This window comes from Mesoplodon mirus (genome assembly GCF_964341445.2).
Source record: "Mesoplodon mirus genome assembly, chromosome: 13".
Lineage (NCBI taxonomy): Eukaryota > Metazoa > Chordata > Mammalia > Artiodactyla > Ziphiidae > Mesoplodon > Mesoplodon mirus.
This window is the reverse complement of record NC_138989.1, coordinates 73921448-74056977: the sequence shown is the minus strand read 5'-3', so window position 1 is coordinate 74056977 and position 135530 is coordinate 73921448. Positions and strand designations below refer to the sequence as shown.

At 43.3% G+C, this 135530-nt stretch overlaps 1 protein-coding gene and 1 pseudogene across 3 annotated transcripts; one reads left to right on the top strand and one right to left on the bottom strand.

Moving 5' to 3' along the window:
* Positions 1-62955: 62955 nt before the first annotated feature.
* Positions 62956-125807, bottom strand: MALT1 (MALT1 paracaspase). 2 transcript variants are annotated; one of them, XM_082641450.1, is made up of 17 exons: positions 125264-125806; positions 115599-115765; positions 104537-104658; positions 100136-100295; positions 98513-98691; positions 98000-98096; positions 97143-97175; positions 94275-94301; positions 92511-92543; positions 86836-87039; positions 78323-78500; positions 76857-76931; positions 76401-76528; positions 72460-72609; positions 70197-70354; positions 68962-69087; positions 62956-67911 (listed from the first exon to the last, which is right to left on the bottom strand). In XM_082641450.1, exons 1-17 carry the CDS (start codon positions 125536-125538, stop codon positions 67471-67473), a joined length of 2553 nt encoding a protein of 850 aa, XP_082497576.1. In that variant the 5' UTR covers positions 125539-125806; the 3' UTR covers positions 62956-67470. The 2 variants fall into 2 exon arrangements, with proteins under 2 accessions (XP_082497576.1, XP_082497577.1); XM_082641451.1 differs by lacking the exon at positions 97143-97175 and having other exon boundaries at positions 125264-125807.
* Positions 116452-117592, top strand: LOC309815036 (histone H3-like centromeric protein A; annotated as a pseudogene). Its single transcript has one exon. The product of its transcript is annotated as a histone H3-like centromeric protein A (transcript).
* Positions 125808-135530: the final 9723 nt, after the last annotated feature.

Below are 135530 nucleotides of genomic sequence, written 5' to 3'. Positions count from 1 at the left end.
CCCCAGACCCTAGTGCTGCTCTGGCCTTTTGAGATGGTCCACACTCTGTCTGTGGAGTGTTTCTCTCTAAATAAATCCACTTTTTACCTATCACTTTGTCTCTCACTGAATTCTTTCTGCGATAAGATATCAAGAACCTGAGCTTCCTTAAGTCCTGAAAGCACTCGGCCACGTGGGTTCAAGTCCCAGTCTGGGTTTTGGCCAAGACTCGAACCTGGCCAAAACCCACAGTATTCCAACTGAGATCACACACCTGGTTTTAGGACCTGGTTAAGAGCAGGGGTGGCATATTCACCCTATATGCACTTGGGAGTGACCCAGGGGGTGCATCTGAAGCCTTGGCTTGGCCATTCTATGGCTTTGTGACCTTGGAAAAGTCACTTAACCATCCAAAAACTCAGTTTCACAATCTGCATAACACTTAGAGCCTCACTCCGCCCCATTCATTCGCAAAGTAGGTTTACAAAAAAACAGCAAACCGGGCTTCCCTGGTGGCGCAGTGGTTAAGAATCCGCCTGCCAATGCAGGGGACACGGGTTCGAGCCCTGGTCCGGGAAGATCCCACATGCCGCGGAGCCACTAAGCCCGAGTGCCACAACTACTGAGCCTGCGTGCCTAGAGCCCATGCTCTGCAACAAGAGAAGCCACCGCCATGAGAAGCCCGCGCACCGCAACGAAGAGTAGCCCCCGCTCCCTGCAACTAGAGAAAGGCCACGTGCAGCAATGAAGACCCAACACAGCCAAAAATAAAATAAAACAAAAAATAAATTAATTAAACAAAAAAACAGCAAACCATTTTGGCCTCTGCACCGAAGGCACCCAGTGCATGACTTTAGAGTTTTTCCCTTAGATCTATATAGACAGGATTGCAGGGAGACGAGAGCAGTACAGCGAGAAAAATACATGCGGAAACCTTGTGACCTGTATTGTTCATCCCCTTCTCTGTGTTCCCATTCCCCTCTCCCAGGCTCTGCAAACACGCGCCAATGCCTCATTAAAGGCTGAACACCGTCCCATTAGGTCCAAATGCATGGAAACATATTCATGATTATTCAAATGATTCCCTCGTAAGATCATCAGCGCCACCTTCATAAATATTCATTTCTCTGTGCTAATCACGATGTCATCTCACAAGAGGGTGTGCCTCTGTAATCCTCTTCCCTTTTGCCCTCTTCTCCACCCTCTTTTTGTCTGACAGTCTTTTCTCTACTCCTACACCTCCTAAGGTCTTCCTAGGTCTTCACTATCTCATTCAAGGTAAAGATATTTCTAGTTCTGATTTAAAGCTATCTTTATTTATCTCTGTCTGAAGATTATTCTACCAGGTTATCCTTTTTCTATAAAGGATGTCTGACCAAGTCCCAACAGCTCTAGATTCTCAGGCATAGATACATGGGCAAAGTTAGGAAATCAGCATGAATTAAGCAAGGTGGAGCATGTGAAAGATCCCTTTAAGACTGAGGAGTCTGTGGAAGTTAATCCTTTAAATGAAGCCCCCAAGGAGCTTGTTTCCGGTCACTAGGACTTGGCACAGTGGCAGGGAAGAGAATTCACACAAAGAAAGGCATATCCGTACATAAGCCCACAGGGTGGGTCCCATCACAGCCCTTTTTGGGTAGTACCCAGAATAGGGCCCGGTATAGTCTATTTGTGCATTTGATGGTAAGGAAATGTCTACGTTATTTATATCCTTTGATGGAAAAAGACACAAGAGAAGAGGACTCTTTGTAGTTAAGGATTTTGGAAATTCTAGAATGGAAATAGAAATAACAAAATTAAAGGGAAGAAAAAAAAAGGATAAGAGCCGGTAACACAACCTCTAGGCCCAGAGGTTGTTAAATGTGTAAGTAAGTATTCTATATTGTATGCTACTCTGTTATAGGGAAATCTCTCTGTTGTCTCTAGCTTTACATGAGAACCATTTTACATTTCAAGCCTCTTAGGCTATAGGGAACACCCACTGTTGCTTATGCTTTAAATAAGAAACATTTTTCTTTTCAAATGAGAAGCAAGTTGCTCCTAAATACAAAAAATGTACAGGATGAAAATGAATTGAAAAGAGTTTCCAAAGCAATACTTTCAGTAATTTCATTTGTCTTCTTAAAGACATGAAAATAAGATAGCTTGTTAAAGAAAGCCTTCTGTTTCTGGAAAGGGAAACACAAAGAACACTACCACAGTAGAAAAAGGATGCTTGGTGACAAAAACCATTATCAATTTTTCATGGTTGATTTATTAGTGGTTTCAGGGAGATAAATAATATTACTTTCTAATCCAAAGAGGTCTCACACCTGAGATTTGCAACATCATTTCTAAATTCAACATAGCTTTCTCTTCCTAGGATTTATCATAAAGACTGGGAGTCCCCAGTTTGATTTAATGAGATTTACACAAAGGGAGTTGTCAGTAACCACAGAAACAGGGCAGGGTTTTCCTAGTGATTGTGCTTGAATTGTATTCCAGAATGAAAAGAGCCTTTTTAATTATAGGGTTTTGGGGGTGAGGGGAGCAGGGTGTGGGAGAATGGGAGGGGCTCGGGGGAGAAATGGATGTAGTTTTTCACGGTGGCAGACTGAAAAGTCTTTTATCTATTTAAAAGGATAGCAGGTGGCCTCCACTAACAAGTCTTAACCCCAGGACCTGACTTAACCCTGGAGAAAATATTTTTCATTTTCAACCCCATGTGTTTGTTTCACTTCTTTACACTATTGTTTTTATTATTGAAGTATAGTTGATTTACAATATTGTGTTCGTTTCAGGTGTACAGCAAAGTTCCATATATTTTTTCTCTTTTTTTTCATTATTTTCCATTATAGGTTATTACAAGATATTGAATATAGTTCCCTGTGCTATACAGTAAATCCTTGTTGATTATCTATTTTGTATGTGGTAGTGTGTATCTGTTAATCCCATACTCCTAATTTATTCCTCCCAGCCTCTTCACTTCTTTAAATTGCAAGCTCTTCAGATAGAGCTTAGCAGGCCTTGTGGAGTGGAGGAAAGTTCAGCTTAAGACAGTTCAGAAGGTTTCAGATACTTCTGCATAGCAGACTTCCCGGAGGTCTCAACTTAATTCTGGGGGCAGCCAGGTCCAGAATCAGCAGCTCCCGGGCAATGTGACCTGAGGGGCTCTGAAGCCTGAGACTGGGCCTTCCAGTTTAACAGAGGGGAGCTTGGAATTTTGACAGTGTTAGGTCATTCCAGCCCATCTGCATTTGTCTAGTTCAATTTCTCATCTCAAGCCTGAATTCATTCTAGCAAGTGGAACTATTCTAGCAAGGATCACCATTTAGTTAATAAATGTGCGGCACAGGATTAAATCCCAACACAAAAGGTTAGGGCCCAGAAGCCCTCTCCACATGTGAGTCATGCTTGGAGGTCCAGGTCAGCTCAGCATCCCCTTGGGTTCCTGTCTTCCCCTCCTCTGCCATTCTTTTTATTTTTTTAATTAGGTTTATGGAGGTATAATTTATATACAGTTTAACTCTGGAAACATATGGAGTAGAATTTCAGTGGATTAGCAAAATAGAAGTTTATTTCTCACTCTCATTGCAGCCTGTGCTGGTCAGATGGCTCTCCCAGCACTGACTGTGGGATTCTGGCTGTTCCCAGCTTGTGGTTCTGCCATCTTGACAAAAAAAGATACCCAAATGGTGAATAAGCACATGAAAAAGTCCTCACCACCATGAGTCATCAGGGAAATGCAAATTAAAATCACAATAAGAGGGCTTCCCTGGTGGCGCAGTGGTTGAGAGTCCGCCTGCCAATGCAGGGGACACGGGTTTGTGCCCCAGTCCAGGAGGATCCCACATGCCACGGAGCAGCTGGGCCCGTGAGCCATGGCCGCTGAGCCTGCGCGTCCGGAGCCTGTACTCCGCAACGGGAGAGGCCACGGCAGTGAGAGGCTCGCGTGCTGCAAAAAAAAAAAAAGAAGGAAATGTGGATGATGGGGGCCTAACCAAAGGAGAAGAGAGATGGAGGTTTGGTCTAGGATGGGAGCAGCGAAAAGAAATGGGCTGATTCCAGTAACAACTTCAAACAGGTCTTGGGAAGGGAAAAAATTTAGCTGTCCCACGTTTCCATCCATCTTCCTAGAGGAGGTGCTGTTGATGTCTCACCCATAACCCTCAGCACCTCAGAGGTCACCTACAGGTTTGAGAGAGAGTTCCCTCTACACACAGAGGGCTTCTTACCTCAAGCACCTGTGTCTTCCTTCCTGAGGGCCTTCCTGGGCAGTAGACGTGTGCTCGGCCAGCATGCACACAGTTGGAAATGCTGGGGAATTAGAGCCCCCAGGAGCAACCTTGAGTCAACACCTGCTGGAGCTGGTGGATAAATACCCCAGCTTCCTTTCCTTTCAGTGGGACAATTCTGAGTGTCCGCTACCGTCTCTCAGAGGGTACCCAACAGAATCAAACTCCAGTTGCCTAGAGGGATGACCCATTCATTCACACGCGCTGTGTGCTTCATTGCTTTCCTTGTCTCGCTTCCCTGTTGGCTCACAGGACTTCTTGGAATCACCTTCCAAAGAGACCACTAGCACCTGGGAGAACCCGTAACTAAGACACTTTCCAGTAAGTCACCCAAATAAATATAAACCTAAACAACTTTAATACTTGCCACACAAAGAGAGCTCAAAATGAGCTTTCCCTTACCCTCTCATCCTATACAGAGATTCTGGAGTTGCCAGTGTTAGGATCTGGTAAAAGCTTGCACAGTGAGGGGATGGGAGGTTGAGAGAGAAGGAGGCGGCAAAGGTGATATCTAGGTTTTGGATTTGCAAGTTGGAAGGAAAGCAGTGTCTTCCACTGAGCATGGAAGGTTCAGTCCAGGGTCAAGATCATGAGTGGGCTATAGTGCTTGGAGAGCCTAACACCGTGCCCTTCCTCCATCACTGAATGTTTGCTGCTTGGTTAAGCTATAGCCAGGACTGGCTATATAATTTGTGGGACCCAGAGCAAGATGAAAATGCAGGACCTTGTTCAGAAGGGATTAAGAATTTCAAGATGGCAACTGTAGAGCATTAAACCAAGCATGGGACCCTCTGAGTGCTGGGACCCTATGCAATTAACTGCCCAGGTCACACACTAGTGGAGCTAGGGCTCTGGGCAGACAACAAGGGAGAGGATAAAGTCTGGTTCTCACAAAGCTTATAAGCTGTGGTGGTCAGAGAGACGGAAACGGGTGGTTATAAAAATTATCCTTATCTTTAAGAGCTCCATGCTCAAATATTTGCAGAGGGAATGATGTGATATCTGGGCTTTGCTTTAAAATAATCCTGGGGGAAGGGGGAAGTGGGTGGAGGGTATTTTCAAAGCACAATTGCTATGAGTTAATAATTGTTGAGGCTGATGATGGCTACTTGGGGTTCAATATAATATTCTTTGTAGTTTGGTACATGTCTAATATTTTCTATAATTCAAAAAAATTTTTAAGAAAAAACAAGTAGTAACCATACCATAGGAAAAATGCCGTTATAGCAGCTGGAATTTGGAGATTATTTACGTACCATATCCGGTTCAGCCTGGTTCCAGATCAAAAGTATTTTTGGAATTTATATATTCCAATTTGGAATTCGTATGTTTATATGTACAGTGTCCAAAAAAAGCAGAACGAGCTTTTTCTCCAGCTCTTTTGGGGTATCATTAACATATACTATTGCGTAAGCTGAAGGTTGTACAATGTGATGATTGGATACCTGTATACTTCGCAGTGATTACCACAAAAAGTTTAGATAATAGCTCCATCACCTCACATAGTTACTACCGTTTTGCTGTGGTGGAGTGGTGGTGAGAACATTTAAGATTTAACTTTCTGGGACTTCCCTGGTGGTCCACTGTGTAAGACTCCACGCTCCCAATGCAGGGTGCCCGGGTTCGATCCCTGGTCGGGGAACTAGATCCCACATGCCGCAGAGCAACTAAGAGCCCGCATGCCACAACTAAAAGATCCTGCTTGCCACAACTGAGACCCGGTGCAGCCAAAATAAATAAATAAAATATTTTTTTAAAAAGGTGGAACTTTCTGAGCAGCTTTCGAGTATACAGCACGATATTGTTAACCATAGTCACAATGCTGTACATTAGGTCCTCAGAACTCACTCATCTAATCATTGGAGGTTGGTCCCCTTTGACCAACCTCTCCCCACCTAACTGCCCTCATACCATCCCCCCTAAAACCACAGTCCACTCTTGTTTTTATGACTTCAACTTTTTTAGTTTCCACAGATGAGTGAGATCTAGGATGGATTTCTAAAAGAGACATTTCATTTCTGTTCTCTCTGGTATGAAACAACCCCCAAACTCAGTGGCTTAAAATAACAATTTATTACTCCTTCTGATTCTGTGGGTCACCTGGACAGTTCTGCTGGTTGTGCCTGGCTCCCTCACACAGCTGTTGGATCAGCAGGGGCTGGACCATCTATGATGGCCCCTGGGCTGGCCTGGCTGGAATGGCTGAGGGGGGACCAGGCCCCTCTCTCCATGTGATCTTTCATCTCAGGTTTCTTCACAGCACTGGGGGCGGTGGGGGGGAGACTCAGGGTTCTAAGAGGGCAAGAGCCAGAGCTGCCAGGCTCAGAAGTCACACAATGTTACTTCCAGTGCATTCTATTGGTTAAAGCAAGTTATAAGGCTCCATCTCTTGATAGGGTGGCCTGCAGAGGTCTTGTAGCTGTGTTTAGTCTACATGTTTGGATAATGACATTGACATTATAAAACACTAGTTGCCTGCCCAGGCCTAAAATTACTGGTGAGACTGTGGGGAAGTCACCCCAGCTCAGATGGGGCTGTCCTGAGGTTGCTGACCTGCCATTGCAGCCCAGAAGGTCATTCCAGAAAGACCCATGATGGATGCATGGTAGCAAATTTTCACAATGTCTGGTTTGCTTTTTTCCTCAATGATTACTACAGACTGAATGTTTGTGTCCCTCCAAAATTCATATGTTGAAGCCTAACTCCCAGTGTGATAGTGTTTTGGGGTGGGGCCTTTGGGAGGTGATTAGGTCACGTGAGTGGAACCCTCCCGAATGAGATTAGTGCCCTTAGAAGAGACCCCAGAGAGATTATCACCCTCTCTCTGCCACGTGAGGACACAAGGAGAAGGCAGCTGTCTTCAAGCCAGGTAGAGGGCTCTCACCAGGCACCGAGTCTGCTGGCACCTTGATCCTGGGCTTCTAGGCTCCAGATCTGTGGCTGTTTAAGCCACCAGTTCTACGGTGTTTGTTACAGCAACCCAGGTTAAGACAATGATCATTTTAATTGACTTTGAAGAACAAGTCTATTGTTTGGATGCTTCTGTGTTTAGACTCTTGGAAAAAACAAGGCTTACTATGGTTAGTGAGGCTGAGGTGTAGGGTCTCTATAAGGATCAGGGGGGTGGGGAATAAGCCTGGAGGAAGATTGTAGTGCCTCATTTTGTTGGGGACTCTCTCCCCTTCCCCTTGTGGTTCTAATGGGGACTGCTTCTCAAGGTACCTTGGATGCCTGGTCTGCCTGGATTTCTCCAATAACTGCTAAGGGGAGAGAGTCCCTTTCAGTCTGTGGTGGAGGCGGGGGTGGTTAGTCGGGGTGGGGCGGTGATTAGCTGGGAAATGGGACCCAGAGCTCTGGTGCCCACAGCTGAGGCCTCTGCTTCTCCCAATATGTAGACATTCAGCTCTGAACCAGTTTACATGAATAGCCCATAGACACCCCACCCCCATTTAAGTGCTCAGAACAAGGGTCCTCTAAACTGAAGAAACTGGAGTCCAGCCTGCAGGCTTCATTAGCACACAGTTTAAGTGCAAAGTTAATATCTTTATTTAATGTACTGTCCCTGAACTCCTTTCTCTCTCTGTCTCTTGCTAGCAGGAATTGCTATTGGGGACGTCTTTTTCCTGGGGAGCCATCCACCACTGTTGACTGGTTCATGCCAGGAAGGGCTCTCTTTACAGGGTCCTCACCCATGCTGGGCCAGAGAGAGGGGTGCTACAGAGACATCAAAGCCAGCCCCTGAGCGCAGTGCCAGTGGAGATTTATTGAGGGTTTTTTAAGGGGCCAGATGCTCTGCTAAGCACTGGTCCTTCAAAACTAATTGAAAATCCTGGAGGGATTCAAATCCACCAGAGGGAATGAACAGTGGCTACAATCCCCTCTACTCTAAAGGCGTTCAGAATTCTCTCACCTTAATAAAGATGAACATCACATGGTTTGGTGATGGTTTACCTGGGATGTTCCCTGATTTAGCACTGAAAATTCCACATCCTGGGTAACCCCTCAGTCCCAGGCAAATGGGGACAGTTGGGCACCCTACCCTAGAGAGCTGCCTACGCCAATGACAGCTTGATTCAGAGATCCAGGAATAAAATGGAACTAGGAGGCTTCCTGCCGAGCTCAACTGATGCTTCCCATGGAAAAACGTTTCTTCAGTACTTGAGTTTATTTTTAGAGCCTTATGGCCACAAGGGTAAGTAAGTCTTTGCTCAGAATTGAGTTCCCCTCCTCCCTGAGGCTCCAAAGAGATCTGAGGGGGCAGTGGGTGAAACTGACTTGTCTCCTCCAGCTGTTTCCAGGGCTCACATCCATGAGGTCCTCCCCTGGGGCAGAGCCAGGTCTTGTGGGGCCTGGAGCTTAAACCATTTGCAGACCTCCTCTAAGAAAAGAATAGATAGAGCTATGGGAACACGTCACTAGGGTCCCTCTCAGGTTCCGGAAGGGTCCAGACAATCAAAGGCACTGAAGCTTAAGCTTCAACACCTTCATAGTAAATCCTCTCTTCTTCCCCAGGCTTTTTTTTTTTTTTTTTTTTTTTTGGATTTAAAAAAATTGAGGTCAAATGTACATGACATAAAATTAATCTTTTTTTTTTTTTTTTTTGGCAGTACGCGGGCCTCTCACTGTTGTGGCCTCTCCCGTTGCGGAGCACAGGCTCCGGACGCGCAGGCTCAGCGCCCATGGCTCACGGGCCTAGCCGCTCCGCGGCATGTGGGATCCTCCTGGACCGGGGCACGAACCCGTGTCCCCTACATCGGCAGGCGGACTCTCAACCACTGCGCCACCAGGGAAGCCCAAAGTTAACCGTTTTAAAGCATACAATTCAGTGGCATTTAGTGCATTTGCGATGTTGTGCAACCACCAGGTTTATCAAGTTCCAAGATATTTTTATCACGCCAGAGGAAAACCCTGTACCCATTAAGCAGTTGCTCCCCGTCTCCCACTCCCTCTGGTCCCTGGCAACCACCATTCTGCTTTCTGTCTCTGTGGACTAACATATTCTGGACACTAAACATAAATGGAATCACGTAATACATACCCTTTCACGCCTGGCTTCTTTCACTTAGTATACCTTTTCAAGTTTCATCCATACTGTAACATGTATCAGTACTTCATTCCTTTTTATGGGCAAATTATATTCCGTTGTATGGATATACCACGATTTGTTTATCCAGTCAACAGTGGATGGACATTTGGGGCATTTGGACCTTCCTTTTGGCTACTGTGAATAATGCCTCTGTGAACATTCATGCGCCAGTATTTGTTTGAGTCCCTGTTTTCAATTCTTTTGGGTATTTATGAGGAGTGGAATTGCTGAGTCATATGATAATTCTATGTTTAACTTTTTAAGGAGCTGCCACAGTGTTTTCCACAATGGCTACACTATTTTATATTCCCACCAGAAAAGTGTGAGGGCTACAATTTCTTCATATCCTCACCAACACTTATTTATTTTCCATTAAAAGAAATTATAGTTATCCTAGTGGGTATAAAGTGATGTCTCACTGTGGTTTCCCTCATGCTTTTTTTTGCTTTCCATTCAGTTTGACATTTTTCTGACTTTCAGTAACATCCTGAATACAACCATTTATGTAAAAACCTTTTTTTCCCTGATGAATAATAGTCAATAACAAAGAATTTGGGCTTCCCTGATGGTGCAGTGGTTAAGAATCCTCCTGCCAATGCAGGGGACACGGGTTCGAGCCCTGGTCCGGGAAGATCCCACATGCCACGGAGCAACTAAGCCCACGCGCCACAACTACAGAGCCTGTGCTCTAGAGCCTGTGCTCTGTAACAAGAGAAGCCACTGCAATGAGAAGCCCGCGCACCGCAACGAAGAGTAGCCCCTGCTCTCCACAACTAGAGGAAGCCTGCACGCAGCAACAAAGACCCAATGCAGCCAAAATTAAATTTTAAAAAAATTTAATTAAAAAAATAATAACAAAGCATTAACTTGGGTCCATGTCTACTCAGAGCAGTGCTATCAGCCTCCAAACATCTAAATGATAGGATATGAACTTGGGCTGATGGAAGGTCTGTCTTCTCAGGGGTAAACTAGGAGCTGGGAATTGTGGACACTTTGAGGATGTGGACTGGACTGCTGGAAAGATCCTGAACTGGAAGTTGACATGCTTGGGCCTCCATCTTCTCTCTGACACTGAGAGAATTATTTAGTCCCTGTTTGCTAAGGTTGCCAAAATACCACTGACTGGGTGGCTTAAACAACAGAAATGAATTTTCTCTCAGTTCTGGAGGCTGGAAGTCTAAGATCAAGGTGTTGGCAGGTTTTGTTTCTCCTGAGGCCTCTCTCCTTAGCTTGCAGGTGGTCACCTTCTCTCTGTGCCTTCACATGGCCTGTCGTCTGTGTGCATGCATTCCTGGTATCTCCTACTCTTCTTGTAAGGACACCAGTCATAATGGTTGTGTCCCACCCATATGACCTTATTTAGCCTTAATTATCTCTTTGAAGTTCCTGTCTCTAAATACAGTCACATTGAGAGTTAGGGCTTCAACATATGAATTTATGGGGGACACAATTCAGACCCTCTGAACTTTGATCTTATCATTATTGCAAAGAGAATTGAAATCAACTTGAGAAATCTATAGGAAACTAAAAAGTAATGTCTCAGCCCTCTACCATGCCATTAATTGGATCAGGTGAGTAAGACCAGATGGTGAGATATGACAAAAAAGCTGTGACCTCAGGGCCAGGAGAGGATGGCTTTCTGCTTAGAGTTCACCACCAAAGTCCTTTTATTTCACTGGCCCAGGAGTTTATTATGAGGATCAAAAAAGAAAATACAGCGGACTTCCCTGGTGGTCCAGTGGGTAAGACTCAGTGCTTCCAATGCAGGGGGACAAGGTTTGATTCCTGGTTGGGGAACTAGATCCCATATGCATGCCGCAAATAAGAGTCTGCATGCTGAAACTAAAAAAAGAAACAAAATTTATTTTGGCACAGCCAAAATAAATAAATAAACAAATAAGAAAATACATTTGAAAATGGTTTCAATTATAAAGCACTAAAAGAAGCAAGCCATTATTTTTACTCTATTTCTTGTTCATAGGATGCAATCTCAGCTCAGCTATATAGTTATCAATTTTGTCACTAAACTCCACCTCCTTGAGCGCTTCACTTAGAGCCTTTGCCACTGAATTAGTAATGATTTGGCCTAGCAGTGAGTGACAGAAAACCCCAATAACAGTTGCTTAACAAGATACACCAACTGAAGAAGTAAGCAATCTGCTCCAAGAAGTCTTCAGGGACCAACCGTTATGTCCAACACGGTGGCACTAGCATTCCAAACACCAGGATGCAAGAAGGGATGATAAAGAAGAAAGAAGAAAAGGATTGTGAGTCACACAACCTCTGCATCCGTCCATCCCATTGGCCAGAACTTCGTCACATGGCCACACTGGGCAGCAAGGGAGGTCAGCAAATGTAATCTTTTTTTTTTTTTTTTTTTTTTTTGCGGTACACAGGCCTCTCACTGTTGTGGCCTCTCCTGTTGCGGAGCACAGGCTCCAGACGCGCAGGCTCAGCAGCCATGGCTCACGGGCCCAGCCGCTCCGTGGCATGTGGGATCTTCCCGGACCGGGGCACAAACCCACGTTCCCTGCATCGGCAGGCGGACTCTCAACCACTGCGCCACCAGGGAAGCCCAGCAAATGTAATCTTTACTTTTTTTTTTTTTGTGGGTGGTCATGTCCTTTGATAAAATTTTTATTACTAGGAAAGATGAGAAAAGCAGATATCACAGAAAACTAGGAGTCTCTGTCTTATAATGTGCTCCTCCAATTCTCTGGACTTCAGCAGTTACATAAATCAATCAAAAAGAAGCTGTTAAATAAGCCAAGACATGTAGTAGGTAACACTTTGGTGGGTGTGGTTTTGTATTAAAACACTGATTTTAATACCTTGCTTCAGAATCCACAGGCTCTGAGGTGAGCTGAAACAGATAAACTATGAAAATAGTACTATGACACCATAAAAAAAAAAAGAGTTTTGGAAGGCATTGATTCAGTTCTGCAGGAAGCCTCCTAAATCAATTCCTCCCTGAATCAAGTCAGGGTGCTAGTGTTTTAAAATTTGTGCCTGTTTCTCCAAAAAAGATATGCAGATTGCCAACAAACACATGAAAAGATGCTCAACATCACTAATCACTAGAGAAATGCAAATCAAAACCACAACGAGGTATCACCTCACACCAGTCAGAATGGGCATCATCAGAAAATCTACAAACAACAAATGCTGGAGAAGGTGTGGAGAAAAGGGAACCCTCTTGCACTGTTGGTGGGAATGTAAATTGATACAGCCCCTACGGAGAACAGTATGGAGGTTCCTTAAAAAACGAAAAATAGAACCACCATATGACCCAGCAATCCCACTACTGGGCATATACCCTGAGAAAACCATAATTCAAAAAGACACATCACCCCAATGTTCACTGCAGCACTATTTACAATAGCCAGGTCATGGAAGCAACCTAAGTGTCCATCCACAGATGAATGGATAAAGAAGATGTGGCACATACATACAATGGAATATTACTCGCCATAAAAAAGAAACGAAACTGAGTTATTTGTAATGAGGTGGATGGACCTAGAGTCTGTCATACAGAGTGAAGTAAGTCAGAAAGAGAAAGACAAATACCGTATGCTAACACATATATTTGGAATCTAAAAAAAAAAAAAGGTTCTGAAGAACCTAGGGGCAGGACAGGAATAAAGACGCAGACACAGGGAGGGGGAAGGGTAAGCTGCGACAAAGTAAGAGAGTGCCATGGACATATATACACTACCAAATGTAAAATAGATAGCTAGTGGGAAGCAGCTGCATAGTACAGGGAGATCAGCTCAGTGGTTTGTGACCACCTAGAGGGGTGGGATAGGGAGGGTGGGAAGGAGATGCAAGAGGGAGGGAATATGGGGATATATGTATACATATAGCTGATTCACTTTGTTATAAAGCAGAAACTAACACACCATTGTAAAGCAATTATACTCCAATAAAGATGTTAAATTTTTTTAAAATAAATAAAATAAAAACTAAAATTTGTGCCTGCAGAATTTTAATTTATGGAGGTAACTGATTGATCACAGGGAGAGGCCAATGCCATTGAAAGAAGATTTTTATTACTTACATTTCCTAAGAGAAGAGGGCATGCCATGCCATGTAAGGCCACAGGGGAAGCACCAGATTTTGGTCAGAAGAAGCAGAAAGCTGAGGCCAGTGTCTTCATGGTGTTTTCTGTGGAAAAGGCATGGCAGGGCAGAGTATACAGCTTAGGAATGGCTACTCTGAATAATTCCAGGGGGCTTTGGGCTATAAAGGAGGTTTTTAGTTGCCTGGTACCTGGCCCTGGGATGACTTAGGGGATATATTGACTTGATGTGTGAGAGTTAGATAAAGAGGTCACTGGGGTTATGGACTTGAGATTGTTCGGTTTGCACATGAAAAGTGCTCTCCTAAGTAGGTTGTTACTATCTTTAGGACTTAGCTTGCCCTGGTAAGGGCAGTCTCTCCCTGAATCTCTAAGGCCCCTCCAAGATGTCAAAACATCATAAGATACAAAAAAAATTAAAAACATGATTAACACAGAGCTAGAACAGATAGAATTTCCATCACCAGCAATAGTGCTTCGCCATCAAGCAACAAAGATTAGGGGCTGCTCTGTCTGCAACAGTGATTTGCAAGATTTCTCCCAGTCAGGAGACAACATCATATGACTTTAAGGGAGCAGCTGCTGGAGTCAGGCCCACGTTTAGTTCTGCTTGTAGCCATGTGACTCGGAGAATTTGAAACACGGTCTCTAAAGCTCAATCACTTTATGTACAGAATGAGTAGACTAATATCTACACAGAGCTGTAGTCAGAATCAAGTGAGATCATGTGTATGAAGTCTTAGCTCAGTATCTGGTTGATAATAAGTGGCCAATGTTCCTTAGCTGTGTTCAAAGAGAAACTGAGGCATATTAAAAATGTTAAGAGTTTATTTGAGCAAAAATTGCTTCAAATAGGGCAATGCCAAGTTGGAAGTGGTTAGGAGGACTCTACGGACAGGAGCTTGGGGAGACTTTTATAGAGAAAAGGTGGAAGCAAAGCAAGGAAATGATTGATTGGCTACAGCTTAAAGCCAAGTTGGCTGTTTGTAACTTGTCGTCCTTAGATTTCAGTTTCGTAACCTTGAGGCATTTACAGGCTTAGCTTTTGGTTTGCTGACATAGGCTGCCGTGGCCTTAGAGCCACCTCTGCCTAATGGGCTTTTTGTTAAAGTACACAGTTGTTATTGTTGACATTATTATTAGCAACAGTTTGTTTACACTATAATCTAGAAGTACATGAAAAAATAAGTTGTTTCAGCACGGACTCTGTGGTAGCCACTATTTTAGGCCCCCGAAATATCTAAGTGACCAAGCAGGTTCCTGCTGGCCTGGAGTTCACATTCTAGTGGGGGACAGACAATAAACACGTGGATGAGTAAAATGCAGGCAGGACATAGGAGAAGGGTCATGGGAAAAGCTCTTATTTTCTCGCTGTGTGACAGGCACTGTGCTAAAGTCTTTCCATTCGTTATCCTGTTTAACCCCCAGAACAACCCTATGAGGCATGTTATTATATCCCCATTTTATAGATGAGGAAACCGAGAAATTATGGTGCCAGTAAAGGCAGAAACAAGACTCTAACTTCTTCGTGGGTATGTTGTGCTGCCTGCCTTTTTAAAAAAAAGATATTTATTTATTTTATTTATTTATTTGGTTGAGCTGGGTCTTAGTAGTGGCATGCGGGCTCCTTAGTTGTGGCATGCGAACTCTACTCTTAGCTGAGGCATGCATGTGGGATCTAGTTCCCTGACCAGGGGCTGAATCCAGGCCCCCTGCATTGGGCGTGCAGAGACTTTAACCACTGTGCCACCAGGGAAGTCCCTGCCTGCCTTTTTTCTGTTGTGTTTTTTGTGTTTTGTTTGTTTGTTTGTTTTTGTGGGGGTTTTTGTTTGTTTGTTTGTTTTTGCTGTTATTTTAAAATACAGCCTCCGGCTGATAGGAGTAAAATCATATAAATCAAGGAATCTTTAAAACACAGCTCTTTGTAGTAATTTAGTGTGCTCACTCTCTTAAACAAAGAATATTCCTGAAAGTACACTGTATCTAAATTAAGCCTATTCTGGGAAAACTACTTCATCAGCTTCTGTGTCCATGAAGTGAAAAGCGCTGAGTCAGCCTACGCTAATGACGGGTTTAATCAGAGGTCTGTTTAGTTTATATTTCTCCTGAGCTGAGGTTCTTTGGCAGAGGACTTGGGAAATCTCATACCTCACGGGATGGGAACTTCTAAGCTAGGAGCTGGCAAATATAAAGAATCATAACTAACCACTGAGAATTTACGAGAATACATCCAGAGACTTGCATAAAGCTACAAATGTGCATACCTCCACTCCAGCAAAACATTTCCCCATAAAATGTAATTATGCATTGGATGGTGTGCCATTTAACAACATGGTGGACGAGGCCATGCCACGTGTAATCTGATCCTTCACTGAATTTTACTTTATTGCTTAACCCAAATTCCCCCCTACCTTTTATTTTTCACTAAGAATCATTACTTTCTTAAACATCCCCAGTTTCTCTTCACTTCCAGGACAAGCACTTGGCTTTTTTTTTTTTTTCTTTTTCAGGGCTATGAGCGTTTAATCTCTGTACATGAGAGATGGCACATCCAATTACAAGTGGGAGCTACCAATACTGACTGAGCCCTAGAGGCTGGGAGGCTCCTTTACCAGCCACAGACGCACACACCCACCCTCACTCAGCAAGGTTCAATCAAATCTGTGACTCAGCAAAGTCAGGGAGAACTACATGACGTTTACATTTGAGCCACCAATGAAAAGTTGACACTATTAATGCCACAGTGCTGAGGACACATAAGTTAATCATCTTTTGCTGCGTAAGAAATGACTCAAAATGTAGTAGCTTAAAACAAAACCAAAGTCATTTATTATCTCTCTTGGTTTCTGTGGGTTAGGAACTCACACAGGGCACAGCAGGGATAATCTCTGTTCCACAATGTCTGGGTCTCAGCTGGAAGACTTGAAAGTCTGCGGGCTTAAATCATCTTTTGGCTTGTTTGCTCCCATGTCTGGGAGTTCACCATGATGCTTGGCTGGGGGGCGAGGGTTGTTGGTCAGAACATCCACACATGGTCTCTCCATGTAGCCTGGGCTTCCTCACAAAATGGTGGTTGGGTTCTAAGGGCAAGCATTGTGTGTGTGGGTGTATGTGTGTGTGTGTGTGTGAGAGAGAGAGAGAGAGAGCGAGAGCGCCATGGTGGATGCTGTAACTTTCTACTACCTGGGCTCCAGTCACATAGCAACACTTCTGCTGTGCTCCATTGATAGGGCAGTTACCACCAGATACAACAGGTGGGGGAACCTGTTTCCTCTCAGTGGAAGGGTTGTCTGTCCATTGTAGAAAGAGCATGTGACATAGGATAAATATGTAGGTCTTTGGAAAATATAATCTGCCACAGATGGAACTCGACAAATGCTAATTGGGAATTCCCTGGCAGTCCAGTGGTTAGGACTCGGCACTTTCACTGCCATGGCCTGGGTTCAATTCCTGGTGGGGGAACTAAGATCCTGCAAGCCTCATGGCACAGCCAAAACAAACAAAACAAACAAAAATACTTATTGAGTAAATACCTTCTCTCAAAGAAGTTGCAATCTGATGAAATAAAACAGAATCATAGAACACCTTTGCTAAATTGCACCTAAGATCAGGGGTTATATGATTCTTAGTTGTTCTTTGTATATCACCAGTGGTATCCAGAGGTAGTCTAGATAGGTCATGGGACTTTTTTGACACATAATAAGCATTTGTATCCCCTGGATACTGTGCTTGGGCAAGTAGGCTTAGTTTCAAGCCCCAGCTCGATTTCTCACTACTTGTGTGATCTTGGACAAGTTAGCTAATCTCGCCAGACTCATGTTTCTTCAAAAAATGAGGTGATTGACCCAGTCAAGAAAAATTATCCAAAAACTTTGAAGTAAGGTAAAAGGATGACTGCATGTCCTTTCAAAATCATATGGGAGCATTGACTAGCCCAAGGCCCACCCAAAGTTTGTTTAATTCCCTAGGAGATGTACTTTTGTTTTTCTTTCTATTTACTCATGACTAAGACCCAGATTCCCTGAATTTACATGTTACCTTGTAGATTTCCAAGACTAGTGAAGATAACTCCAAAGGTTATAGTTTTATGGACTTATAGGACAGTAACCAGTTTTGTCTGCAATTTATAAAACTTATTAAACTTATTTTAGGATACCTTTCCTATCACTACACAGACCTCCGTTCATTTAATTCTTTTGAATCAGCTTTACCATCCTCCTGGCACCCTCATTTGTTACATAAATAATTGACAAGTATCCATTCTATATTTGTCTGAGAGTCAGGTTTTTAACTCTTTGAAAATTATTCTTTGATAGCCCGAAGTTCTAGGCACCATAGAAAAAAAAGTAACAGTGTCATCACAGTTCACTAGAGAAAGAGATCTGAAGAGGTTCAGGAAGACTTTCTAGAAAATGCTTTTTATAGGAAGACTTTCAAGAAAAGACCTTGATAGATGTGGATAGTTATAGAACAGAGGGAGGGCCTCTGCACAGAAGAAGGGCCAAATAAGTGGGGAGTCAACTGAACAAACCAGAAAGCCACAGTCTGGAGAGGGTAAGAAAATAAAATTTTGAAGCTAACCACATGAAAGGCTATTGATAACTCAGTACTTCACCCACTGTAAATTATGAAGATGGAAACCAGCCGTTGTTACAGGTTTAAATTGTATTCATTTTTGTTTGGCTTTTCTTTTTGTTTTGCTTTTTCAGTGTGAAGGAGGCAGAAATATGGTTGCTTCAGTGTACAGTTGTCTTGTTTTGTCTGCACAAGCCTGCCTGGGTGGCCTTTCATGGGGTTAGTTTAGAAAGGAAATGATATAGTGCTCTTGGTCATAAAGTTTTAATTTTTTTCCCTGGGCTCTGCAGAGCAATCCAGTAACTAAAGCCCTTGACAGTGCAGGGGGTTCGGCTTACCAGCTAGATTTGCAACATATGTAAAAAAGAAGTTACTTGCTGGCTTTGAAATTTGTCTTTAGAACTCATGAATTTCTTTATTCTGTAAATTAAAGAATGATTAAGTGCAACAGTTGGAACCAGCCAAACTAATCCATCGCAGAAAGCCATGGAAAAGGGAGCATGTTTAGAAATAGTCTATAGGGCTTCCCTGGTGGCGCAGTGGTTGAGAGTCCGCCTGCCGATGCAGAGGACACGGGTTCGCGCCCCGGTCTGGGAAGATCCCACATGCCGCGGAGCGGCTGGGCCCGTGAGCCATGGCCGCTGAGCCTGCGCGTCCGGAGCCTGTGCTCCGCAACGGGAGAGGCCACAACAGTGAGAGGCCCACGTACCGCAAAAAAAAAAAAAAAAAAAAGAAATAGTCTATAATATCACCTCCTTTTTTACCCTTGTTACTTGTGCTGTTGGCATCTCTACTCTCAGACACTGCTTTTTTCTTTCTTCAAATTGTAGTAAGCTATACATAACATAACATTGACTATTTTAACCATTTTGAAGCTGTACACAGTCAGTGACAGTAAGTACATTCACACCGTTGTATAACTATCACCGCCCTCTATCTCCAAAACTCTTCGCACCTTGCAAAACTGAAACTCTGTACCCATTAAACAACTCCCCATTCCCCCTCCTCCTAGAGCCTGGCAACCATCATTCTACTTCTGTCTCTATGAATGACTACTTTAGGTACTTCATGTAAGTGGAATTGTACAACATTTGTCCTTTTGTGACTGACTTATTTCATTTAGTATAATTTCCTCAAGGTTCATCCAGGTTCTGGCATGTGTCAGAATTTCCTTCCTTTTAAAGGCTTTTTTATTGTATGCATATAGCACACTGTGTTTATCCATTCATCCATCCACGGATGCTTTGAGTTGCTTCCAGCTTTTTAGCAATTGTGAATACTGTTGCTGTGAATATTGGCGCGCCGATAGGGCACACAGCTTTTTAAACACCCACTTTTTAAAAAATGATAGGCATTGTCCAGGAGACTGAAACATGTCCAATACCCCCTCAGTCTCATGAGGGGCTTTTTTGAAAACCTTTTGTCCAGTCCTAAGTCTAATCAGCCTTCTACCTATTTTCATGAAGAGCGAAGTCATAAACTGTGATAGCATCTCAATGTAGCCTTTCTGTTTACCCCAGATCAAATATTCATGGGCATCAATTACTGGGTCTTTGGTGGGAGATACTGAAGTCCTTCTGGCATATTTCCTAACTACCTACACCCTTTTCTGGGATCAGACCCAGCTGTGCCTGACCACAGGAGGGGGACAGGTGATGAAGCCAAACCAATCAGGTTATTTTGCCTGGGAATTTGAAAAAACTATCTGACGATAAGATCTTCAACAGAAGCTCATTATGAGCCTCTGCCACTATGCTTCCAGATCTGTCCTGGTTCCTGCTTTCACTGCTGTGAGCTGCCCAGCATCATTCAAATAACCCCCTCCTTTTTGCCTTATGAGTTCCTGGGCCAATTTCTATTGCTTTCCATCAGAGAACCTCAACTGATAAACTATTCAAAGGCTGATGCTTGAATTTCTTCAAGAAATACAGGAATAGCATAAAACTCATTTGACAGGGAAATGACCTCTTTTATTGTGGTCCATTTCTCTCAGCAGGTCCTGAGAGCTACTTTTAAAACATGTCATAACAGAAAGAAAATCTGTCTCCAGGACTTCCCTGGTGGCACAGTGGTTAAGAATCCGCCTGCCAATGCAGGGGACATGGGTTCGAGCCCTGGTCCGGGAAGATCCCACATGCCGCGGAACAACAAAGCCCATGCACCACAACTACTGAGCCTGTGCACTAGAGCCCGTGAGCCACAACTACTGGCCCACGTGTCACAACTACTGAAACCCGTGCGCCTAGAGCCCCTGCTCTGCAAAAAGAGAAGACACCGCAGTGAGAAGCCCACGCACCACAAGGAAGAGTAGCCCCTGCCCGCGCAACTAGAGAAAGCCCACACGCAGCAATGAAGACCCAGCACAGCCAAAAATAAATAAATTAGATAAATAAATTTATTAAAAAAAAAAGAAAATCTGTCTCTGTTTCCCTCTGTATCTCCATGTCTCTGTCTTTGTCTCTGACTCTCTCTGTGTTTGTGTGTCTGTCTTTCTCTCTCAGAGGGGGAGGAGGAGAAAGGAGGAGTAAAGAAGGAAGCAGAAGAGATGAACATTACAGAGCAGGAACTTCAATCGTATAAAAATGTGGAAACTTCCAGAATGGTGTCTGTTTCTTGCTCTTGGAATGCACACCTTTGTCCGAGAAGAGACTGTTTCTAATTCAGTGCTTGATTTAGTGCCTCCAGCTTCTGGCATAGCCTCAAAGTAAAGATTCCCTTCGGTTGGAAAGTTAGTCCCATCAGGGTGAGAACAATTGTGTCTGCATTTTCCATTATTCGCTTTTGTGTTTTCTTATATGACAGAATTCCTCCTGAGTCAGAAATTCTCCAAGTGCTCGAAAGACTCCTCTCATTTGAGCTGTAGCTCTGTCTGCGGGCTCCTTCTTCTAAAGAACCGCTTCTGGATGCTCTTCTACAAAGCGTTTTAAAATGTGGCGTTGGTCTCTTTTTTTCTGAACCACATCAAAGAACACATATTGTTTCCTTTCTGAGAACAGAACTCTTTAATGCCACGAAAGAACGAGAGACGGAGCGGCCAACCATCCCTATCAGAAAAGATCCTGGTTACCCTAACTGTGACAAAGGAGCTCTTCTCCAGTTCCTAGTCACTTTTGGAAATGTAAGCCCAAGCACGGTAATTATGTCCTGCCATATATGTCTTTAAAATGCAATCACACTTTACCACTTTAAACACTCTTTGTGAACCGGAATTAAAAATTAATCCTCACAGGGCAGTGTAGTAACACCTATCAAGTATTCAGCATGAAATATTTAGCAAAATCACAAAGATTCTTGTTCTTTGATTCAGAAATGTCACTTGTAGGACTTTATACTACATGTGTCTATATATAATATATAGTTTATGTGTGTGCATATGTGCAAAATGACAGGTATAAAAGGTCATTTGTTGCAGCACTATTTTTTTTTTTTTTGTATTTAACATGGCAGCATTTCTTGGGTAGCACTGTTTTAAGAACAAAATATTGGAACCTACCTGAGGCTCAAATATGGCCTTCATGTTCCATCTATCCGGTGGAAAATTATGCAGCTGTTTTTTTGTTTTTTTTTTTTGCGGTACGCTGGCCTCTCCCATTGCGGAGCACAGGCTCCGGACGTGCAGGCTCAGCGGCCATGGCTCACGGGCCCAGCCGCTCCACGGCATGTGGGATCTTCCCGGACCAGGGCACGAACCCGTGTCCCCTGTATGGGCAGGCGGACTCCCAACCACTGCGCCACCAGGGAAGCTCCTATGCAGCTGTTTTTTAAAAAGGGCATTTTCATACATTGGTATGGAAGGACCTTTGAAGACATATTGTTAGGTAAAAAAAAAAAGCAGGCTTCAGAGCAAAGCATATGCGATGCACAATGGAATCACCTGAGCAATGTTTTAAATGCTGATGGCTGGGTCTCCCCCTCCACCCCAGAGTCTGATTTTCGTGTTCTGGAAGGTTCACCCAAATAATTCCACTGTATAGCCAAGGTGAAGAGAAGCTGATCTATAATATGCTTCCATTTGTTTGAAGAAAAAGAAAAAAAAATATGGATTTGCTTTTATAAGCTAAAAATATCTCTAGAAGGATACCCAAGAAAGTAGTGTTCATGGCTACACCAAGGGGGGGAACTGGGTATAACTTTTCATCTGTATACTTTTCAACCATTTGGATTTCTTTTTTTTAAAATAACTATTTATTTATTTATTTATGGCTGCGTTGGGTCTTTGTTGCTGTGCACGGGCTTTCTCTTGTTGCAGCAAGCAGGGGCTACTCTTCGTTGCGGTGTGCGGGCTTCTCATTGCGGTGGCTTCTCTTGTTGCAGAGCAGGGGCTCTAGGTGCGCGGGCTTCAGTAGTTGTGGCACGTGGGCTCAGTAGCTGTGGTTCACGGGTTCTAGCGCGCAGGCTCAGTAGTTTTGGCGCACAGGCTTAGTTGCTCCATGGCATGTGGGATCTTCCCAGACCAGGGCTTGAACCCTTGTCCCCTGCATTGGCAGGTGGATTCTTAACCACTGCACCACCAGGGAAGCCCACAATGCTCCTCCTCTTAAGGAGCTGAGTCAGGCTGGGGAGAAAGAAATTTTAACCAATCATAACCATAATTCAAAGTGATGAGGGCTCCAACAGAGATATGCACAACATATCTTGCTTTGTTAAATATTTGCAATTCTCCTGCACCTGATGAAGACATAAAAGTAGGAAAATTCATGGATAGGGATTTTTCAAGTTTACTGACACCACGTGTTTTCCTACTCAGGACAAGTACCAAGGGGGTTGGTATGTATGGGAGGGGGCATGCCCATCATAGGCAAGGAGCATGGGTGTTATTTCTGCCTCAGAATATCTCCCCAATTCATCAATTGGCCTCTCAGTGCTGACAGGATCTCCATGTTCATAAGTATGAATTAGATTCAGTTTATCACTGACTCCAACACAATTTCCTCTTCTCTCCTTTTTTCTGGTAAGTCCAAATTTCAGATGATTACTCTGTAATGCATTCTCAACAATTCATTTCTATTTAGCTACCAGTTACTGAGTGTCTTTTTATTTGAGGCCCTGTGCTGGACACTGGGGAAGGAAACTAAATAGGACATTGTCTTGTAGCAGGAGAGACGGGCAGTTAAGCACAATTCAACGCGCTGAATACGACACTCTAATTGTTCATTCTGACCACACCCTCCTTCTGAGCAAACAGGCAGCTCTTAATGCAGGGGTCATCCAAGGTACCAACAAACATGTCAGATGTCCTGAGGAGGGAGTGATTACTTTAGGGTAGAGAAGGAGTTTGGGGTAGAGGTTAGCGTGGGATCAACCAAGGTGGTATTTGAATTTGGATTGAGGAGTGTGCAATTTCATAAAGACATGCTACAAAGAGTGAAACATATTCGTGAGAACTCGAAAGTATGCCTGTACAGGGAGTCTTGGAGTCATGGTAAATGACTACTGAATATCATGTAAGGGTTTGGGGGACAGAGAGTTGGAGATGAGGTAAGCTGGAAAAATAGTTTGGGGCCAGATTGTGAGGTACATTTGGATGGATTCTATTGCAGTGAGGAGTCATCAATGCTTCGTAGGCTTCAGACGACATTATGGATACACTCTTCCCTCGGTATGGGGGTGGGGAGGGTACCAGGACCGGCGGCAGATACTCAGGTCCGCGGAGGCTCAAGTCCTGCCGTCGGCCTTCCTTCCGTATCCTCAGTTCGTATTCACGGTTCCAATCCACAGATTCAACCAACCGCGGATCTACTAGGTTTACAGTCCCAGGTTGGTTGAATCTGCGGACATCGAACCCGTGCCTACCGAGTGCCGACTGTATGTTATTGGGTTTTTTTTTTTTTGCGGTACGCTGGCCTCTCCCATTGCGGAGCACAGGCTCCGGACGCGCAGGCTCAGCGGCCATGGCTCACGGGCCCAGCTGCTCCATGGCATGTGGGATCTTCCCGGACCGGGGCACGAACCCGTGTCCCCTGCATCGGTAGGCGGACTCTCAACCACTGCGCCCCCAGGGAAGCCCGCGACTGTATGTTTTTGAAAGAAAAGTCTAGTCCCAGTAAGAAGGAAGGAATGTAGTTTGTAGCTATGAGGTACAGGAGGCAAGATTAAAGGCTGGACAACCCGATGAGCTATTGTAGCAGTTTTGAGGGCCTGGCCTGGAGTTTCGTAAATGGGAAGAGATCAAGATAATCAACTGGACCTCGGACAACTGTGAGGGACCAGTGTTCACTTTTGTGGCCTTGTGATGACCGACCACAAAGACGACGGAGCTGGGGAGCACTGCAGAAGTAAGCTTGAAGGGGGAAAGTCATTATTTTGGTTTTGATCGTGTTGAGTCTGAAATGTTTGTGAAACACCCAGGAGAGGGCTGTTAAGTATATGAGTGTACAGAGCGGCATGGAAGACCCCCTCTGTATAAGGAGACTGGTAACTCTTACATTGCACCTAATTGGAACACACTTGCTTCTCTGCTTTCTCCGCTCACAGTAGATTTCAAAAATAAAACAACAAATTTGAAAGGAAATGCTGATCTGATGGAAGCAGGAAACTAGGGAGGAGACAGAGGAAAACTGGAAAAACAGACAAAAGCAATAGACAGCCAAGTAGGTGACTACATTTAGTAACTTATTGAACCAATTTGGGGCTGGTAACTTTAGAGGTCTGGCTGCACTTCATTCGAGCAGATGATGTCGACCTGAGCTCAGGAGATGTTTAGGTTATGACTGGTATGCTCTGTTTAAGAAAACAGGGCTGTGTGTCAATATGTTGGAGAAAGTTTCCATTAAAAACAAATATGGGGCTTCCCTGGTGGCGCAGTGGTTGAGAATCTGCCTGCTAATGCAGGGGACATGGGTTCAAGCCCTGGTCTGGGAGGATCCCACATGCCACAGAGCAACTAGGCCCGTGAGCCACAACTACTGAGCCTGCGCGTCTGGAGCCTGTGCTCTGCAACAAGAGAGGCCGCGATAGTGAGAGGCCCACGCACCGCGATGAAGAGTGGCCCCCGCTTGCCACAACTAGAGAAAGCCCTCGCACAGAAACGAAGACCCAACACAGCAAAAATAAATAAATTAATTAATAAACTCCTACCCCCAACATCTTCAAAAAAACAAAACAAAACAAAACAAATATGTTCGAGGTTTGGCACTTAAAGGGATAGAGCAAAAATTTTTTAAATTAATTATTTTATTGCAGTAAGTAAAATATAACATTTACCATTTTTACCGTTTTAAGTGTACAATTCAGTGGCATTAGGTACATTCACAGTGCTGAATTACCATCACCACTGTTTCCAGAACTTTTTCATCATCCCAAAGAAAAACTTTGTACCTATTAAACAATTACTTTCCATTTCCTCTCTCCCAATCCCCATTTTGTTTTCTGTCTCTATGAACTAGACTCCTCTAGATAGCTCATATAAATGGAATCATACAATATTTGTCTTTTTTGTGATTGGCTTATTCACTTAGCATAATGTCCTCAAGCTTCATCCATGTCATAGAATGTGTCAGAATTTCCTTCCTGAATTATAACTCTTTCTCTTTCTCTCTCTCTCTCTCTATATATAGGATATATAATATACATAATAATCCTATATAAATATATATATCACATCGATGGACACTTGGGTTGCTTCCACTTTTTTGGCTATTGTGAATAATGCTGGTATGAACATTGGTGTACAAATATCTGAGTCTCTGCTTTCAGTTCTTTTGGATATGTAACCAGAAGTGAGATCGCTGGATAAATGATAATTCTATTTTTAATTTTTTGCAGGATTGCCATACTGGCTAAAATAATTCCTTCGATCTTTTTCTGTACTGATCCCCATCCTTCAAGGTCCTCACTGAGTTCTGTCTATTCCAGGAGGTCCTCAATGGTCTCCTCCACTCCTTCTACTTGTATATTTTGTGCCACACAATTTGGTATCTGACTAAATACTCCCCTGTGTTATCTGGTCTTGCTCCCCCCGTGTTTTTTTTTTTTTTTTTTTTTGGTACGTGGGCTTCTCACTGTTGTGGCCTCTCCTGTTGCGGAGCACGGGCTCCAGACGTGCAGGCTCAGCGGCCATGGCTCACGGGTCCAACCACTCTGCGGCATGTGGGAACTTCCCAGACTGGGGCACAAACCCGTGTCCCCTGCATCGGCAGGCGGATTCTCAACCACTGCGCCACCAGGGAAGCCCTCCCCCCGTGTTAATTGTATATTCCAGTTTAGATAGTAAAGTCCCCATTTTCAATCATGTCGTGTTCAGGACTGTCCTCCTTCCCCATTGCATGTAGCCCAGAGAAGAAGATATGGTAAATACTCAGGAAAAACCACTGACTGATTGCTTGAAGTACCTTTAGAAGGAAGCACAATACCATAAATCTTCATCTCTCATATTTTAGGGGATTTGCTGGACAGCAAAGCTGTTTTGGAAGAGAACCCAGGAGAAGCTCCCACACGAACTGGGAGGTGTAAATGGCAGGGGCTGAGACAAACAGATTGGGGTTGGGTTGACATTGGCATTGAGTATTAATGAAACAAAGCTTGTTGCCTAGTAGTGTGGCTTTGTGGCCTTGGACAAATTATTAACTTCTCTGAGTCTTAGTTGCCCATCAGCAAAATGAGGTTGACATAGTATTACTTTATAAACCTTGATGAAGCTGGTCTGGACAATGTCCAAAGTAGGAAAATGTTGGTCGCCTGACCTTCTGCACAGATTCCCCTTTCTCTCTCTGTTTTCTGGGTTGAAGTGGTAGTCATGGGTTTTAGTGTTTCTTCTCTTGCCTGCTTGCTTCCTGGGAGTGTGTCTGAGAGCAGTGTTGGTGTTTTAAAAAGTGTAGACTTTGTTATTATTCAGGGATGATGAGACCAAAAGATGGGGAGACGACTGCCATTGAAGTGATAGTTCATTACTCCAATTCCCTCAAAACAGAAGGCACATGACGCCAGGCAGGGCCACACAGGGAAGCACCAGGGTTGGCCAGGAGGGAGAAAGAGTGAGGCGAAAGCATGGAGGAGAGCCTTTACTGTGGTTTTCCTGGGAAGGAATGGTGGATGCAGGGTAAGCAGGACAGACAGCTTTTGGCCTAGCTAATCTGAACAATTTCCATGGGTTCTGTAATATAGGGGTTGTCTCTGGTCTTTTGGTACGCGACCCTGGGATGATTAGGGCAGAGAAATATCGCCTCCTGGAGGGTAAGAGCTACTTGGAGGAGGTGCTTTGATGTATAGGCTTTGGGTTGGTTAGTTTGCATACGAAAGGACCCCTCCCAGTTGAGTAGTTTGCTATCTCTAAGTAGTGGCTAGCCCTGGGAGGGGCCGTCTTTGCCCAGTCAGCAAAGCCTCAGATGCTAGAGCATCAAGAATACAGAAATTAGGGCTTCCCTGGTGGCGCAGTGGTTAAGAATCCTCCTGCCGGGGCTTCCCTGGTGATGCAGTGGTTGAGAGTCCGCCTGCTGATGCAGGGGACACAGGTTCGTGCCCCAGTCCGGGAGGATCCCACATGCCGCGGAGCGGCTGGGCCCGTAAGCCATGGCCTCTGGGCCTGCGCATCCGGAGCCTGTGCTCCGCAACGGGAGAGGCCACAACAGTGAGAGGCCTGCGTACCGCAAAAAAAAAAAAAAAAAAGAATCCTCCTGCCAATGCAGGGGACACGAGTTTGAGCCCTGGTCCGGGAAGATCCCACATGCCGCAGAGCAACTAAGCCCGTGCGCCACAACTGCTGAGCCCCCGTGCTGCAACTACTGAAGCCCATGCGCCTAGAGTCCGAGCTCTGCAACAAGAGAAGCCACTGCAATGAGAAGCCTGCACACCACAATGAAGAGTAGCCCCTGCTCTCCACAACTAGAGAAAGCCCGCGCACGGCAACGAAGACCCAATGCAGCCAAAAATTAAAAAAAAAAAAAAGAATACAGAAAATTAGAAAATATACTACATTTGGTGTGTGAGGAATGCAGACTGGCTCTCAAATACAGAGGTCATGATTCCTATGCTCCCAGGACCCTTGGCCCAAACCTGCCCCTATGGCTAAGGAACCACTCAATCTACTGGCCTGAGAATAATAGTCATTAGAAAAATAGCCTTTCTCTCCCCCAAATCCCCAAGGATTCTGACTTTCCTAGCCCCTATCAGCTGTCTTCTCTAAGCTCCCTTTACACAGAAAGGTTTTAAAGTCTTAAAGATAAATATCTCTGAGCGGTTAAGAAAATGACCTCAATGGGAAGAAGTGAAATCCTCCCTGGAAAATTTCACGGCAGGAGCAGGATGGCTCTTTTCCAAAGAGGAAACCCGAAAAAAAATTAACAAGAATACTCATAAACATCATACTATTTTCAAATGAGGGTTGCGACTCAGCTGTAAGACTTCACTGAAGTCTAATCTTGAAAAAAGACTTTGAAATAATAAACCTCGCTCCAAATTAGGAACGCCTGCAAATGTAGTAATTTCTACCTAAGAGGCTTTGTGTCCAAACATGTCATTTGAGAGCCCAGGCAGACAAAGGAGAATGGCCTTGGAAACAAGGCCGCCATTCAGCCCGGCAGCCCCAGGGCATTGGATTTCCTCCCTGGGCTCCATAACATTTTCAGCCACATTAGGCACCAGCTTCAAACCTGGTGGGAAGCAAATTTAAGTGTCTCTTTTAGTGAAAAACAATGAGAATGCTGTATTTCACAAAAGAAAGGAATCCTATCACTCTTGGATTGGCAGATCTGGACTCCTAACAATTAAATTTGACAGTAGCTTGGACTCCTAGATGTTGAATTTTAAAGCCGCCTTTGGGCTGGCAAAACTTACCCCAAGGGGGAAATACCCTAGATCCTCTACTGAGCACAGGTTCTTCAACAACCTAGGGGAAAACGTTTATCCTGTTCATATTTATCTTTGTATTTCTAAGGATACGTGAACAAATGAAGGATCCTATAACCAGAAGGCAGCCTTGTGGTACTGATACTAAGGAATAATAGATTAGAAAAGCATAGGTGACTCAAATTCACCAGTGTACTCTTTTGCTCACTCCTGCATTCAAGTAACAGGTATATGCTGAATGCTACCGGGTGCCAGGAGCCTGAGGTACAGAATTAGACCTATGGTGAGCAATAGAAATAGTGGCATCTGGGGTGGAGAGTGGGAGACTCTCAAGCCTGCAGGTGGAGGAGAAAAAGGACTTTCAGCAGCTGCAGAAGAGACGAGAAGGGAGGGAGGGAGCCATGGGCACAGATTAAAGAACACAACGGGTAAAAGGATATCAGATCAGGGGGCAGTGAGATTTCTGGTCACAAAAAGAAAAGATTGAGAAACTAAGGGTTGAGGGGAATTCCCTGGTGGTCCAGTGGTTAGGACTCTGCGCTTTCACTGCCGAGGGCATGGGTTCGATTCCTAGTCGGGGAACTAAAATCCTGCAAGCCGTGCAGCATGGCCAAAATAAAACAAACAAATAAAGGGTTGAGAAGTGAATGGAAAAGTTTTACTGTCAAGCAAGGACCCCAATCCAGCCCAGGTCTAAGCTCTAGGGGATGAGGTTTGGGGAGGAGAAATGAGCATCTTTTAAAGCTGAAAGATCATGAACCGTCTTGGTCTCAGTTTAGGAGAGCAAAGTCTCTGAGTGTGGCTGATGAGCTTGTCAGTTATATAAGCCCTGGACTTGCTAGAAGTGATCAGCTGTGGGTGTTGGGGACATTCAGTTCCCTCTGCCGTGTATGTGAGGTGCCCAAATTGGGATCATGCTGCCCAGTTAGGTCTACATAGTTGTCAGCAGGTCAGGAGGCCAGGTCAGCATTTGTCATGCTTAGCATGGGGGCAGAAACTGCATGGGTGGAGATCCTACCTCCAACAGTTCTTTCTCTTTTCTGTATTCTGAGACCCTTGTGGTAGGAGGAATCATAAAATGCCCCCTTCCCCCTGCCCCCCACCAAGATTTCCTGTCCTAATCCCAGGGTCTGGGAATATGATGCAACACCATGCCCTAATTGTGTTACATTACATGGCAAAAAGGGAGTTTGCAAATGTCATTAAGGTTACTAATCAGTTGACTTAGAGTTAACACGGAGATTATCTGGGTGGGCCTGAGTCACATTAGCCCACTGAAAGCAGAGAGTTTTATCTGGCTGAGAGCAAGAGGGGAAGTCAGAGAGACTGACAGTGTAAGAAGGAGTTGATGCACTTTGCTAGCTTGAAGATGGAGGGGGTCCCATGCAAGGACCAAAGAGCAGCCTCTAGGAGCAATTAGTGACCCCTAACTGACAGCCAACAAGGTAACAGGCACTTTAGTCTTACAGCTGCAAGGAGCTGAGTTTTGCCAACAATCTGAATGAACTTGGAAGTGACTTCTTCCCCAGAGCCCAGGAGAGCTGACATCTTGTTATCAGCCTTGTGATAACCCAGAGCAGAGAACTCAGTTGAGCCTATCCTACAGAACTGTGAGTTAATATATAGGTGCTGTTCTAAGTGGCTACGTGTGTGGCATTTGTTACACAGCAATGGAAACTAGTACAGCCTTGTCAGTGCTGGACGTAGGGCTGCATAATATAGAGACACTGTCGCTGCCTTCAAAACCTTTCATCTTGTGGGGACAACAAATGCAGGCTGGTGCGGAGAAATGCAGGATTAAATTGGGGCATGGAAAAATCACTGAAAAATCACTACTGAGATGTTCCGAGAAGAGAGGGGGCTATGGGCTGTGATGATGAGGCATGGGATCAGGGATGAGGTGGGTGGCTCCAGCTATAACATAAACCCCAACATTTAGGTGGTCCTGGGGCCCCAAAGGTGCTCTGGGAAGGGATGGCTACGCATATGGGAGCTATTTCCCTCTCTCTTTTTGCTGTCAAAATCAATGGGAAAAGAATCAAGAAGTGAGAATTTAGTTAAGGAAAGGATATAAGGACAAAAATGCCACTTGTTGCTAAAAATAAATGGGTTATCCCCTACGGTGTTTATCACAGATACTATTAATAGACTGTCTCTATTTGCTGTAAAGGATGATGCTACTATCCAATTATCCAAAATTCTGTTTCTTTTCAGCAGTACTTTATAAAAAGGCAGTACATTAAAATAAAAGGAATGTTCCGGAACCCAGGGGAGATTAAGCTGTCAGCCAGCGGAGGCAGGTCCTCTCTTGGGGAGAGATTAATTCCTCCTCTTTTAATCTCTGCAGGCTCTTCCCCAGGACCCCATTGGATGAGGATGTCAGTGAAGAAAATGCACCTCCTGCAGATTTCTCCCTCTCTGAAGGGTGGGAGGTAGGGGGTGGTGTGGGCAGTGGCAGATGGGAGGGGGAAGGGAAACAATGCTTATTAATGCATGGCCTGAGAGGCCCCCAGAAACAACACTCTCCGAGGGGGTCATTTGCATCCTTCCAATTAGAGTCTCCAAAGACCTTGATACATGAATGGAAAAACATCCATTGGCTTTTGCCTTGCAATGTTTCCACATTTTTTTTTTTTTTTTTTTTGTTTTTGTTTTTGGCCATGCCATGTGGCTTATGGGATTTTAGTTCCCTGACCACAGATTGAACCCTGCCCCTCAGTGGTGAGTGCACGGAGTCCTAACCACCTAACAGTTTCCTTTGCCATGACTATGTATCTCCTTCAGATTCATTGAACGTTTCCCCTTTTCCTTCCCGGCCTAAGAGGTGAAGGATAGGAGACTCAGACCACGGAGAAATAATCCAGTGACAGAAAATATTTACAACTGCACAAATCCATTTCTTGGCTTTCATTCACTTGAGTATTGCTATGGGCTGAATGTTTGTGTCCCCCACCCCCAGATTCATACATTGAAATCCTAACCCCCAAGATGATGGTGTCAGGATGTGGGGCTTTGGGATGATGAGGTCATGAAGGTGCAGCCCTCGCAAGTAGGCTTCCCTGGTGGCGCAGTGGTTGAGAGTCCGCCTGCCGATGCAGGGGATGCGGGTTCGTGCCCCGGTCCGGGAAGATCCCCGCTGAGCCTGCGTGTCCGGAGCCTGTGCTCCGGCCCACATACCGCAAAAAAATACTAGAGGAGACCTGAAATAGCTTCCTTGTCCCTTCTGCCATGTGAGGACACAGCGAAAAGATGACTATCTGTGACACTTGAATCTTCTGGGGCCTTGTTCCAGCCTCCAGAACTGTGAAAAATAAATGTCTGTTGTTTATAAGCCACCTAGTCTGTGGTATTTTGCTATAGCAGCCTGAACACACTAAGACAAGTACCATGGAACCTATCTTGGGGTTTGGACATGGGTGGGAAATTGAGGATGGACCTGGTGCTGATTCAATCACTGCGGTATGATTATCTCCTTGAAGGTGCCCTTGCCTTCCCCTGAAGGCATCCTGTGAGTACTTTTGTGCAGGATGTGTGCTCAGCCTTGCTGCAATGGCTTGCTCATTTGCTACCTGCAGGGAAGTTTCTACATCGTGGCCTGCCATGACTTGCTCCCGGCCACCTGTCTGGTTTCATATTTGGAATTCTTCTCTCCATACTGATAGCTGCAGCCACTCTGGGCTGTTTTCTGCTTCCTAGATACCCTGGGCTCTCTCTTCTCCTTTGTTAGAGCATTCTCTCCATCTAGAAGCTTCTGGACACCTCCTCCTCTCTCTTCTAGGCAACCTCCTTATTCTTCAAGTCTCAGTGCAAACCCCAGCTCTATTACACTTTCCGTGATGCTCTCAAACACGCAGGAACTGGTTTCTCCATGCTCCCACCAAGCCTTGACTGGCATGTGGTACTGTAATTGTCTGTTTGCCTGAAAGGCTCTCCACTGGACTCAACTACTTGAGGTAGAGATTGTTTTGTTTTGCATATTTTCATACTTGTATCACTAACATTATCTTAATTGCATAATAAATATTCGCTGACTGAATGACTATAGAGCTTACGGAGTGTTGTGTAGGTGTAAAGCGCCCTGTGGAATAGTGAGCTCATCCACCACAGATGTTCATTCAGCGTCGGGCATCTTGTGGGAAAGGAGTGGTCAGACTGGGAAAAATGCAGAATGCTTTAGAGTAAAACCTCCTGAAATGCCAGCATACCTGGGGGGGGAGGGTTTATTTGAGGTGGAAGGAAAACAATAAGACTTTGGAAAGTACTTGTGAGATATTCAACTTTTGAGAATTTTCAGTTGATGATCCATTAGGGAAGAAAAAAATCAGATACCAGTTTCCTGTTGGCGCTGGGACTCAGCTGCAGTCTTATTGATTTCAAATGCTGTCTATCTTTGGCAGGGCAAGCAGTTACTTCTGTAGCTCGTTTTCCAGCATCTGCACATGAGCCTTCATGCACCCAGGAATGTTAGGTCCGTTTGCTTACTAAATCACAGCTCCTACGCTCATCAATGATGAGCAAATAATTAGTGTGATAGAGTGTCTCTTTTTTTTTTTTTTTTTTTTAACTTAACAGAAAGAGTGGGAGATTTGGAGCCAGAAGACTCCCAAAGTCCCAGCCTTGACTCTGTCACTCTTTGCTTGTGTGAGCTTGTGTGATCTTAAGCTCTTTTTATTTAATTTTTTGGCTGTGCCCAGACCAGGCCTCTGCAGTGAAAGTGGCAAATCCTAACCACTAGGCCACCAGGGAACTCCCGATCTTAAGCTCTTAGCTCCTTAGTGATGTCATCCTCAAAGTGGGGTATAACAATGACAGTAGTGATGGGCCTACAGGGTTACAGTGACTGTCAAATGAGGTGCCTTAGACTTCGCTAAAAGATCCTTTTTTTAAGTGGTAAAATTACGACTTTCATACAACTATGAAATAGACAAGGGTCAAAGATTTTATTTAACTCATTGGTTAATGTGTACACTAGTAAGATGTTCAAACTGGCTCAAATGAGAATTTGACTTACAGAGATTTTTATTCTCCTCAGGACATAATTCCTTTGCATTGCCATGAACAGAAAAAAAAAAATTGTGTTGTCAGTTTTCTGCAACTTAATTTCTATCCCTATAGAGTTGTTAAGTAGCTTAGTCCATCAAAGACCAAGGTGCACACTAAACGGAGTCAGATAATCCCTGGAGAGTCTGCTAGAAACCCCCCAGCACTCTACTGCAAGGACACCAGGATTCTCTTTTGCCCATTCCTAAGTCTAGCAATTTTTCCTGACACCCAGTAGCTGGGTTTTCCTGCCCCTGGACAATCCTATCTAGTTCGTTTTTTTTTTTTTTTGCGTACGCGGGCCTCTCACTGTTATGGCCTCTCCCGTTGCGGAGCACAGGCTCTGGACGCGCAGGCTCAGCGGCCATGGCTCACGGGCCCAGCCGCTCCGCGGCATGTGGGATCTTCCCGGACCGGGGCACGAACCCGTGTCCCCTGCATCGGCAGGTGGACTCTCAACCACTGCGCCACCAGGGAAGCCCTAGTCCTTTCTTTCTCCTTGACAACATCACACCTGATCCCACCCCTCTCACCCCACCCTCTTCTCCACTGGACCAGATCTTTAGAGAAAAGCCTGGCCCCTCTCCTCCAAGACCACTCTCCCTTAATTAACTTCCCTCTCTTGTTTTTTCATTGGTTTCCCTACTCCTCCGTCTTGGTTCCTACTCCGTGGCTTAGAAACAGCTTTAAATCCCTCTTAACTGAAAAACGAACACAAAACAAAACAACTGCCCCTCTGTTTGTGCAGTTATGCTATGTAAAAACAACAATAACAAAAAACCCTTGACATTTTGATGGCTTACAGCAGAGAGCAATAAACGTTTTCCTTAAAGGGTCAGGTAGTAAATATTTGAAGCTTTGTGGACCACATATAGTTTTCTGTTCCTATTCACTTTGTTTTTCTTTACAACTCCTAAAAAAAGTAAAAGCCATTCTTAGCTTGCAGACAGTACAAAAAGAGGCTGGATTTGCTTTTGAGAAACAAGTGTTTCTTCTTCACTCATGTCTCTGAGGCAGAATATCTGTCCCTCCTCCCCACGGGGAGGGGGTATGGGTGTGGCCAAGTGCTGGCATGGCCAATGGAATGTTAGCAAAATGTGGCCTGAGGAGAACATACCTTGAGTACCTGCTGGTCTAAGAAAGATGAAAGACATGTGGAGCAGACCTGGACCCAGATGCCAGCTTGGAACCATGCCAGCTTGGATTAGCCAAACCTCAGCCAACCTGTGATGGTCAGTGTGGATGACTGACTATTTAAGTGTGAACAAGTTGGGGAATTTGGTAGTTGTAGTTATTTCTGTTTTGCTGGTGAAAATCTTAGACTAGTGTTCCTGAAAGTGTGATCAGGGACCACCTGCAAAGTGTGATCAGAACACCTGGGATACTTGTAAGTATCAGTTTCCTAGGGCCTCTCCTTGGAGGGACTAATTTGGAATATCTGGGGGGAAGACTTAATAACATGCATTATTACTAACCTCCCTGGGGAGTTTGAGAACGGCTGTCTCAGACCTCATGAGTTCTTTGGTTCATATTGGTAATAACTGCTTTCACCGGGTACCGACCATGCACCAGATGCTTTGCATATATGCGTGATCTTAGTTTTAAATCTTGCAACAACTTTAAGAGGTAGGTATGACTATCCCCACTTTACAGCTGAGGAAACTGAGGCTTGGAGAGGTTAAATAACCAACCTAAGATCACATGTCTATCAGGAGCAGGGTCAGACTTACCCTGTGATTCTTCTACTATGCCTGCTGCCCACTGGCATAACTTAATTTGGTTTCCAGCTTTAGTCTTACTTGACATATGTAATTATGCAAATCACCCTGTGCTGACAGTTCTTCTAGCCAAAGACGAGTGTAGTGAAACAGAAGAGAAGACTAGAGCAAGGGGAAGAGGGGGATAATGGTGCTGGGAAGCTCTGCCTGTGGACCGTCTGTCAAGGGAAGGGGCACGGCCAGGGCTACTCGGTCAGGGTTGATGGGCTGTTTCTGGTTCCTGAGGACCTAGAGAAAGGACGGAGGGAGGGCAGAAGGGCCCGCCGGGGCCAAGGGGTTGAGTGGTCCCACCTGAGATGGCTCACAGTGGAGCCAGAACCTTTAAAGAGAGCCGACATCCACACAGGTGGATTCCATTCCCTTAGAATTGCCTGGAGAGGGTGTTTAAAATGCTGGTTTTCAGGCTACACCCCTCCCCCGGCCCCATTCTGACCTGATAGGTCTGAATTACACCCAGGGATCTTCCTTTTCAGCAGGCTTTCTGAGTCTGATGTTGGTGTTTTTAGATCACATTTTGAAAAACACTGAACTAAAGAAATGATTCACAAACATTAGATTTCCCGCTTTGAAAAAAATGAAGGAACATGAATAGTGTAAGTAAATTATAAAATGCAGAAAAATAAAAGGACAAAAATCATTTGAAATTCTACCAGTAAAAGATACTACTACCAACATTTTGATGTGTATTCGCCCACATTTTCCCTGTGTGCGTAGATAGATGGGGCCATACACTATATATTACTCTGTAGCTTGTTTTCTTGCCTTTAACCATATATGTTAACACACCCTTGAAGTCAATAAATATACATGTACATCATATTTATGGTAGATTTTCAGGTATCAGTGGAGATGCTTGTCTTGGGGGACTGGTCTGGGACCTTTCACCTCCTCTTCAACTTGCACTATCGAGCAAACACTACCCTTGGGTAAGGCCAGAGCTTGGGGTTCATCTCTGAACCCCAGTGCCCTTCATTCAGCTGCACTTTATAGAGTCCTGCCTGGGCTGGGCGGGGAGGAGCTCTTGGTTGGTTCTGGGCAAGGGGCATCCTTTACCGGCATTGTGGGCAAACGCTCCTGGGTTCCTGCAAGCAATCTGGGGATTTTTCAGCCTCTGAGGGTTTTCCGGCTCTGAAGCCACGGCGGGTCCACAAGGCTGGCAGCTTTGGGTTAAAGGAGTGTCCGTCCCGACCCCACCCCTTACCTCCCACCCACGGGAGCCCCTCAGGGATGGAGTTCAAGACTGACTCAAGGATTGAAACCATAAACCAAGCGAAGCGTTGCCTGAGCGGCTGCCTTTGAACTGCAGAGATGGCCTCCCCCAGGCTCTCCCCTCCCCGTGCAGCCCCCTACCGGGGGCCCCAGCAACAATGCAAAGTTCAAATCTATGGCTACATGGAAGCGCATTTGGGAACAATCAGGGGGCCCCTGACCTCTGACTTGTGACCCCAGGGCCGCCCTCCCTGCCTCAGAGACCGGGCTTGAGTCCTTGGAGCCAAAGAAAAAAATGTGCTGTACAGTCCCATTTTTGAGAAGAAATGAACTTAGAATACAATCACTAGTAAGCTTTTTTTTTAAAAAGTAATTGGTATAATTGGCTTCAGTCTGCGAGATAAACAAACAACACAGCAAATCCTTTAACCTCCTGTTCAGGGCTGTAAAGGGGCCTGTATTTGTATTTTCCTGGTGCTTTTATGACCTAGGGCCTGGCCTCTCTCCCTTCTGGACTGGGGCCGGCACAAAGCCGGGCTAATCCCAGAGCAGTTTCGGAAATGAGGGTCTAGAATGGAATTTCCTCCACACGCCCTCCAGGCCACAGCCTCTTCACTGCGCTTCCCCCCCGATGGCTCTGAGCCCCACTCTGGGAAACAAAGGGACTGTTTCCGAGTTTTCCTTGGAGCCCAGCGAGCCTCGCGTGGTACAAAAATTCAGTGAAAGCAGCTCTTATGTTCCCTTCCCAGTGGTAGGGCTGTCAGAGGAAAGGAAATCAAGTGCTGCACATTTATGAGGTTTACTATGTATAAATCTCGGGGGGGGAATACAAAAATGTATCTTGTAGCTAGGAGCCTTGCCCTCAAAGAGCTTACCGTTTAGTTGGAATATCATAACTAATCAGAGTACAGGGGGAACGTCAACTCACAATTCAAGAGGGCAATCCAAGCGATCCTTTGACAGATGAATGTTCCAGGCCTTAAGAGTTCAGGAAATGTGAAATATTTGTTGAGCATCTCCTCTACTGGATAAGATAAGGGGTCGCAAAGACCCTTCAGTGGTAACTTGTCTCAAAAGGTGGTTCCCATCCATTTTTTCCTTCTGTGCACAGGCCACTCCCTCTTGGAGAGGTGGAGTCTATTTCTTCACTTCCTTGAATCCAGGCTGGCCTATTACTGCTTTGACAAGAAGAAAATCGTGGAAGTTATGCTGCGCTAGTTAGTTCCAGGCCTGGCCTTTAAGAAGACTGGCAATTTCTGCTTTTCTCTTAGAACCCAGCAGACATGCTGTGAGGAAGTCCAAGAAGCCACATAGAAAGTCCAAATGGAGGCCAATTCAGGCTCCAGGACCATCGTCCCAGCTGAGTTTCTGACAATGGCACCCACTTGCTAGGTATGTGGTGAGCCATCTTGGCAGTAGACCCTTCAGCCTGATTGGTCCACCTCAGCTGACAGTACTTGAAGCCGATAGGCGCTGCTTTGCAGAGTTGTGTCCAGGTGCAATGCTGTGAGCAGATCAATGACAGTCGTGGCATTCATGCGTCAGCTTTGCTCTCAAAACAATCCTATAAAGCAGATATTATTAGTATTACTCCCACTTTGTGGATGAGGGGCAGAGATGAAAGAGGTAGGCAAATTATCCAAGATTACACAGCTAGTAAGTGGAGAAGGCATGAGAACACGGACTGTGTCCTGGGGTTGGTGCATATACCAATTGGAGTCAGGTATATATATATATTTTTTTTTTTTTTTTTGTTTGTGGTATGTGGGCCTCTCACTGTTGTGGCCTCTCCCATTGCGAAGCACAGGCTCCGGACGCGCAGGCTCAGCAGCCATGGTTCACGGGCCCAGCCGCTCCGCGGCATGTGGGATCTTCCCAGACCGGGGCACGAACCCGTGTCCCCTGCATCGGCAGGCGGACTCTCAACCACTGCGCCACCAGGGAAGCCCTGGAGTCAGGTATATTAATCAGGAAGTTGTGTGATATAAAACAGGAAGATGGATGGGTTGGGACTGAGTAAAGGAGGAACCCACATGTCAAGATAAAAAGTTAGCACTTCATTTAATAATGGCCCTTTAAAAGTGGTCATTGAAGGCTTCTGAGTAGAAGTGACAGGACAAAAAGAACTTATATAAGTGATTGACATTGGGTGGTTTGAAGGGACAAGGGGCCATAAGCAGGTCAGCAGAGGGATAGAATTGTTCAGGAGGGAAGTGATGGGGATGCTGCCTATGGTGGTAGCAGTGGGAATGACACATGCCAAGACTTGAAAAGAAAACCAGTGTTAGGATCCAGTGACCAGTGGTTCCAAAAATTTGCATCTGAGTGTCCCAAAGGAGAATGGTTTAGGTGATACCACTAAAGGTGAGTGGAGGCTGCTCTTTGTTGCAGTGCGTGGGCTTCTCACTGCGGTGGCTTCTGTTGCGGAGCACGGGCTCTAGGTGCGTGGGCTCAGGAGTTGTGGCTCGCGGGCTCTAGAGCACAAGCTCAGTAGTTGTGGCACAGGCTTAGCTGCTCCGTGGCATGTGGGATCTTCCCGGACCAGGGCTCGAACCTGTGTCCCCTGCATTGGCAGACAGATTCTTAACCACTGCGCCACCAGGGAAGTCCCCAGTTTTGGTGATTTTAAGTAACACTAACATGAAAGTCTCTGTAAAAAATTTTTGCATGCATCTGATCATTCTTTGAAGAGCGATTCCTAGAAATGGAATAGTGGGCTGAAAGGTGAACATTTAAAAATATTCTTGATACTCATTGCCAAGCAGCCTGCTAAAAAAAATTGCCCACTCACACTTTGTCCAGCCGTGTCTAAGAAGCCCATGCCACCTTTCAGGTTACGAAGGAATAAAAAAGAAGGCATAAAACTGTATACTCTGTCTGACCTTTTTGTAAATTAAATATGTGAAAACAGATGAAAAGATAACCCCAAATGTTAACAGTGTGTAACTCTGGATACTGAGGGTTTATGGGTGACCTAATGTTCTTTATCCCTGTCTCTATAAATTTCCTAAATAGTATGTGTATTACTTTCAAAAAACATTTTTTTTAAGCAGAAGAAGGAATATGACAGAAAGAACACTGTGCTCAAGTCAAAGGAACTGTGTTGTCCAAGGTCTCCTGCTGGCAGTGTCCGCTTGGACATGCCAGGCAGCCCTGCTGAGTTTCCGCTGGCTCATGTCAAACACCCGCCAGTGGTTCTCAGCCCAGAGAAGCATTAAAATCACCTGAACACTTAAAAAATACCTTCCCTGGGACTTCCCTGGCGGTCCAGTGGTTAAGACTCCACGCTCCCAACTGCAGGGTCACGGGTTCCATCCCTGGTCCTGGTCGGGGAACTAAGATCCCGCATGCCTCACAGGGCAGCCAAAAAACCCCCCCCAAAAACCTTCCCTGAGTCCCACCCCAGACTCACTGAATCTGAATTTGCAGGGGTGGGGGGAGAGCGGGGGCGGACATGGACATTTTGAAAAAGTGACTCACGTCCCCCCATGAGCAGCTGCGGGGCAAGCAGCCCCCAGCAAAGGCTCTAAGGAGGGCCTCGCAGGCCCGTCCGCCATTCCTCCCCGCAGAGCTGCGCTCGCACCTGGGGAGCAGGGGCGCTTGCCCTGACGGAGGCCCGCCGTTTGGGTGCATTTGCCGCGCCTCAGCTGCAGGTGGAAGGTGCCCTGACTCACATGCAAGCACGTTTCCAGTGAGTCACGACCAAACAAAAGCGCGTCTCTCACTGAGGCAGCCAGTTCCTCCCTCATTCCAGGCGCCCGAGAGGTCAGAGGGGTGAAGCCGGGCAGCCCCCGACCCATCCCGCGCGAGGGGCAGAAGCGGCGGTCTCGCCTCCGGGGGGTTGTGGTCCAGGAGGGGCCGCGGAGGTGGGGCGGAAGGGAGCGCGGGACGAGGCTGCGTGCGGCCTCCTGCTGCCTCCGCGCCAATGGGGAGCCGCCACGTCACGCGGGCCGGGCCCGCGGCCTCCTCTGAAGCCGGCCGATTAGGGCGCTTTAATCCTTTGCTCTCCTCCTCGGGCTCCGTCGGCGGGGAAGGGGGCTGGGCCGGCTGCCGGTTCCCCCAGCAACGGGGCCTGGCCCGGGTCCATTGTGCGGAGGGCCCCCGCTGGGAAGGGCCGTGGGCCAGGAAGGGGGGAGCGGCCTGGCCCGGGCCTTCCCTTCGCAGCCGCGGTGGAGCTGTGGACCCCCGGGCGCGTGCCGCCAGAAGGCGGTGGGACGCCCTCGGGGTCCTCGGACCCGCCCTGGGCGGGGACGGCCGCGGAGGGGCCTGCGGGCCTAGCGGGGCTCGCTGTTGACGCGCCTACACAAGGCTGCAGGCCGACTTGGCAGTGCGCAGCGGGAGGAGGCGTTCGGGAGCGTTCGCGGGCGGGCGAGCTTTCCCTCGGATGCAGAGGAGGCGGCCGCTCCCCGACGGCCCTGCTTGGCGGCCGGCCCTGGCCTTCAGCCCCGAGAGCCCACACTTGGCATTTTCTGACCAGCCGGTCAAAACGACCTCTTAGCATTTCTATTTTCGGAGCTTCTTAATGGCTTCTCCCACGACGGCCCCTTCTACCGCGGGGATTCGCAATCCTCCGCCCCCCGACTGCGCCATCTTCTATCCGCGTTTTACTGTGGTCCTTTCTCCCCCCACCACCCTGCGCTTCATTCATCTCTCCCCACATTCCTTCTTCCCATTTATCTTTTATTTCCTTCACGCACGCACACACACACACATCCATTGCTAAAACAAAGGAAAACCTCCCATCCTCTTTCTAGTCTCAGTTTTCTGTTGGATAGTAAAAGTTCAGATGGCCTTGAGGGGGATCAGTAAGACCATCCAGGGCTAAAGACATTAGCACACTTTGTGAACCAGATACGCCCTCCGCTTTAGAGAGCTCCTGTCGCTAGTAATGTTCGGATTCTTGGTACTTAAGGGTGGGAGCTTCCAGATCTAGAAACATAGCTGCTACAAAAGTGACCATTTTTCCCGACCACACCCAAGGAGGAAGAAGCTCGTGTATTTCACAAACGCGATTTACGTCCCTTAGAAATAAAATAAATGTCTTCTGGAGACACGACCTGGTGTTTTTAATAATTCCCACAATGCCGTTTCCTTACGGACTGTTGTTTCAGCCTGGAAGACGTCATGGTATTAAGTGTCACGTTGAGGAGACTCACCCATTCATGAGGTGCCTTTTTACTGTTGGAGCATCACTGACAGTACCCAGGGCCCAGGAGCACAGAGCATGCGAGCCCACATTGAACCTACCCCCCCAACCTGCCCACGAATGAAAAGATCCGGGTTCATTTTTCACAGGGAGGAATCGGAACCTTAGACCAGCATCCTTCTTACGCCTGCCAGCACCACGGTCCTCAGACAGTTCAGTAGCCCACAAAACCCTTCACTTCCAACTCCTGCAGGTAGGGTTGTTACGAGGATTAAGATAATTCATGTGTGTTGAACATGGCGCATAGGGCCCAGTGCTCAGTAAGAATTAGTAATACTGCCTTTGACCTTCTGGCCTTGGGAATGCGCCTCTGTTATCTCCATGGCTCACCATAAGCTAGTGCACCAGGATTACTAACCTCGATTCACAGACAGATGGAACCTCAGGCGGTTCAGTAATGTGCCCAGGGTCACCCAGCAGTTAGACGGTGCCGTCTGGATTCGAACTCAAAACACTCATCAACATACAGTCTCTCTCCAGAGCATCCGCGGTCTCTCCTGCATCATGACAGTATTATAAATGGTCTGCCTAGCCTGAGTCCCCAGAGCTTTGTTCTATGGAGACAAGTCCATTATGTCAATGCATTTGAAATCAGCTGGAGGCAGTCCTTCAGTGCACGGCTTTTAATGCCTATTAAGCAGGTGGAGAAAGATCAATCAACAGGGATGTTTTTGCAGCTCCACTAACGCTCGCCGTCCTGACTATACTGCCCAGGTTCTCTGGCAAGGCTGGAGTTTTAAAGCCTCCGAGGAGAACTACTTGAAACAAAGACGGAGGAGATGGCTGTTCCCATGCTCGTGTAATTCTAGGGGAAAAGGAAGATTCCCTGCAGCGTATGCTCTAGATCCAGATGGTCTGACATGAAATGTATCCGAAGAGCCATCATTAAGAATGATTCTCTTGAGGTCTTTATACTCTGTTCAGAGTTCTCTTTTCAAAGGAAGATGCCTACAAGCAGGAAGTCACCAGGATGATGGGACCATCTTCTTGCAGAGCAATGAAGCATCGCCATCAGGAGCTGGGGAGGCATGGGGGCGGGGGCACGGAAAGGGGATGGGGTAACAAAGGCGAGAGGCACGGACGGCACCTCGGTGTTCTTCCCGAGGCGTCCTGGGGAATATCTTTTGATTCGATATTGATTTCATGATCTTGCTGGGTTTTCTTGCTCCTCTCTGCTCTTTTCTGACCAAGAATGGGAAACAGGGGTGATGGAGGGGTGTGGGTAGATGGTGGAAGTCAAGGGAGGGGTTGGCTACCTGGCTGAGTGGAGGTGAGTGGATGAGAGGGAAGTTGTCTCTCACCCCAACACACGTGTGTGCATATATGCCACACACACACACACTAACCCCTCCCAACAGCAGCATTTTTTAGAGAATAACAGTGCCCCCTGGTGGCCATTTACATGCAAGACTCCTCTAAACTTTCACTGAAGAATAACACAAGTTGTGTTATTCCGTAATTATTTACTCTGGTTTCCCACAGTCGAAAGTCCCCCTTGTCCCTCTTGTCCTTTTCTTGGAAAATGAGCCAAGACATAAAGGTACTTCTGAGAAGTGCTTTGCAGCATTCCCGGTGGTACTCGGTGTGAGAGAGACAATACCCAGAAAACAGCTCCCAAACAGAAGGCCATGTCCTTAGCGTCTTAAGGCCCTGGCCTTGTGCTTATTTGGGAAAGAAGCAGCAGGCTTGAGGAGCAGGGATCAGTGAAGAAAGTCTTGATTTCAGGAATTGATTCCAGCCACTGTGCATTTTTTCAATCTGTAAATTACCAGAAGAGCAGAGAACCCTGTATTATCAATATCATCAATTTCTGCTTCTCTGACCTAAGCTTGGTCTCTCCGGTAATGGCTCATTTCACTTTGCTATAATTAAAAGAAACGCCATCCATTTGCCTCACCGAGTTCCTACCCTGTACCAGGCACTGTGCACAGGAGCTGGTGACATCAGCGTGGATGTAAACATACCTGTGGGACTTTATTTTCCTCCCAGGAACTCAGACAGCCCAGGTCACAGGAGGTCTTGATCTCCCTAAATCAACGAGATTGTGTGTACAGTGAGCTTAACTCACTGCCTGGTACCTCCTAAGTGTCTGTAACAGCGGCTCTGAATATACCTGATATGTATGGAACTACATGTATGTATAGAACTAAAAGCTATTTCTAGGGAGCAACGTGAATTTTTAAGTGCTTTGGGATTTTATGAGGACTCATTAAAAGGCACCAGGATTTCCAGCTGTGAGATTTCGTTTTTGTAGGAGTTCAGAGAGTTCTTTCCAAGAGCTAACTCATGAATCTTCGCAAAATCCCCTGGAAATGGCTGGCCAGAAAAGGGAACACGGACGAACCATTAATCTGAGTAATATGGCATTAGAGTCAGCACAGGGAACAAGCAGTTCTTCGATGTGCGCCCCCCTCCCGCAAGTCTGGAGCAGTAAAACTCCCCTGTAAAAAACCTGGTTTTGCACTGTAAGTTCTAGGTAAGGGAGACTCCTTCTTTACCCCAAGGCGGGGAAGGAATAAAGCTCTGAAAAATAGTTCCGGATGAGCCGGCAGCAGGATAACGGGGAGGAGAGTGTAGGGTCACGTTGTTCCTTCTCCTCCCCAACATTTGAATACGGGTGAATCAGGTGAAAGTGAGTATCAAGAAAGCCTCCGGGGCTTCCCTGGTGGCGCAGTGGTTGAGAGTCTGCCTGCCGATGCAGGGGACACAGGTTCGTGCCCTGGTCCGGGAAGATCCCATATGCTGCGGAGCGGCTGGGCCTGTGAGCCATGGCCGCTGAGCCTGCGCGTCCGGAGCCTGTGCTCCGCAACGGGAGAGGCCACAACAGTGAGAGGCCCGCATACCGCAAAGAAGAAAAAAAAAAAAAAAGAATTCTCAGTGGAGAAAGCTGGTTTCAGAACACCTTCAAAAAATCCCCCAGTCAGCGCCATTCAAAAGGAGTGGCGCTACACCTTGCCCAGAAAGTAAGACAATGAGTTGGCATCCATGTGGCCCAGAACCTCCCAGATGGGCACAAGTCTTCTGTCCTGTTGTCAGATCTTGTGGTAGCTTCTAGGACTTGATCTGGCCCCGGAGCACGCAGGCACCTCTGACCCTCCCTGCACCACGCTGAACACACAGCCCTGAGCACAGCAGACTGACTGCCGCCTTTCTCTCTCAGTATTGAGGCTTTGGAGTCCCCACTGGGAGGCTCTCCACAAACCATAGTCTCCTGTGTCGCTGCTGAGGTTACGATGACCATCACTCCCCCAGCCCTGCTGGCCAATCCTCCATTCCTGCTATCCTTTCCCTTTCAAGGGGTTAGACCCAACTACAAAGTTTTGGACAGCCCCAAGTTTAGGATAAGCACACTTTCCCTCTTCCAAGCTCTTACTGTTTACAGAGCTCTTTCAATCCTTTGATTGTATCAGGGAGAACAATCTTAATGAGCGATGTATCAGATAGGAATTGGTTAAGTTGCAAAACATGGCAGACTCGACTAACGCTGGATCAGACAATCAGGGCAGTTTGAGGGTTTCTCAGCCTCAGTGCTATTGACATCTGGAGCCAGATAATTCTTTGTTGGAGGGCTGTCCTGTGTGTTGTAGGATGTTTTACGGTGTCTTTAGCTTCTAACCACTAGATCAGCGATTCTCAGCTGGGGAGGGGGCAATTTCGCCCCCAGAGGACGTTTGGCAATGTCTGGTTGTCACCACTGTGGAGGTAACTGGAGGGTGGTCTACTGGCATCCAGGGGGCTGCGGTCAGGGATGCTGCTAAATATTCCACAGTTCACAGCTCCCGACCACAAAGAATTATCTAGCCCCAAGTTTCAATAGTGCCATGACTGAGAAACCCTGGTTTAAAGAAACAGAAATGGATGTTTAAGTTGGTCCAACAGGATGGGGAGAGAAAATCCCAAGAGAAATCTCCCCTCCCCCAGTAGGATTCTTATCCTATTCTCTCTGCTGATAAAGCCAGAAATAGTTCGTGTTAGCTGATAATTCCTGGGATGAAATACCTCATGGGAGGCACTTTCTGGCAAGAGACTTGGAGGGGACCTGGAGCAGGAGAGAGGGTGCTCGTTTCATTTTAAGGATGGCTGAGGAAGCGTGGGAGAGAGTTAATAGACGCATGCACCACTGATTGGGAAAAGGGCCTGCAAAAATTCTAAAAGCCACCGAATGCCGCTGCATTTTGCAATAGGAGCACTGACAATACGTGGAAGAACAAAACGACAAATATTGAAAGGATCAGTTGCAGACACAGCCCACAGAAGACAGCAGGCAAGGCTCTTATCGTTTAGGATTATTTTTTTTTAGTACCCAGTATCTGTTGAAATACTTACATCTCAAAGTGCATTCAAACATCGCCTACTTGTACCTACACATGAAAGCAGGCCTCCATTACAAAAGATAATGAACAGATAACAAAGGGAAAATGGAAAAAGTGTGTTCATAAATGCCTTGGCTACAAATCAATCAACCCCTGGGCACTGAAGGCTGTATTTTTTTTGTTCTGTGAGTGTAGCTAGGTGATAATAAATAGACGTAGGTTGTCACCAATTAGAGTAGCTGCTGGGTCCCTCCCCACACCCTCTCCCCATGACAATGAAGTGGGTACAGGTTGAGAGGGAAGGTCAGATGCGCAGCCAAAGGAAGGAGAGGTTAATTAAACTCACGGTGTGCTCAGCTGCCTGGTGCATGTGAATATTATTCTCAAACCTTTTTTTCCCCACCTACCACTAGCTTGAGATATGAGTGAAAATACATTCCAAAAAACCAAGTACAGGCAAATAGAAAACCATTCGATATTTCTTTTTTAAAAAAAATTAGTTTCTGCTTTACAACAAAGTGAATCAGTCATACATATACATCTGTTCCTATATCCCTTCCCTCTTGCGTCTCCCTCCCTCCCACCCTCCCTATCCCACCCCTCTAGGTGGTCACAAAGCACCGAGCTGATCTCCCTGTGCTATGCGGCTGCTTCCCACTAGCTATCTGCCTTATGTTTGGTAGTGTATATATGTCCATGCCTCTCTCTCGCTTTGTCCCAGCTTACCCTTCCCCCTCCCCATATCCTCAAGTCCATTCTCAAGTAGGTCTCTGTCTTTATTCTATATTTCTTGTTCTACTTTTTCTTTCGGCTCTTTCAGATCAAGGGATAACACAACTTCCTGGCCAGGTGCTCTCAGGTTCAAATCTCTTAAAGAGCCGGCAGCAAAGCCAAGGATGAAGGGGAACAAGGGACAGGCCGGGGAAGGTTTTCCTGCTGAAGTGTTAAAACATTCTGGACGGTCTCAGGTCCTTTGGCGACATTTGTTTTTTCTTTTTGCACTAAGACCAAAACTGAGGGCATGTGGTGGAAGGAGGGGGTGTGGCTGACGAGCATGTGTGTGAACGCCCCCGTTAAAGTTTTTATGTGAAAATTTACCAATTAAAATGGAAAGATTTAGGGCAATTCTAGCTCATCAGGACTGGTGACTCTGACATTGTTCAAAGATGGGGAACTCACCCTTCCACCCACTCCTGGGTTCCCTGGGGCTGGGAACTCCCACAGTCTGTCACTGCACCCCGGCCCCAGCATGTCAGGCAAAGGCATGGTCATTAGGCCACGACCTGGAGCTAGTCTGCAGGGTCCAAATCCAGGCTCCACCATTTCCTTCCTCTGTGACCTTGAGCAAGTCAGCTAGCCCTGGGGGCTTCAGTTTCCTCCTCTGTAAAATGGGCACAACACACAGCACCTCCATCGCAAAAGCCTGAATGAGAAAAGTAGTTGTCATCGTGCCAGGCTCATAGGATCTGTACTAGCCGTTATTATTATTAGGGGTTCAAGTTCTGTTTTGCTCAGCTTTGTAGCTTATCAAAGGCCAAATATCTGAATGCATTTTATTGCTTAAAATGTTCTGGGTCACAATTACTCATCCCTTCCCATTGACATTCCATTTACATGCTGTACAGATTATTTTCAAAGCGATGTTTGAGAGGATTTTGAATAACCTTTGGTCCTGTTTCTGAATGTGGGCAGGGATCCCTTTGGGGGTGCTCTCTACAACTTCTAGATGGGCTGCAGATTCTGTCCGGCCAATGTCTGGGGAAGGCCTGGGGCAGATATGATTGAGATGGACAGGATACCTGCACCCAGCCCCTCGGGGCAGAGGGGTCTGGAAACTTTGTGGGTGCATAATAGCCTGAGAAAACTCTCAGGCCCACCTTGGAATTCCTTCTGTATTTTTCTCAGCAAAATCATTCTCCAGGTCCCTGCCTTTTCTTTGAGGTTCACTGTATTTGTGCCTCGGTTCTATATATGAAAAATCACAGTTGAACTCTAGAGTGGGAACAGTATGCATGCCCTTAACCGTACTGAAGTGTACACTTAAAATGGTTAAGATGGTAAATTTTAGGTTTAGGTATATTTGACCACAGTTACAAATAATTAAAAAAAAAAAGAACAGACTGGACTGGGAGGGATCTGAGGGCCTTCATTCATGATCTGACACCCAGTTCCGTGAGGCTCAAGTCCAGGGTGGCGGCTTCTGGGGCGTCTTCGGCAATCCTGTCGTTTTCCCTCGCTGTGTGGGTAGGACTCAGAGGGCAGCTGGGACTTTTAAGTCCTGTGGCTCCTGTGCCCTGACCCGTCCCCAGAGGGGCCCTTGTTGACTGTTCCTCAAAGCAGGTGCCTCCCTCAGAGGAGGCCCAGTGTCCGAGGCCCTACCCAGGAGCAGTGCTTCTTACCGTTTCTCTGGGCTTTTGGGCACCAGGGTCATGGGGTGAGAGGTCAGGAGAGGAGGGGGCAGTGGTTACTTACAAGGCCTCATCATGGCTTCAGGCAGCCTTTCCCGAGGCTCCCGGCCTTCTCTGTGCCCTGGGCTGGAGGGGGAGGCCCAGAGGGTGTGCAAGCTCTCAGGCTGTAAAAAAAAAGCCCAGACCCAGAGCCAAGGACAAATGAGCCTCCACTGCCCTCTGCTGGGAATCCCAGCTCATGACCACCAGGACTGGAGAAAAGGAAACACAAGGCAAGGCCTGGCCCAGAGACCCAGGCAGGCCCAGGAGGCCTCTGCGGACCTGCAGTCCTGAAATGGGGGCCTCGAATTTCCCCAGGGCCCCAGTTTCTCCCCGAGCCTGCTGTGAGGGTGCATCACCACCAGCAAGCCAGCTCCAGGTGAGCAGGACTGGGCGCTCTCCCCTCCGGGCCAGGTGAGCTTCAGCTTTCCCCTCCAGCCAGCCCCGCCCCCCGGGGGCGGGGCTCTGGCTCCTAACCCCCTGAGGGGTGGGCCTCGCCCTGCTGCTCCTCTAGGGTGTGCCCTGTCCTCGGCTAGCCTTTGTCATTGCTGTTCCCCCATTTCCTTTCCAAGACAGAGTTCTAGATGCGCTGCCCAGTCCCCCCTTGTTGCAAGAGTCTCCGAAAAGCTTGCCTGCCCTCGGCCACTCCCGCCTGACCCTGCAGCCAGACTGAATTTCCAGAATGTTGTTAAGGTGATGCTGTTATGCCCTTGTCTGACCTCCTTCAAAGCCTGCCAGTTGCCAAGAGGGTGATTACAAAACAGCATGAAATACAACGCCCATCGTGATCGGGTTCCTGGCCTTCCTTTCCGGGTTTCACACCAACATCACCTCCTCTGGAAGCTGGCATCTTCTTTTCATTCAAACAAGGGGCAGCATAGTCTCTGCTGCCAAACAGCCCGGATTCCGAGACCAGCTGCTCTATGTGCTAGCTGACCTTGGGCCGGTACCACTCTGCCTCAACTTCCTCCTCTATAAAATGGGGATGATAATAGTAATAGTACGCTTCGTAGGGTTGTTGTTCACGTGAATGATAGAATCCATGTAAAGCACATAGTAGGTACCTTGTAAGTGTTGCTTATTATTATTTTTTTAAAGATTTTTTTTTTATGTGGACCATTTTTAAAGTTTTTATTGAATTTGTTACAATATTGCTTCTGTTTTATGTTTTGGTTTTTTTTTATTATGAATTTATTTATTTTATTTATTTATTTTTGGCTGCATTGGGTCTTCGTTGCTGCTCGGGGGCTCTCTCTAGTCTCGGTGAGCAGGGGCTACTCTTCATTGCGGTGCACGGGCTTCTCATTGCGGTGGCTTCTCTTGTTGCAGAGCACAGGGCTCTAGGCGCATGGGCTTCAGTAGTTGTGGCTCGCAGGCTCAGTAGCTGTTACTTACAGGCTCTAGAGCACAGGCTCAGTAGCTGTGACACACGGGCTTAGTTGCTCTGTGGCATGTGGGATCTTCCCGGACCAGGGCTCGAACCGGTGCCCACTGCATTGGCAGGCAGATTCTTAACCACTGCACCACCAGGGAAGCCCACGGTTTGTTTGTTTGGTTTTTTTTTGGCTGTGAGGCATGTGGGATCTTAGCTCCCTGACCAGGGATTGAACCTGCACCTCCTGTATTGGAAGGCAAAGTCTTAACCACTGGACTGCCAGGGAAGTCCCAGTGTTGGTTATTATTATTTGTTGAAAATCTTGACAAAGCTGTCCCTTTGACTCCAACTCCTATTATCTCTCTGATTGCCTGAATATTCATCTGAGCAAATTATCCAGCAACCTCAGACCAGTTCCTTGATTCCCCAACTCCAGTGACCGTCACTTCCAACTTACCTAAAGCCACCCACGCTCATGACTACCCCCTGAAGTTGTCAGCACGTAGAACTATCCGGAGCTGCCTCTGAAATCTTCAACGTTAGCATTTCACTTCCTGACAGCATCCAGCTGTCCTTCCAGCTCTCTCACTCTGCTCTGCCCTTATATTTGCTTATCTCCAGGTCAATCCAGTTCTTTGGTCCCTCTTTTTTTCTCAGCCCATCAGCTCTTTCTAGCTTTTTTTTTTTTTTTTTAACATTTCTCTAATGAATTTATACATTACTGATCACTTGAACTCTTATCAAGATCTTGAATTCTCCTGTCATGAAATCATAGCATTTCAGCTCTGATATGGAAAAACCCTGCCTAAGAATTCTGTCTCTATGACCATGGCAACTCTTACACCCTTGACATTGGCACAGATTGTGAAAGGTGGTTGGATCCATATGATCATTTCCAGACCATTTTAACATTGTCTGGAGCTGAAACAAAGTACTGAGACTAGAATTGTATCCATCCTTTGCTCTTGTTTAGAAGTTTGGAACACTTCCCCATCCTCCTATCCTGCCCCCAATAGAATGCTAAAACGTGGCAACAGATTTCTTTCTTAAAAAAAAAAATATATATATATATATATATAAAAATATTTATTTATTTGGCTGCGTTGGGTCTTGGTTGTGGCATGTGGGATCTTCGTTGTGGCATGCGGGATCTTTAGTTGCGGCATGCAAAGTCTTAGTTGCAGCATGTGGGATCTAGTTCCCTGACCAGGGATTGAACCCGGGCCCCATGCATTGGGAGTGTGGAGTCTTAGCCACTGGACCACTAGGGAAGTCCTGGCAACAGATTTCTTAACAGAGATAGTGGACATCAGAGATTCCACCTACAACTTGGTATTTTGAAATTGTGCCATTTGGAAGAAGTATTTGAAGTAGAGTGTTTCTCTGGTTCAGGAACTCTGTTTTCATCAGCTTTATTTAAAAAGAAAGATTTTGAATTCTCTTGCATACTCATTCACGTATTCACTCAGTACACATCCACTAAGCGCCCTCTATGTGCCAGGCACTGTGTTAGGCATCGGGCACACACAGTCCCTGACCTCAAAGCTTAGGGTCTAGAAGAAAAAGATAAAAAGTAGGTTGACAATTCTACATTTACAAACTGAAGAAAGTGCGAGGAACATAATCAAGGGGGCGGTAGGATGGAGAATGAAGAGGACCTACTTAGGGGGCGTCTCCAGGGCTGACAACACGAAAGTATTCACTGAATTTGACCAAATAGAAACCATTGGTAACTTTGACAACGACAGTTTCAGGTATAAAGAGTTGGGATTTGAGCACTTAAGAGTTAAGGAGGGGGCTTCCCTGGTGGCGCAGTGGTTGAGAGTCCGCCTGCCGATGCAGGGGACACGGATTCGTGCCCCGGTCCGGGAAGATCCCACATGCCGCGGAGCGGCTGGGCCTGTGAGCCATGGCCACTGACTGTGCGTCCGGAGCCTGTGCTCCACAACGGGAGAGGCCACAACAGTGAGAGGCCCGCGTACCGCCAATAAATAAATAAATAAAAAAAATAAAAATTCTTTTTTAGGAACATATTTCTTTTCTCTCTCTCTTTTTTTTTTTTTTTTGGCTGCACCACACAGCTTGTGGGCTCGCAGTTCCCGATCAGGGATTGAACCCGGGCCATGGCAGTGAAAACGGTGAATCCTAACCACTAGACCACCAGGGAGCCCCCTAGAAACATGTTTCTGTTTTACATTTTGAGATTCCCTCTGCCCTCCCCTTTCATCTGAGATAGCAAATAGCTGGGAGTGGAGGGGGCACACTTCTGTCTTTGGGCCAGGAGGGGGCGCAAGAGGCTGCAATAGAAGTGTGGAGTCTAAGGGCAAACAGGGAAGTGACTGCGCTCAGGACAGGCTCTGCCCCCTCTCCCATCAGTGTCCTTCCCAAGGCGGCTGGGGCCTGACTCTGCCTGAGGCTCGGTTCAGCTATGAGCTGCCATCCTGTAGTAGTTTCCTAGGGCCGTCATAACCAATTTTCACTGGCTTGGCAACTTAAAATAACAGAAATGTATTGTCTCACAGTTCCGGAGGCCAGCAATACAAAATTAGTATTACTGGGCAGAAATTAAGGTCTTGGCAGGGCCAGTCTCCCTTGGAAGATTCTAGGGGAGACTCCTTCTTTGTCTCTTCAGCTCGTGGAGGCTCCAGGTATTCACCCTTGGCTTGTGGCTGTGTCAGTGCTGTCCCCACCTCCATCCTCACATGGTCTTCTCTGTGCCCCTGTCTTCTCTTCTGTCTCTTATAGACATTTGCCATTGGAGTAGGGACCACCCTCATCCAGGGGGCTCTCGTGTCTAGATCCTTAATTACATCCGCTAAAACCCTATTTCCAAATAAGGTCACAGTCACAGGTTCTGGGGGTTTAGGAGGTAGAGATATCTTTTTTGGGGGGGCCACTCTTCAACCCATTACACCTTTCTTTTCTCTACAGTTTAATAACACAATGGGTGACCCACATTTTATTTTGGTGAAACTGTTAGTAAGAGTTACTGAGTTTTTTACTATATGCCTGCCCACACTAAAGGGTAGGTGACGTTATTTAATGGTAACAAGTAGATAGTACTGGCAGATAGTACTGTTTACATATGAGAAAATTGAGGCTTAAGAGGGGACTTCCCTGGTGGCATAGTGGTTAAGAATCTGCCTGCCAATTCAGGGGGACGTGGGTTCGATCCTTGGTCTGGGAAGATCCCACATGCCGCAGAGCAACTAAGCCTGCGAGCCACAACTACTGAGCCCACATGCCACAACTACTGAAGCCCGTGCACCTAGAGCCTGTGCTCCACAACAAGAGAAGCCACTGCAATGAGAAGCCTGAGCACCGCAACGAAGAGTAGCCCCTGCTCACCGCAACTAGAGAAAGCCCGTGCGCAGCAATGAAGACCCAAAACATCCAAAAAAAAAAAAATTAATTAAAAAAAAAGTGTGCCCTGTTTTCAATTATTAAAAAAAAAAAAAAAAAGAGGTGAGTAGGCTGGGACTTCCCTGGTGGTCCAGTGGTTAAGACTTCTCCTTCCAGTGCAGGGGGTGTGGGTTCGATCCCTGGTCAGCGAACTAGACCCCACATGCCTTGTGGCCTAAAAACCAAAACATAAAACAGAAGCAATATTGTAACAAATTCAATAAAGACTTAAAAAATGGTCCACATCAAAAAAATCTTAAAAAAAAAAAAAAAGAGGTGCGTAAGCTGCAGAGCTGGGCTTCAGACCCGGGGGAGCTGCCCGTTTAATCCCCCGCCTCTTCACTTTATGCTTCCCCTTCTTGGTAGGATCACGTTTCTACCAGGAAGATTCCTGCAGTCAGAAGAATCTGAGTGGCTAAGGAAACCTGCAGTTTTGTACTACAGTGTAGAGAAAAGTGGGACGGTAGCTTCCCAGCTTAAACACTGTAACCCTGGAGTGTGACATGGCACCAGCACCCGGTACAGAGAGTGACAGAGAATGCAAAACGCGGGAACCAGTACTCATTTGTCCTGCGGAACTGCCTTCCCCCTACGAGGTGCCTGGTATCCTGGGTGTCAAGATGCGTCTGTGCCAGCGTGGAGATGATACTTCAGGGCAGAAGGCAGCCAACCAGATCCACGGTTGCCAGCAGAGCACACCTGCGCTCATCGGCTTGCAACAGGGTGGTGTGCAGGTGTACCCGGCGGGCCATGGGCAGCTCGTGTTCATGAACAAGTACCACAGGCAGAGGCTGTGGGTGCAGAGCTTCGGGGAGGTGCCTTTCTGGTTCTGCCACAGCAGGCGGCACCTGCGCTGTGCGCCCGGGGGCCCTTTGCTTAGGAAGCTGGCTGAGTCAGGCAGTGTTGGAGCGGCAGGGGTCCTCCCGCTTCTACTCCGGCTCCCGGCTGGTCATCCATGAGGGCAAGGCGTAGCCTGAGGTGGCCCTGGACGCAATGCTGAGGACGTGGAGGACCCATCAGGGGAGTAAGCTGAGCCTGCTGGCGGCTGTGCTTCAAGCATAGGGTCTCTCTGATGTCCTCCCTTTGGGGGCTGCGTAACCAATTCCTAAAGGGGATTCTGGAGACCCCCAGTCTTCCCACTTAAGTGCCCCGGGCATCATAGCTTCCGCAGACTCAGGCAGCAGCACTGACCTCGGGCACGTTTGCATACTCTTTGGACCAGATGTGAAGCTTGGAGGAGTAGGTCCTGCAGTGTCCTTTCTGTGCCCTCACAGCCCTGCTGTCCTCACTCAGATTGCATTGCTGGGGATAGATCTAGGGAGCGGGGCTCTGGTGACCCCAGGCCTAAGGCATCTGGTCAGAGAGCTCCCATGCAGTGTGGGCCGACCCTAATCGTGTCCCTTTAAAGAGGCATTTTGGAAGCCAGCTGCCCCTGCGGCCCTGCCGGAAACAGACCTCCCTTCCCCCGTGGCTCACCAGTGGGGACTGGTCAGCCTCCTTCCCCTTCCTCACTGCATTATTTGGTGACATTCTGTTCAGTCAATGGACAAATCAGTGCTATCTTACTACAGTTTCTGCAGCCACCGGCCCTCTCTGCTGGCCAGCCCCGACATGGGCCTTGGTCACCCACATTGGTCACATCTGCCAACAAGGGTCCAGGGCATGAAAATGAGGGAAAAGGTAGTCCTGAGAGTCGCACCAAGACATCGACACTTCATGGGTCAGACCTGAGATGTGTGAAGTCAGTGGGTGTGGCTAGAATGGCTCCCAGACCAGCAAGGCGAGTTTCAAGCTGACTGGGTGTACCTACTGCTAAAGAAGATCCTCTGTCAGAAGGGGGCGTTGGTAGCAGACGCAGGTACTGCTGGGACAGGGACTCTCACTGTTGTGGCCTCTCCTATTGCGGAGCACAGGCTCCGGACGCGCAGGCTCAGCGGCCATGGCTCACGGGCCCAGCCGCTCCGCGGCATGTGGGATCCTCCCGGACCGGGGCACAAACCCGTGTCCCCTGCATCGGCAGGCCGACTCTCAACCACTGTGCCACCAGGGAAGCCCTGGGACAGGGACTCTTGAAGCATCCAGGCTCATTGGAAAGGTTGGCTAATGAGCTGGGTGTTTGGGTCAGCTCAGCCTGGCGTCCTTAACCTCTGGATTCCTTACAGTGCCTCCCCTGGTTCCTATCATGCTTACAAAATGCTTTGCCCTTTCTACACAGGTGTGCTTCCAGGGAGGGCGCGTATGGGCGTGCTGACACTGGCGTGTCGCCCACCTGGCCTCCCCAACAAGCACACTTTGCCCTGCTGGTGGGAATGCCACTGCATGCTCCGAAACCATATAGTTCCTGGGATCACAACAAGGTCAGGTGACTCCAAAGTATAAAATCTGGTATTAAGAAACTTAATACCTAGTTAGCAATAACTGATTCCAGTGGGAAGGTTATCAGATGGTGTCTTGCCTTGTTAATAACACCTACCAGGAAACCACATCTTGAATGACAAAGTTGATTTCAGGGCCAAGTTTTGTGCTGTTTGCCAAAACTGCCAGTCAATACCTGCTCCTCTGGCCTTTACCTGTCATCAGCAGCTCAAACTGACTGCCCGCTGAACTCCTCCCCTTAACGGGGAGGCTGGAAGCCCTTGCAGCTCAGTGGGATTTTTTTCTTCCTTCTTTCTTAGCTCTGTAGTCTGCCTCAGGTCACCTAGCTAATGCGGGGGGGGGGGCTCACCTAGCTGTGTGTGAGGGGAGGATCCCCCAGCAGTGAGGGATCTAGTGAGCAGAGACTAGATCCATTGTTTTTGGCTGAGAAACTTTTTATGCAAACCAAAGCTTACCTGGAAAGGCAGCATGTAAAACAGATAAAAGCAGAGCTGCTCCAGATGAAACAGAGGTGGGGAGCCCCAATGCCACCCTTCCAGAGAGAAGCTACTCTGAATAGTTTGAAAGGCAATGGACTCAGATGTGACATCCACTATTAAGGCAGGTCGTTGGGAAGAGAGACAAAGCCACTTACCCAAGCTGAGCACAGGACAGAGGATCCCGAGGTCAGAGAGTGATGCTGGAACCCAAGTGTGGCAGCAAAGGGGATAGGTGTTCGTAGAAGATGTATATTATAAAAATGATTGGTCTTTGGGGAAGACACTAAATCTTCATAATAGAAAAATGACCACTCTACACAAAGTTGAATGTGGTCAAACTAAAACTAATGCGGCTTCCCTGGTGGCACAGTGGTTGAGAGTCCGCCTGCTGATGCAGGGGACACGGGTTTGTGCCCCGGTCCGGGAGGATCCCACATGCCGCGGAGCGGCTGGGCCCGTGAGCCATGGCCGCTGAGCCTGCGCATCCGGAGCCTGCGTGTCCGGAGCCTGTGCTCTGCAATGGGAGAGACCACAGCAGTGAGAGGCCCGCGTACTGCAAAAACAAACAAACAAACAAACAAAAAAACTAAAGATAATGAAAATACTTTAAACACATATTCTTTTTAACACCTTTCCCTGTCAGACTTTGTTGAGCATAATACAGCAACATTTCTGAATTTAGGTCAACTCCTTAGGAAAGTTTTGGAATGTGACCTGTGACTTTCACACAGAGATGGTAAATTACCTTCTCTTTTAAGAATAATGTGTCAATATTTAGAAATTACTTTTCATGTTCTTAGAAGAGTGAAATATTAAGCCACTCTGTTAACACACGTGTCATCAAAAATCATACTTGACTCTTTCTCTGCTGTGTTAGAAAAACACCAAGATCAAGTTATAAGATTCAAGATGCCATTCCTTCTGTTTTCCAAGTAGGATGGTTTCTTGCAAGCTTCATTCAAACAAGGATTTGTATCTTTTAGACATACTATTTAATACTCCATCAAATATGACCATTTAATGTCCTTTAACGTTAGCCCACTTTTGCATTGATTCCGCATTTATTATTCAACAAGGATTGTGTATTTCTTCATTATTGGGTAATAAGCAGCGGCCTAGTGGAGAAAACAATGGGCTCTGTTCTGGGTCTGAGTCATCCTGCCCTTGCCACTTGCCACTTGGGCTCTCCAGGCGAATTGAGAGATCTTGGGTCAACCTGACAATTTGTTTCCTCATCTATAAACTGCAAAGATGTTGAGAGTTAAATGAGACGCTGTGTGTAAAACATTTGTACCCAGCACACAGAAAGTGGCACGTCCCACCCCAGACTTATTTGCTTTCCTTTGCATAAATATTTATGCTCCCATGTCTTCATTCAATAATACTGGTGAACCACTTATTCTACTAAAATAGTAGATGCAAATTGCCTTTTAAAAAGTCAGTTTTGGGGTGGGATAGTGAATAGGAAGGGAAATAGTTTGCTCAGAAAGGTGTGAATTTTGAAACTGAGGGTTAGATCCATTACACTTGTAACCGGCCTTCACTAATCAAGCTTGCTTTAGTGCTTGCTACGAAAACTTGTATGTCCTCCAAACAGCACGTAGCATAAACAATAAGATGTTTTCCAGGAACTTGGAGTCAGCTGGGTCTAGTTGGAGCTGAGCTGGTTGAGACTGGTTAGGACCACCCACCCTCCAACTGGGCATGCGCGAGTGTCCACTCACTGACCTTTTGACGTCAGAGGGCCGAAAACTCCGCCCTCAGATCGTGCGAAGAGCCTCCATTCCTGAACGTGGGGAGAACGGCTGCCTCACCTTTTTCTTTTTTCCAGCCACCTTTCCCCACCCTCCCCGTGCCTGAGACCGCCCTGCTTCGATCTCATAAATACCCTGAGCCCCTGGCCTCCGGCGTGGAAGCTCTGAGGTTTGTTCCGCGGTCTCCTCGCTAGGCTGCCTCACGGAGAAACCGTCTTTTCCACAGACTTTGGGGTCTGGGCATTTTGGCTGCTTGGGCTTTGGGCAAGGGAATTGGGTTCAGTAGCAAAAGCGGAGCAGTGACAAGGGACAGACTCCCCGTTGTACTGAGTTTTATCCTCCCGACAGACTTTACTTTCACCCCACAAACAAGCGTAGCCTCCGGAAGAAAGCCAGCCTCTGTGCCTGTCCTGTGGCTAGAACCGCACTGTACGCCTCTCTGTTCCTCACTCTAAGCCTCGCTCTCAGCCACACCCCGCAGTCAGGTGACAGAGCTTAGCTGTTGGGAGTTGATAGCGGGCTGCGGGGGAGGAGGGCCCGTGGGGAAGCCTGGGGAAAAGTGGGCTGCTGTAGTGGATTGAAAGGCGTCCCGCAAGTTCATATGCGCCTGGAACCTCAGAACGTGAGAGAAGTTAGGTTCCTTGCAGATGTCATTAGTTGAGGTCCAAAGACAAAGATTCTTTTCTGGGGACACCCTGATTCCAGACTCTGGCCTCCAGAACTAAGGGAATGTGTGTTCTGTTAAGTTAACCGGTTTGTAGTAATTTCCGAAGTCCTAGGAAAAAGCCCTAGTTGCCAACGGTGTGTACAGGGAATTACCAGAAAAAATTCTTGTCCACTTCTGCCTCAATCTTCTTCCAAAGCATCTCGGGACTGGGGGGAGGGGGGTGCCTTGGGCATGAGATGCGGATGGTGATTAGAGTTGTACGGAGGAAAGCAAATAGATAAACAGGTGTTTGGCTTTATTTTCATTTAAGCAGGGCAGTAATCTTTAAAGTCAGGCTTTGAGTTTTCTAAGGTCCTTTCTTCTTAGGGTCTTACCTGCACAATCAGAAGTCGGCAGTGTGTGAGGGTGTGGACGAGGGCACCTGGCCCTCAGATGCCGGGACAAAAGGGCCGACGGAGTCGGGGCTCATGGGGGCACGTAATCCCAGCTCGAGTTCTCCTAACCTCGGGGTTGGGTTAGAACAAACCGAGGGAAAGAAACCATGAGGCCGGGAGCTGTTTCCCTGCTTCCCTTCTGGGACACGGGGCCTAGCCAGTCCCCACCCACCTACCAGAGGCTGCTTAGTGAGAGAGAACTGTGCTCCACTCATCCCCCAAACCGCTACATGACTGGGAGCTTCTGAGGCAGACGTGATCAGTGCCAGAGAACAAGCATGAAGGGAATGCGTTTGCTCACGCGTACAAGAAGTCCTATGTGTGAATCTTCACCACAAGTACAAGTACCAGCTCAGCATGTTGTTACCTTCTTAGTTCCAAATCGGTGAGTCCTAGACATTTTCTTTCTTGTTTTTAAAGTCTTCCCCCAATACCTTCAGCTTTCCAGAAGCTTCTTTGTGAACCATTCTTTTTCTGTCTACAAGGGGAAAGTTGATTTCTGACGGCTCCATCAAAAGAGGCTCCTGAATTTCTAATCTGCACCTGCCCCTCCCCATGCCCCCCTTGCCTCTGACTGCCTTCATCTTTTTTTTTTTTTTTTTTTTTTTCCGTACGCGGGCCTCTCACTGTTGTGGCCTCTCCCGTTGCGGAGCACAGGCTCCGGATGCGCAGGCTCAGCGGCCATGGCTCACGGGCCCAGCCGCTCCGCGGCATATGGGATCCTCCCAGACCGGGGCACGAACCCGTATCCCCTGCATCGGCAGGCGGACTCTCAACCACTGCGCCACCAGGGAGGCCCCATGCCTTCATCTTTAAAGTACAGGTGTTTAAACTTAACCCTTTGGTTGCATGTTGTAAATTCACAACCCTGTCCCCCCACCTTCAGTGCCTGGTGTCCATGGTACAACCACGCTGATGTCTTCTTTGGGGTTTGTATTGGGAACCTCATTTGCTCATAGATAAAACGAGACACTTCTTCTCAAAAGAGGACAGGTGGCTTCCATTTCAATCTAAAGATTGAGGCCGACAGCACCAAGTCATTAGCGGTGAAGAGTTAGTTTAGTGGCAAGGACACATTAAGCAAAGCACAGGACCTCGGGCAGGGTAGCGGGTAGATCAGTGTCTCGATAGAGTTAGACGAGAACCAGACTCTGAGGGGCTGGACAAACCCTCCCTGCCTCTGTCGGCAAAGGGACACGGGACCAAGAACAGACTGGTTGGATGTCCACTCCTTTGACCTATTTTTGAGCACCTACTGTGTGCCTTGCACCACGATGAGTAAGACTAACCCTGTCCTCCCCTCATGGATCTCACTGTCCAGGGAACTTTGCGTCTCCTGTTGAAGAAGCTGTCTGTGAATCTAATCGGGTAACTGTTACAGCCGCCTGGGTAACTGTGCCCTCCTGGAACTGTACTCTCTCGAGCCGCTTAAGACTGGTTAGGGCCACTGACCCTCCAGTTGCGCGTGTGTGAATGTCCTCTTGGTGACCTTTTGACATCAGAGAGCCGAGAACTCTACGCTCTGATCGTGCTGGTGCTACCATTTTCTCAACACTCTTCCTGTGAAGAAGCCTAGTTGCACCTGCACAGAATGACGACTACCTCACCTTTTTCTTGACTCAGATCACCTTTCCCCACTCTCCCTCAGTTTTATCCCAAAAAGCCCCTTGCCTTCCAGGAGGCAGATTAGAGATTAGTTCTCCCGTCTCCTTGCTTGGCTGCCTTGTGAAGAAACCCTTTCTCTGCTGCAGACCTTGGTGTTTCAGGGTTGACTTGCTGTGCTTTGAGCAACGAACCCTGGTTTGGTAATAGTTTCTTGCAATATATGCAAACTCATCCAAAAGTATTTTTGAATATGTGATTAGTTTTAAAAATTACTTGCAAATGTTCACTTAGCCATGATGGAATGATAAGGCCTGGAGGTACTGTCCCATCTTAAACAACCAGAATACCAGACAAAATACAAGTAACAGTAGTTTTTAGATACTGGACAAGGAGCACAGGATGGTGATCCCTGAGGGAAGGGAGACAAACAAGATAAGCCCTCGGTTCCTGGCGGTCAGGCCACAGCAGAGGGAGGTTCTGGAATCCTAAGTGTCATCTTGACAGTGTGTTACCAAGAATTTTCTTTTTAGGCAATACACACCTAAGTATTTACGTAGGGGCTAAAGGGTTACTTTCGAACAGCTCAGGAAAAAATGTCATACATATATGTATATAGATATACATACAAACATATACATTTGAGAAAAAAATGATACAATATGGGAAAATGTTAGTATTTAGAGAATCAGGGTGATGGAAATATGGGAATTCTTTATTAGTTTTGCAACTTTTCTCTTGAGTTTGGAAACATCTCAATTTTAAAATTTAAAACACCTATGTATGAATTACTCATGACATCAAAAACCACATGAGAGGGCTTCCCTGGTGGCGCAGTGGTTGAGAGTCCGCCTGCCGATGCAGGGGACGCGGGTTCATGCCCCGGTCCAGGAAGATCCCACATGCCGCGGAGCGGCTGGGCCCGTGAGCCATGGCCACTGAGCCTGTGCGTCCGGAGCCTGTGCTCCGCAACGGGAGAGGCCACAACAGTGAGAGGCCCGCATACCGCAAAAAAAAAAAAAAAAAAAAAAAAACCACATGAGAGAACTTCCCTGGTGGCACAGTGGTTAAGAATCTGCCTGCCAATGCAGGGGACACAGGTTCGAGCCCTGGTCCGGGAAGATTCCACATGCTGCACAGCAACTAAGCCCGTGTGCCACAACTACTGAAGCCCGAGCACTTAGAGCCTGTGCTCTGCAACAAGAGAAGCCACCGCAATGAGAAGCCTGTGCGCGCACCCCAACAAAGAGTAGCCCCTGCTCGCTGCAACTAGAGAAAGCCCGTGTGCAGTAACGAAGACCCAATGCAGTGAAAACTAAATAAACTTACCAAAAAAACCCCTAGATGAGACCCTTTGCATTTTTAAACTTGATTACATTTATGAAAAATTGTGTTCAAAAACATTTATTGATGCTCAATATATTATTATATTAAACAATATATTTTATTTTTTTTTGTGGTACGCAGGCCTCTCACCACTGTGGCCTCTCCCGTTGCGGAGCACAGGCTCCAGATGCGCAGGCTCAGCGGCCATGGCTCACGGGCCCAGCCGCTCAGCGGCATGTGGGATCTTCCTGGACCAGGGCATGAACCCGCGTCCCCTGCATCGGCAGGCGGACTCTCAACCACTGCACCACCAGGGAAGCCCCCTAGACAATATATTTTAAAACTATAGTTGTTCTCTGTATAAAAACTGGAAAATACAGGTAAGCAAAGACAATCCCACCAATTAGAAGCACTGCTAATCAAATTGTTTTTGTGTGTAAAGCACTTTATGTAACATTAACGGCTGGGGACGTTCAATTTCCATACTTTTTGAAAAGTGAATTTGGAGTGAACAAAATTCAGTTGCAACTTACTTTAGAAGCCAACATGCATTGCCAATACTATGAAAAGTGCATTGTAGGAAGTACCTTAATAACAAATACTACGCCCTGTGTAGGGACTGGTATGATTTTGAGAATGCCAGATTTGGAGAATGATGATCCTTTTCAAAAAGCTGGCACTTTACAGGAATTTCTTGAGTATTGCCAACCCTGTAAAGTATTATAAGCCCTATGATATTATATCATCATCCCTGTTTTACAGATAAAGAAATAGAAAAAGCATACACAAGATCAATAACACACTTTAAGTCACACCACTTGGAGCGGACTCAGACTTTAGTAAAGCCAAACTTTGTGTCTGCTGAAATATTTTTAATGCTGTCAAACAGAAAAAAAATTACATTTATACAAACATTATTTCTGGGTATATTTTTCTTTACTAACAGCTTATCAATATGAGAAATATGTCATATAATTCAAGGGCAAGTATTGAAAACTTACTGTGGTTGGGCCTGGGTAAAATTCACAATGTTAAGCTAGAAAAACAGGTTGAAATACATGAAAGTAATGTGTAAATCCTGAGTTTTTAGCAACAATTGGTAGTTGAAAGCAACAGCATACAAATACCAGGGGAACGTTTAAACAACAGGAAACAACTTAAAATTTATTGGGCCTTAAAAAAAAAAAATCAGATCTCATCCTGACACTGAACTTGTGCAGATCTATGTGTCAATATATCAGTTATCTGAGCTATGGATACATAATTGAATTTCTTGAGTTTGACGAGTTGAAAAAAATTGTGATTACTGAGACCACTTCATTGTTGCTTCATGTGCAAGTTAGATTTGGAGATCAAGGAAAAACAAAAGGTCTAAATGCCCCTTTTCAGTATTCTTTAAAGACTTTCCTAAGGCTATACCTCTATTTACCTGTTCACCTCTGGATGAACAACACTTTAATGTTTTACATTCAAATGATCCCATGTATTGAGGTTTGATTTTTCTTTTATTAGAAAACATGTAACTTATAATTTTTATAATTTTTAAAGTTACTTTCCAGAAAATACCTTCTTCAGAATCAAGTACTAGCTTTGGATTTAGTGAGACTTTACTCTCCTAATCTCTTCCTTACATTGTTATTGGTATGGATAGGCTACCTTTCCTAAATTCCACTGATGTATATTAAAAAAATCCTACGCTAAGATTACAAAGCAATTGGTGTGAGAGATTCAAGTAAAATAAAAGCATGGCTGATGGAAAAAATGAAAAAATTGCACCATTCTTATTTTTTTTAATGTTTTAAAATTATAAATACATGCTTGGTTTAAAAATTCAAATATACAGAAAAATATAAAGTGAAAGGCAAAAAGTCCCTTTACCCTACCTAACTTCTAGCCCTGTTCTCTACAGCTGTGCAGTTGAATATGGAAGCCCCTAACTATATGTAGCTATTTAAATTAAAACCAAAATTTAAAAAAAGTTCCTCACACCAGCTATATTGCAACTCCTCAGTGACCACATGGGACTAGAAGGTATCATATTGGAGAGTGAAGATATACAAGATTTCCATCATTACAGAAAGTCCATTGGTTACTGCTCCACAGAAACCATAATTAAGGACTAGCATATAAAAGGCTCATTATTTATTATGAGTTATGGTTTCTTTATATATTCCAGATACAAACCCCTTATCAGATGTGATTTTCAAAAATTTTCTCTCATTCTGTGGGTTGTCTTTTTCCTTTCTTGATGGTGTCCTTTAAAGCACAAAAGTTCATTTTGATTAAGTCCAATTTATTTTTTTCCCCTTGTTTGTACTTCTGGTGCTGTATCTAAGAAGCTGTTGGTTAGCCCAAGGTCACAAAGATTTACTTCTATGTTTTCCTGTAAGAGTTTTATAGTTTTAGCTCTTATTTAGGTGTATGATCCATTTTGAGTTAAAATTTGTGTATGGAATAAGGAAGGGATAGCCTTCCTTATACCATAAGTGGCTATCCAGGGATAGCCACTGGATAGCATGTGGCTATCCAGTTGTCCTTGGATCATTTGTTGAAAAGACTACTCTTCCTCACTGAATGGTATTGGCACCCATACCAAATATCAATTGATCATAAAATGTATGGGTTTATTTCTGGACTGTTATATTTTATATTCCTTTGCAATATCTATCCTGTTTTGATTACTATAGCTTTGTAATAAGTTTTAAAATTGGTTAAGTGTGAATCTTCCCACTTTGTTCTCTTTCAAGATTATTTTGGGTATTGTGGGTTTCTTGCATTTCCATGTGAATTTTATCAGCTTATCAATTTCTGTAAAAAAGCCAGCTGGAATTTTAATGGGAATTGCATTGAATCTGTAGACCAATTTGGGGAGCATTGCCATCTAAACAGTGTTAAGTCTTCCAATCCACCAACAAAGATGTCTTTCCATTTATTTACATCTTCTTTAATTTCTTTCAACAATGTTCTGTAGTTTTGTTTTATTCATCTAATGCTATTATGAACAGGAGTAAAAAAAAATCTCAATTTTAGAATGTCCCTTGCTAGTATAGAAATAAAACTGATTTTTGTATGGTGGTCTTTGTATCTATCCTGCAACCTGTTGAACTCCTTCGTTTTGAAATGAATTCCTTACAATTTTCTATAGACAACAAGATCATGTCATCTCTGAATACATATAGTCTTACTTCTTTTCCAATATGGTTGCCCTTTCTTTTTCTTACCTAATTGCCCTGGCTACTGCCACAAGTACAGTGTTGAATAGAAGTGGTGAGAATGAAAATCCTTATTTCTGATCTGAGGGGGAAAGCAGTCAGTATTCAGTCTGTCGCCATTAAGTATGATGTTTAAGTAGGTGTGGTTTTTTGGTAGATGCCCTTTATCATCCTGAGGACGTTCCCCTTTTCTAGTTTCTTGAGTATTTTTATCATGAAAGGGTGCTGAATTTTATCAAATGCTTTTTCTGTATACATTAAGACAATGTGGTAATTTTGATCTTTAGGGACATGATCCTCATTCATAATTCTGTGTTTGTAAATTTGCCAATTTACTTATTTAAAATTTATTTATAACCCTAAAGTTAATACTTGCAGCACTTTTATGACCATTCATGGACATGTGCAGACTGGTGAAAAAAACTGAGTTCCTTGAGGTGCAAGTTCTCAGCTGAGGTCAAACAAGGCAATGCTTTGCCTTTTTGTTTCAGCTCTCCTGCAGAGATGACCAGAGGATGGAGAAGGCATGGGGAAAGGCAGTATAGTGCAAGAAGCTCTGGCTCTGGGGCCAGTTGGATGGGTCTGAACCCCAAGTCTGGTCCATTAGTTGGGTGGCCTCAGGCAAGTCACTTAATACTTCTGAACCTCATTTTGTCTCTTATAAAATAAATAGACTCTACCAGGATAAATTGTTTTTAGGATTTAAGGTTACAGTCTATTTGAGATACGTATATGTGTAAAACACACACATTTCCCCTAGGAGCAATGGCTCTGTATTCGCTAATTCAGTATCCATAGTGACATTATAGAATATAACTATTTTGAATAACAAGATAATTTACAGATTATGTTTAATTTTGGATGTTAAACCCACCTTGCATTCCTGGGATAAATTTCACTTGGTCATGGTGTATGACCCTTTTTATATTTTGCTAGTATTTTGTTGATGATTTTTTGTGTCTATAGTCATAATAGATATTGCTCTGTAGTTTTCTTGCAATGTCTCTGGTTTTGTATTAGGGTAATACTGGACTCAAAAGATTGAGTTGGGAAGTGTTCTCCTATTTTTGGAAAAAGTTTGCAAAGGATTGGTGCTACTTCTTTAAAAAATGTCTGGTAGAATACAGCAGTGAAGACATCTGGGCCTGGGATTTTCTTTGTGGGATGTTTTAAAATTACTAATTCAACCTTTTTATTGCCAGCTGCTTTTTAAACTTGCTTTTAGGTAGAACCAAAGGTGACTGTCTCCTAAGGCCAGTAAAATGAGAAAATACACCTTATTAAGGAAGACATGTCCAATATTTGTAAGATTCAGGTAAACAGCTACCAAGGTCATCCAGTAGCAAAATTATCCTGCTGTCTAGGGCTTTAACATAGACAAACATCTTGTCACTTCTCACGTGCTTTCATGACCTTAAGAAATTTCAGCCTGTTATACATAAGATTTATATACAAACCTCTTAACTGGCATTTGCAGTAAAGTCCTATAATCACAAACTAAAGTTCATACATTTCTAGATTATATATAGATATCCATATTTATATATCTTTAAATCTATCTACCAAAATACTACCTGTCTCAGAACCTGTCAGGAAGGCAGTGTGTAGTGGAATAAACACTGGAATAGAAGCCTGGAGGTCTCAGCTCTAACTTAAACAAGATGCCTCAATCTGTTTCTCCCACTGTTAAAATTAGGTTAAGCCTGATGATCACCAGGGTACATTTTCTGGCTCTAAAAATACAATGACTTATTCCACAGTAATGCCATTTCCACTGTTCTTACTTCAGAGTGGTCAAAATGAAAACATTTTTGTTATATACACATAAACATATACACATCCGTACTTCATACTTACAGAACAAATCAACCAATTCACAGAATCTTAAAAGAGGAAGTCCGTAGTTAAATAATATAATTCCAGCATCTCAAAGTCCTGAGTTTACCATGAAACAGCTGTTACTAATTTTTTCTTTCCACATGTATATATATTTGCTTTTCCCCAATACCTCACTTTATGTTAAGTACTGTTGGATGAGACATCTATTAATTATGATAACTTTCAAAAACAAAAAGGTCACTTTTCAGAAATTCTGAGCCCATCAGAGAAACCGAATGGTATTTCATCAGTTGTCTCTACTGGCACATTGCTTCTGCCAAACTGACATGAATAATGGTGGGTATGATGACTTGAAATAAATGCATCTGCAGTCCGGCTGCAATGACAACTATCTGACGGCATCACATTACTTGAGTTACTAAGATGTGAATGGTAAACACCACAGAATGAGTCTTGAGATGAACGATAATGGCCAGCTCCCACGGACACGGCTGTTGAGCTCTGGTAAGGGCTGTTACACATAATGCAAGTTTGGAAGCAAGTCTTCCTTCCGGAGCCTCGGTGAATGTCTAGTTTAGCAATGAGAGGTTTTCCGACATTCACTTCCTGCTTTTCCTCTACAGTATCTTCCAATCCTGAGTACTGATACGATAAACACACTGTGAAGACTAGATGTTCCTGAAAAGGAAAAGAAAAGGTTTGTTATCTTCATCAACCCTGAAAGTATATCAATCTTAGACTCGCATTCACACACACACATACAGACAAAACCAAACAACAACAAAAACCCAGTCTCACTCCTGTTTCCCAGGTTCCAGACCCTCAAGGTATCCTTTACACCTTCCCTATACTAAGAAAGGCCAGCTAGAATTAGCTTCCTTTTCCCTCATTCAATACTTTGAATTAGTATAGTCAAAATCATAGAGATCTGGTGTTGTATTCCTGATGAACAGGGAAAAGGTATTTTCCAAGCAGTGGGGCTTGGGAAACTATCTTTCCCTATTACTGGAGATGGGGAATTATCTTTTAATGAAACAGTAACTGGCTTTGCATCTAGGTCAAAATTTTGTTTAGCTGTTTTAAAAATACTACAGAATAATCACAATCATAGGTGGAGAAGTATAATTGAATCAGATAATGGACAGAAGTTCAAAGATACAAGGAGAGTGTAAGTAGATTAGCCATGAACGGGGCGACAGCAGGTTTATGACTGTCCTCCCATGACTGTCAATAGTGCTCACTTCATTCCCCAAGTTTTGGCTATAAATAAAAACTCAGGTTGGCAAGAATTTGGTTCTATTAGAAAGCTCAACCCTATAGACCATGTACCATGTAGTTTCTGATTTAAGGTCAATGAGAGATGAAAAGAGATCAAAATAAATTCCAATTCTAATTTGTTACGTTTTGTAGAAAGTCAGAAATAGGAAATGCTTAACTGAAAATGCTAAGATATTTATATTTAGTAGACTATGCTTTTTGTCTCTAACTTTTTAACACCGTGGAGGGTAATTACTTGCATTCTCACAAATCCTCAGGCCATTATCAGGGACAGAATACAACATGCAGAAGGTCACTGAGACTTGCTGCACAGCCACCCGTTCACTCTACTTCAACTTAATACGCAAAGTGGCAGCACATCTATGGACCAATTCAAGGTTCACAGGCAAAAATGCATTTTCACTTTCATAAAGTTTTCCCTTAGTAGTTATAGACAGGAAAAGTAATAACCTTTAATTTTTGCAGTGAGCTGAGTCTAGTATAGAGGCAATGCTTGGGGAGATCCTTTGATACTAAATAGCTCCCAGTTTCTTCGGGCGTCCCTTTATTTGCATCTTTTGGATCAATATCTAGGTCCTGTGAAAATCAGCAAATGTTATTAATGAAATCAATGGAAGTCACAACATCATCTGACCATAAAACATCTTAACAGGTACTGCTCTCTGATGAACTGTGGTCAGAGTAGGTAATCCCTTACCTAGGGCTAGAGATACAATGAAAATAACATTCTAGAGTAAATTCTAAATTCCTCACCGATACACTTAAGAAGTTAGCTCTGAAAGGTCAGTTACTTTCAAACTATTCCTACAAACACTTCTAAGTGTCCTCAAGTTTCCTTTTAAGTTCGAGCCCCATTAGTGTTTGATTCCTGGATTCTCTCCTTCCTTATTCATCACTTTTGGGAAGGTGCAGGGGGATTTATGTGATTTGTATGTTTAAGAGGAATAAGTAGACATGCCAAAGGCAGCTTTCCCCTTTTTTCTTTTAGAGGCAACGGCTGTTGAGAGCAGGGGATCTACTCTGTGACTCTATAGAGAGCAGCCCTCAGGCTCCGCCTGCCGCAGTGCCCGGGGGCCAACCCTGGTCCAGAGCTGCCGGGACTGGTGCACAGACCTGTCTAATTCTGGGGGTCACATTGAGCAAATGTCCTCCATGAAGGCTTTATCAGAAGCAAAGGAGATGTTTTGGATTGTTTGCCTTACTCCGTGCTTACGTCTCAATTTACTACAACTATGTAGGAAAGAGGGATATTGTTTAGTGGCTTCCTTAGGCCAATACGAAATAAATGTTTTGGAAAGAACTAGGTTTCTATTCTTCCAATATACTACTATAGCTTGGCAAATATGACTTACACTGTTGTAGTAACTTTTTTGGAAACGTTTTTGGAAACGTTTTAAAAGGAAGTTATTCTGGACATATGTATAGCACATTTTATTCCTTCATATTTGATATCCTATTTAGGGTAAGGGAAATTAAAGCCTTCTTTTCTGGGTGAACTTCAGACATTCCTAAACTTAACATATTTAAGGTATTTTGGCAATTTTTAAATATTACGACTATCATGATGCGAATATTTTTTAAGTGTAATATATATATATTGCCTTTACATTTATCAACTTTTAAGTTTTCAAAAACTTAGTTGTAAGGATATATCATTATATTTTAAATAGAAGAAAAAGACTTACAAGTGGAAAATCGGTAACATAGGCATCGCACATTAGTATATCAGGTGGTTTGTGGACTATACTTGTATAGATTATCATGACGTTGGAAAACTCAGCTGCAAATCCTAATTGAATCTGAACACCACATTGAAATTTGAGACACATACTTTCTGGAAGTTCTGAAAAAACAATTTATAAATATTTAAAGAATGCTTCCTAAGTTTTCTGATGTTAAGTGGCAAACAAATATTCTTTATGAGGCAAAATACAATTAGAGCTATTTTTGCTGCTTAAAAATGTTATACAACTAACATTGTTTAAAGACACACACACACACTTAAAAAAAAGAGTGCAACATTCTACTGGTCAAGCAAGTATCTTTTGTTTTCTATTTTCTTACAGCTCTTGTCCCTCTGCATACATAATTTTTATAGTGGTAATCAAAAGTATACATACAGGGCTTCCCTGGTGGCGCAGTGGTTGAGAGTCCGCCTGCCGATGCAGGGGACGCGGGTTCGTGCCCCGGTCCGGGAGGATCCCACATGCCGCGGAGCGGCTGGGCCCGTGAGCCATGGCCGCTGAGCCTGTGCGTCCGGAGCCTGTGCTCCACAGGGGGAGAGGCCACAACAGTGAGAGGCCCGCATAACGCAAAAAAAAAAAAAAAAAAGTATACATACAATTGTAGATATATTTTCACTGTTTCCTTACTCTTCATGAAAATACTTTTAAATAAACTACTCAGTGACATTATGCTTCATCTTTAACAATTCTGCTTTTTTTTTTTTAATGAATTATTTATTTTTGGCTGCATTGGGTCTTTGTTGCTGAGCATGGGCTTTCTCTAGTTGCGGCGAGTGGGGTTACTCTTCGTTGTGGTGCGCGGGCTTCTCGTTGCAGTGGCTTCTCTTTGTTGCGGAGCACGGGCTCTAGGCGCGCGGGCTTCAGTAGCTGTGGCACGCGGGCTCAGTAGTTGTGGCGCACGAGCTTAGTTGCTCCGCGGCATGTGGGATCTTCCCAGACCAGGGCTCGAACTCGTGTCCCCTGCATTGGCAGGAGGATTCTTAACCACTGCGCCACCAGGGAAGTCCCTATTTGACCTTTTAATTTCATTTTATGGAAGGTTTTGTTTACGGTTGCTCTTAACTGTGATTTTTGTTGTTGTTTTAGAGCTTTTTTAAAGAAAAAGAATTTTAACTACTTATCCAATTATCTGGAATGCCAAGATAATATATTTATGGCATTTTGCATTTTAATGTGCTTCAATGTGTTAAGTTACCAAAAATATATCTTAGAGAACAGACTGTTACGAAAAAAAAAGACATTATATAGTAGTTCAACAAATACAAATACAGTTAATTTTCAGTTATCACTTAATAATGTATCCACAGCATAGATATTTGGGATTCATAGAAGATTCAACCAACCATTATTTCAGCCAATAATTTAAACTTACTTTTTCACTAAATCACATAGAATTACCAGAGGTGATTAAGTTGCAGATGATTTCTGCCTCACCTTCTTTCTCTTGCTCACCCACCCACGGATTCAAATGTCCAGGAGACAATGCTCAGTTATGCTCAGTAATATTTATAAGCATTCAGTATTTGCTGACCATCACGTTTGTGTCTTTACATGTGATTTCATTCAATATCAACAACTCTATCAAGTAAGCACTACTTCTTGTCCCCATTTTACAGATAACATGTTTATCAAGTAGGGGACTGTCTGATTTTTGAAAAGGCACATTTCAACATCTCACAATATAGGAGAATCTAAGGGATTGTATGTTAGACAAATTGAAAATAGTTGTGTTTTTTTTTGCGGTACGCGGGCCTCTCACTGTTGTGGCCTCTCCCGTTGCGGAGCACAGGCTCTGGACGTGCAGGCTCAGTGGCCATGGCTCACGGGCCCAGCCGCTCCGCAGCATGTGGGATCTTCCTGGACTGGGGCACGAACCCGTGTCCCCTGCATCGGCAGGCGGACTCTCAACCACTGCGCCACCAGGGAAGCCCTTGAAAATAGTTTTAAAGATAGAATTTAAGAATGATCATTTTAATTTTATCAAAGGTGAAAATAATGGGTTAATTTAATATTTCCAACATCAAATAAATCAGTGTAATATCTATAACTGAAACCTTTGCTTAGTCTTGGGTTTACTCACTAGACTAAAATATTTTCCTTACAAAATTCGGAGGAAGGCTGTATATTCAGAAGGAAACACACTTTACGATTTTAATATAAACATATTATAGAAACAGCTCATAGAAAATAGACTTTACTGTACCATGTGCCTTGGCCCACTGGAGATTCCGCACCAGAGATTCTGCAGAATGTGCTGTTCCCTGTATTGGGTCAGTAAGTGCTCTCTTTTCAGATAAGCTACTTCGAATCTCTAGAGCCTGTTTGCCTTTGGTAAGGTGACATTTACCCATATCTAAAAGATAAGAAGTGAATGTAAGTTTTAAGACCACATCCTTTCATTTAGACCAAGAACTCTCCTACAAATCACGCTATATCCTCAATATCACTTATTCACTCAACAGATATTTACCAAGCACCTACTATGTGCCAGGCATGGTTCCAGGTGCTAGGGATATAGCAGTGAGCAAACAGGTAAAAATACTGGACCAGCTCACTTCTAAAGGCCCCTTTCTAGCTTTTATCTTCTATAATTCTATTAATGAATCCCCAATATTTTAAGCCTTGAAATTCACAAAGAGCTGAAAGTATATTTCTTTACTGTATGGGCAGTCATAATTTTATGTCTATACTCTGTTGAGAAATCCATTCTCAACATGATAAACAAATACATTCTCATAATAAATGATGACACAGCTATGAGCAAGTTAAAATATCATGCTGTCTTTACCTAAGACTTATTTTTAAAAAAGGAAATAATGTGTTAAAACTACCAATATGTTAAAGCACCATCACTGTCCTCCCCCAACTCAAAGTAGCCAAAGGACTCTGTATATTCTTATGCAGATTTTAATTTTCACTCATGTAGATATTGGTAAACAGTACGTGCGAATGTTTTAGATTTTGTGCTTAACAAAAATGCTACACACATATTTTTGTAATACTATTTTCATTCAACATAATTTAGAGACTTAGGAATAGGAACAAATCTCTTTAAATTTATAAAACCAGATATTCTTTTATATGAATACATTACAATAAATTTATCCCATTTCTGTATACATTAATAAAAATAAATTAATATCTGTCTTGGGAAAGTAGTGACTTATCTGGGAAAAACAGACATAAAACTCTAAGACTTTATCCCTTTTGCTCACAAAGAGATTCCAAATGTTTTTCTTTCACCAATAGTAAGGTCAGAGAGAGAGAGAGACAGAGTGTGATTTTATATATATGATTATTATATAAACACACACACACACACAGAATGGGAGGGAGGAATATATCAAACAATTGAGAACTAAGTTATATCAACATATTGGGGGTTGGGGGGGAGCCTAAGGGTCGTGAGCATATATAAAATTATATTGTTGTAGGAGAGAAGATATAGAAATCAGTTTTTTAAAAGATGAAAAAGGAAGAATGAGCCAAATAAATTAAATGGTTAAAACAGGTATGAAAAGCCTACGGTAAATGTAGTTGAACTAAATTTTCTAGTTGAAGGAAAAAGATTATCACGTTGGATTTAAATTCATTGATTCTAAATGTGAAAATATTAGAAGCATTCCGTTTAAAATCAGAAATGAGGCAAGAATGTCTACCACTACTACTTTTATTCAACAGTGTCTCAGAGGTCCTAGCTAGTGTGACATAAAGAATGTATCAGAATTCCTCTAAATCAGTAAGAAAAGCAAAAACACTACAATAGAAAAATGGACCAAGGACACAAGCAGATTTTCATAAGAAGACATATGTATTGCCATTAAAAACATGTTCAATATCACTAACAATCAGGGAAACCCAAACCAAAACCACAACGAGATAGTATTTAACACATCTGATTGGCAAAAATAAAAAAGTCTGACATATGAAGCGATGAAGAGAGTGCGAATTTACACGACCTCTTGTACATTACGGGGAAGAGGGTAAGTGTAGATTGGTGCAACCACTTTGCAAAACGGTTTGGCATTATTTCTTAAAATTGAATACTGACATACCCCACGATCCAGTAATTCCAAATACTAGATTTGTACCCCAAAGAAACTCTTGCATACATACTCCAGGAGACATGTAAGAGATTGTTACAACGGTATTGTTCACGATAGTGAAAACTGGGATGTAACTCAAATGCTCAACAGGAGAGCAGCTGAAAAAACTAGTGTGTTTGCACAGTAGAATATTATAATACAGTCAAAATGAATGAACCACAGTCATGCAACAATATGGATTGCTCTTAGCAATATAACATTAACTGAAAAACTTCAAGTCCCAAATACACAGCATAATATCTTTTGATAAAATTAAAAACAACTAAAATTAAAATATACATACTTCTTGCAGACATAATATAAACTCAATTAAAACTATGTAAGAAGCAAATCAAGGGAATGATAAACAAGATTTAGAATGATGGTTACCATGTAAGGGGGGGCAAGGAAAGAGAGAGAGGGAACATATAATTGGATGTAGATTACTGTCAAGGTCTGAGATTCATGTTGAACAACTAATTTCACAAAAACTGTCAGAAGTATGTTCTTAGGGACTTACATCATTAAAAATGAAATACTAATTAAATAATTTTTTCTAGCAGGTCTTGGAGTTTTATATAGTAAGATGGTTTTTGGGTCCCTTAAATGCCATACTGCCAAAACTAGATAGGAAAGAATTTATTTTGCAAGTTCAAGCAACTTAACAATAATGCTGTCTGGAGTACAAAAATCAAAATCTGGGGTCACAGATTAACAACTGGAGCTTTGTAACAGCAATCAGCTTATTTCATATTTTGTTTCATTTGTTTCACACAATTGAAACTAGAAAGGTAGTTTTTCTGCCTTAACTATTTGGTCTATGATCTTTGAATACTTACTTTTTTTCCTGAATATTTTTAAGTTATCCAGAAGATCCAATATTCAAATATATAATAAAATTAAAATATAATCCAGAAGTTCAAATATAAACTCACAGCACATACTGGGATGCCATTCATTGCCATAACAACAAAGTATATATCATATGTGGGTGAACTGGTGCTTTTTACTAAGTGTTAAGATAGTTAATATATCTTAAAGACTAAAATTAGAATAAAACATTTTAGAGTCTCTGAAGCACCTTCACAGATCTCACTTTGAAAATAACTGACATACTCCAAAGGCTTTAGTTTTTTTTTTTAAGCACCAGAACTTTGTCTTCAAATGAGAACTTAAATAGAAGCCCACACAATATGTAAAACAGATAAAAGCAGAACTTCTTTGGTTGAAGAAGGAGGGCCAAAGCTCTGACTGTCTACATTAAAGGGGAAAGTAGTTAAGTGATCCAGCTAAGGGATCTACACCGACAAAAACATGAAAATAAACGAATGTGACTAACAGCAGGTCGTGAAACACTCAGATACAATACACTCAAGCTGCCATCTTTGGAACATCCATGAAACTCCATTTGCTAGTGAGCCAGTTTGTAAAAGAACTGCCTTCTTTTTGATATGACTTGTAAAATGGCATTTCAAAAAACACATGTCAATCTACAGCTGTAACGTGATTATTCAACACCTGACACGAGCACAGCATTATGCCAGGCAGGGAAGGAAGGAATAGAAGGGAATGGAAGACATGGTGTTAGACCTCTAGGATCCTGTCCTTAAAGCAGAATTTTAAAACTACTAAGTTCATCAAGAAAAAAAAAAAAGAACCCAGCTTTTCCCCATAGGGTTTCAGCATTTCTGTAAAGTTTATCTGTCTGATCCTGAAAGGATGCTCATTAGACAGTTTTTTTTTTTTTTTTTTTGCAAATAAGCAGACTGGGCAGCATCAGGCACTAAGCATAGAAACAAGGTGAAGAGCTCTGAGGATTAAACTTCATTTATTTCACAACCATGTCTGGGGTCAGACTTGTACTTCAAGTAATACTGCACAGATGCATGTAGCTAAGCCAATAGGGAAGGAAGGGGGGAAACCTGAGTGTTGTGAACATTACATAAAAAAACTGTCTTATAAGATAAATACGAATTCCAAATCTGCATACTAACAATAGGAATAAAATAATGACCCAACAGAGAACCCTGAGTAGCTTTCTCTTTAGTTTTTATTTTACCTTCTGCAACTTCATCCAGTAACACAGTTATTTTCTTTTCTTCTAATAATCTATCTTTTAAAAATTTCATGAAGATTCCATTTGCCAACCCAGAATGCTGTATCTCAAAGGCTTCTGCTCCTTGACACCTGAAAAAAGACATTTTAAAAAAAGCAAACACTTGCCACATGAGGCTTCTGCAAAAACTGATGAGCCTCATGTACCCCCCTGCCTCTCTCATGGCATCCCAATTAAAGAGTTAATCTTTAAGCAAGAACTAAGTGCTTTGGTGCTTAGTAAAAAGAAGATGCCAAGCTATGAAGTGCTGAAGTCAATTATTTAAAAAATTTCTATCAAGAATATCGAGGCAAATTTATGCCTAGATGGCTATGGATATTTCTAGGATTCTAATTTACAATCAAAAAGAAGTCATCAAAGAATGAAGGAATCCTCAACATGAACATAAAAGTTTCTTACGTGGCATATCCAAACACAATATTGGCAGTGACTTTTAGTGCATCCAAGATTGGGATGGTATCATCGTAGTCATTTCTATTTAAAAGGTAGGAGAGGAGGACAGGTATAAATATGAGAAGTTAAAACAGCATTCTTAAAAGAACATAAATAATAAACATGATACTATCCTATTACACATAACTTAAAATTATAGGTTCAGGGCTTCCCTGGTGGTGCAGTGGTTGAGAGTCCGCCTGCCGATGCAGGGGACATGGGTTCGTGCCCTTGTCCGGGAAGGTCCCACATGCCGCGGAGCAGCTGGGCCCGTGAGCCATGGCCGCTGAGCCTGCGCGTCCGGAGCCTGTGCTCCGCAACGGGAGAGGCTACAACAGTGAGAGGCCCGCGTACCGCAAAAAAAAAAAAAAAAAAAAAAAAAAAAAAATATATATATATATATATATATAGGTTCAAATTCCTTTATCTTATTAGCTACATATTTACCAAAAGTAATCCAGGGCTCCTAAACTATTGAGACAGAAGAGACTCACCTTTTTTCTTGTTAGCTTTAAAACTGGACTTACGTTTGAATTCGGCCATTGGATTTTGATTGGTAAAAGCTGAGCAAGCAAAACACTAAATCTGAGTAGAATCATCATTGGCTCCACTCCTTAGTAACACAATGGCAGACAAATGGGATCCAAATCTTCAAACATCTGCTTCAGCTAAACTTTCTCTGTCTGCAATACCATGACTAACTAGAGGCCCTCACTCCATGCATGGTGTCTCTGCTAATTCCTGGAGGAACAGCTGCAGGGATTGTTAGAAACGTTCTAAAGGCAGGCTGAAGAGCTGTATGTTTTCTTTCTTTTTTTTTTAATTTTAATTTTAATTTATATTATTTATTTTTGGCTGCGTTGGGTCTTCGTTGCTGCACTCAGGCTTTCTCTAGTTGGTGGTGAGCGGGAGCTACTCTTCGTTGTGGTGTGTGGGCTTCTCATTTCAGTGGCTTCTCTTGTTGTGGAGCATGGGCTCTAGTCGTGCGAGCTTCAGTAGTTATGGCACACAGGCTCAGTAGTTGTGGCTCACGGGCTCTAGAGCGCAGGCTCAGTAGTTGTGGCGCACGGGCTTAGGTGCTCCGCGGCATGTGGGATCTTCTCGGACCAGGGCTGGAAACCGTGTCCCCTGCACTGGCAGGTGGATTCTTAACCACTGCGCCACCAGGGAAGTCCCTGTATCTTTTCTTTTATGAGAAAATACCCATGCCCTTTTGTTCTTCACTTTTGTTCTAGAGCAGACAGGAAAAAGTAAAACACACACAGAAAATATATTTTCCTCTAGTTTTCTTCTTCATCAGTTTCAGTCTATAACCTAAAATTCACAAACTTAAGTGATTCCTACCATGCAGAGGTTTGCCTTCAGATTTAACTTGTCAAGGTTGATATTTAACTGACCAACGAGCTTCAGTATATAAAGAATGGACAGTTTACCTTTTCCTGCACATGTCTAACAGGAACACATTGAGTCCGGTTTCTTTTTCTTGCATCAATTTCAGTATATTTTGTACACACAGGCAATTTTCAGACCTATATGGATTTGGAGCATCAACAGGGACCATAAAGCTGTTCCCGAAGTTTTCATAACCATGTCCTGCATAATATAATAGTCCTGAAAAGCAAGAAAAAAGAGCAATTGCACTCTGAACATGTAGCACTCTTTAAGAAAAAAAAAGACGTTAATGCATGCTTATTTAAGAGATGTGCAACTATAAACACAACTCAGTGTTAACTGAATTTGTATTAAATTATTTTGACAACCATCTTCATTTAAGTACTGAATTTTCAACCAACATCAAGATGCTATCCAGAAGTGTATTTTAATTCATAAAGGTAATATATTTGTAACCAATGGTATCATATGGAATGCAGTTTTATCTCATGATGTTAAAATACAAAAAAAAGGCTAAGGACTTCTTTGCTGACTCATGTCTCCTCTGTGAAACCAGAAACTTCTTCAGGGCAGGGCAGTCTTACATTTATCTGTGCATTCCTGGCACACAGCAGGAGTATAGTATTTATTGGATGAAGGAATAAACACAACTCAGACGAACAGCCACTGCAGTGTCAAGTATATGAAATTCCATAGCATTTCCTTACAATATTAGTAAGGGTTATAAAAATGTAAATGTAGCTTTTTCTAAGCAGAGAAAGCTCATTTTATGGATTGTTATTTATTTCCATTATGAGATATGAATATCATTCATGTTCCACCTATGGTCTGTTGAATTAATGATCTAAACTTTGGGTTAGTTTTAGTGTTCAATAGATGAGTCATGGGACTTCCCTGGCGGTCCAGTGGTTAAGACTGCGCTTCCACTGCAGGGGGCGTGGCTTCAGATTGGGGAACTAAGATCGCATAAGCTGTGCAGTGAGGCACCCTCCACCCCCCGCCCCCCCAAAAAAGATGAGTCATTTTCTTTTTACTGAGAAATGGTACGCTAAAAACCGTATCAAACAACTTTAAACACATTCTTGAAGAGAAGTTTGTTTTGGTTGTAAAAACAAAACCAAACCAAAAACAGCAACAACAAAAATACCAGTCTGTGGTTCCTTAGTGAACAGTAAAAAGGCATTTAGATAGCTTTTTTTTTGGTTCCCTCTTTTTAAAAAAAATTTATTTATTTATTTATTTATTTATTTTTGGCTGTGTTGGGTCTTTGTGCGCACGGAGCTTTCTCTAGTTGTGGTGAGCGGGGGCTACTCTTCATTGCGGTGCGCGGGCTTCTCACTGCGGTGGCTTCTCTCATTGTGGAGCACGGGCTCTAGGTGCGCGGGCTTCAGTAGTTGCAGCATGTGGGCTCAGCAGTTGTGGCTCGCGGGCTCTAGAGCACAGGCTCAGTAGTTGTGGTCCACAGTCTTAGTTGCTCCGCGGCATGTGGGATCTTCCCAGACCAGGGATCGAACCCATGTCCCCTGCATTGGCAGGCGGATTCTCAACCACTGCGCCACCAGGGAGGCCCCCCCTAACTCTTTGTAGTTACAGCCCTAACCCCTAGCAAGAATGTGGCTTTAAACGGCCAAGAAAACTTGCTTCCTTTGGCCCTAGAGGGCAGGATCCAGGTTGCCTACTTTTCTTGAACTCCTATTTAAATGAGAAAAATGGGTCTTTCATATGTATCACTTTGGGTAAAAAATGACAAAAGGGGCACACCCATATATTCAGTGTGGGTTTATTCTACCTCAGGTGAGCCCTGAATATTATCATGTAGGCAGTGAGGACAATGAAAAAGAAATGAAGACAGAGTTCCTGGCCCTGAGGGTCTTGCAGTTAATTCAGGCATGCTCATGTTATTAAAGAAAAGCCGGCATCTAATTAAATACCATATATCATGTGATGAGGGCAACCCTGTATGAAATGAATAAAGTGCAGAGAGGAATATCAGTGTAAGGTGAAGCAATAACGGACGGTCTTGAGAGAAAGGGTACGATCTGGAAAGGCAGAGAGAAAGCAAGGTGCGTTACAGGCAGGATGCACAGAAACAAAGCTTGGGCCTGGAATGACAGCTAATGGAAAGGAGACTAGCCTGGCAAGGAATTAAATGATCACTGGAAATGAAAGTAAGAGTGCACAGATAGCATTTTGAAAATCACGACAAAGGGAGTGGGTTTAATTCGCTAAGCCATGAAGATCAAGTAAGTGAAAACACAACCCACAGAATGGGAGAAAATACTTATCTGTCTATAAGGACATATATATTTGTAAGGATGAATCCTATATCTATAAGGACACTTTGTATCCAAAATATATAAAGAACTCTTCAATTCAACAACAAAAAGACAATCCAATTTTAAAACGGGCAAAGGATTTGAATAAACATTTCTCCAAAGACAATATACAAATGGCAAATAAGCACATGAAAAGATGCCCAACATCATTAACCAGGCAAAACAAAATAATGAGATACCATTTCACACTTATTAGCATGGCTATAATCAAAAAGGCAGTAACAAATGCTGACAAGGATGTAGAGAAATTGGAAACCTCGTTTATTTCCAGCAGGAATATACAAATAGTGCAGGCACTTTGGAGTTAGGCAGTTCGTCAAAAAACAAAACTCAGAATTATATGACCCAGCAATTCCACTCCAAGGGAAATATCCAGGAGAACTGAAAACAAGTGTCCACAGAAGAATATGCACACAAATGTTCATAGCAGTGCTATTCATAATATCCCAAAACTGGAAAATGCCTAAGTGCCAATCCGCTGATGAATGGATAAATAAAATGTTCTATATGCACACAATGGACGACTCATTAGCCATAAAAGTAACGCTACCACAGGTGAACCTTAATTACACTGTGCTAAGTGAAAGAAGCCAGACACAAAAGGACGCACATGGAGCGATTCCATTTATATGAAATGTCCTCAATAGACAAATCCAGAGACAGAAAGTGATTTGTTGTTGCCAGGAGTTTGGGGTATGGAGGACTGAGGGGTGACCGCTAATGGATATGGGTTTTCTTTGGGGGGGTGATGAAAATGTTCTGGAATTAGGTGACTGCATAACTTTGTGCATATACTAAAAACCACTGTATACTTTAAAAGAATTGTATACTTTATTTATTTATTTATTTTTTTGGTACGCGGGCCTCTCACTGTTGTGGTCTCTCCCGTTGCAGAGCACAGGCTCCGGAGGCGCAGGCTCAGCGGCCATTCCACGGCATGTGGGATCTTCCCGGACCGGGGCATGAACCCGCGTCCCCTGCATCGGCAGGCGGACTCTCAACCACTGCGCCACTAGGGAAGCCCAAGAATTGTATACTTTAAAAGAGTAAAATTTATACTCTGTCAAGTGTTCAAAATCTGACTCTGCTCTCTCTTTCCTGCTTCCAGAGCAAGACATGCTTATCTGTAACCTTCATGACCCTGCTCAGGTCACGATCTCCTTTCCATCTACCCAAATCTTCACCAAGGCTCCAGGCTTATCTCAGGTTCAGAGCCCTCGGCAACTTACCACCTGGTCTCTAGTTTTCTAACACACTTCAGCCTCACCCTGCTGGGAAATCCTATAGCAGCACTCTTGACACTTAAAGTCATACACAGTATTTGCTTTATTGACATCTTACGGTTCTACGTAGATATAGTTTCTCTGATAAAAGTGATCGTAATAAAAACAGGAATTTTATATTTGCGTAGCATTTTCATGGTTTTCAAAGCATCTTCATACACATGATCTGATTTTAACCCATATAACAATCTTTAAATGACCTATTTAATAGGTGAGGAAATCAAACTTTAAAAGATTAAACAATTTGTTTAAAATCATGTAGCTGATAGGTGTTTGGATTCCATTTACAGTCTTCTCCCCCTCCCATTATATTAAGGGACTTATAATTTTCTTTCCTTTTTTTGGTCGGGCCACGCGGCATGTGGGATCTCAGTTCTCCCACCAGGGATCAAACCCACACCCCCCCAGTGGAAGCTCGGAGTCTTAACCACTGGGCCATCAGGGAAGTCCCGTAATTTTCTTGGAGTATAGATCATGTTCTTTATTTTCTGTATCTCCCTCAACACCCAGAATACTCCTTATCTGGGCTAGGGACCTAACAGGAACTCAGTAATTACTTCTTGACTGCATTAAATTAACAATGCAAACTGGTCAGGGCAGAGGTAGATCTGGAGACCTTTCTAGAAAGAGTCTGACTTTCATTAGAAATGGTACCATTTCTACAACTGATATCATCAAGAGAGAGCCAACCAGAAAGCATGGGTATTGCTCCCAATGTATCACTTAACACATTCTGGCTCCAGCAAGACTTGGTTTGGGAGAAGAAGCAACCTCAAGGGAAGGTTTAGTCTCCATCATCCAGGAAAAGCTAAGTGTGTGGTCCAATGCTTCAGTGCTGTATGCCCAGCTCTGCAATCATGGAGATTAAGGCACTGACAACAAAATACCTTTTCTCCACTGCAGAGTAATTCATGAGAAGTGTAATATGAATTTTTTATCAAAGTCTACATACAAATTATACTGCAGGAGATTAAGCATTTTTATGTTAAATAACTAGACCAAATCACTGTATTTTAAAAATTCCATCTCTAGTACCACTTGTACGTTTAATTAACCACCCTCATTACTCAAGGATAGAAGGGCAAAACAGATCTCTTTTAAAATGTCGAAGAATTCAATGTGGTTAAAAATACAATCTTATACATGAGATCTTTTGGGAATTTTATTTCTTGGGAATATGATTTCTAAGAATATAGTCTGTCACAGATATTTATTTTTGCCTACAGAGAAAATAATTGTTTAAATGGAAGATTTTCCCACTTGAGTTGAGCTGCAGTGCCCCTGCCTGGCACAGGGCTCTGATGAGAACATGCACCACCGTGACCACCAGCGCTGCCGCCATTGACCTACATAGCTCTTTCTACACGCCAGGCACTGTTGGAAGAAAGCCCTTTACTTTTATTATCTCATAATCCTCACAACACATATCTCATAATAAGGTAGGCAGTGTTGTCATCCCCCTCTTACAATGTAAAAGCTGAGACACCGGGAGGTTTAATAGCTCACCCACATTCACATGACTAATAAGTGATAGACCCGGAAGTGGGATGACAGCCAGAGTAACTGCTGCGCTATGTTATACTGTCTCTTTATAATCTACTGCTGGCTTTCTAGTTAACTTTACTCTCAGAAAATATAAAATGTTGGTGTGCTGGTTTTCATCGCTTCACCACACTATCACTTTAAAAACCCCTTCTTTTTTTTCAAATGAAATCTTAGACTGAACCGAACACATAATAACAGATGAAAGCTGGGTTTCTCTATTGAGGCCTGAAGTGGAATGTTGTCCAAATCCCCCATCTATCGGTGAAGGAAAATCTGAATTCAGAAAATTATGACAACAATAGCTACAGTATTTTGAGCGCTTTTAGTGTGCCAGACACAGGTATGATTATTTTATCTTACTTATTCTGGAACAACTTCATTAATTTAGTCTATCCATTTTATAAGTCCTTTTTGGCTTAGAAAAGTGAAATAACTTGGTCTTAGTCACACAGCTAGGAAGCAGAAAAGCCAGAGCGCTGAGCCTGGGGTTGGTTACTCTCAGGTCCGTTACTTAACCACTGAGCTACACGGACGTGAATGATTCCTCTAGAGTGAATGAGGCTTTAGCCTTATTCTGACCAGATTCCTTTAATCTTTTTTTTTCTTTCTTTTCAGGTTTGACATTAGCATTGTATTTTATTTATTTATTTTTTTAAAACATCTTTATTGGAGTATAATTGCTTTACAGTGGTGTGTTAGTTTCTGCTTTATAACAAAGTGAATCAGCTATACATATACATATGTCCCCATTATCTCTTCCCTCTTGCATCTCCCTCCCTCCCACCTTCCCTATCCCGCCCCTCTAGGAGGTCACAAAGCACCGAGCTGATCTCCCTGTGCTATGCGGCTGCTTCCCACTAGCTATTTTACATTTGGTAGTGTATATATGTCCATGCCACTCTCTCACTTCGTCCCAGCTTACCCTTCCCCCTCCCCGTATCCTCAAGTCCATTCTCTAGTAGGTCTGCGTCTTTATTCCTGTCCCCTGCCCCTAGGTTCTTCATGACCTTTTTTTTTTTTTTTTTTTTTAGATTCCCTACATATGTGTTAGCATACGGTATTTGTTCTTCTCTCTCTGACTTACTTCACTCTGTATGACAGACTCTAGGGGACTCCTTTAATCTTGTTTTCTGTCAAAGCACATCTAAGCTGCAGCAAGTGATGAATGTAAAAAGGTGTTAGGTAGGGTGGATATCAAGCCAAATATGTAGTTACTCTCCATCCTAGTTTATCTATACAGCTGAAATCTGTATCCTTATTTATCTTCAAGGACATGTAGTATTTAAGTCAGTTATTCCTGTTCTTAGATTGTGTTTTTAACGTTTATATATGTTTAAAAATTGAGTTACTTATTTTCTGATAATTTTTATTTCTCTCACAAACCCAAGGGCACTATAATACAAAAGGGCATAAACTTGAATGCCTGTGTTTCCCACATCTAATGTGAAATTCCTATGACTCTGCCTTGGCCTCCCCTACCCCTGAAGTACTCCTGGCCCCCCGGGGCTGTCAGCTGGACACAGGGCACAGTCCAGGGGAAACGCCTATGCCCTCAGGCCTCTACCACACTTACATTGAAAGTAGATGTGTCTGATGTTTGGGATATTCACAATACTTCAAAATATAATGCGGCCACCCTGTTAAGACATGAATCAGTAGTATTTAAACATCTTTTCTAGCTTTCTTAAGCTGTCATTTTGCTTTAATATACCTATTTATTCCATATTCCAAGTTGAGGTTTTCATACTTGGGCAAAGCTTCAGCATAAGCTGAACTCTTCTTGCCAAAACTTTAAATATTTCTGGTTCTCAAGCTTGCAGGGGCAATTAAAAGTTTTGATTTAAAAAGCCAAACAAAGGACTTAAAGCCAAGGTGATAATGTCAATAAGGAATGAGAATAAATAATCAAGTACATAATTCTTCATATAATTCCCTCACTCTTAAAATACTTCACCAACCCCAAAACCTAAATCGGTAAATATTTTTCCCTTCTACCTCCTTACTTTTGGGGAAGTTTTAGAAGCCTTTTCCTGTTTAAGCCATCTATGCACTTAAAAATGGAGATAAATTATGTAACATAAAAATAATCAACCAACCACCTTATTAGAGACTAAAAATATAAACCAACTACCACAAAGGCACATTAGTATCATATATTCTACCATATTTTCATAAGAAAAATGAATGGATTCACCCAGATTCATCACTTTATATGCTCATAAACAAGATATGTTATTAAAATGTCAGCATAATAGTTGAAATCCCAAATCTGAGAGGTTTAATTTGTTGATTCACTTGCCTAACAACTGTAATCCTTATTACTTAAGAAGAAACTCATTTAAAACTTACTTAGTATGATTTTAAGACTTTCCCTCATCCCATATACAGTAATGTGTTACATCTTGAAAAATTTTTTTTCTTCCATTAAAAATTCTACTTTGAGAACCTTTAGCAATTGTACCAAGCTTGCCTCATCGTATGACTCTAATTAGAAGTAAAAAGGCTAAATTTAGTAATTATTGAAGTAAAATAATTGGAAAGATATAGAAGCCAAATCGACGCTTTGTTTATCGGTGGCATCCTGACAACAGGCCTGGAAATGTCACTTTCCTGGAAGTTGAATGTTATTATACAACATCGTGGTGAGTACAACTCTGAGAAACATGGCTCATAGCACAACATTTGGCCGTTCCATGCTTGTGGTTATGCTCACTAAAAGAAAGAAATTACCGAAGAAATTGCTTACTACTGACAGCATATTCTCTCTTTAAAGAATCACCGACATATATGTAGTGTTCTTAACGTATTTAAAAGAATGAGAAAAACCATTAAAAATTTACTGTTAGAATTTTTGTGGAGGTCCATCTTTAACTGTATCTGCATAAAACTTTAGTTTACTGATTGTTTTCATATGTCTCACTCACCAACATTTTCTTGTTAAATTCTATTGTAGTTCCCACTAAAAGACCTGAAAATACTATGCAATAGTTAGAAAAAGGAAACAAACGTGAAATGTTCATTCGGTTACAGCATTTTGTACTCTAAACACACACACACACACAGTAATATTTTACATATATGAATATACAATTTGCTATTTGGTCATTGAACTTCACTATACTGTAGCTCTCGTAGTCAATAAAACAAAATCACGTAAGATAGGTAAGAATTCTAATAAGAACATCATTGTTTTGACACATGAAAGTAAAGACATCAAGCTAATGAGTCATATGGAACTATGGAATGAAGATCAAAATCCATCTTTTATTACAAGAATAAAACTTTTCAACAATCCGTTTACCATGCCTTTCTGTTTTTTTAACTCTTAACCTAAACTTATACAAGAAAAATAGTGGATAATTATAAAAGCAAAGATGATAAACATCTTACCATAGACTCCTTTGTCTAAAAGCAGTAAAAATTCATCCACGGCATTACGCATCTCGTATTCAGTAAGATCCAGCAGTGAAACGACTTTGAAATCTAGCTGTCTTAACAAGTTGGTCAATTCATACACATCCACCAAAGGAGCTTTAAGCTTGGGGTGCTCCCAGTAATTCATATTTCCTATCAAAAGAGCAACCTTGTCCTTTGCTATTTAAAAAAAGGGGGGGAGGGAGGGGGAGAAATTTAAAGGAGGATATAAAAATTAAAATAAAACCTAATAAAATGCTTTACAAATAAGATTTCATTATTTAATTTCATTTTAGAGTGATCACTTTACATAGCAGACCAATAAACTCTACTGAGGAATACAGAGGCTGATGAATCAAACAACTGAAATTAATTGATGCTTTTGAGAACCAGGCAAAGGATATTAGCTGTATATGAAGCATAACAGTAACTAATATTAAAGTAATACTTTTACTGATTTACAACAGAAGGAAAGAATATTCAATATAGACTTTCAGAGCAAATTTAAACAATGTTTGGAATTGGGTTCCCATCAAATTAGGTTCTGTGTTGCTGACAATGGAACAGGTTAGAAACAAAAGAAATACCAAAAAGAGGGAAAGGAAGAATTCCCATCAGAGCAGGTAAGGGGAAATACCAAAGAGGAGGGAAAAGCAGGAGTTTAACAAATACTGTATTTTTTAATTTTCAGTTGATGTACTGTCTCCCGTTAGCTTCTTTAAAAAAAATTTCCTGTTTGGGTGAGATGCGGTTACCTCAGGGCTGCATGCAGACTTTTTGTATGAATATCTTAGTGGTTCAATCTGTGACCTTAGTGAACTGAGGCTTTGCTCAAGGACATGGTCTCACACCAAAAGTTCTGTTTGTAAGAGGCAAGAAGATCCACACCTGTGCCTTTAAAAGTACCAGATGGCTTAATCTGGTATATAGCTTGTCCAAAAGAGTTGTGGAAGGCTGAGCATTGCTTAGTGCATAAGAGGTCCTCAGAATTGTACTTTTGCTAGTCGCGGGTGGGGTTAAAGGTTAAAGACTTGAGACTGTGCCATGACAACAGGAACCTGTCATGATGTTTTTCTCAAGGGCTGGCAGTGGGGTGTGTGCAGCACATTATGGTCTAAATCCATGATGGAGACACCAGAGAGCAGCAGAGAAGGTGTAACAGGAGCACATGGCAGTCCCAGCCTGACGCTGGCCAGGACTTGGTGACCAGCCTTTGTCACAAAGTGCTGCTAAGTAGCTTTTTTGTTTGTTTGTTTTGCGGTACGCGGGCCTCTCACTGCTGTGGCCTCTCCCGTTGCAGAGCACAGGCTCCGGACACGCAGGCTCAGCGGCCATGGCTCACGGGCCCAGCCGCTCCACGGCATGTGGGATCTTCCCGGACCGGGGCACGAACCCGCGTCCCCTGCATCGGCTGGCAGACTCTCAACCACTGCACCACCAGGGAAGCCCAAAGTAGCTTATTTATAAATTAATATGGATACCACTCCTATGCAACTGAAACAGGCACAAATAATCACATTGCTGACTTGATGGCTACAATATGTAATCTAATTTCAGATGCTTCAAATCGTTAAGATGATTAAATGTCACCAAAAATCTCTGGTGGAATTTCTTCTCTTTCCACAGAGCATTTAAGTCTAGGGTTAAACAAGGTCTGGAGAAAAACTAGCACCAACTAAAAGAATGTGACCCTCTCAAAGTGGCAGAATACCCCACTTTGTGAAAATCCTCAATACTTCGGTCATGGTATCTTTTTTTTGTTTCTTTGGTCTCGCTGCGCGGCTTGTGCAACAAGGGATTGAACCCGGGCCCTCAGCAGTGAAAGCACCGAGTCCTAACTGCTGGACGGCCAGGGAATTCCCCTTGTCATGGTGTCTTTATTCTACATTGACATTTTCAGAGATTTCTTGCTTATTGCCTATTCTTATGAGTATACACATTTTTGAAAAAAATGAAATGATACTTAAGCCACATTTCTAACTCAATAAAAGTCACTTCAAGTCCTGTACAAATGATAATCTCTTCTTTTATTCCACAGAAAAGGCCAATTTTCAAGACTATTTAATAAATAAGTAAATTGAGACATCAAGCCTCTACTAAACTGCCTTTAGTTTTAAAACTCAATAAAAAAAGTTGAGAATACTCAGGATGGATTTCAATTAGGAGGCAGTATAAAACATGATCACTTGTATTTCCTTTTTTTTTTTAAGTTTCTTCTTAAATAAACTAGAAATGTACTCTTACAGCAATTTACCCACTATATAGGAACACTTCAGCTGGCTGATCCACAGAAAAATTTCAGAGCATTTTTTTTTCTGAGCCCATCAACCCTATCAGAGTTCAGAGCCAATCTCAATACACTGATGGACTCAGTTCAATCTGCTCCTAAGTGAGAGGAGGTGGAGGATGTGTGGTCACTGGCTGACATCATTACAGTCCAAATCATGGGGTTCCCAATGTGATTCAAGTAGTAAAATGTCTGCAAAGCATTGTGGGTTTCGTGGTGGGATATTATGATAGTTTAGGATATATAATAGATTTAAATTTTCTGTTGGCAGAAACCAATTATAAGGTATGTAATAGAAAAAAATCACTGGGGTTTTTGTTCGGAGGAACAGTTGTCAAACTAACCATACAGGCTGTTTCTGCTAAGATCGGTTATTTACTCACTAGTTTTGTTATCTGTTTGGAAGGAACACTTGGTATTATTTATAGAATGCAAGGGTTCAGGGCTTCCCTGGTGGCGCAGTGGTTAAGAATTCGCCTGCCAATACAAGGGACACGGGTTCGAGCCCTGGTCCGGGAAGATCCCACATGCCGCGGAGCAACTAAGCCCGTGCGCCACAACTACTGAGCCTGAGCTCAAGAGCCCCCAAGCCACACTGCTGAAGCCTGCATGCCTAGAGCCTGTGCTCCGCAACAAGAGAAGCCATGACAATGAGAAGCCCGCGCACCGCAACGAAGAGTAGCCCCTGCTCGCCACAACTAGAGAAAAGCCCGTGTACAGCAACGAAGACCCAACACAGCCAAAAATAAATAAATAAATAAATAAATTAAAAAGAAAAGAAAAAGAATGCAAGGGTTCAGCAATTTGAGAACTATGGGGCTTAAAATGTGTGTATCAATAATTGACCATAACTCTTCAAAAACTTTTCCCCAAGGATAATTTTTAACAGCTAGTTCCTAAACCGTCTTGGAGCATTTTGAGCTTGATGGTAATAAAGACGATGGGTAGGGAACTTACCTTGCCCACTCTACTTGCAAAACAGTTCCTGAACGATAGGTGAACTGGGGTGGATTTAGAATAGAGAAGCAGACTGCAGTGGTCGAAATGAGAGATGACAAAAGTCTCATTCCAGGAATTGGTTGTAGAAAGGGAAAGGAAAAGTCAGACTTTAGAGCTATGACAGAGAAAGAAACAGTAAAATTTGAAGTTGAGAAGATAAGAGTGAGGAATCAAAGAAAACTTCAAAATAGCAACTATATAAGCGACTTATGATGGTTTTCAAGTGATAAAATAAATGGAAGATATTTTCTGTAGAAAAACATTTACTGTAAGAGCCACCCACAACTTCTTGAACACAAACCATTCACTGGAAAAAGGAAACACAAACACCAGTTGATTAAGCAACAGGATAAAACAACTTCAGAAAGAGATTTTAACTACATGATCCTAGACGTCTTCCAAAGTTTAATGAAATGTATTCTTTAAAAACTGGTACAAATTACATCATTAATTTTATGTCTGATTATTCTAATAGTGTATTACTCATCTCATCCAAAATGAGTTAATATTAATAAGCAACTGGAAAAGGACCTGGTACATATTAAGTGCTACATAAGTGTTTAAATAAAAAAACCTTTGGCCATCTATCAGTGATTGAGTATTAACATCAACTTTGACTGGGTGAATATGCAGTCCTTGTTGGTCTCATGCATCAGACCTTTTAATTTCTATGTCCTACAAAATAAAGTCCAAGTTCCTTAGACAAAACCATTCATATTCTAATCCAGGCTGCCTTTCCAGCTGTGGTAAGAGGCAGCCCCTGCGGAGCCATGGCTTCCTTGTCTTTAAGCAGTGTGGTCACTCTCACCCTGGCCCCAGCCCCCGGCTCCAAATCTGGGCTGCCCTGTGGTTCTCTCTGAGCATAATGTAGTGTGACACTCTGCCAGTTCTGGGTCTCAACCTTAAGTCCAGAGAGTTTCCGGTTTGGGGATTCAGCCACCATGTAAAGAAATTTAACTACCTGGTGAGACCATGTGGGGAAGGAGGGGAGGAGAGAGAGGGAGAGAGTGAAGTAGACTGAGAATATTACATGACAGGAAAACAGGGGCACGTGCCCTTTTACAGGGACAGCCACTATTTAACCACAACTGACAGCTCTCACTCAAAATCTACCATTTTCGGGAAAATCTAGAAACCTGAATTTATATATGCTATCTGATCAGTGACAACTGATTCTAATTGTTAAACACGGTGTCGGCCACCCTCCTTCCCCAGTCAGTGCCCTTTTCTCCACGGGCTGAGCAATCCCATGTTATGCTACCATTCACAGTGTCAGCCTCCACCTCTATGCTGATGATGCTCAGGACTGTCTCTCCGAGCCTGGCCTCTCCTTAGAGTTCCAGATCCATGTGCACATTTGCCTGCTGTGCATCTCTGCCTAGACGTGACACAGATACCTCAAACTGGTTAGGTCCCAAAATGAGGGTCATCTATCCTTTGAAGCTTGCTTTTGATTCTGTATTCTCTAACTCAGTGGGCTGTATCACCACCTGCCTAGTGGTCCAGCAAGAATCTGAGCAGGCATGGTGATTCCTCTGTACTTTTTATACCCTATAGTGAGGTGATGAAAACAGCTTACTGATTCCATCACCTCAAGGTCTTCTGAATTTGTTCTGTCTTCTTCTGCATGGTCTTGGTACTACCCTGGTTTAGATTCTCATTCTTTCTTATCTAGACCATTGCAACAGTCTCAATTGTTCTCCTAACCTAAACAATGTCTCCCTCCAGTTTATTTTCTACATCGATACTCGACTGGCCTTTCAGAGGGACAAATCTCACCCCTCTATCCAGCTTCCTTCCAATAGCTTGTCTGAGAAATGGGGCTCCTCAAGACCTGGTCTCCTCCTCTCCTCTAGGCTCCTTCTCTTCACGTTCTAGAGGATCGTTTGTTACCTGCCACTCCCCAGATACAACAGGCACCCTGTATTCCTTCTCTACCAAGTTTACTTAGGGTTTCACTTTCCCTCTGTCTGGAAGGCCCTCCTATTCAACATGTAGAGCTGCTACTGCAGCCTCTCCGGCGCTTTCCCAACCTCTAACTCCACCAAGATACAGTACCACTCACGTTTACGTGACCTATACATGTTTCTTATTGCTTATATGTATATTTGTTTGCACATTGACAAAACACAGCAATCACTCCACAGAAGCTGCTCTGGTCCCTGAAACTGAATTCATAATCTTTTAAAGTCTCCTATTCTATAATTTCTTTTATAAATATCCAAAATAAAACATTTGGCTTCGATGTTATTCAAATATTTATAAAAGTTGTCAATTTAAAAAGTCTCAAATCCCTTCATGATCCCCATAAAAGAGTTACATGCTACAATTATATTTTGATTAAGCATTTTAAAGCTCTACTCACCCAAAGGTTGGTCAACTGTTTGCTCTTTATTATCTATAGAAAGGTAAAAATGCAAAAAGATAAGGAGCTGTTATCCATGATACATCTTCGGGGTTAGAGAGATACAGAAACAATGAACAATCACATCAGCAGCACTGAGGGCAGAATGTGGTTTCTAACAGCTAATTTATGATTTTTAAGGTTTTCAGGTTCTTGATTAAAAACATGTACCTAGATGGACAAGAGTCGGAATCGGGCAGGAGAATGTCTCTGGTAACTGATTACCACAGCTGGGGTGATACTCTTTAACATGTTAGGTAGAAATTACAATCTGAAAACGGTTGGTGCTGGAATTTAACATCTACTGAACGATGGCATGGGACTGTTGTACATGCTGTAAATACAACTGATTTAAATAATCTCAATTTATGAGGTATGTACTATTATTACCTCCACTATACAAATAAGGAATCTGAGGCAGAGAAAGACTGAGTCACTTGCCCAATGTTTTCAAGCTAGGAAATCTCATTCCATGGTCACGCTCTTTGCCATTAACTATACATAAAATGAAATACCTCCCACTCTCAAGGACCACGCAGGAAGAGATGCAGGGAAAGATGGAGTTCAGTCAGTAATGTGTCTTTTACTATAGACAGGGTGTTTGCATTTTTAATAATATATATGCTATGAGAGTCCACTAAAAATATATTCTTTTAAACTAAATTTTTTGGTGTTTCTAATTCTTGAGGAGTAACGATATAATGAAGAAGGAGGTCAGGAAAATTTTAGAAGCTTAGTGGTGCTGGTGTGCAAAAGTTTTCCTGAAATAGCTTTTCATAATGTTCATCGAAGGGCATGAAATAACAGACAAATTTAGGAAAAGGGGATTTCTAACCAGATCAAGAGAAGCAACTAGCCACATGACGAGGGTGGTTCTCCAACACCACTTAGTTTTGGGTGCTTGAAGCAAGTCTCACAGGGGCTTCCCAGAGCTCGAGGCTGGCACAGCAGGAATGATATGCGGGTAACAGTGGCATTCTGGTTTGTCTCACTGGCTTATGTGTAATCAGCACAGCCCAATCATCACTCACAATAACAGATGTTTATTAACAAAATATGGGCAGAAAACTAAGCAAACTAGTCATGGTGCTAAAACTATGAGAAATAACATGTCAAGAAATAAGAGGGATCTCTACATATATTAACTGATACATATAACTACCTTCTTATTGTACTCCTGTGAGGTTTTATTTTCAGATATAGTCACAGGTTCCATCAGTGCCTTTCAGAATGCTCACAGCCTGGACTGATGTCCTCGGTCTTCATGGAGTCCTCACTATTACCACGCCTTTCATCTCAGGTAAGGCTTCCCTTTAGCTTAACTTGTTCAGAAATCTGTTCTGATTAAAACTGGCCAAAGAATGATAAATACTCCTGCCAACTGCCAGTCTCTTAATGGTCAATGACTAACTACTCATCTGTGTAGCACTAACAATAATTTTACTTCAGTTACAGACACCCACCCAACTAGCTCAGATGTGTTCAATGACTGGGCAGTTTTGAACAAGGACCCAGGGGTCTGGTGAGTTCAGAGATGTTACCCCTGTCCCTCTTTCAAAGGCTGCTTCTTGTCTTTCAAATTAAAGAGCGTGCATTTCCCCATTTAACTGCCTTTTTATGATACAGAGTTATTCACAATGACAGAGAATATCTATAGTATCTTTAAGTTACTGTATTCAATAACTAAATATCTAAAGCTAATGTTTTAATGTTTGTATTACTCACCGGGATGCCCGAGATTATTTAATTCATCTAAAATAAAATAAGAGAAAATAGATTAAATAATCTTTAAATAATTTAAATAGATTTAAATAACCTTTAAATAAGCTGCCAATTTAGCACAGATAGTAAGACTGACAAAAGAAGTTGATTTTTGCACTGTTGAATTGCGTTATAATGTCTTATCAGGTTAGGACTTTTAAAATGCCATAAAGGAGAAGTCATGCAAATTGTGAAGAGGAGAGAATGTGGTTGTGGACATCAGTTAGGACTCCTGAGCTATTACTACTTTCATTAAATGACAAAAAGCTAAATAGACTCATTCTTAATTTGATCAAAGTTTTAGATATTCTGGCCAATTATTGGATGAAAACAATCAAGAGACAGGTTTGTCTATGGCCTCAACTATACACTTCATGAAACTAATTAAAAACCTCAAATGATATTTTTGAGAATAAACTTTCAATTTTAGAACAGTTCAAGATTTACAGAACTATCGTGAAGATACTACAGAGAGTTTCTACATACACCCATACCTAGTTTCCCTATTTTTAACATCTGTTGTTAGTAAGGCGTATTTGTCACAATTAATGAACCATTCATGTTCTTTTATGTTCCAGGACCCCATTCGGGACACCACATCACATTTACTTGTGTCTCCTTGGGCTCCTCTTTGTTGTGACAGTTTCTCAGACTTTCCTTGTTTTTAATAACACTGACAGTTTTCAGGATTATCGGTGAGGTATTTTGTAGAATGTCTGTAAATCGGGATATGTCTGATGTTTTTCTCCTGGTTACACTGGTGGAATGTGTTTTTGGAGGTATAGTGGTTTCAGAATTGTTAGCCTGTAGAGCCTGGCTAACAGAAAGAAAATCATCTAAGCAAATACCTATGACATTATAGCCATCTATTGTTCCTTTACAAATTGTGTGAAGATAAAAATTAACATTCACAATAAATTATAAATGCTATACTATTCATAAAATATTATGCAGTAACTTCTATGAGATATAAAATCAACTACAGAGTGGTATCAGCTAGAGTACAGGGTTCTGTACGATTTCTTCTGCCTTCTGTGTTCACTCATTCCCAGGTACTTAGGTTAGCACCTGTTCTTCCATCCCATAATCAGTGAGGTTGCCTCATACACTTGCAATAGGTTTAGATTCTTTGGTCATATTCTGTGTTCCATCCTGGGATCCCCCTCCTCTGACCTCCTAAACGATTTAAAACCTGCATATATGTATTTACCACTACAGCTGCCATATAGAATATTTTCACTGCCCTAAAAAAATCCCCTGAGCTCCATCTATTCAACCCCCTACCCCGTCTCCTGATCAAGTATCTTTAACAAAGCACATAAAATAGATCACATCATGTTCTACAGGTAAGAAAAAGATATGGTATGTTGGGACATTGTTAGCATGTGCCACTCCACCAACTATAAAATGCCTCAACTTTGCAGATTTTTTTAGAAAGAAGAGTTGGATCTAATTTTTCCATCTGAAATTTTTCGAGTAGTTTCATAGTTGGGTTTTCATCTGTGTTTGGAACAGATTTATCTGAAAGTTATTACTTAATAGTGTGTTTGCCACTGCAAAAATTATAGGAAGAATCTTTCAGGTAAAGAAGCAGCAAGGTGGTTAATATACATGCATTACCCAGAAGCTGAACAGCAATGCTAGTTTATGTTTATTCTTAGAGGTCTCCAACGTTAGGAGGTTTTAAAAATCATGCAATTAGGTGAAAAAGGAGAAGGAAGAAGAGTTTGGTTAGGATTTCTTTACATAGATTCCCTCATGTAGGGCCCATAGGTCACAGGATTAGAACTGCTTTATGCTAGAGAATTCCTGTCCTCAACTATGACTGGGATGAAAACAGTAATTATAGTATTTCAAAGTGACACCATAGCAGTATGAAGGACAGGAAAACCAGGAAACATAAGATTTAACATTATTTTTTTACTTTGCTCAAGTAGAGCCTAAGGGTTTATAATAAAGAGGCAGAAATTGAAAAAATACTTTGCTATCCACAAACCTAATTTTGCAAAACAATGTGACATCACACTAGGGGAAGGTAATTTAAGTTTTAAAATTTACTCATTACAACTTATGTGCAAGGCTTTGGTTAATTAAAACAAGATAAAAGTTTATGTTAAAATAACTTTCAGTTCTCTTTAATCTACCATGTCACTTTTACCATAATATATAATCTTCAACCTTGTAGCTTCAAAAAATGGATCTTATAAATTTTATATTAAAACAGGATATTTAATATTTGCTAAAGCATGCGTTAAACAATAAATCTCCTGTCCTGAAACTGTTATAGAAATTACGTTTGCATTTGAGAGGCATCTTACCATGGCTAAAGGATAGATAAAATAATCTAAACAACTATCCATGACAGTATAGCCATGTATTTTTACAAATTTTATGAAGATAATTAACATTAAGAATTAATTGCAACTGTTCACTATTCATAAGGTGTTGTACAGGAGCTTTATTTTTTAAATTTTTTGGCCACACCATGCGGCATATGGCATCTTAGTTCCCTCACCAGGGATCGCACCTACACCCCCTGCAGTGGAAGCGCAGAGTCTTAACCACTGGACCGTCAGGGAAGTCCCAGGAACTTTATTTTTATATGCAACAGAAAATCAATTTAAAATTAGTTGTTTTAATTAATGTCAGTTTAATAGTGTCTCTGGTAATTTATTAACCCTCAAAGACTAAGATACAGTATCCTTCTATCAAAATTTTTTCTTATAGCTAGTATTTTTTCCATCACTGCACTCAATAAACCAGGGCACTCCACCAATCCCAAGAGGAGCCAGCATGCGGGATATTTGGTTTCAAACCAAAGGATTACACTACCTTCAGTGCACTCCACTGCCTCATCTGTTCTTCCTTGTTTCAGAGAAAACAAATGTGAATATGTTGTAATTCATGATCTTAGGAAGGGCAGCCATCAAGCAGAGATAAATAGCAGAGAAATATGTTGACAAACCAACATATGCATCAATATCTCCTCCTACTGACAACATAACCAAATGCACTAAGCTTAACCAGAACACACCCCCAAATTATGCACTTCATAGAGGGATTGTTGATTAATAATCATTCTTTTCTTTATATGCCTGTGATTTTTTTTTGAAAAAATGGTTTATTAAAAATCTTTTTCCCCTAAATCAAGGGTTTTTTTTTTTTTTTAGCTAAAGCTTTAAGGAATACATTTTTGCCATAAATGTTTAACATACAAACTATAAAAGTAAAAAAATTATGAAAAAGATCTCAATAAAATAGCCTTTTTTTTTTTTTCTTTTTTTCTTTTTGCGGTATGCGGGCCTCTCACTGTTGTGGCCTCTCCCGTTGCGGAGCACAGGCTCCGGATGCGCAGGCCCAGCGGCCATGGCTCACGGGCCCAGCCGCTCCGCGGCATATGGGATCCTCCCAGACCGGGGCACGAACCCGTATCCCCTGCATCGGCAGGCGGACTCTCAACCACTGCGCCACCAGGGAGGCCCAAAATAGCCTTTTTTTTACAGTTCTTTCTGCTCTTTGTATGTGAATCCTGATTAGTTTAGTATGTATGCTCTCAAATTTCTACTTAAGCATCAGCAGATATTTTGTTTAACATACCATTAAATTCAATGGGTGAACAGAATTTCCACTGTTCAAACACTTCATTTTATATGGCTCCATTTGTCAGAATACTGAGCGATACTGCTTACCTACGATGACTTCTACTTTCTTGCTGTTTTGACTGTCTCGATCATTATATACACGACACCAATAGGTTCCTTGATGTTCCAAATCCACATAAGGCACCTGTATCAATATTAAAACATTCTCACATTTCCTCAATTTTAATTTAAGTGGCTTGGAGAAAGTTATTTTGAGTTTTTTTTTTTAAACCTACAAATCCTAACATTTCAGACATTCCTAGATTATTTCCATTCATTAGGTCAAAATTAGCAAGCAAATAATAACAATGAATCTAACAGTGGTGAGTCTGATGCAATACTGTCTGACATTTTTCATACAAGCACTTACATGTGGGCCGGTGTTCTAGCCCTTTTGCAAATATAAGAATCAATTAATATTAGATAATAAAGAACTTGAAAAAATACTGAAAACATTAAAACACCCCAAAGAATATGAATTTTAATATTCACTGTAATTTTCAATTATACTATTTATTTTACATATTAACCCCCCAAATATCCCCAAGGCCAACTTCCTACCATGTATAGCTTTTTTGTCTCATGTGTTAATGGTGATTCATTTTTGAACCACTGGTAGTGAGGAATAGGGCTTCCAACAGCAACACACTGTAGGATCAACGTGCTGCCAGGCATCAGCTTTTGGGACTTTGGTTCAATACAGATTTGCAACTTAGAGTCAGAGACGCCATCCAAACTTCCTTAAATTAAAAGAAAAATATCACGGAACATAAATAAAATCTCTAGGTTAAAAAAATTTTTTTAATTAAAAAAATGTTTTCAAGTTCATCCATCTTTTTTTTTTTTTTACAGTCTTCAATAGCATCTCCCAAATGATGTTTCATAAAACTGTAGCACATCTAGAAATATTAAGAGATGTTCTGTGGATAAAAGGATGCTGCAGACAAATAAGTTTAGAACATTCTGGGTTAAACAAAGTTAAACAGATGTCTTTACTGCAGGACTTCTCAGTTTTCCAAGTGTTAGTATGCATTGTGTATTTAAGAGGGGAAAATAGTTTAAGTGGTTTCTAAATGTGTTTGGCCACAGAGTCTTTTCGGTGGGAGCAAAGAACATAAGCATCTTGAGTGATGTTTCTGTTCAAAACAGAAAGCTCTACGTTCTGCTGTTTCATTTAACTTGCCTTCTTAAAATTAGGAGTTTTGTTATTAGCACTGAATAAATATGGATGGGTTAAGCGTTATCTATTGAACGCTCATCTGTTACTCTCTAAGGGCCGTGAGGACAGAAGTCTTGTCAATGTGATCCAGTAACAATGAAACTCAGTGTCTAGCACATTGCAGGTGATCAATAATATTTGTTGAATGAATAAGATTCCATTTATAAACATATTAAAGTTAATTACATGCACAGAAATATTCTAGGAAAACATAAATCACTCAATTAATCATGACTATTTCTAGAGACTTTATTCAGGTATAGGAAAAGCTAAATTGAGAGAAGAATGGAAGACAGACAAATTGGCAACAAAAAGTCTGTTTCCCTCATTCTTTTTGTCTAGCAAAAATGAAAGATATGGTTCTTGACTGTTTGTGTGAAAAAATAATACCTGATGGCTACTCTTTAGAGTACACTGGGTTTTTTCCTTGATCAATACTAGTTAGGACTAAAAAGATGGATGGCAAAAGTAGAAAACCAGTTGGATGAAATGATTCACTGCAGCAAATGATGTACTATATGCCCTGTCATGCCTACATCAACTCTATAGATAGTCTTTATTCCACGACACAATTTTTTAGAAGTAACACAATAGTTTGGGAGAAAAAGTATAGAAAGGAACTGAAAAGTGAGCAAGACGGCATTAGATTTCTCTTCTCCTCCACAACCAGAGACCACAACATTTAGACCCATGAAAGGTGGCAAGTTTGAATAGGTCAGCATCAGGGCCAGACTGAGAAAGGTCATGTCAGCCCAAGACATCTGCATGTCCGTCTTGTCTGTCTATCTATACATCACATGGGATATGGGATAAAATACTATCGACTGGTGACATTATATTGGGTGAAGTACATATGTGAGTACTATCTTTGATACTTTGAAATTATTTATTTAAAAGTAAACATTTAAAATAAAATTTAAAAAAGGAAGTTCCCATCCCAGCATTCAAGTTACTTTATCACTTACTCTGGAAGCTTTCTGTTACTTCTGTGACATCACAAACATCCAGCTGTGACCACTGGCTAAATTCGAAGGTGAAATTATTATTAACTCGACAGACATAAAAGCCTGCATCTTTTATATGCACTGTGTTAAAAATAAGTTCTGATGCATTTCCATTCGGAATCTGTGAAAGAGTCAATGAGAGGATAAAAATGAATAACTCATCAAAACATACCTTATAGGGCCTCCCTGGTGGCGCGGTGGTTGAGAGTCCGCCTGCCGATGCAGGGGATACGGGTTCGTGCCCCGGTCTGGGGGGATCCCATGTGCCGCGGAGCGGCTGGGCCCGTGGGCCGTGGCCGCTGGGCCTGTGCGTCCGGAGCCTGTGCTCCGCAGCGGGAGAGGCCACAGCGGTGAGAGGCCCGCGTACAGCAAGGAAAAAAAAAAAAAAAAAAACAAAAAAAACATACCTTATAAAAACGTGCTGTGCAAAATGTATGATGTTCTTGGAACTTTGAAAAGTATATCTTTTTCTCCCCCAAGTTCTAAAATATCTGTTACTTAAAAAAAAACATTTTGAGTAACTTGGGACTGAAGTCTTAGAAAATCAGTCTTCTACAAATCTGTTAACAAGAGAGTTAAGCTCTCTCCCTTGTATCTTCCCCAAACTCACTAACAGAAAAGTATCTGTCCTTTAAAATTGTTTGATCATTAGTATCTAAAGGATCTAGAATTGTAACGTTTATGAGCTAAGTAGTCATACAACATGACCAACCCATGATGGAGTGAAGGGATCACAGAAAGTTAGGCCTGGCTGTTTATTTCTGTTCTGATCAAATTAGCTGTCAGTATATGAGCAAGTTATTTTACCCCAAGACCCCATTTTCTCATCTGAAAAATTCTATCAGAGGATAGATGCCGTGACCAATATGCTTCTTTCAAGGTCTGGGTGGAGAAGGGCTATGGGAAGCCTATCAGTGATGGGAAGGAAGGTCCATGCAAAGGTTTCCCAAGCTTTTTACTCCTGGGCTCTGGTCACCACGTTAAGTTTTCTTTCACCTTAGCCGCTCCCATCAATTTATCAGCACCACCCAACTCTGGCATATTGTCAAAGGGCTTTGTCAACTGCCTCGTTATATATTGGCTCCCTTGCAAAGTACTTTAACAAGCTCTCCCTCTCCAAACTCCAGCCAATTGAATTCGGCTCTCTCTCCTCTCAGAACCTGCACCAGAGAGAGAGCATTTTGATGAAGATCTGACAACTGGGATGGAGGCTGCCTTAGCACTGCCTGACCATCCTACCACGTGAACCTACTAAGTTTGCTTTCCTACTAGGCTATTCCTGTGTACTTTCTCTCTCCTCAGACCTCCTGCAATCCCACTTCTCTCAGCCATTGACTTTAGTCTGTGCTTATTTGTAACTCTCTTCCCGCCTGTTAAAATGGAAAGCATGTCTTCCTAACAAAGGTTACTTGGGCTTGGGTTGCATGGGGATCCTAACCACTCAGAACCCCAAAGCTGGTATGCAAATTAGTTCAAGCTGAAGATGTTTAGGATTCAGCAGATGCAGAAAGAAGCCTTATCAGAGCTTTCCTTATCTGACTAAAAGCAGAAACTTCTGGGAAATGAGGCTGCCATAAATTCCCTCTTCAGGGTGGCTTTTATTCCTAGGAAGGAGACCCAGAGGAAACCTACCATAAGTCCCCTCTCCAGGGAAGTTTTATAGAGCCATGAAGAAGATGGAAAGACCGCTTGTACTTGCATGCATAAATAGTGCCACAAACTTTCGCATCTCCTGTTTATTCTCCTAGAAACCCCTTTGTATATATTTCCTAAAGAAACACATTTGTTCTTCCCAGAGAGGCTTTTTCTCCTTCCTCCCTTTTTCCTCTAACTGTAACCAATCACAGGACTACTTCTTTTGTAATTTCCCATATGAATAAACTTCTCTTGTTAATCTGTATTTTTCCAGTTAATTCACAGGCCCCCAGGGACTGAGCATGAGAGGGTGGGAGAAAGGTTTTTTCCTCTCCAACAATCCCGTCATCCTCTCTGACTTTGCTCCTGCAATTTTCTCTCTGCTTTAGCATCTATTTCTCTCTTTTATTGTATCACTTCCCAAAACATACTCTAGTACCTTTATATCTTAAACAAAACAATCCCAAGTATACCCCCCGCTTGACCCACATACCTCTCAGCAGCACTGAAAATGCCGACCACCCCTTTCTTCTTGAAATACTTTCCCAAGGGCTTCATACCATTCTCTCCTGGTTTTCATCTTATCTTGCAAATTCTTCTTAGCCTCTCTACTGGTTCCTCCTCCACTACACAAACTTTCTTCTTTTTCTTTTTTTTTTTTAAACACATTTATCTATGTATTTATTTATTTTGGCTGTGCTGCACGGCATGTGGGATCTTAGTTCCCTGACCAGGGATCAAACCTGTGCCCCCTGCAGCAGAAGCGTGGAGTCCGAACCACTAGACTGCCAGGGAAGTCCCAACAAACTTTCAGTGTTGTCTCCCGAGGTATCCAAGCTGACTTAGATGCATTTAGACATCCAATAGGCACTTCAAACTTAACATGTCTAAAACCAAACTCTTGAGTTTTTGCCCTTAATCTCTTCCTCTCCCAGTCTCTTAATACCTCAGTAAATAACAGGTCCCCAGATGCTTAAGTAGAAAATCTAGGGTCATCCTTGAGCTCTCTTCCTTTTTCCTCAGGCTCCACATTTAATCTGTCGGGTTTGATGAACTCTACCTCTAAAATAAAGTGACTTACCCACTTTGATCCATCTCCACTGCCATGTCCTAATCCACACTACCATTATTTCTAGTCCAGTGTAGGCATTAGATAACTGGGCTTCTTGCTTTGCTCTTGCTTCCCTTCAAGCAGCAAGTTGGTGTTTTAAAAACAAAAATTCTAACATGTTACTTCTCCTACTTAAGACCTTTAGTGGCTTCTCCCTTTGTATCACCCTGTTTATTTTCTCACAGCTCTTAACTCACAGAGTTATCTTATTTGCTCACTGTCTTTCCCCAGTGGAGCTGGCAGGGCCCCTGTGTGTCGGTGCTTCACCATCCTGGCCTTAGAACCCGGCCTGGCACAAAACAGGTGTCCAACAAGTAGTCGTTAAATGAATATCTCCTGAAATAGACTATGAACCTAAGTGTGGTTTGACAAAACTCGACTGATAAGGGCTTTAAAATCCGTTGCAACTCTTCAAATCTACGATGCACTGCTCACCCTCTACATTCCTTCCCTTCTCAAGTCAGGACATAGTTCACAAATGATATACTTAATAGAGTAAGTTTTGTCCATGATTTCTTCCTCAAAAGGTGTTTATTAAAATGAAAGCCACTTTGCAATTGAGAAAATAACTTTAGTGACCATCTCTCGGGAGCCTTGGCACATAAACTATCCCATCAATTAAGTTCTCTCAACCCCTGACGATAGGAATTCGAGTCGCTACTAACAGTCAAGGATCCAACACAGGCCTGTCTGGTGCCAGTGCAGTCCTGTTACTGCAGTTCACGTCTGCCTTACATCACCTGTGTGTGAGGGACGGAAATGAAAAATTGTACAAATCCACACGTTTCTTCTAAGGCACAGGGTGATCCCATCAAAGGAAAGATGGTCATCTTGGAACAGCTCTTGAACTTAGTTTCAGATTTGCAAATGGAGTCTTAATGTTGAGTTGGAAAGAAAGTTTAGTTATGTGACTAACAAGCTGAAAAGAATAATGGAGTTTCAAGGTACCATCTAGGAGGGAAGTGAGTGAGGGGAGATGAATGAGGGAGAAGAGAGAAGCCCACCGGAGTGGGACACAACGTGGCCAGACCACTGAGAAATCCCCAGCAGCAGAGTGCTCAAAGAATGTTTAAGACAAGAGGATTCCAATATGCAATTTTAAATTATTTGTTGGGTGGCACGGGGATACAATCCTTCCACAAAAGGAATAAATGCCCCTTTCTACCGACCTGAATTTTACTTCAGAATCTACCATAAGAGCCTAAATCTTTTGATATAATACAGTTATGGTGAATGCTTAAAATAATATTGCCTTCCATGTTGCTTTGAAAATCTTCTAAAGATTTAGACTGGAACATAATCTGTTGTAAAGAATTTTGTATAGATATTTTAGAATGTACTGGTGATGTTTCATGTTTGTTAACATTGTTGCCCCAAGTACTCCTGATTTTCCACAAGTTTCAGAATAGAGAACTGATTTTATTACTGCTTACCAAAGTAATGATTACTGAATAAACACTTCAGTAATAACACAGATTCTTTAACAAGGACCTATCATATCCCTCTAACAAAATTCCTAAAAACACACTGAAGACAACAGGCTAATTAATTTTCTATCTTTCTCTCTTCTCATGACAGAGGAATTAAAAGACATTTAAAAGACATTAAAAAATTACCTCTTTATTCATTTTGAACCATTGATATTGTACAAAAGGATGCCCAGTTGCCCGGCAACACAGCTTCACAAACTGTCCAGCCAAGACTGCCTTGGATTCTGGGTTTACAGTGATCTTTATTCCTTAAAAAAAAAAAAAAAGTTATATAAAGTCAGAGAAGAGGGGTTTTCCTTGTTTATGTTTCTGAAACCAAAAGAAGAAATATTTTGGAAATAACCTGCATATTCATCCTGGTTATAAATCACACATTCACATCTTCTCCATCAGATGATGAGTTTGTGAGTTCCAGGCTCTGTAAAACCTGGAGGAAAGGAACTCACCTGCAGAAGACTTTGATCTACTGTACTTCCCCACGATTGGGGGAAAAAATTGTTTGCCATATTTCTTCAATTCTGAGAAACATTTTTTCCACATTCTAACACCTCTGAAATCAGGATGAGCCTTATCATAGCTGTCTGCATACAGCAGTCACGATGCTTTCTCTGTGCCAGCTCTAGGAATACTTAGTCATAAAGGCTTATCTGGTCAGCACTTCAACTGAGTTAGGTGCGCTGTTAGTAAGACAAGTGTGAGTTTAAATACCACTTAAATGTCTTCAAAAGACATATGAGGGACTTCCCTGGTGGCCCAGTGGGTGAGACTCTGTGCTCCCAATGCAGGGGGCCTGGGTTCGATCCCTGGTCAGGGAACTAGATCCTGCCTGCCACAACTAAGAGCCTGCGTGTGGTAATTAAGACCTGGTGCATGGGGCTTCCTTGGTGGCGCAGTGGTTAAGAATCCGCCTGCCAATGCAGGGGACACGGGTTCGAGCCCTGGTCAGGGAAGATCCCACATGCCGCAGAGCAACTAAGCCTGTGTGCCACAACTGCTGAGCCTGTGCTCTAGAGCCCGCGAGCCACAACTACTGAGCCCACGTGCCACAACTACCGAAGGCTGTGCGCCCAGAGCCCGTGCTCCACAACAAGAAAAGCCACGACAATGAGAAGCCTGTGCACCGCAACAAAGAGTAGCCCCTGCTCGCCGCAACTAGAGAAAGCCCGTGCGCAGCAGTGAAGACCCAACACGGCCAAAAATAAAAACAAAACAAATAAACAAATAAAAAAGACCTGGCACAGCCTAAATAAATAAATATTAAAAAAGAAAGGGCATATGATGTCAATGCTGTGATTTAGCATTAAAATAAAACTGTTCTGTAAGCAGAAAGGTACAGAAACAGAACAGCAGGATGTAAATTTGATACATGTGATGCAAACAGTTCTCATCTGAGAAATGACTACCAGCATCAGAACTTGGAAAACTTTTGACAGGAGCTTCCTGTCAAAGATCCTGGAGTCAATAATGGAATCCCTGCCCCCTCCCTCCTCCCTCTCTCTCAATCACTCCCTCTGTCATGGGGACGCTTGGGCAGCTCTGCAGAGAGGCCCAAGCGGTAAGGAAAGCAACTTGGGCCTCCTGCCAACAGCCGTGTGCATGAACCATCTGAGAAGAGGATTTCCCAGCCCCACTCAGACCTTCAGATGGCTGCAGCCCTGGCCGACAGCTGGACTGTCACCTCGTGAGAGACCCTGAGCCCAAACCACGCAGCTCCACCCCTCCTGGATGCCTAGCCTCGGAAACTCTGAGATAATAAACAGATGCTGTTTTTAAAATTTTTGGTTTTGGTATAATTTGTTATGCAGCAATAGATAACTGACACAAAAGGAAACAAAGCTAGGAAATTTTACATTTGCCAAGGTTTTAATACATAAACCTGGGTTAGTTGGCTTTCAGAAAGGAGAAAGCATCATTAACACTTATAAAACTTAATTTCCCATGCCTATTTTTATTTTGTTCCTCATGTATCCTGAACATGACCTCGTATCTTTTTCTTCTACAACCCATCAATCCAAAGGAACACAAGATTACCACTGAAGAGGAGACAGTCTAAATAACAACAACCTTAATACCTGAAAGGTACTAAACTTTCTAGGGACAAAATAGTACGTAAGGTAAAATAGGCATGTGAAATCCATGCAGGAAAGATACCAAATAAAACCAAAATCCAAAATGAGTAAATATTCATTGCATACTTATTACATTTGAAGGTCTGGAGACACCCTGGAAAATCTTTAGTAAATATAGTAGAGCCTCTCAAAAAAGAATTTAAAAATCTTGCCAAGGAAAAGCTTTCATATCCATTCATCCTTTATGTGGATGCCAAGTGAGCAAAGGATGGCTGAAGTAACAGTTTTTCTGAATTCTGTAATCCATGTTGGTCAGAAAGTACATGTTGAAGTCAGAAAATGGGATGACACTCTTACTTAAGCCAGAAAATTCACAGCACTGTATTTTAATGCCCTCATATACCATTCATCTGCCAGGAGAGACGTACATCACAACTTTAAGGTACAAAGATTCTGATTTTCAAAGTTTAGTTGTGATAAGAGAGGAAAAAAAGCTGCAACAACAACAGAAGGGAACAAGTATAAATCTGAAAAATACAGGCGCTGTGGTATATTGGCTTTAAAATTGGATGTCTTAAAGCCATCTGGAATGTAACGTCCCCAATCCCTCCTCTCCTCCGCGAGATCCCCCAGTCTCGTCCATCTCAGGGACGATAAACCAGGCTCCGGCCTCGCCCCAAGCATCCAGTTACTCAGGACGGAAACTTAGCAGCGCCCCCAAACCCCTCCTGCCCACATCCTCCTTCCCCACGTGTAATTCAGCTGCAAGGCCTGTCGCTTAAGCTTTTCCACGTCTCACCATCTTCAACGCCACGAGCTTAATCCAAGCCGCCATCCCCTCCTGAACTGAACTATTATCACAGCCTGCGAACTTTCTTTCCTTACTTCCAACCAGCAGCCCAATGTCTTTTTAAAACATAATTAATCCATATCACTCCTCTGACAAAACCCCTTACTGACCTCCCACTGGATTTAGAATAAACCCCAAGCTCCTTACACGGCCCACGAGGCCCTCGTGCCCACCAGGCTCCAGCCGAGGAGGGCCTCTTTCCTCCGGAAGACGAGCTCTTTCCTGCCTTTCCACCACCTGCTGGTCCTCTGCTGGATTCCCCCCTAACCCCCATTGTTTCATGACAGACTCTCTCATCATCCAGGTCTCCAGCTGGTCCAGGAAACATGAGCTACCTCCCCCCCTCCCACCCAGCATTATACTCGTCCCACTTTGTGGGCTTCACTGCCCTCATCACCCGAAGTCCCGTTTCTTATTATCTGTCTCACCTACTAAAACAGAAGCTCTTGTCTTAGCCACCAGTTTACCAGACGCCAGAATAGTGCCTGGCATATGTGAAACGGTGGGTGTTCCACACATATTTGTTGAACGAATGTGTATAATAATAACAAAAATGACTATAATGGCAATTTACTGGCTGCTTTACATATGCCCAGCACTTTGATCTCTAACTTTCAAAATAATCATGTGAGTTAGATATTAACTAGATCTATGTTACAATGAGGAAAATGAACTTACATCATTTGCAGAAAGTCATCCAAATTACCCTGTGTAAATTATTAACTTCTCTGAGATCCCTTTTTTTTCTCATTGTAAAATAGCAGAACCAGGATGCAAAGCTAAGTTTGCTTGGGCTTTAAAACCCTTTTAAGCCTTGGGTTATCCCAGTGATTTTTTTTTTCCTTCCACCTTTACTGAGGTATAAGTGACAAATAAAAACTGCATACATTTAAGGGTGCACAACATGATGATTCAGTATAGGTATACGTTTGTGAAATGGTTCTCACAATCAAGTTAATTAACACATCCATCACCTCACACAGTTATCATTTTCTGATGGTTCTTAATGCATCTCCCATGCTAATCCCATCTTCTGCCACAGGCAGCCTCTCACTGGAAGGAGGGTGACAGGCACAGTGCAGTGTCTTGTGCCATGGCAGTGCTTAAAAATTTACTGTGGCAAAGATTCTCTGCTATTACACAAAGAGACAAGAGATGAGAATGAAGGAAACTGAAAGGCTTTCTCTCTAGAGGGTCTTACAAAGAAATGAATGACTTCAGAGGAAGGCGCCCATGTGACCAGGATGTTCTAAAAGCTTCCTTTGTGGGAGACAAGACTAAATGATTTTTTTTTTTTTTTTTTGCGGTACACGGGCCTCTCACTGCTGTGGCCTCTCCCGTTGCGGAGCACAGGCTCCGGACGCGCAGGCTCAGCAGCCATGGCTCACGGGCCCAGCCGCTCCGCGGCACGTGGGATCTTCCCGGACCGGGGCACGAACCCGCGTCCCCTGCATCGGCAGGCGGACTCCCAACCACTGCGCCACCAGGGAAGCCCAAGACTAAATTATTATTATTATTATTATTTTTTTTTTGCGGTACGTGGGCCTCTCACTGCTGTGGCCCCTCCCGTTGAGGAGCACAGGCTCCGGACGCGCAGGCTCAGCAGCCATGGCTCACGGGCCCAGCCGCTCCGCGGCATGTGGGATCCTCCCGGACCGGGGCACGAACCCGCGTACCCTGCATCGGCAGGCAGATTCTCAGCCACTGAGCCACCAGGGAAGCCCTGGACTAAATGATTTTTAACAGCCATTCAAACTCACAGTAGATACATCTGTCCTGTACCAACAATTTTAGTAGTCTAAGTCTTCAAGAAGCAAGCAAACACATGTCTTTATTATTTACTGCTTCAGAGACTGAGAATTGAAAGGCACAGTGTGATTTGGAACCCGCCCTGGTGAGTACCACAGAGGAAAGTCACAACACCTCCCATGTTTTAACCACACATATTTCTTTCCACCCTGTCTCGTGTGCGACAGGGAACCACGGTCACCTCTAACCACCCTCGCGCAGCGCCCACTAGTCAGAACGTGCTGAACAAAGTAAGGAGGGAAGATGACACAGAGCTCTGGACGGTGTACCAAGGCAGACGAAAGTTCTATTTTAAAGGGTGAATGTACAGCTTCCTGGCAAACAAGCCTATTTTCAGATAACATCTGCAAAGAAGTCAAAGAGGTTACTTGATTTCCTGTAAGCCGGAGAGAATCTGACTGGGTCTGATGGAACATGGGGATTGTGCTTTCAACACGTGTACACCTGTGTAGAGCAACCGGCTCAAGATATTACACAATAAAACTAAAACCCCTGCTGGACTCACTAAACAGATAAATTAGGGTGATTCTTGACCTGACAAAAGGATTCATCATAGGTTCCCTTTGAGTTGTTCTCTCTTACAATGCAGTTACTATCGAAGTAATTCACAGCTTTTCCAGGAACAGATCTATTGTGGACGTTACAGTGCGTCTGTTTTCAGAGGCCATGAACCAAAAAACTTTTTCTATCATCTTCCATCTAAAACTCTCCCTTAACGTTATTCTGAACATTTCAAAACTATTACTGAAAAGCACCCCAGAGAGTCCCAGAATAAATACCATTCCTCTTCCTCTAACAACTTCCCCCCATTACAGAACCAGTATACTGGTTGTGTACTTTCCTCTTACAGGTCAATTTACATTTGCATCTACTGTGGCTACACCTGGTCTCCTACATCACACCTCTCACCCTCTACATCATCGACAACTCCCTTTAACACTTTGGCGTGGAAACCCATCCTTCCAGCCCTCACCACCACTCCCTTTCTAGCTCTCTTCTTCTTCTTTCATCTTATTCCCATTTATACAATCTTTGCCTCTTTTCACTTCTTAATATTTTGCTTTCAGGAATTTCTGTTGTTCATGGAACAAGAGGAGTCCCTTCTAAATCAGATCTAGTAGTTGAGCACTTTTTAATTTGGCAAAAGAAGAAAAAAATCGAAGTCTGTGGGTCAAAGAGAGAATTGAGGTAATAATCCATAGCCAAGTCTCCCAAACAATCCCAGAGACTTCCTAGTATTATGGAAATGACATTGAGTTCAGGTCAGGGTCAGGAGACCCGGGTTCTAATACTACTTTTGTCAATAACCAACTGTGATTTTGGCCAAATGATAACTTCTGGTAATCTCTTTTTCCACATAAATGTGTGCTCACATTTAAAATTTAAATGTACAGAACATGGAAGCAACCTAAGTGTCCATCGACAGATGAATGGATAAAGAAGATGTGGCACATATATATATAATGGAATATTACTCAACCATAAAAAGAAACGAAATTGAGTTATTTGTAGTGAGGTGGATGGACCTAGAGACTGTCATACAGAGGGAAGTAAGTCAGAAAGAGAAAAACAAACACCGTATGTTAACACATATATATGGAAGCTAAAGAAAAAAAAAACCCAAAAAACCTAGGGGCAAGACAGGAATAAAGACTCAGACGTAGAGAATGAACTTGAGGACACAGGGAGGGGGAAGGGTAAGCTGTGACAAAGTGAGAGAGTGGCATGGACATATATACACTACCAAATGTCAAACAGATAGCTAGTGGGAAGCAGCTGCATAGCACAGGGAGATCGGCTCGGTGCTTTGTGACCACCTAGAGGGGTGGGATAGGGAGGGTGGGAGGGAGACGCAAGAGGGAGGAGATATGGGGATATATGTATATGTATAACTGATTCACTTTGTTATACAGCAGAAACTAACACACCATTGTAAAGCAATTATATTCCAATAAAGATGTTAAAAAAATAAAAATAAAATAAGAAATAAAATAAAATTTAAATGTTCCTAATAGTACTGTTCTGGGCTTTCACAGAATTGCGAAGACAAAATGTGAAGTAAAGGTATCCTGGAAACGAAAGAATAATATTCAACTATCTTTGCTCTTGTCTTAGAGACAATAAAAGTAATAAAAAATTGGTACCAGAAACATAACAATGAGTATTGTACAAGGAATTAAAGAAGAAAAATGAATTGATATGAAAAAGGGGTGGGGAAAAATGGAAAATATGTCAGTGAAATCACACGACTCTGCCAGCACTTCTGAAATGTATGTGCAGCAAAGTTCCTTTCATACAAGAATGAAATAAAACGGCAGCACCACAAAACTGGAGCAGAAAGAACCTTGGGATCCATCGAATGAAACCCACGTGTAACGTGTTAATTCCCTCTAAACGTCCCCCACTGTCTAGCTCTGCTTAGCCAATTCCAGGTCAGAGCACGGCTTCCTTGGCAACCAATCTCGTGATGTGCAGGACTCTAGTTGATAGAGCCTACTAGTCAGCACTCAAATGGTTTCTCTTGAACAAAACTCTAATTGATGGCGCTTATACATCTGCACTCAAATGGTTTCACTCAAAACAAAAACATCTCAAATGGCACATCTAAGTTTATCTGTATTTGCCAAGGTTACAGATGCCAATTTTGGTTGCTTTGAGATCAGAGTCTTTGACCCTTAAATAAAAAAATAAATAAAGGTCTAAAAAAATCATTACAGACCTCTGGTTCAAAACAATTTCAGCAAATTCATTTAACACCCCGCCACTCTTCAGTTCCCACTGAAATGACCAAAGGAATAAAAATAGGGAAACAATGAGTCAGAGCTGGAAAATGCAGATGGACACCATCCATACATAAAAATTATAAGCCATTTCTCTAACAAAGGGCAGGCAAGACCAGTCTGAGAGGCAAGCTGGCCAACCCATGTGCTATGGAAAAGCCCAATCGGAGGGAAAGCAGAAGAGAGTAAACCACAACCTTTTGAAAAATACATTAGGTGTCAGAGCCCATGGAGCACAAGAATTTGGGGGTGAGTTACCCTTGGCTTAGACCTCATGCTAAGTGAGGGACCACTGAAGCTGGCTCCTAATCAAGGCAGGTATTCCAGTTAGAGATGGGGGAACCCTCCCCAGCTACCTCTGAGCCACCAAAGCAAAGACATCCAAGAAACTTGGTACCGCAACCATCTTCTATGGCCACCTCTGGCTGTCATCCCACAAACAACTGGGATGGAATATGACAAAATCAGACTAAAATAAACCTGAAGTTTCCCCTTCTTCTTGTATTTAGGCCTGAAAGACCTGTTCAGAGGTTCACAGCATCTTAGTCACCCAAAACCAGAGCTCTCTATAATGACAATCAGATAAAAGTCATCAGGCTCTTTGTGGAATAAGAACTAATGTCTTCTTATGAAACTGCACTACCAAAAAAAAAAAAAAAAAGAGAGAAAACGTTAGATTATTCCTACTTTGTATTTTTACCAAGATTCAGGAATACACTGAAAAGGAAAAACTGGAGATTTAATATATACTTGTTTTTATGATTGTACTGGATGTGATGAGTTACATGTTTGTCTCTCCTACTAGACGATGAATTTTGAACATGCAAGAACTATTGTTTTAATTCATAGTACCAAGCACAATGCCTGGAATAGCAGAAGTATTAGAATACAGTAATATTGACTGAATGAGAAAAATCCCAGATTAAGTTGATTCTATCAGAGCTTGCATTCTTAATATAATTACAATAGTTTTTATCCTCAATGTTTTTATTGAAATATAAAAATTATTCTCAAATTCTTATATTTCTATATTCTAATGTATGTAAATACAGTAAGTTTTAGATTATCCAAGTAAGATTCAGGTAGAAAGCTAACTGTAAATTACTGAGTTTTATTAGATCCCCAAATATTTCCTCTTAAATCAATAATTAACATTCAAGTAACAACTGATTTCTAATGAATACTATATAGTTAATGAATACTATATGGCTAATATGACATAAAACTTGACAGAAATAGTGCATAAGTGGTCATGTAGAAACTGCTGTCTTTTTCCTATTCTCCCCTCAAATATGAAAGAGTCCCAGGGGATAAATGAAAAAGATATCAGAATGATCTGCACAGGGGAACACTGATGGTAAAGCGCTGATCCTACTATTTGTAGAGAAACACAAAGAGCAGAAACAGATTTTCCAAAGAAGATGACTGATGTTTATTAGGATGGCACTGTATTCGCTGCTGGCCTATCACATCAAAATAGAAAATACTGCTAAAAATTTCAGGCACATCATTACACACAAACATGTGACTCAATTTCAGTCACGCTCAGTTTCATACATGGGAAACTTTGAAAACATGGAAACCTTTGATCTCAGGCCAGTGATCACACCACAGATCATGAGATGTGTGTGCAGCCTCCATGGTCACCTAGATGCAACTCAACACAGCATCATCTCAGCAGCTCCTCCGAGTCTGAGAGGTAGAGAACACTGACTCTCACTTTACAGACTTGGCAACAACGGTGGAGTAATTAAGTGCAATTATTGAAAAACATAATGAGATCTTAAAGTTATAGTTAATTCCCAAAGAGGTTCCTTAAGTTTTCAGAGGCCCCGGTAAGTCTATAAAGTCTGAGGACTTAGTGGCTGAGAGCCCTAGACTGGCAGATTTCAATTGCCACAACTCCTGGGTACTTTTGAGACACTGGGGACACAAAAATTAATAAATGTCACCTGAAGAAATAATTTACTGTTTGGTGACAGAAAGCAATTGCATCTAGATGGGATCTGCATTACCCCAGGCCTCTTGTATGAAGAGGCACTGAGAAACATTTGTCAAGCATCAGATACAGTGGGTAACACAAGAGAGGCGTTTATAGAGGACCTATTTCATCATCTGCACTAGGCCTGGTAAAGCCAGAGATGACCTGAGAGTCCAGGTTTCCTGGCTCACAATCCAGGGTCCCTTCCATTTGTAGCAGACTTTTCAGTTGCTCCCCCCCCCACGCCCAGCATCCAATTTTGTTTGGCGATCCATGAGGTTTCTGGAAAGCTAACTGAACCCACTCCACTCCTGGCTCTAAGCCAGGGGAACTGGCACATTCCAACTCCCTGGCTGGTGACAGGTACAGGGATAGGCACGTGGCCAAAATTAGTTAGTTTATTAGGGAATCCTACAATTTTTGCTGGGACAAAGATTAATGCAAGGAACAGCTAGTAGACATCCTATGACTAGGTAGAAGGTCAGCCTTGGGAGGAAGCCAATGACAAGAAAGGAAGAGCAAAGACAAAATCCAACTCCTTGGAAATAGGGCTGCCCCCTGCCTTCCTCGAAGCCCAACCTGCTTCAAGACTTTTCTGTTGGAACCAGCATGCTCCCTTTATTACACCAACTTGAGTTGGGGTTTCTGCTACGTGTACTTGTCAGTACACCACTACAACACGTGTCTCTAATTCCCCAAGCCCCCAAGAAAGAAGGTCTGCAGCGCCGCTGCCATCACGTGACTTGGATGACATGGTCCCTCCTGCTGACGTCATGGTAACTGACCAACTCCATCCACAGCTATGGAAAGGAGGGGCTGTTTCCTATTCCTCAAATCTGACCTTGGGGGGGCTTCCCTGGTGGTGCAGTGGTTGAGAATCTGCCTGCCAATGCAGGGAACACGGGTTCGAGCCCTGGTCTGGCAGGATCCCACATGCTGCGGGGCGGCTGGCCCCGTGAGCCACAATTACTGAGCCTGCGCGTCTGGAGCCTGTGCTCCGCAACAAGAGAGGCTGTGATAGTGAGAGGCCCGCGCACCGCGATGAGGAGTGGCCCCCACTTGCCGCAACTAGCCCTAGCACAGAAACGAAGACCCAACACAGCCATAAATAAATAAATAAAAATTAAAAAAAAAAATCTGACCTTGGAAGTGAGCAACCTCACTCAATGGAAAAAAAAAATCATGTGGTTGAGTTACTCAACATTTCAAAAGCACCATGTTGGCAAAAAACTTCAACAATAAACATTTGTTACACTTTCTCTCATTCACATACAGACATATAAATAAATGTGTGTATTTACTTTCTTGGCTGCACTATTTTAACATAAGTTATAGAAACCTTTCCCCTCAACACTTTCACATGCACCTCCTTGGAATAAAGACATTCTTCTATAGAAGTACAGCACCATCGTCACATGGTAGTTCCCTAATGTCTAATATGCAGGTTATACTCAAGTTATTCCAATTGTCCCGAAAATGTCTTCTATAGCTGTTTTTTTGGAAAAACAATCCAACAAATGTTTATGCACTGTATTTGCTTTTTATGTGTTCTTTAGTCTCAACCTGGGGGGGAAAATGAGGCTCCATATATTTACATGTTTCAAAAATATCTAACACAATTCATTTGGTCAAATGAGATATCTTCCTCTGAGTCTGTCTCCATGAACCCCTGGAGAACGTGCCCCCGGGAAGCACGTACCTGGGGGGCTGAGGAGCTGAAGGACCTCAGTGTGCTCCATAGTCTGCAGGAAGTCGCTCAGCTCCACGACCGTACAGCCTTTCTCACCCAGCAGCTTCAGTAAACACAGGCTCGGGCTGCCTTCAGGCTCCAGGACCTTAAGACAACACTGCTCCAAGTCTAGACAACTGCAAACAACAAATTTAATTCAAGTCAACACATTTCCTTCACTATGATCTGCCTGCTGTATGTTTGGCCCCATCATGGGTGTTGTAGAGGATACACAGCAAGTTGCCGCGTGGTGGGGAAAACGGTTTACGTTACGAATGCTGCTATCCCTTTAGACACGGTCTCCTAATGGTGCTCACCTTGGATAGCAGAAGTTGGCAAACTTTTCCTGTCAAGTGCCAGAGAGTAAATGTTTTAGGCTTCGTACGGGCCACAGAGTCTCTGATGCATATTCTTTTCTTGATTTTTGTTTTGTTTTACAATTTTTAAAATATAAAAAACATCCTTAGCTATACAAAAACAGGCAGTGGCCTCAATATGGCCCATAGGCTGTTGTTTGCAGACTCCTGTTCTATATGTTTCGACACAATTTTGTCTTAAAATCATGAGCTTTTCTTTCACAAGCATGTCTTCTTTACCCAACTAGATAACAGTACTCCTTACAAGCAGACACCCTATCATATATATATATTTATCTTTTTAAAATCCCTCAATACCTAAAATTTCGTCTTGCCCATATGAATTATTCATAACTGAAATGCCTGGAAGCCTGGATGGAAGGGGTCAAACATAATGGTACCACAGCTGTGGCAGAGCCAAGATTAGTTAGCAAGCTTTCATATGACTTAAAATATTCTTAGTCCACATCCATTTTGATCAGTTTTAGTAAAAGGCTGCCACAGCATGTATATAATGGTCACCCAAGATTTATAATTCTGTAATAAAGTTGGTTATTTCATGAAGAAGAAAATGGATCCAACCAAAATAACTTCAATACTAATATTCTATCTCACAGGATTGTGAGAATTAAATTAGACGATCCATGTAAAAAGTACTTAGCACAGTGTGCGGGAAATAATAAGCACTCAATAAAAGCTAGCCCTTATTATGCAATAAAAATATGGGAATATTAAAAGGAGACTAAGGCTAATTTCGCTTATTTCTAAAACTGTTGTAGCTTTTCCTTAAAAACTGTTTTTGACCCTGGACGCCAGCCTCTGCCTCTGGACCCGGAAGGCCGAGAAGGAGCCGCGGTCCGCAACCCCGAGCGCCAACCATGGGCCCGCGCCGCCGGATCCGCAGGCCCGAAGCCCCAAGGAGGCGCGCCGCAAGCCCGGCTCCCGCCGCCCCCTGGCCGGGCCCATCCTTAGGCACTTCCTCCCGTCAACTTGCTCGCCGGAGGCATCGGGTTCTGAAGGCGATCCGAACTCTTCAGAAGAGCACACACCTGTGGTGAAGGAAGAACCACCCCACCCCCCCCTTCTGCCGCCTGGCAAGAGAAATATGTGTTAAATTCACTCGTGGTGTGGACTTCAGTTGGCAAGCCCAGGCCCTGCTGGCCCTCCAAGGGGCAGCAGAAGCGTTTCTAGTTCATGTCTTTGAGGATATGCCGATCTCCTCTCCTTACATGCCGGCCGTGTCACTCTTCTCCAAGGATGTGCCGCTGGCCAGGAGGATCCCAGGCATCCAGAAAGGGCTCGGCTGAGCTCCTGCCGCCCGTGACTCTGGCTGATACCAGGGACTCTGCCCGTCACTGGGGCCAGATCCACGGAGTAGAAGGTGCTGCCTGGACTTGCTGTCTCTGAGCAGAGCGTGTGCGTTGCTTTTGTAATTAGGTTTTTTTTTAAGAAGACGACGACTGCATGGCTTTCCTCTGTAACAGAGGTAATGCATGACAGAATCAACACATTCCAAAAGTCCCGAGAATCATTTTCTGATGAAGAGACTCCAAGTTTGACTTCACTTTGCAAATTATTCATACGCCTGATGATTTGGAAGACACCAGATTTTCTAGGTTATGAGAGAAAAGGGTATTTACTGATTATTTTAGATCTTTCTGTACCATTTAAATTTTTTACCCTATGTATATTTACTTTTGTTTAAAACCTAAGGGAAAAAATAAGAGAAGACCACTTCAACCAGGTGCATGGAAGAGCCTGGCGCGTCCAGCATACAAATCTCTGTCCTTCAGATTGATTTCATCATTCGTGGCAACAGCAAGTTCCTGTGTGGACTGTGCCTGTCGACAGATTATACAGCTTTTCAAAAACTCAATGGGGATGAAAACAGGAAATCGTTGAGGATTGATGTTCTGGCTCCTTCTGGTAAATTCCTATCAAAATCATTCAGAAATTCTAGCATGTAGAATTTATTTCATTCTTATTTGCAAGTCATAGACAAGGTATCATAATTTATACTTCAGAATTTTTCATTCCAGGACTTTTAAGAGCCTTTTCAATGTTTTTACAGGTATTTTTTATAACTCCCTTGTGGAGCGATAATAAAAATAATTCTTTAATGAGAAAAAGTTGAAGCGAAGTCCCTATTACACACAGATTATACTGTGTCCTTTGTGTGTTAGCATTAAGTTCTTCATTTGAATGCTTTGCCAACAGCCACAATGTAAACAAGAGAATTCAGGGATGTGTTTTTGTCTCGGGTGGAGTACAGCGTGAGCAGATAAAAACCTTGCCCATCTCTTGTAACTGAAAGCAGTTTAAGAGATTTCCAGAGAAATGGGAAGTGCCACCCGAAGACTTTTAGATATTGTGTGTGGTGAAATGATTAGTGAGGGCGGACACTAATAATGATGTGTCGGCCAACGGAACTGAGAGACAAACTAAAGGGAAAAGGACCAAGTTCGGTTGTGTGATAGACTTTAACCCTTTGGAAAAACCGTTTCCTGTTCGACATCAACTCATTTTTATGTAGACAATGGAATAAAGCTTACCTATCTATGACTAAAACAAACAAACAGACAAACAAAAACTGTTTTTGAGAGACTTCCCTGGTGGCGCAGTGGTTAAGGATCCGCCTGCCAGTGCAGGGGACACGGGTTCGAGCCCTGGTCCAGGAAGATCCCACATGCCGCAGAGCAACTAAGCCTGTGCGCCGCAACTACTGAGCCTGCGAGCCACAACTACTGAGCCCATGTGCCACAACTACTGAAGCCCACATGCCTAGAGTCCATGCTCCGCAACGAGAAGCCACCACAATGAGAAGTCCACACCCCGCAATGAAGAGTAGCCCCCGCGCACCGCACCGAAGACCCAATGCAGCCAAAAATAAATAAATTAAATAAATTAAAAAAAAATAATTGTTTTTCAGTAATTACTGCTTTGGTAACCAGATAGTGTCCTCCAAAGCCTCCAGTCACTAGGTATTCTAGCTAAATTTGTATATTCAATACTCTATACTTGTTAAATGTCAATAATCATATTACAGATCAACCATTCCCAATTCTGGGCTGTACACTCTGGCAGCACAATCTGAAGTCCATGGCAAATTGATAAAGGTAAGGACAATAAGACTGTCTTTTACTCTAAGATTATCTTTCCTATTTTTAAAAGTGTTAAAGTGTCCTTTCTTTTATGAAATAATGGTGATTGAGATGGTAGCAAAAACAAAAGCTGAAGGTGCTGCTACAATATTTTGTAAAATTTTCTTTTACTAGTCCCTGGAATGTCCAAGGAGGTATTAGACACAATATAAGGATTACCCATTTTTCAAATAATTATAATATGAAATTTATAAAAACAAGGATGCTGTATGCTAATTTTTTATGATTCAGAAAGGTTATCAAGACCTGATACATGAAATTAAGATGCCATCTTGTCAAATGCAACCAAATGGTGCTTTAATCTTTATATTAATATGGAGAAAACTAAAAACAATTTTACCTTCCCCCCACCAAATGAAGAAAGATCAAATTGAAATAGACAACGACTTCTCTTCCAATACAAGAGGCACTGGAGAAAAACAAGGTGCTCTCTCTTCTTTCCTCTTACTGATTTTCCACATGGGCACCGGCTTTCGGCTAAGATGATGTTTATACATACCCAAATTTCTTTCTTTCCTTTTTTAGTTACATTCCTGTCAGGCTGTGCTTTGAAGTGGTTTCTACCAGCTCTAATTTGAAATTTCTGATTTAATTAAAAAGACTACTTTCTTACTGAAACAAATAGACTTTGCTTAAAAAAACCCTATATTTATCTTTACTTTTAAAAATGTGTAATCAAATAGAACATATTGATATTATACACCTTCTAGGGTACAAACCATGGCACTGCTTTTAGATTCTTTTGTTTCTCTTGGTACATTTACACTTCAGAATCCTTATTCATTAATTCAACAACTACTTATTAATCACCTAAAATAGGACAACCATTTTTTCTAGGTATTTTTCTAGCTGCAAACAAAATCGCCCATCCTCCTAGATTTTTCTACAGGAGAGGGACAGATATGTATACACACACAGAGATCTGTGCATCCATCCATCCAACTGTCCTAAGTGCTTTGGAGAAAAACAAAGCAAAGCAGGGGGATAGGTAAGGCTGGAGCAGATGTAGGGGGGTGATTTTAAATAGTGTGATCAGAGACCTCACTGAGAAGGTGACTTTTTAAAAAAAATGTAATCAATGTTGTTTATTTTTAAAATTTTTATTGAAATATAGTTGATTTACAATGCTGTGCTAGTTTCAAATGCATAGCAAAGTGATTCAATTATACATAAATATACAAATATATTTTTTTACATTCTCCTCCATTATAGGTTATTACAAGATATCGAGTATAGTTCCCTCTGCTATACAGTAGGTCCTTGTTGGTTACCTATTTTATATACAGTAGTGTGTATATTTTAATCCCAAACTCCTAATTTATCACTCCCTCCTTTCCCCTTTGGTAACCATAAGTCTGTTTTCTCCATCTGTGAGTCTATTTCTGTTTTGTAAATAACTTCCTTTGTATCATTCTTTTAGATCCTACATATAAGCAATATCATATGATATTTGCCATTCTCTGTGAGAAGGTGACTTTTAATCAAACACCTGAAGAGGTAGGTAAAGGAGCCAGTCTTGTGGTTCATCCGTGGAAAACATCTCAGGCTGAGCAAACAGCAAGTCCAAAGGCCCTACTGTCTTCAAGGAAGGGCAAGAAAGCATGTGTGACTAGAGCTGAGAGAGGGAGGGAGACACCAACAGGATATCAGGTCCAAGAGCTCACTGGTAGCTAACTGGTGTTTTTACTCTGAGATGGAGAAACAATGGGAGGGTTTTGAACAGAGGGAGGATAAGACCTGATTTAATGTTTTAAAAGAACGATTCTTACTGCTATATTGAGAATAGACTGGGATGGGAGCAAAGCAGGAGGCGGAGAAGTTAGGCGGCCACTGGAACAATGCAGGTGAGAGATAATGGTGGCCTGGACCAGGGTGGTCGCAGTGGACGTAGGATTCTAGACACATACTGGAGGTACGGCAGAAGGGATTTGCTGATGCAGTGGATGCGGTATATAAAAGCGGAGTCAGGAATGACTCTGAAGTTTCTGGCCTCAGCACCTGGATGGATGTAGCCACCCTTCACTGAGATGCAGAAGACTGCGAGAGAAAGAGGTTATGGCGGAAGACGTGTTAAGTTTTGGACGTGTTGCATTTAAGATGTCTGTTAGTCATTCAACAGGAGATCTACACGAATGAATCCGGGAGTTCAAAGCAAAGACACGGGCTGAAGGTATGAACTGAGAGTAATCAACCTAAATATGTGTAAAGCTAGGAGGACTTAAGGATAACACCAAGCTGGGGATTAGGTGAAGAAGTCTAGACAAAGAGATACAAGGCCTAAGCCCTAAGGCATTCCAAAATCCAAAGATGAAGAGGTAGAGACTGAAGAGATAGGGACAGGAGGAAACCTTCCTATCATAAAGTGCTCGAGGGCAGGATTCCGTAGCTAAAAGAGCACCTCCTACGCAGCAAGTATGCAGCGGCTGTTTTCCCTGGTCCCAAAGCCCCATCTCTCAGCTCCCTCCTTCATGGAATTTACACACTATTAGAGCCTCCTGAAAGCTCTGCCATCTTTGGGGCTCGAATGTTCCTTCGAATGCCTCTGCAGAATTCACACTGCTTGGGCAAGACACTCAGAACCTGTGCTTATCTACACTGACAGCAAAGGGCGTTCAATATTCAGGCAGTTTGGAATGGAACTAGGCTGAGTTTGTTTAGGGCATTCCCACACGTTCATGTTTTGGGAAGCTAAACTATATGCAAGGATTTATCCTGAATCACCAATAACCACCTGGAAACACTCCTTATCCCTGATGGGACAGTTCAGAAGGAACTCCTGTGGCTTATTTATTAAATTCTTACCTAGTCTGAGGAAAGTTATATAGAGTGAGGAAAGAAAGTGAAAAGAAACAGAACAGGCAACCTTCTGGGATTTTAGGGCTGTGAATCCAGTGACTGCAGAAAGCAATGCACTTCCTCGTGGGAACTGTCATCCATTTGGACTAGATTCACTATAATTCCTGCGTTTGATTGACACTAGAGAAAAATGCCTTTCGGACCTTTTACTATTGTAGATGCTCTTTTGCCATCGGTATGAAAATCACTGTTTTAGTCTTAAATAGAAAAAGCACCGCCAGCTTACCTTGCCCCCTCAGTTGTCACTCCCCGGCCTCCAAGTTCCCAGGGCTAACCTTTTGTTAGGTCAGTTTAATTCTTCTGATCTCAACAGGTACGTGAGCTTAATGTTCTCCAGTTCTCCAACCTTCAGGGTGGCCTCCACTTTCCCAAGCACAACTAACCTACTCTGAGCTAAACTTCACCATCCTGGAAGGCTGGCCAAACTCATCTGTCTCCAGTAAACTTCCCACCCTGAAATCCCCAGCTTCCACAACTTCGTGCCCTTTGTTGCTTGTCTCCTCTTGCTGGGCAACTGCCCTCTCTCCATACTACGTTCACCAGAGAAGTGGTCTCAAGCTTTTCCATTAGTTCCTCAAACAAAGCTAATACCATTCTATAGCCTTTAACAAAACTTAAATGAAGGCTTAGGGAGGAAAACTGAACACCTGATGTCAGGTATCCACTACTTTTAGAATCCATCAGCCATGCCTCTTCAGTGGCAGGGCCTTACTGATGTTCTCCCTCCTTCATGGCCAAATAGGAGTGCTCACTTCAGGAGAACCTTCTTCAGGAAAGGCCAGAGCCTTCCCTAACTAGAGTAGTAGTTAATTTCACAAATTAACCAATCACAGATCTGGTAATCTGACCCCGCCCCCTGCCCACAAAGAAGACAACTGTTTATGTTATTGTAAGTCTAGAAATTCAGAAATCTATGGACCTAGAATAACAGTATGTATCTTGGATTTTCTTTGCACAGCCAAAAGCACAATGTATTCTTCCTAGAACAGAAAAAAAAAAAAGGGGGGGGGGCTTCCCTGGCAGTCCAGTGGTTAAGCCTCTGTGCTTCCAATGCAGGGGACATGGGTTCGGTCCCTGGTTGGGGAACTAAGATCCCATGTGCCATGCAGAGTAGCAAAAAATTAAAAAGAAAAAGAAAAAAGAAAGAAAAAAGTATGCCATCTGCTCAACTTTGCAAATTTACTACTTCTTGATTCCATCTTCACATCATTACTCCACTGAACAGCCAAATAATCCCAAATCATCATTATTCTGGTTTAACCTCAAACTCTTTGAAACTCAAGGCTGTGGTGAGAGTTAGATACTTAATACATTGTCTGGTATATGTTTAATAAATGATAAGTGTTTAATAAATGATAAAAACCCACTGTTATTATTATTCACACCCAACATAGCATCTAACATATTATTTGTGATTGTCTCAGAATAACAGTCTATTACTGCATAAGCCCTTATAAGTAGGAGCTAAATATGTGACATCTTTTTATCTTCTGAAACATTTGCAAAAATCGGGCACTCAAAAAACTTAATTTTGAATGAATGGTTCCCCTCTCAATTCAAAATTATTTATAGAGTGTCTAAGATAGGTTCTATGCATAACATATAGGATCTTAAATCTTCCTGTTCTCGAGGAGTTTATAAAAACATGTACAAATAATTATAGTACAAGACAAAGTTTGGTTATATGAGAAGTTAAAAAAACTGCTAAAGGGTTCAAAGGCAGACCCAAATCATAACAATGATCTAGAGCAGTGGTTCTAAGTGTGGTCTGGGAAGCCCTACTGCAGTTCCTGAGACCCTTTTCACAGGATCCCCAAGGTCAAAATGACTTTTCATAATAATACTAAGATGTTATTTATTTTTTTTCATTCATTCTCTCAAGAATGGACATTGGCATATCCAGTGTTACCTGACCTGTGACAGTGCAACAGACTGAGTGCAGAAGGACATAAAAGATGCCGGTTCTCTGGGATTAAGCCAAGACATTAAAGAGATTTTCAAAATGCAAAACAATGCCACTTTTCTAACTAAATTTTTTGTTTTGGAAAAGTTTGTTTTTCCACAAAAACACGTCATTTTTGTTAACATGTAATGAATTATTCTTTTTAAATATTAAAAATTCTTAATTTTCATTTCTAATATGGTAAATATCAGTATATGTTGTATGTATGTAACATATAGAACCCACATTAAAAACTCTCGGGCGGGGGGGGGTTTCCCTGGCGGCGCAGTGGTTAAGAATCCACCTGCCTATTCAGGGGACACGGGTTCGAGCCCTGGTCCAGGAAGATCCCACATGCTGCGGAACAACTAAGCCCGTGCGCCACAACTACTGAGTCTGCGCTCTAGAGCCCGTGAGCCACAACTACTGAAGCCCTCACGCCACAACTACTGAAGCCTGCGTGCCTAGAGCCCGTGCTCCGCAATGAGAAGCTCACGCACCACAACGAAGAGTAGCCTCTGCTCGCTGCAACTAGAGAAAGCCCGCGTGCAGCAACGAAGACCCAACATAGCCCCAAGTAAATAAATAAATAAAACCCAAAAACTCTCTGGGGTCCTCAATAATTCTTAAGAGTGTAAAGGAGTCCTGAGAGTTTTAAGCCCAGTTCCAAGCCTGGTAATAGGAAAATGGTTTAATGTTCATGGTGAAATCAGGAAGAAAACCTGGCAAGTTGGTTTGATGGAGGAAGACGGCGAGTTTAGTTTCTTTCTTTCCCACTATCCTTCTCTCTCTACATCTACATTAAAACCTTCATGAATTCCTGCACCACAAACCCTTCACCTTCATTATCTCTCTACCTGCACGTCCCCTTCCTAACCTCCCTTAGGTCTTCTAGGTCTGGGTGTTTTTTAATCTTTTGGAATTACCTCCCTAACGTAATTGTCTCCAGATAGCCTTCTTTATATTCTCCTTGGTCAACCTCGATTTCTCTCTTTCAGCTAAAGGGGAGGAGGGTAGGAAAAGGGTGTGGACTGCCGGAGTCCAACCTCGAATCTCTGCATTCCCAGGACTTTCCTGGGTTCAGGCTCTCTGGAAGGTTACTGAAGTTCTCCCACCTCCTTCCCTCCGCCCTCCTTACCCCCAGCGGCCCCTGCACCATCTCAAGTGGCCCCGATGTTTTCCAACCTCACCCATCGCCGCGTCCGCCCTCCCTCTCCCGTGCCCACTTCACTCTCCCCGCGCGCCCCCCGCCCAAGTTCGCCCCCACGTGACCCCGCCCCGCCCTTACACCCCACCCCACCCCGGGCCCCGGTGCCGCACCTGAGCCGGAGGCGTCCCCGACTCCCCGCCACCTCGGCCAGCCTCCTCCATCCCCGGCCCTCGGGCGCTTGGTCCAAGCTTCGGCCAAGCCTCCGCAGCAGCGGCTCCGGAAGGCGGTTGAGGGTCGCGCCGGCTGCTGCGGGGAGCGGCGGCCCCGAGGGCGCGGCCGCCGGAGGCTGTGAGGCCAAGGGCGGCGGGGCCTGCAGCAGCTCCCCGCACAGAGACATGTCCCGCGCCGGCGACCCCGCGACAGCCGCTGCTCCCGCCGGCCGCATCGCGCACTTTCCGCTCGCCCCCTCGCTCGCCGCGGCGCCGCGGAGGCAGGGGCGGAAGGACTAATTGGACGGCGCTGCACCGAGCTCTGAGGAGGAAGCGCCGCTTCCCGCCCCGCAGAGCCAGGTTTGCCTGGGTGAGTCGGGCCGGCTGGCCGCGCTAGCGGCTCCGGGGGCGGGGCCTCGGGCGGGGGTGGGGCTGCCCACTACGCGCGTGCGCGCGGCCGCGCACCTCCCCCCGCCCTCCGCACCGCCTCTTCTGGGCCACGGCGAGGCGCGCGCTTCAAACCCGGGTGGGAGGTGGAGTCGTTGCTGAGCAGGAAGGGTCGAGTGGTGGCAGCTGGAGGAGGAAGCGGTGGAGGAACTACGCTCGGGCGGCACCACTATGGCGAGGAAGCCTGTGGCGTCGGGGCTTCCCGAGGCTGTGGGAGGAGGATTGCCTCACGCCAAGGAGGGGAGCACGTGGCTTTCCATCGCCGGCGGGTCCGCTCCTCCAGAGGCGCGCTCTGCTGACTCAGTGACTTGCGTGTGCCCGGCGACGCCACCAGCACCCGCGTTGGGCGGCCTCAGCGGAGGCTTCCTCGTTTTAGGATTAGATGTGTATGGCATTGCTAAGGGAAGTGGTGCTAGAGATCCAGATACTCAGTGGAAATTGCCTGAAATCTGTGCCTAGACTTCAACAACAACAACAAAACTGGGCTAGGGTGTATTTAAACCTAATTAGATCTTGGAGATGGTTGTTTTTAGCAGGAATCACCTGGTTTCCTCCGAGTCAGACTGCCATCCAGAATCTTCATAAATCACAGCAGACAGCTTTATAGAGGATGCCCTTCCCTGGAAGGATGCAGAATAGATGAAATAACAATGCAGACGCCCCTGAGCTCACTCTCCCACTCTTAGCGATATTCGAGGCCATTGCCCCATTGAAAACTAGAGGGGTAGTTTGGGACAAAAGCGAGCAAGTAACTTATAAAGTGTGACTAGCCAGGTAGCCCCCAGACAGAAGGCTTCCTGGTCCACTTTCTGGTGGCATTAACTTTTTCATCACACGGGGCAGCAGGATTTTCTGTAGCAATAATTTGGACACCCAAATTCTCACTACCTTTTTTCAGGGTGGTAGCTCCACACAGCTTCCATCACATTCTAGCACAGTTAATCACTATCCAGTGATTTTTTTTAATCCAGTATAAGTTCAGAGTTCAGAATGCGGTATAATGGCTAAGTGCACAAACTTTGGATCCAGGAAGATCTGCTGGGTTCTAGTTTTATGACTTTGAATAAGTTACTTAATTCTCTGCCTCATCTATTAAAATGGGACTGAAAATATAGTATATATAGAGTTGTTGCCGGAATTAAAGGAGTTGATGTATGTAAATCACTTAGCTCTGCTTAGCAAGTAGTAGATAATAAATGCCAACTTAGCATTATTCTTACAAGTGCAAATGCTTGTTTCATACTCGGTTTGACCTTGGTAAACCTTTTCCAATTACTTCTAGTGCCTTCCGCTTTTGTCCTCAGTCAGTGAACAAATATTAGTCTGTTACCTTCAGGTACCAAGTATGGAAATCAAGTCTTCTGGTCTTTATTGGTCTGGTCCTTATTCTTCTAGTCTTCTAGTCTGTTAAAATTAAGATTCAAGGGACTTTTTTCTAAATATACTATACGCAGGTTTTTGCTTGTGCACCTGCTCATTGATTACCCCCTGAGTATCCTTCCCAATTTGACCAGGTGCATCTTAGCCAGTACAGCTCAGCTGGGTACTGATGATGTCAGAACCCTCCCACCCTCCCCTGCTTCTCCTCTCTGCTTCAAGACAAGTGCCTCCTTCATTTCACTAGAGTCAGGGCCCTGTTTTTCACCTAGCAATTTTATATCATGCATTCACCTCACCCGTCACCCTCCAGCCTCTACCTTGGACTAACATTATGTTTTATGACTGGTCTTTTTCTCCTCCCAATCAAATGTTAATATTTTTTAATGTAATTTCACTCCTGTGGTTTTCTTTTTTTTTTTGCGATACGCGGGCCTCTCACTGTTGCGGCCTCTGCACAGGCTTCGGACGCGCAGGCTCAGCGGCCATGGCTCACAGTCCCAGCCGCTCCGCGGCATGTGGGATCTCCCCGGATCGGGGCACGAACCCGTGTCCCCTGCATCGGCAGGCGGACTCTCAACCACTGCGCCACCAGGGAAGCCCTCCTGTGGTTCTCTTATGGGGCCTGATGGTACAGTAGAAAGAATGTGACCATTAGAGTTAGCCCTGAATTTGATGCTGCCAGAGTCATTAATGGTGTGACTTTAGGCAAGTTAACCTCTCACCGTCAGTTTCCACATCTGTAAAGAGTAGAAGATGATAGTACCTGTTTCAAGTGATTGTTATGAGAATTAAATGAGAGATAATTTCTATATGTACACATAGAAAGTGTCTGGGAGAAGTAGATGCAGAGTTTATTAGGACTCTCAAAGTTGCCAGGTTAATTTTGGAAAAACATAATAAACAGTAATTCAACATTGTAAATCAACTGTGCTCCAGTAAAATTAAAATATTAAAAAAATAAATAAACAGTAAGTCATGTACCTTTTCTATATCAAACATTACATTTCTATAAAGATAGGAGAAAAACAGAGTGGAGATCTGACTTTTAAAGGCCCCTGGAAAGTTCATGCATGTCTACGGATAATATACTTGGGAGTTCTTCCTCCTTAGTTGAAAGTGACATAGGGCTTTGTGAATCCAGACAATTTGCAGGAAGCCTGTGGTTTCATTCTATAGAAATCCATTGATGTCATCTTTAAAACACTCACACATCTGGAAACTGACCCATAGCTTTTTTTTCCTTTACGCGTTTTGACTAGAGTTGGTACTCTAACCAAAAATGCCAGAAGGCCATTATTTTATATCTGGACAGATTTTCAAAGGCCCAGTGCAGGAGAACACCCAGAGGTCCTGGGATTTGTATACAACCGAGGGAAAGGAAACAGGAGTCTTGTGACTTAAATGACATTGCTTGTCTCCCACCTTATTCCATGCCCAGCACCCTTTGCCACCTCTGGCTCAGCCTCTGTTGAGTCCACGCAAGCCACTTTCTGACACAAGGTTCTCCACTTCCCTTGCTGCCCCTTTTTGCCACCATCTCTTAAAGGATTGGGGGGATTTTCCCATTTCAATTTCAACTTTGGAATAACAGCTAAGCATTGCATTAACATTCCATACCCTTCCTTCATGATGAATCATCCATGGCAGAGATTACATTTACTTGTCTACATTCACTCATTCATTCACAAATATTAATTGGATTCCTACCTTGTGCCAGGCTCTGTGCCAAATACTGTTAAGGGATGATTTTCATTTAGTTTTGTTTTTATTAAGCCTGTATTTTTTCTAGAGTGGTTTTAGGTTCACAGCAAAATTGAGGGGAAGGTACAGAGATAGCTCATGTACCCTCTGCTCTCACCTACTTACAGCCTCCCCCATTATCAATATCCACCACCAGAGTGGTACATTTGTTACAACTGATGAACCTACACGGATACATAATAATCACCTTAAGTCCATAATTTACATTAGGGTTCATCCTGGTGTTGTACATGCTGTGGGTTTAGACAAATGTATAATGATATGTATCCACCATTAAGGTATCATACAGAGTATTTTCACTGTCCTAAAAATCCTCTGTGCTCTGCCTAGTCACCTCTCCTCCCTCCCAACCCTTTTCAATCACTGGTCTTTTTACCGTCTCCATATTTTGGCCCTTTTCAGAAAGTGATATAAGTGGAATCATACAGCCTTTTCAGCTTGGCTTCTTTCACTTAATAATATGCAACTAAGATTCCTCCATGTCTTTTCATAGCTTGATAGCTCATTTCTTTTTAGTGCTAAATACTATTCTATTGTCTGGATGTACCACAGTTTGTTTATCCATTCACCTACTGAAGGACATCTGGGTTGTGTCTAAGTTTTGGCAACTGTGAATAAAGCTGCTGTAAAGATCTGTGTGCAGGTTTTGTGTGGACATACATCTTCAGCTCCTCTGAGTAAACACCAAGGAGGGTGATTGCTAGATCATAGGGTAAGAGTATGTTTAGTTTTGTAAGAACCCCAAACTGTTTCCCACAGTGTCTGTGTCTTTCTGCATTCCCACCAGCAATGAATGAGAGTTCCCGTTGCCCACAACCTGGCCAACACTTGGTGTTTTTGGTGTTTCAGATTTTGGATAAGATGGTTTTTCAAAAAGAAAGTTAAAATCATGACTCTCAATGAATGTACAGTGAATACAAGTCAAAGATTTTATTTAACACGTTAGTGAATGAGGGAACCAGAAAGGTGTGACCACTTCAAAGGAGAATCCAAAGGCAAGATAAATATGTAAGCCCAGCAGGGAGCTGAGATGAATTAGCTTAATAGATGCAAACCAACTTCTTCCACAGTGGAGGAGGGAAATCCATTGAGCCTCCCCCGACAGAATTTATCTATTTATAATCAAGAATTATTTGCATTAGTATCAGTTTTCTACAACTTCTATCTCTCGGAGTTGCAAGACACCTTAGTCAAAGGCAAAGAAAGGCATAGATAACCCAGATAGATGAGCTAGGTAGGACACCCATTACGTTCTACATCTTTGTTAATTCTTTCTTACAGTGCTTAGAGTACAGGGTTGACTAAATCCAATCTCTGCTTATGGCAAAGAAAGGGAGTAGTGAGTACTCTGTTAGCAGCAAGAGGGAAGGCTGAAAACGTGGAGGAGAAAGTACCATGTGGAGCAGAAGGAGGAAAAAAAAAACCAAAACTCCTCACATACAAGGGAATTCCCTTGAGGCTGTCAGGGGCTAGTTTAGCAGCGCTTTATGAGATGGAAGACATTCCCGTGTACAGCACACTCCTGTATACATTGCCACTTTCTCCTTCCTATTCAAGAAAACGTATCTGAGGAATCATACCAGGTATCATGATAGATACAACATTACGATAGGAAAAGTCTTGAATCAGGTCTAATTTACTATCTAAAATGCCAATCATTTATTATCTACAAAGCACATCAGAAACTCTGATACTTAAATGATCAGCACTAGCAAATCACTGGGGACACATTTCAACTGAAGGCAGGAACTGCAGTTGACGTGATATTTCTCATGGCTGTGAGTCACTTTGTTGGGGTTTTCAAAAGGGTGCTAACTACGTTAATCCACCCAACAGTCTTTTGACTTTGTGACCCTAACAACTGCATTGGGCTATGATGCAATTTATGAAGAAATTAATCCAATAATATTTACCAACTACCAATCTGTACTCTCTTAGGATGTAAGAGGGATGCTGGCCTCGCCAGTGTTCCTCATCCTTGGCTGCACATAAGAATCACATGAGGGTAGCCCAGTTCCTCAAAAAGTTAAACGTAGAATTATCATATGATCCAGCAATCCCACTTCTGGAATATACCCAAAAGAATTGCAAGCAGCAACTCAAACAGATGCCTGTACATCGATATTTGTAGCGGCATTATTCACAGTAACCAAAAGGTGGAAACAGCCCAAATGTCCAGTAACAGATGAATGGAAAAGCAAAATGTGCTATATACATACAATGGAATATTATGCAGCCTTAAAAAGGAAGGAAATTCTGACGCATACTACAACCTGGAAAGCATATGCTTAGTGAAATACACCAGAAACAGAAGGACAAATATTGTATGATTCCGTTTATATAAGGTACCTAGAATGGGCAAATTCATAGAGACAGAAAGTAGAATAGAGTGGGGCTGGGGGGCTAGGGGAAATAAGGAGTTATTGTTTAATGGACACAAAGTTTCTGTTCGGGATGATGAAAAAGCTCTGGAAATGGATAATGATGGTTGCATAACATTGTGAATGTACTTAATGCCACTGAATTATATATTTAAAAATGGTTAAAATGGTAAACTTTATGTTCTATATGGTTTACCACATACACACAAAGGAACCTTAAAACCTGAGAAACCTTAAAAACATACTGATACCTGGCTCACAATCCCCAGAGATCTGATCTTAATTGGTCTGGGGTGTCTTTAGTTTTTCTTTTTTCTTTTTTTTTTTAATAGTAGTTTTTAAAGTCCCTGAAGTGATTCTAAGGTACAACCAGGTTTCAGAAGGGATGCTTAATCTCCAGGGTGGTGGTGCTCAGCCTTGACTATATATTAGACTCATTTGGGGAGTTTTAAAATACATTGGTATCTGAGTCTCACACCCAAGATTCTTATTTAATTGGCTCGGGGATGCTGCCTGGTTACTGAGAATTTTTTCTTAGTTTCCCATGTGATTCTAATATGTAACCAAGGTGAGAACCACTGCTCTAGGGAGAGCCCAGGATCTCTGCCTTTCATTCCACCTTTGGAGAGCAAGCACTTCCTTGTCTGTCAATGATGAAACCAAGGGCATAGTGGGAAAGGAACTACTGATGAGAGTCAGAGGCTCAACTTCTCCAAGGCCACTTGATTCTTTCTCTTTCCCTTCACAGTCAGAATGTTAAAAGTGGGAGAAGTGGGCTTCCCTGGTGGCGCAGTGGTTGAGAGTCTGCCTGCCGATGCAGGGGACACGGGTTCGTGCCCCAGTCCGGGAAGATCCCACATGCCGCGGAGCGGCTGGGCCCTTGAGCCATGGCCGCTGAGCCTGCACGTCCGGAGCCTGTGCTCTTCAACGGGAGAGGCCACAGCAGTGAGAGGCCCACGTACCGTGAAGAAAAAAAAAAAAAAGAGTATCTCGATCAAGGGACCATAGCTCTGGGACTTACCTGGCGGTCCAGTGGTTAAGACTCTGTGCTTCCAATGCAAGGGGCACGGGTTCGATCCCTGGTTGGGGGAACTAAGATCCCACATGTTGCATGGTTCAGCAAAAAAAGTGGGGGGGAACCATAGTGCTGGTGCATGAAAAATTAGCTAGTTTACCTTTAAAGGATCATCTAGATGGTGGACATACATTATCCCTTGATTGATCCTGACTTACCTTCAGCCAATCTTTTGTCACTTTTATCTTCCTTGGTATTTGTATTTCTGTCCTTCTGTATAAATACTGGCTCAGTCTGCTTATTAGGTCCTGTTGCATCCTGCCATCTTGTTTGTGATCGCCCTGCTCCAGCTCTCAGTCCTTGGAAGCAAGGCCAACTAGACCGGGTCGGGTGGATTTAGACACGCAGCTGAAAAGCAACGTGAGATCAGGGTGGCCCCCGGAAGACAGGACGTATGGAGAGAGCGATGAGGCCAGCTCTACTGTAAGCCTTGAGGTAAAGTAGTGGTTCCCCGTTAGTCTATGCCATTCCATCAAGGTGGAGTCCCACCATGAGGATTTTGGCTGATGACTTACCCAATTATAATGAGAACACATTGCAGGCAATGTCCCCTATATAACATGTCCTTCTTCCATATATATGTCCCTTGGGTAACAAGCAGACATTGGCAAGGAGACTTGGGGTTCCAGATCCTGGCCGTCCGTTCAGACACAGCAGACAAGGGACACAAAGTATAAAATAGAACCTATGTTTTCTAGAAGCCTATGATCTAGCTGAGGAGAGAAATTTTATAAACATGAAAAAGTGGCAAAGCAAGATTTTGGACCTTAGGATTTCTATATTGGTGTATGCAGTTTAGAAGTTTTCCAGAGACTTTTATCAGAAGCCCTAGAGATGGGCCAGGAACGAAGAGAGGTAAACTTCTAGGATTAGGGATGGTAGACTCAGAGAGTGAAAGGAGTCTGACCAGTGAAGGCGTGATTATTTCCTGGATAATACTGATATACTTTTACTTTTAAAAAAATGTGACACCTATGACTAGTCCCAGTTGAATGACGATATTAGCCTTTGCAGGTGAGCACACTCAGGTGAACAGGTGAAAATACACTAGTGCTGGCTCTGCCCCGTGCTTCCAAGGGTGTCCTGTTCTCAGTTTCTTGGGGGTCACTCACGGAGGGACCTGACTGTGCACATGGTGTTATGTGCCAAGAATTGATTCAAAACTCCTGGCAGCTCGGGCTCTCCAGCAGAGCTTGGGACTCCCTAGGTGTGGTACCCTGAGGACATATTTGGTGGCTCAGATCGAGGGTATGGACTAGATGCTTTGTAAGCCCCTTCAACATTACGGGTCTGAGTGGAAGGGCATGAGGTCTCAGAGGAGAGCACGTGATCAAAGACTAGCCCTGGATGGTGATCACAGCTCTTCCAGTATCCTGGACTACTTCTAGTTAAGCAAATTAACATATAAATAAGATTATTTGTTGGGGGGCAGAGGGGGCAATATTTAAATGACTGAAGGTTTAAATTGTAACGTATTAGTTATATGCTCAAATTAGATGTCGAGAACAAACAATGCTGTTTCAGGAGAATGGACACCGTATTAAATTAAAATGCAAGTCATATTTATTGGTTGAGGGAAAGGGGAGAAGAAGGTGCATGTTTAGTCAAGCAACAGTTTAAATCATACTTAAGGCCTTTAAACACTAGTCATTTGCTAATCCTTACATGCTAATCATTCATTTGTTCTGTAAAGCTACGCCAATGAAAACTTTTCTTTGAAACATTTTTTGTAGGAGGCTAGTTGAAATTATGAGTAAAAGGGCATTTATTTAAAATATTCTCTAATTTAAGCTTTTCACTGAGTGACTCATGAATTTAATTTACTGAGGTTTTGCTGTATATAGATCAGAGCACTGAAGCTACTGGGAATTTTTATGGTATCATAATAAAGATAATCAATAATTATTTCATGATAATGAGAATAGCTTGAACAAGTATGCATGTGGTCACCTGTTTAACACGATATTCATGGAAAGTCAGCCCTAAAGAGCACCTCAGTTGACTTAGGCCGACACCTTCAATTTCAGAGGAGAGCTCTGTGGCGTAGAGAGGTTTTCTGTCTCTTCTTAAGCCTCTACCCTAGTAGTTCTCAAAGTGAGGGCCCTGGCCCAACTGCGTCAGCTTTTCGGAAATGCAAATTCTCAGGCCTCCCACCAAACCTACTGAAAAAAACTCTGGGCGTTAGCCCAGGAAGATGTGGCTGAACCAGCCCTCCAGGTGATTCCTATCCACAGCAGTCTGAGAACTGCTCCCCCCAACTCTAGCTTTAAAATATCTTGAGACAATAACTTCTCCAGTGACATAGAGAATTACTTCCTGTTTTATGTCTAAATTTATCTCCCTAAAGCTTTGCAGGGCGTGGCACACAGTCTGTACAAGTGCAGAGACACCTTTTCGGGTAACAGCGCAGAGTGGGGCTCAGCAGAAGGGTGAGATGAAGACAGGGCTGGCGGTGGGCAGGGGCTGGGGAAACAAGGGCTGGTCTTTGGCCCTTCTTATTACTACTAATCGATAATTTCCTAATCTGAGATCCATTCCAAAGAGGGGCGCGGCACAGTTTCATTTGGGGTCTGGGTTTTTAAGACAAACAACACTGAGTCGAGGGAATGCAGAGTTGGGGTAAAACTTAGGAGCGATGTGGTAGAGACATGGGTGTCTCAGACGCCAACATTGTTCCACAAGTTGTCTGAATAAAGCAACGTAGAATGGAGAAGGGTCTAGCCCTCTGGGAGCTGAGCACAGACAAGCTAAAAAAGGCTCCAGATGACTGGCTGGGATCCAGGGCAGGATTCTGCCCCTCTCCACCCACTCCTGCCAAACCAGTGTTAGGGGAGAAATTCAGGGATTCAGGGTACCCAAGAGATGGGGGTTCAGGATGCTGAGGGAGCCATGTAGGTGGCCTGACTGTGTTTCTGAGGTCTTCACAGTGCTGTTTGGAAGCCCTGTTCTGTCTGCCTAGAGTGGCACTCTTTTCTCAGAAATATTGCTTTTCAATGCGTGGTTCATTGTGAGCCCCCAGTTTCTTACCAGTCTGCTTCCTCAACCCAGTGATTGGCTGGAGGTAGGCGCGTTGCCCAAGCTTGGCCAGTCCTGGGGATTTCTGACCTTCACCTTGATGAAGAGGGTCTCAGGCTATCTCAGGTGGCAAACCTGTGAAGTATGAGCCTGAGCTGGCTGGTGGTCA

Excerpts from the sequence above, each read along its gene's own strand:
- MALT1 (XM_082641450.1), bottom strand. The coding sequence starts at position 125,538 with ATGCGGCCGGCGGGAGCAGCGGCTGTCGCGGGGTCGCCGGCGCGGGAC. Across the intron at positions 78,501-86,835 it reads TTTAGACAAAGGAGTCTATG|GACTATTATATTATGCAGGA; the intron begins GTAAGATGTTTA and ends CTTGCTTTTCAG. Across the intron at positions 70,355-72,459 it reads CCAGTGGGCCAAGGCACATG|AACTTCCAGAAAGTATGTGT; the intron begins GTACAGTAAAGT and ends TTGTTTTTTCAG.